Genomic DNA, 144179 nt, shown 5'->3' on the forward strand with positions numbered 1-144179 from the left:
GTTAACAGGAAATGTTGTACCAGTAAGAATTAATGCCTGAAACATAAGCACAAAGTCAACCACAACACATGACATGAATATTTGTACGTGGAAACCCTATAAGGGGAAAAACCATGGTGGGAAACCTTACCCACAATTAGATGATACTACTGCAGATAGTAAGTGTACAAGAGGGGTCTGCACGTGTAGAAAGGTCAACAGCCTAGAGCTCACTGCTCAAACACAAATGGGAGTCACACTGACTACAAATGGATGGTTAAATCCAATGAGAATGTACTGCACAAAATAGCATCTTCATATGCTGGATTCAGTACTGGTGTAATGTTGATATGCTTCTACAAAAACCTAGCTTCACCTTCAAATGATGTCTTCATGTATATCTCTGCTTAATCTCACATATACCTTCTTATAATTCTTTTTTGCATTTCACACTTGATCCTACAAATAAGATCTTACATTTATACCATACCCTAAGATCAATTTTAGTAGGTCGGCTCTACAAGATATTACAATAAAACATTTTACAAATAATACAATATTCGATGCAATAACCGATTGAGTATGTCGGCTTAATGCATTTACAACAATAATAAATCATCTCCATAGCGTGCCATGTTGATCTGGAAAAGATAAACCTACCAGTGTAACCCTAGATAACCTGGACCTATTTGCCGGTGAAAGCAAATATGCAAATAAGAATATACCAATGATATTACTTCAAGGAAAAGTGTCCACATGATGTCTTCGACATTACCAAGTGTCTTCCATGTCATTGTAGGTACCGGTGAACATTATATCCTGCCGGTTAACCATATACCAGTGATTGTTGAACAGTTTACTGATTGCCAGTGAATGTTGCTAGATCTCCAAAGTAGGTGTGTTAGCAGGTGTTGACATCAATGACAAAACCATACCAAAATACCAACAATCTCCCCCTTTGGCATTGATGGCAACACAAGATGGAAAAACCATCAACGTGTCAAAATAGAAATGCCAAATGCAAAAACCAATTCTCCCCCTGGGAGTAATATGTGTTTACCCAAAGAACAATCTCTCATACCAATCTCTCTTCAAAAAGATAATGTATTTTTCCATATATCTCTCCCCAAAGTTTTTCCATATATCTCTCCCCCTTTGACATCAAATGCCAAAGTCACAAAATGGTCAAGTTCATACAAAATACCAATCAATTCAATATACCAACTACTCCCCCTGAGAAGTAGCTTCCTCATCAAATACTAGAATAAAAGATTTGTCCATTTAATTCTGCTGGTTGATGACAATCATCAACTGTCTAAGTCTCTACTGGTGGAGGTAGGACTCTGAGCTGATCTCTGAGATACTCAAAAGTTTCCTTAGGCAAAGGTTTTGTAAAAATATCTGCAAGCTGTTCTTTAGTATTCACATAAACCAGTTTTATTTCTTTTTCTTCAACTTTTTCCCTTAGAAAATTCAGTTTGATAGAAACATGTTTTGTTTTAGAATGTAATACTGGATTCTTAGATATATCAATTGCTCCAGTGTTATCACAATATATAGTAATAGGTTCCTTGCATTTTACCTTTATGTCTTTCAACATTTGCTTAAGCCAAAGTACCTATGTACAGTTTGTTGCTGCTGCAACATATTCTGATTCTACTATTGATAAAGATGTACAACTCTGTTTCTTACTTAACCAAGAAACTAATCTCTTTCCAAAAAAGAATGCTCCTCCAGTGGTGCTCTTTCTATTGTCCACATCTCCTGCCCAATTTGCATCTATGTATGCATATAGATCAAAATTTTCATCTTTAGGATACCATAATCCAAGATTTGCTGTGCCTTGTAAGTACCAGAAAATCCTTTTTACTGCTGATTCATGATTTTCCTTGGGATTACTCTGAAATCTAGAAACTATACATACTGCATTCATAATATCAGGTCTGGTTTGTGTCAAATACAGTAAACCTCCTATCATAGATTTGTATCTAGTTGGATTAACTGGTGTAGATTCATCCCTTTGAGATAATTTGTCATTTTTAGTCATAGGTGTGCTTACCGGTTTAGAGTTCTCCATCCCAAATTTCTTGAGTAGTTCTTTCAAGTACTTAGATTGACTCAAAAATATGCCTTTATCAGTCTGTAAAATATGCAATCCTAAAAAGAATTTTATTTCTCCAATCATAGACATTTCAAATTCATGCTGCATTTTAAGAGAAAATTCTTTGCATAATCCATCTTCTCCTCCAAAGATTATATCATCAACAAATACTTCCATAATCAAAATGTCATCATTAGTTACTTTGTAATATAAATTGTTATCTGGATTTCCTTTAGTAAAACCAATTTTTAAGAGATACTTATCCAATCTTGCATACCAGGCTCTTGGAGCTTGTTTTAGTCCATACAGAGCTTTTCTTAATCTGCAAACCATATCATTGTTATCTATCAAAGAAAATCCATCATGTTGTTCAATATAAACTTCTTCTTCAATATCTCCATTCAAAAATGCACATTTAATATCCATTTGATAAACTTTGTAATCCTTGTGAGCTGCAAAGGCTAAGAATAACCCAACTGCTTCAATTCTGGCTACCAGTGTAAAGGTTTCATTGTAATCAACTCCTTCTTTCTGAGAATATCCCTTACACACTAGTCTTGCTTTATTCCTGACAACCTTACCATCTTCATTGAGTTTGTTTCTAAATACCCATTTGGTTCCAATTACATTTTTATTTTTAGGCTGGGGAACTAATGTCCAAGTATTATTTTTCTCAATTTGTCCTAATTCTTCTTCCATAGCTTTAATCTAGAATTTATCTTCACATGCCTCATTGATAGATAATGGTTCAATTTGAGAAATAAGACATACCTCTTCATTTGCCAATCTTCCTCTTGTCATGACTCCTTTAAATTTGCTTCCAATTATCTGATCTTTAGAATGATTCAGTCTTACATACCAGGGTGTCTTAGTCTTTTGTTGTTCTTCAATTACTATGGTATCCTCTGATGATACCAGAGTAACTGGGTCATCATTCTGTACCGGTGGATTTACTATTGGTTCATTTGTCATAATTTTTGTTACAGGTTCAGAGTCTATATACCTTGAAGTTCCTCCGAATTGTTCATCAATCTTTACATTTGTACTCTCAACAATTTTCTGTAATCTTTTATTAAAACATCTATAAGCTTTACTCTTAGATGAATAACCAAGAAATATTCCTTCATCACTTCTAGGATCAAACTTGCCAATATACTCATCTCTTCTAATATAACATTTACTTCCAAAAATTCTGAAATACTTAAGAGTAGGAGTATTACCAAACCATAGTTCATGAGGGGTCTTACCGGTTTCACCTTTGATGTGAACTTTGTTGAATGTAAAGATAGAAGTGCTTACTGCCTCTCTCCAGGACACATGTGGTAGATTTTCTTCTGATAACATACTTCTTGCTGCATCCAAAATAGTTATGTTTTTCCTTTCAACAACTCCATTCTGTTGTGGTGTCCGAGGTGCTAATAACTGTCTTTTGATTCCATTCACTTCATAGAATGTATTAAAATCTCTAGATGTGAATTCTCCTCCTTGATCAGATCTTAAACATTTAATTTTCTTACCGGTTTCATTTTCAACCATTGCTTTGAATAGTTTGAACTTCCCAAGTGCTTCTGATTTTTCCCTAAGAAAAGTAACCCAACACATTCTAGAATAATCATCAATAATTAGCATGAAATATCTATCACCTTGTAAGCTTTTAGTTCTAGCCGGACCACATAAATTAGTGTGAATTAAATCAAGAGCATTATTGGATTTTTCTGGAATACTTTTGAAACTAGCTCTAACCTGTTTTCCAAATTGACATTCCTTACAAATTGTATTATGAGGTTTCACAATTTTAGGTAGATCTCTAACTGCCTTAGAAGTACTGATTTTTACCATGCAATCAAAATTTACATGACATAGTCTTTTATGCCATAGCCAACTTTCACCTATATGAGCAATTAAGCACGCCTTTTCACTGTTATTCAAATGAAAGATATTACCTCTAGTCTGATTACCGGTTGCAATTTCCAAACCAGTTCTATTCATGATTTTGCATTTTCCATTTTTAAATTGTAACTGAAAACCTTTCTCAACTAATTGACCAACACTTAAAAGATTATGTTTTAATCCTTCAACATAGTAAACATTGTCAGTGTTATGTTTACCATCAAGAGATATTGAACCCTTACCTTTGATTGAACAGGCTTTGTCATCTCTGAATCTTACTAAACCTCCATTGTATTCTTGAAAGTTCAAGAATTTACCTTTGTCTCCAGTCATGTGATGTGAGCATCCGGAGTCAATAATCCATTCATCCTTTGATTCAACTTTAGCTGCTAGGGCTTGTTCTACCGGTGGAGCAATAGGTACTGGTTGATCTTCTGTTATAGCAATAAAGACCCATCCGTTGTCTGTTGGATCCTCATCAAAATCATCAGTCACACCTTCATCAGCAATGTAACAGGATTTATCTTTGTTTTTCTTAAATATGTATCTCTGATATTCAGGATTAGGTTTGTATGTTCTTCTAGCTTCTTCTCTTAGTCTAGCATGTCTATCAGGGCATCTTGAAGCCATATGACCAATCTTATTGCAATTGAAACATTTAAAGGGTGCTTTACCTTCATACTTACTTCCAATTGGACCTTTTGGCATTTTTCTTGCAAATAGTGCTTCAAGTTCTTCAAGCTCTTCATTCTCCTTTCTGGTTTCTTCAAGTTCTCTTGCATAAAAGGCTCTCCAGTCTAATTTGTCAAAAGATGGAGTAGATGATGTTGATGCTTTGAAGGCCAAATCAGTTTTTATAGCAATAGGACCAAATTCCTCTATTTCAAAAGCTGAAAGTTTTCTAATTAATGTATCCCTATTTACTGATGTAGTAGGCATTGTTCTCAACTCATTAATAGCAGTAACCTTCATTTTATATGCTGGTGGCAAACCTCTTAAGATTTTTGAAACAATCTCATCTTCACTCAAGGTTCCTCCACAACATTTGATACCTAAAACAATTTCATTTACTCTTTCCATAAAAGTAGAAATTCTTTCATCTTCTTCCATTTTCAGATGTTCATACCTGACTCAGAAGCTTTCAAGTTTTGCAATTTTGACTATGGAATCACCTTCATTCAGTGTTTCCAAATGATCCCAAATAGCTTTTGCAGTAGATCTATCTGACAATCCCATGATTTGTTGATCTGATAATGCACTTAGAAGTGCTTCTCTTGCTTTGCAATCATTTTCTTCATCTTTACCTAGAGTAATAGGAGCAGGCTGACCAGCTACAGCAATAGTATAACCATTCTTAGTAACTTCCCAGATGTCTTTACCAATGCAATTCAGATGTGTCTCCATTTTGATTTTCCATATTCCATAGTTGGTTCCATCAAGTTTAGGACTATCCTTCCTGAAATAATTAGTAGACATTGGATCTCCTCAAGTTGTTAAACTTATGCAAAAGAGGACCAACGCTCTGATACCAATTGTAGGTCCCGGGGACAACTGAGAGGGGGGGGGGGTGAATCGGTTTTCTAATAAATTCAAACCAAAATCTTAATAACCAACTTATTGCTTAATACTGGTAAGACAGTTAATTGTGCCAGTAAACAGTGTTAATAGGAAATGCTATACCAGTAAGAATTAATGCATGAAACATAAGCACAAAGTCAACCACAACACATGACATGAATATTTGTACGTGGAAACCCTATAAGGGGAAAAACCATGGTGGGAAACCTTACCCACAATCAGATGATACTACTGTAGATAGTAAGTGTACAAGAGGGGTCTACATGTGCAAAAAGGCCAACAGCCTAGAGCTCACTACTCAAACACAAATGGGAGTCACACTGACTACAAATGGATGGTTAAATCCAATGAGAATGTACTGCACAAAATAGCATCTTCATATGCTGGATTCAGTACCGGTGTAATGCTGATATGCTTCTACAAAAACCTAGCTTCACCTTCAAATGATGTCTTCATGTATATCTCTGCTTAATCTCACATATACCTTCTTATAATTCTTTTTCGCATTTCACACTTGATCTTACAAATAAGATCTTACATTTATACCATACCCTAAGACCAATTTTAGTAGGTCGGCTCTACAAGGTATTACAATAAAACATTTTACAAATAATACAATATCCAATGCAATAACTGATTCAGCATGTCAGCTTAATGCATTTACAACAATAATAAATCATCTCCATAGCGTGCCATGCTGATCTGGAAAAGATAAACCTGCCGGTGTAACCCTAGATAACCTAGACCTATTTGCCGATGAAACAAAATATGCAAATAAGAATATACCAATGATATTACTTCAAGGAAAAGTGTCCACATGATGTCTTCGACATTACCAAGTGTCTTTCATGTCATTGCAGGTACCGGTGAACATTATATCCTGCCAGTTAACCATATACCAGTGATTGTTGAACAGTTTACTGATTGTCGGTGAATGTTGCTAGATCTCGAAAGTAGGTGTGTTAGAAGGTCTAGATTTCTGATCACCCTAAGAAGAATGAGAGCATACTCTCCTACTCCAATGTCAAACCCGACAAGCAAAGTGAACACATGTTCATTCCATCCTACTTAGCAAACATACTAGGTGCCTAATTAAAAATCAAAAACACAAAGTTTGGTTTGGAATATAAGGCAACTTGCAAAATCACTAAGTTAGGAGTTTGATTTGTTTGGTCTTTGACAAGTGAACCCGCATAAGATTTGTTAGTAGTTTCATCCTTAGTCTTCATAACACGTAATGCCAAGGTGCTGCACAAAGAATCAGTACCAAAGAAAACCAGAATACAAGAACAGAATGCAAAACAAAGTAATTTGCAAGTAAAAACACTGATTTTCATCTCTGTTTTTGGCCTTACACAGGCACAGAATGTCTTGACACAGGTGTAGATCTCTTGACATAGGCGTAGATCCCTTTGACATAGGCACAAAATGCCTTGACATAGGTGCAGATCCCTCCTACACAGGAGCAAAAGTGCCCAAAAAACTCTGAGTTGCCCTGTTTCTTGGGTTTTCATCTGCGAATCAGCTCAAAAGCACTCAAAAACACAGTTAAGGGGTTAGTTTCACGTCGGGTTCACCAATTAATGTAGATCAGGAATTTGGAATTATCAAAGCAAGTAGCAAATTAGGCTAGCTCAATCATGAAAAAATAAATTGCAATGACAAATCCTAAAAATATTCAATAGAGACATGAAAACAAGACATTCAAATCAAATGCAAACCATCGCAAATGTGAATGTCTCCTCCAGAATTCTCCATTGTCCTTCTTTCTCCTTCAAATTGCTTTGTTTGTGAATCTCACCTACAAATGCAAAGGTATAGCATGAAAGCAAGATTGACAAGACGAGATGACAGCGTAAGGATACTAGAAGCATGATTGATTGATCGACGTCGGGGGCCTTGATTGAAGAAATTCATCCAATTTATAGAGAAATTGGAGAGATGACAAGATTAGCATGAAGAGATTTGAAAGGAAATTTCAAATCAAGAATGACAAATATGACAAATTATGACAAATTAACACTTTCTATGCAAGATTGATTGATTGACAAATTATGACCAAATTGATAAGATTGCTATGCAAAATTGATTGATTGACAAATTATGACAAATTATGACAAGATCGAAATGTCATTCCCATGAAATTAGGGGAAATATTAGAAAAATAGGAGAAAATAGAAAATTAGATGAATTAGAAATTAGGAAATTAGAAAATTGGAAAATTAGGTAAATTAATTAATAATTTTTTATTCATTAATTAATTCACAAAAAGAGGAAAGAATTAATTAGCCAATTAAATAAATATTTAATTGTGACAAGAAGACTTAGGATAAATAAATAAATTATTTAACCTAGAGGGAAAATGACAAACAAGATTAAATGAATAAATCATAAAACCCTAAAAGATGAATTAGAAATGCAAGGACGACAATTAGGTCTTGACAAAAGATAATTTATGTAGGGGCCAATTTGATCATGATTTTGATTGACGAAGGACCAATGCTGACAAATGGTTGAGATTGGTTGACAAATTGACCAAGATTGACAAAGAGATCAAATTGATAGGCACCAATTGACGAGGAACAATGACTAATTGATCCAAATTGACACGATTGAAAAGGACAATGATCGATGACAAATTGATCGCAAAATTGATGAGATTGACAAGAGGACAAGGATTGATGATGAATCGATTGCAAAATGACAAGATTGAAAAGGACAACGATCGATGACAAATCGATCGCAAAATGACAAGATTGACAAGAGGACAAAACCCTAATTCTATCATCGATTAGAATTGACGATGTCCAAAATGATGATAAATAAGCACGCACCATGATGTGACAGGATAAGATCGACCAAAATCATGACTGAAGATTGTTATCAACAAGACCTAATTTGAAAGCGAGACAAATGAAGAATGCAGAAGAAGGACTCGATGCTCGCAAATGATAAAGACCAAGTGTGCGACATAGAAGAAATGTTAATGCAACGCAAAAACCCTAAAATAAGGCAATGCGTGAATGTTAAAGTATGACTCTGCAAGCGTTGACCATTTTTAGACGTCTACACCGTGCATGAAGTTTGTTAATGAATCTATGGCAAAGGAAAATTGGCATGAAGATGTATAGCGCATATTGAACCGCATTACCCTAGCACAAGTTCCAAGAAATGTATGCAAGTTCCTAGGCGGGGTAAAACATTTTTCAGATCGAAGGATACATTGAACCTGGACAAGATTGAAGATCTAATGGCTATGATTGATCATGGGAAATATTATCAAGGAGTTTAAGCGGTTGGCTAATTGTTTATAAATTGGGAGTTGTTGATAAACAATGTATGCAGGCAAGTGTATGCACAGGGATGCTATATAGTGATTACCAAGCACAGAAGCTTGAAGACCTATTTGAATAACGGAGTAGAGAAGCCCAATAGATGGACAAGATTAGTTCTATGTCTAGATTGTATTGAGCAAATAAGAATTTGCTTTAGCATTTTAGATGTGAAGTTGTAGATAGATTTCTATTACTGTTATTTTGTGAAAGTGACAGAAAATCTCTTAACCAAGTGGACTTAACAGTCTTATTTGTAAAACCCTCTAGCAAGGTGACATTCTAATTGAGTGTTTGAAATCCTTTAACATGGTCACTTCTAACAAGGTGAAGATCCTAACAGATCTAAGGGAAATCCCTTAACCGGGTCACATCTAGCAATGTGTTTGTAATCTTTAACAGGATTTTCTTTTAACCGAGCATACTCTAGAAGAGTATATTTCTTAGTGGGTCCGAAATCCCACATTGATTTTTCCCTATTTGGGGTTCCACGTTAAATCTGGTGTTATGAGGTTTATGATGTTTATATGCTTTTGAGTTTGCATGTTTAGTAGTTTTGGTTATATTATTTAAGTATATGTTACCGAAGTTGAATCTAATGTTTTTATGGAAGATTAAGTTTGTATGATTCACCCCCCCCCCTTCTCATCTTGTTGGCTATTGGATTTGTACTTACATTAAGTATCAGAACTATCAAATGGTATCAGAGCCTTGGACTTTGGAAGAAAAGTTTAAAGGTACTTGAGGCAAAGATCCAAAAATGTATAAGAGGGATGCACTGAAGCTGAACAAGTCAACTTTCTCTACATGGGAGAAAAGGATGAAGCTGCACCTATCAAGAGTTGGAGAATATGTTGTATATTAACTAGAGAATGATTTCATCACACCGAGCACCTATCCATTGACTATGGAAGAAATAAATGCAAAGCAAGAACATATCCAAGCAATGATTGAAATAACATCTGCATTGACCGACTCAGAGTTTAATGATCTAGAAGGCTGCAATGATGCAAAGGCAATGTGGGACAAGCTCATATCTGTATATGGCGGTGATGAACATGTTCAAAGAGAAAAAGTAGACAGTCTAAGAGGACAACTTGAATCTATGAGGATGAATGAAGGTGAGAACATAACCTAGTACAGTACAAGACTAAAGGAGATTGTCAATCAAATCAAAGGAGCAGGTGGAACTATTGAAGAAAAGGATATAACAAGTAAGTTGTTAAGAACCCTTCTACTAGCTTATGCAATCTGAGTCTCTGCAATCAATGAATTGAGGTCTGTACCTAATATGCTAGTTTCTTTAGATGCTACTATTGGTAAGCTACATGCATTTGAGTTAAGTAACTTTGATAATAGTGGATCTTCGGTAAATAAAGTTGAATCTGCATTTATTTCTTTTCATCTTGATGAATCTAATGATTACAATGAAAGAAAGTATAAGTACTCTAAAGGAGATCACAATTGAGCAAGTGAAAGATTTTGTAAGAACATGGAAGAAGTAGACAAACTGTATGAGGAAATAAGAAAGTAGGAAGAGTTTGAAGCACTATTAGCCAGAAGGTTACCGAGAGGAAAAGGTAAGTATAAAGGAAAACTACCTTTGAAATGTTTCAATTGTGATAAAATAGGACATATGGTTTCTAACTATCCTGACAAAGATTCTACTAAAAAGAGAGATTACCGAGATGACAAATAGAAAGATAATCATTACAGAGGACACCGAGACTTTAGAAGAAGAGATAGAAAGACATGCTTAATAGCTGATGAGGAATCCAATGATGATAAATTAGATGAAACTGATATAGAGGAAGTAGTTTATGTGGCTATCAAAGATGGATCAAATGAAGAAAGGTATGAAGAAAAAGCCCTAATATCTCACATAAATACTAATGATTCTTGGATCATAGATAGTGGATGCTCACATCATATGACAAGTGATAAACACAAGTTTGTTATGTTAGAAGATTATGATGGAGGCTATGTAAGATTTAGTAATGATGCACCATGTCCAGTAAGAGGTAAAGGATATATAACACTTCTTGACAATGCAAGATGCATTGATGTTTATTGGGTTGAAGGTTTGAAATACAATTTGTTGAGTGTAGAACAACTAAACAATATAGGTTACCGAATAGAATTTTAGAAAGGAATTGTCAAAGTTCATGACAAGCATGGAAAGTTAGTTGCTACCGGGACACAAACAAAAGGTAATACATTTCACTTTGACTCAACTCGGAACAAGTGTTTGTATGCAAAGATAAATGATACCTGGTTATGACATAAAATGTTTTGTCATGTAAATTTTGATAATCTGATCAAAATAAGTAAGAAGCACTGAGTAAGAGGTCTACCAAGTCTTGAAAAACCAGAGAATGCTATGTGTCGAGGATGCCAGATGGGTAAGATGACAAGATCAAGCTTTACAAGTAAGTCTTACACTTCTAAGGGAATTTTAGATCTTGTGCACACTGATCTTTGTGGTCCTATGAAAGTTCAAAGTTATTATGGTGATAATTATTTCATATTATTTGTGGATGAATATTCAAGGATGATGTCGGTAATGTTTTTAAAAGAAAAATCAGAAGCTTTTCAAATGTTTAAATGGTACAAGGCAAGAGTTGAAAATGAAACAAGAAGACAACTGAAATGTCTTAGATCAGATAGAGGAGGAGAGTTCACATCTGATGAGTTCAAATTTTTCTGCAATGATCATGGTATTAAAAGACAAGTCTCTGCACCAAGAACTCCATAGAAAAATGGAATAGCTAAGAGGAGAAACAAATCTATTGTGGATTATGCCAGAACCCTGATGATTGAAAAGAAAGTGCCACAAACATTTTGGAGAGAAGCAATAAGCACAACAGTTTACACCCTGAACTAAGTACAACTGAAGAAAGGTAATTTGAAGACACCATATGAAATCTAGTATGACAAGAAACCTAATTTAAGTTATTTTAAAATCTTTGGAAGTAGCTGCTATGTACACAAAGATGATAGAAATGGCAAGTTTGATCAAAAAAGTGTAGAAGGAACATTTCTAGGTTATTCTTCTAGAAGCAAAGCATTTAAATGTCTGATCAAATCATCTAACAAAATAGTAGAAAGTGCAAATGTGAAAATTGATGAATTTGCAAAAAGAAATGATGAAGGAAATTCCAAAGAACTAGAAGATTATGATGAATTTGTCTATGTTCAACTAACAAGTCCTACCGAGAAAACTGTTGAAGAAAATGAAGAGAATATCTAGTTACTGAGTAATGAAGAAGATCATACAGAGCCTACTGAGCCTGTATTAGCCAAGTATGTCAGAAGACATCATGCACCAAGTCAGTTTATAGGAGATAAGGATGATCCAGTGATGACAAGGAACAAACTGAGACAGAACACATGTCTGATATCTGAATTTGAACCGAGAAAAAGTGAAAGAGGCATTTAATAGTGAATATTGGATAAATGCTATGACAGAAGAGATTGATCAAATCAAGAAGAATGACACATGGACACTAATCCCAAGACCGAAGGACAAAAATATAATCGGTACAAAGTGGATTTTTAGAAACAAGCTAAATGAAAAAGGTGAGGTCATTCGAAATAAAGCAAGACTAGTATGCAAAGGTTATGCTCAAGAAGAAGGAATTGATTATGGTGAAACTTTTGCACCTATGGCTAGACTTGAAGGAGTATGAACATTGTTGGCATATGCTGCTTTCAAAAACTTCAAGGTATATCAAATGGATGTCAAATCTACATTTCTGAATGGAATATTAGAAGAAGAAGTTTTTATTGAACAACCTGAAGGATTTGTTGAAGACGAGTAAAGATCAGGTATGTAAATTGAACAAAGCATTATATGGTCTGAAACAAGCACTTAGAGCATGGTATGAAAGATTGCACTCTTATTTGATTAAGATTGGTTTTATAAGGACAAGTGAGAACAACAATATTTACATGAAGAATGATGAAAATGGAATACTAATCTCAGCCATATTTGTTGATGATATTATATTTTGTGGAAATGACTCTTTATGCAAGAACATTGGAAATGAAATGAGCAAAGAATTTGAGATGTCATTAATTGGTGAGATAAATTATTTTATAGGTTTACAGATACTACAAATGAAAAATGAGATTTTCATTACTCAATCCAAGTACATAAAGGAAATCTTGAAGAAATTTGGAATGGAGGATTCAAAACCAGTAAGCAATCCTATGACTACCAACTGTAAACTATCAAAAAATGATGAATCTGCATCTATTGATGAGACACTTTACCAATCCATGATTGGAAAGTTGCAATATGTTGTTCACAACAGGCCAGGCATAGCACATGCAGTAGGTATTGTAGACACCTAAAAATGGTCAACGCTTGCAGAATCATACTTTAACATTTGCGCATTGCCTCATTTTAGGTTTTTGCATCGCATTAACATTTCTCCTATGTCATGCACTTGGTTTTTATCATTTGCGAGCATTGAGTCCTTCTTCTGCATTCTTCATTCATCTCGCTCTCAAATTTGGTCTTGTCGACAACACTATCCAGTCATGATTTTGATCGATTTTATCCTGTCGCATCAATGTGCGTGCTCATTTGTCATCATTTTGGACATCGTCAATCCTAATTAGGGTTTTGTCCTCTTATCAATCTTATCATCTGGCGATCGATTTGTCATCAATCCTTATCATTTTCAATCTTGTTGTTTTGCGATTGATTTGTCATCGATCATTGTCATGTTCGATCTTGTCATTTTGCGATCGATTTGTCATCGATCGTGGTCATTTTCAATCTTGTTGTCTTGCAATCTATTTTGTCATCTTGTCAATTTTGTCATTTTGCGATCAATTTGCCATTGATCATTGTCTGTCTCAATTATGTCAATTTGGATCAGGGCAAGTGCAAGGTAATGAGTCACAAATTCGCGGAAGTCCACGCGTTGGAAAATGCGCTCTTATAAACGAGGGCCCGTTTTAAAAAAACGGGGGCCCGTTTAAGCTTCTGGCTCCCGAGTCGAAAGGTAACGAGGGTCCGAAGCAAAAAAAAAGGGCCCCCGTTTTGTTATAAAATGGGGGCCCGCTTTTAAACAAAATGGGGGCTCGTTTTTTAGAAACGGGGGCCCATTTTTAAAAACGGGGGCCCGTTTCTAAAAACCCCCCGTTTCTAAATGGCATTTTTCCTTTTTTTTCCACAAGCCGCCCTTGTTTGAAAACGGGGACCCGTTTTGTGGAAGTTGATTCCACAACCTGCCACTTGGCTCGGGATTAGGCCCGGGATAGGCCTGGGATGGCCACACCTAAGACATGGACCTGCAAATTCAAATCTCCATGAATGAAAGCACAAATATGAACTTCAGAAATAGTTTACGCGCCTCTAATCAGAGAATTTTTATATGAAATTAAAACCCATTTCAGATTATACTGTTTAGATTCTAAATATGTAAATTTATTTAAAAATTGATTATTTTAACTATTTTTCATTTAATTTATACTAAATCGGGTCCATAAATTTGAAATATTAACTAATTTTGTTAATTTAATAACTTTTTTATTTTAAAGAATTTTGGAAAAAAAATTATATGTCATCAATCTACACAAAATTCTTTTGTATTTAAAAAAAAAAAAAATCAAAAAATGTTAAGTTTACATCAAATTATGTGGGTCGTACACGTCAAATTTTTAAAAAGATAATTACGGCGATTAAAAAATTAATTAAAAAAAAATATTAGAAAAAAAAATACAGAAAAATATGCTCATCAATCTTCAGTGTGTTACAAACTATTTCCCAAAATGGTTTGAGAAAATAATTTTAATTGTGTCAAAAAGTGTGGGTCGTACACATGCATGGTATAGTCCTGAAACAGGCATTTTTAAAACATAGTTTTCAGAACTCCATTCAAAAAGTTATTTTTTATTATGTGGGTATTAAAATAAATTATATATTTGGAAAGTAAACTCAGAGGGCTATCTTTTATATTACTGACTTTTTTGCAAGATTCAATCTCTAAGTGTTTCAAAATTTAAGCTCAAATGAGACAAAATCTGAAAATCAGGTGAAACACTTCCACTTTTTGGCCAAAAAGTGGACTCATCTTCTTGCACTGACCCATCAATTAGTCATTGTTCCTCATCAATTGGTACATTTATCAATCAAATCATTTATCACATTGGTCCTTTGTAAATCATGATCAAATCGATATCAATTATCTTTCATCAAGACCTAATTGTCATTCTTGCATTTCTAATTCATCTTTCAGGGTTTCATGATTTTATTCATTTAACCCTGTTTGTCATTTCTCTCTCTAGGTTAAATAAATTATTTATTTATCCTAGGTCTTCAAGTCACAATTAAATGTTTATTTAATTGGCTAATTATTCCTCTTTTTGTGAATTAATTAATAAATGACAAATTATTAATTAATTTACCTAATTTCACATCATTCCTAATTTCCTAATTCCTATTTTCTAATTTCCTAATTTTCCTAATTTCCAATTTTCTATTTTCTAATTCAATTTCCTCCTATTTTCATGGGAATGACATTTCATTTGTCATAATTTGTCATAATTGACAATCAATCAATTTTGACATAGAAATTTGTCATAATTTTATCATAATCATCAATCAATCAAATTTTGCATAGAAAGTGCATAATTTGTCATAATTAACATTTTTGATTTACAATTTCCATTTGAATTGAATCATGCTAATTTGATCATCTCTCCAATTTGTGTATAAATTGGATGAATTTCTTCAATCTCGGCTAATAATAATCACATTATCGATCTAATAACCACTTTGTCAATCACGCTTCAAGTATTCTTGAGCAATCATCTTGTCTACTTGCTTTCATATCATGATCATGCACTAGTAGGTGAGATCCACAACAAAGCTATTTGAAGAAGAAAGAAGGACAATGGAGCTGCATGAAGGAGACATTCGAATCTGCATCTGGTTTGCTTAGTTTTTAGTTTTGAATGTTTTGCTTTCATGTCTCTATTGAGTGTAATTAGGATTGATCATTGCAATGAGCTTTTGTGATTGAGCTATGATTAGTATTTTGATTTGCTTGTGATGATTTCCGAATTCCTAGCTACATTAATTGGTGAACCCGATGTGAACTAACCCCCTAATCATGCTTTTGAGTGCTTTTGAGTTGATTTGCAGGTCAAAAACCCAAGAAACAGGGTAGTGCAATGTTTTCTGGGAACTTCTGCGCCCATGTCAAGCATTTTGGGCCTGTGTCAAACATCCTGCGCCTATGTCAAGGACATTCTGCGCTTGTGTCAGACATTTTGTGCCTGTGTCAGACATTCTGCGCCTGTGTAGGGCTAGAAACAGAGGTAAAAGACAGTGTTTTTCACTTGCAAATTGTTTTCTTTTGCATTCTGTTTCTGCTTTTTTGGTTTTGTTGGTACTAATTCTTTGTGCAGAACCTTGGCATATGCATGGCAAAGATAACAAGTGAAACTACTAACATGTTTTTGTGCAGGTTAGATAGTCAAAGACTAGACATATCAAACTTCTGACTTGGGTTTTGCAGGTTGCCTGGGAATACAACTAAACTTTGTGTTTGAAATTAATATTTAGGCACCTAGTGTGATTTCTCAATAGGATGGAATGAATATATGCTTGATTTGATTGTTGAGTTTGACATTGGAGTAGGAGAGTATGCTCTCATCCTTCTTAGGGTGATCAGAAATCCAGATCTTCAATACCATGCTCATGTCTTTGATTGTGTGTCACCTTTAGAGGGCCTGCCTTCCCGACCATTTGCTTTTGCAAGCAAGTGATAATCGTGAGAAGGGAATGACCCAAAGTGAGTACGGATAGAATACCTTGGCATTCTAACTCACTATAAAAAAATACCTGATGAGCGAAAGCTTTGAAGGAAGGGTTACGTGGGAATTGCAGTTACTTAGGAAGTGATGACCCTTGAACTCTTTCTCATATCAACATCTAAGTAGGACCACATGGTCTAAATTGTGCTTGCGTGATTACATTTGTTTGGTATCTTGATGGGCTTAATGTCTCAATCACGCTTGCATGACATCAAGGAGTAACACTTAACAGAAATCTTGACTAAACACCTTGTATTTAGAAGCCAAAAATCCTTCTAGTTGCTTGAGAAGGACAAGTTCAGATACTTGGAAGAGATACTAAGTTCGCCATGGGGAGATTTCCATGGGGACTTATGCTTGGCCGCCCTGAGAAGTGAGTGCCATGGAGGGGAGCCCGTGGGGTCAAGCATCTATGTATTCTCCTTGAATCCCATAACAAGTCTACCTCTCAAGTACCTAATGTCCTTGCCTACCATAAGAAATGTGTGAATGAGCATGATTGTCTTGAGTCTAAGTTGAAATATCTTGTCTTCTTTGCTTGTCAAAACTTGAATTGCATCTCATTTCAGAAAAACAAGGCAAATTGGTTAAAAACAAAGTTAAACATAAGAGACATTCATCCAACAAAGTTCAAAACATCTTCAAACATGGTTGTCAAACATTGTTCAAAATCTTGTCTCAACATTCATGTCACTTAGATTTAGGTTCATCTTAGGTTTGCATTTTGCAAAGTCATTTGTCAAGTACCAAGGTTAGGTTCCACCTAGGTCATACTCCTTTGCATGTCAATAAGAGTCATCCATTTGCGTGTGTCCTCTTGCATTAGAGTAATACCATTGTCATTCAGTCATATTTGCATACCCTAGGTCTCTTCATTAAGCTTAGGTCATTATCATATCATATTAGGGTCATTTGCATAGTAATTGTCCCTTTGCATATAGTGTCAAACTAGGTTTTGTCATACTTGAGTAATCCAAATCTTTGATAAACCCTAAGTTATTGTTAGGAAGTCTAGACCTTATCAAACCTTTTGTCCTTTTGTCATCAATGTCATTTCATCAAACCTAGCTTAGTATCCAAGCATATAGGGGAGACATTGTCATTTTGTCCTTTTGTCACTTGGTCCTTTTGTCCTTTGAGGTCTAGACATCATTCTAATTTCCTAAGGGTCTCTTTTAGATCTGCATTCCAAAAAGTTTGTTAAAATCTTCAAAACAACCAAAAACATAGATTGCATTCTTGCCCTAGATTGCATTTTCATCTATTTAGTTTGCATTTAGTTGCATATCATACATTATCTTTGAAAAATTCCCAAAATATTGCATTTCCATAGTGACATGCCTGTTGAAACAAGGTCAAAATCTAAAAAGATGGGCGAACCAACGTATCAACCCATTGACAATATAGCAAATTCGTAGTTTCAAACTAGTCAAACAGTGCAAATTGAAGGTTCATCAAACACATCATTACCACCATATGGAATGGTTCAACTTGGACCACCTCCATTATATGAACCAGTATTTGTACCCATGAAACTAGGACATGGGAGTGTTCCACCAACTCCAAGAGGAAGTGCACCTTTCAATTGGAATCAACCAAACCTGCAACAGGACATTCAAACTCAAACATTGCATGAGGAACAAACTTTTTTGCAAGGATTTGGTTCAGATCAAGGCATTCAACAAGAAATGAATCCAAATGTTCAACCAGATTCTTCATCAGATTCCGATGCTTCTAATGATGTTGACATGTTCCTTCAAGATCCAAAGTTGACAAAAAAGATGGATAAATTCTTGAACAAGGTCTTTAAAATGTTCCCACAAAAATATCTTAACATGATGAGTAATGTGACCTCCCCAAGTGAGCAAGTCAATGTGCAAAAACAACAAGGCAGTGAGTTGTTAAGTTTCTCTCCACATCCAAATGAAGGAAATGTGCAACAAGAAGCTCAACCTACCTTGATGAGTAAATGTGCTTCAAAGGCATTAACAGTGACTATTCCACAAAAGTCACCATTTGAGACAATAAATAATCCATTGTTCAACACAACACCTGTGCAACAAGATCAAATGAAGACCGCACAAATATTGACAACTATCCCTCAACAAGAAGTGGTTCCTTACATGTATAAAATTGGATCAACATCTTAGATGCAAGAAAGCTTCACGACTGGAATGCCTGATATCACCAATGTCCAAAACAATTCCATGATGCAACAAAGTTCTTATGTCCCGTTAAGTTCAATATATTTGCCAAACACTATTGTGACAGATCCTTCGATAATGGCGAGACAAAGAACTACAGATAGTGTTTTGCACCAACAAAAAATGTTGCAACAATTGAGTAATACACAAAAGGTACAATTGAATGTGCAAACAAGAAATGTACAACAACAACAATATCGCATTTGACAAAAAATTGCAGCGCCTTCGGCACCATTACAAGTTAATGTAAACTTGCAACCATCACAATGGATGGGACAAACAACACAACAAGTTAATGCAAGTGCTATACCCCATCTTAAGGAGAAACAACAAAAACCATCTAAACAAATTTTTTTGCAAATGATGGGATATACACCACGACAACAATTGGCACAAAGTCAACAAATTCCGATTCGTCAGCATCAACAACATGTGCCTCAATATGTGCCAAGGCAAACAAGCTATCATACTTCACAACCGCAATTGGCGCCTGTGCAATATCAACAACATACTCAATTGCAATATCAACCTAGGCTACAAGAAGCACAACAACAAGGTCGATATCAAGGCATGGCACAACCACAACAACAAGAGATGTACCAAGAACATTATATGTCAGAGACACCAAAAATGGCCATTTCAGAGCATCAACAACCGATCGGAAATACGATGTATCGACAAAGAGTACCCATCGGGATTAATGATGGACCTCCAAAATTTGATACAATTGCGCAACAACTTGAGAAATTGCAATGACAAGTTGACGCATTGGAAACTAAAGGAACAAAGAAGTTGTATACAGATTAGGATTTGTGTCCTAATCCATTTGATAAGAGCTTATACATGCCTCCATTCCCTAAACATTTTGAGGCACCTAATTTTGAGAAATATAAAGGGAATGGCAATCCAAAAGATCACATTCGAGCATTTTTCGCGGCATGTACTGAAGTGAGCTATGACGAGACATATTTAATGCGATTATTTGCACGAAGTCTCACGGGACAAGCCATGGATTGGTATTCGCATCTACCAGGAAATATAAAGACTTGGTCTAAATTGGCTCAAAAGTTTATATCTCACTTTGCTTTCAACATCGACAGTGACGTGACCATGTCAGATTTATGCAACACCAAGCAATAGCAAGGCGAGCCATTAGTGACTTTCTTGCAATGATGGCAAAACTTGTATAGTTGTTCTTCTCTAGATATACCTGAAGAACAACAAGTGAATCTGTTTATCCAAAATTTGGTCCCAAAAATGATGTATGAACTGAAATTGAAAAGTCCCAGTACTATTGAGAAACTCATTAAGAAAGGGATGAATATTGAAACTTCTCTTGTAGCTAAGGGAATCATTAAGCTTAACAAAGACAGTGACAACATGAACAATTCAGGGGACAAAAATATATTTTGGTATAAGAACAAGAATGTCACTAATGATGGAGTTGTTGATGCAAGAGCGGTGAATACAAATCAACCCCCATTCATGATCAAGAAATTGAGTGTTCCTAATATGTCAACTATGGAACAAAATCGAACACCAGTGAGCAATGTTACTCAACAGCCGCAATACCAACAACATCTTCAACAATATAATCAACAACAAGGCCAGCTCCAAAGCCAGCAGCGCAAACCTTTCCGATCAAGGGATGGGCCTCCTCAACAATTTACACCATTGGGAGAGCCTATTGAGTCAGTAATGAAGCAATTAATACAAGCAAAATTTATTAAGCTACCAGATATCAAGGCAGAACTAGTGGTAAAACTACATTGGTGGAATGATAATGCATACTGTGAGTATCATCGGTCCAAAGGACATAAAACTGCGTCATGTTTTCAATTGAAACATATGATTCAAGATTTGTTAGAGCAAGGAGTAATTGAGGTAGATCCACCCCATGTGACCTCTAACACTGATCATACTATTTTCAAAACTCCTTTGCTTGATCATGACAAGGGTAAAGCATCTTCTTCAAACTCTACCCAAACAACAAATTATGCAAATACTGGTTATAACAATGTCATCAATTATTTTCGCATGTCAAATGAGTATGTTTCCACCCTAAGAATAAAGGGACAAGATCCCTCTTGTGCAGTCACCACTCATCGATCTAAAATAGTCCTGAAAGGAGCTCCTACAGCTCCTTCCAAACCAACTCCTACAAGTCAGTATAATCTCTTGGATCATCTAGGAAAGACACCTGCACAAATATCAATCCTTGAGTTGTTGAAAATGTCTCCCATGCATCGTGCAGTCTTGGATAAAGCTTTAATTGAGTCCACTGTCCCGATAGATATTGATGTTGACCAGTTTCAAGCCCGGATTGGACATCTAGCTGTTTCCCAAAATGTCGCATTTTCTGACAATGATATCTCACCTGATAAGCTCCCTCATAATGATCCTTTACACCTTGAAGTCTTTGTCCATAATTGCAAAATCTGACGAGTCTTGATAGATGGCGGAGCGGGTCTTAATATTTGTACCTTGAGAGTGGTCATTGGCCTTGGATATATAGAAAATGACATTGATGCTTCCAGAAGAATAACAATAAAAGCATATGATGATGTTGAGTACCCATCCAAAGGGATAATTACATTGCCTATCAGAGTCGGTCCAATGACAGAAAACACTTTCCTACAGGTTCTATACCTTGATCTTCCTTATAATATGATCCTTGGCCATCCATGGATCCACACAATGAAAGCAGTTCCATCCGCTTATCATCAATGTTTAAAATATCCTTACAATGGAACTGAGATAACAATTCCAGGAGATCCTAATCCATTTCAATTTTGTGCTACTCTAAAGGATGCCCCTCAACAGCAAGTCCCAGTCAATAGAGAGGCCAAATTACATAGTTATGTGTATCCTAATGAATTGTTAGATGCTGTCAAAGGAAAACTGAAGATACAGGACCAAGGATACGGAGAATATTCAATGGATCAAACAGTCCTCATTGGGAATTTACCAATATCTCTAAAATCATATGGCAAACCGCATTTATTGCAAAAGGAACCTAAGGTCGTTATTCAATATCAGCGTCCCACTACATTTACAAGATGGGGTGAACTTGACAAAGAAACTTTAGATGATGATGTCATAGATTGGCTTTACAAAGATCCAACTGAGACCCCACCTTTTAGGCTGCTAGTGGAATGATACGGAAAAGGATTTACTATGCTACAAAAGAAAGGATATGACAGTTGCAGTGGCTTAGGCCTGAACAACAATGGAAGTCTAGAACCTGTTATACCCAAGATGCGACCTCCAACTTTAGGGTTAGGTTTTGTACCATTGCGAATTGGACCCTCATCTACCAAAGTGACCATGTGTGGAAAAGGGTGTGACTCTGATGATGAAATAACACCTGAGGATGCCCGACCCGAAATGGATTCCAATGAATGGGAGTGGAGTTCTTTTTCTTCTAGCTCCTATGCCCTTGACAATATTTTCCTTGACCCTGATAATTTTCCTATGGAAGACAAACATGAAATAACTCCTCTTCCTAAAACATGTCCTAATGCTTGGATAGAGTCATTCTGGGACCCAAGCTCTGAATCAGATACAAGCAGTTTGGATAGTGACACCATAGATGTTTACATCTTTACCATATCAGCCCTCTCTCTCCTTACAACCGATGATGACATGCCCCTCGTCTATCCCCAACTTATCCAACATGACCAACAAGAACCACTCACATTGGACTATTTTCAAAATGATGAAGCAATTGCAGAATTCCTTGGACTACGGGAAGACATGCCACAAGGTGATCATAAGGTAGGATTTGCTATTGATTTGGATTCCACATCATATTTTGGGGAGTCAACTCCCTCTTCCAGTCATCAAAATGAAAAAAGAAAAGAAAAAGTAAAAAATCAAAAGAATAGGTCTTTGAGTGAAAATCGTAAGGCACTCTCTGACCATGAAAAAGTAAAAATAAAAGACGTACCTATGGGTGAAAACATCTTTAAGGTGCCCAAAGGTGGAAGAGTGGACATACCCCTATCAAGTCAGGACAAATCAACATTGCTTGTGGAAATGACCAAGGAAATCAATTTGGGTACACCTGACAACCCTAAGGTCATTCATTTTGCTGCTTCTTTATCAAAACAGGAAAAGATAGATTTTGTCAATTTCTTTCTTGAGAAGAAGATCAGCTTTGCATGGTCCTATGCAGACATGCCTGGCCTCGATCTAGAATTAGTCCTTCATCACTTGCCATTGAAAGCAGATGCCAAGCCTATCAAACAAAAACTTAGAAAGATGCATCCCTAGGTGGCTCTTTTGCTCAAGGTGGAATTAAAAAAATTAATAGATGTGGGCTTCATTAGAACCATTGATTATGCAGACTTGATTTCAAATTTAGTACCAGTTAGCAAAGTAACTGGGGGCATTAGAATCTGTACAGATTTTAGGGATCTCAATAAAGCATTCCCTAAGGATGATTTTCCATTGCCAAATATCAACATCATAGTTGACATGACTGCTGGATATGAGATGCTTTCATTGATGGATGGTTTCTCCGGCTATAAACAAATTCGCATTGCTTCTGAAGATCAACATAAGACAACATTCACCTGTGCTTGGGGTACCTATTGCTGGAATGTGATGCCCTTTGGTCTTAAAAATACAGGCGCAACATATCAAAGAGCAATGACGACAATTTTCCATGATTTCATGCATACTTTGATGGAAGACTATGTTGATGACTTATTATGCAAATTTGTCACAAGAGATAGTCATCTAGCCATCTTGGGCCCAATCTTTGACCGAATGGAGACATACAAGCTCAGACTCAATTCAAAGAAGTGTGTGTTTGGTGTCACAGCTGGCAAATTACTAGGGTACATTGTTTCTCACAGAGGCATTGAGGTTGACCCTGCCAAGGTTAAAGCAATAATGGATATGCCTCCTCCTTCTAATCTCCATCAACTACGTAGTCTAAAAGGAAAGCTCCAGTCCATTTGCCACTTCATAGCTCAGTTGGCCGACAAATGTCATCCATTCTAGCATCTATTGCATAAAGGTGTCGCTTTTAAATGGACTGAGCAATGTCAATCAGCCTTTCAAGCTCTCAAAGACTATTTGCTGTCACCGCCTATCCTAATGCCTCCTATAGAAGGAAAGACATTTTTATTGTACATTTCTGCAATTGAAACGGCATTAGGAGTTCTCTTGGCCCAACAAGATGAGAAATGCAAAGAGCAAGCTATTTATTATATCAGTCGGACACTAGTAGGCTATGAGCTGAATTATTCAACTATTGAAAGGGCATGCTTAGCAGTGGTATTTGCAACACAAAAGCTTCGACATTATATGTTAAATCACCAAACATTGTTGCTTGCAAAAATTGATCCCCTAAAATACTTACTTAGTAGAGTAGCTTTGACAGGTCACCTAGCAAAGTGGGTTATGATTCTCAGTGAATTTGACATTGAGTATATGGAGCGAAAGGTGATAAAAGGACAAGTCATAGCAGATCAACTTGCAGAGGCTCCTATTTATGATGATCATCCCATATTGACCGATTTTCCAGATGAATCAGTCTTTTCTCTCACATCTTCTAATGAATGGAAGTTATACTTTGATGGGTCCCATACCAAGTTTGGATCCAGAGTAGGCATCTTGTTTGTCACCCCTCAAGGTGATGCTATTCCCAAGTCCTACAAAATAACTTTTCATTGTACCAATAACATTGCAGAGTATGAAGCACTGGTCACAGGACTTCGAGTTGCGGTCCACTGGAATATCACACATTTGCAAGTCTATGGAGATTCTCAATTAGTCATCCAACAAGTGAATGATGACTACGAAACAAAGGATGAAAAGCTTATTCCCTATAAGCATATGGTAGACTTCTTCAAGACAAAATTCATGGCTATCCATTTCAATCAAGTTCTAAGAATGCAAAACAAGTCGGCAGATGCGATGGCTACAATTGCTTCCATGTTGAATATGCCCCACAATATGGACAAATGTGAATTTTTAGTTGAACAATTGCTGGTTCCTTCTTTTGACATTCCGACAGCAGATGTGATGTGCATTCTTGTTGGTCCCAACTCCCCATGGTACAATGATATGTATCAATATTTGAAATCCCAAATCTTACCACCTAACCTTTCTGCTAACCAACATCGAGCCTTCATCCGACAGACAGCCAAATATGTCATCATCGCCGACACCCTTTACCATCATTCCTTTGACCATACCCTCCTCAGGTGTTTGGATTCTGATGAAGCACAAATGGCTTTACACGAGGTTCATGATGGTATATGTGGGGCCATTTCAATGGTCTAAGCTTAGCTAAAAAGTTGATTCGTGCTGGGTATTATTGGCCCACTCTGGAAAAAGATGTACATGATTTTGTTAAGAAGTGCTACAAATGCCAGATTCATGGAAACTACATTCATGCACTAGCCCAAGAGCTTCATTCTGTCATATCTCCGTGGCCCTTTTCTCAATGGGGATTGGATCTTATTGGCAAGATTCACCCGACATCTACAAATGGACACAAGTTTATCATTACAGCCACAGAGTATTTTACAAAATGGATCGAGGCTATCCCCATGACCTATATCACTGGTGTGCAAATTTGAAAATTCCTATTGAATTATATCATATGTCGGTATGGGCTTCCTCTTTCCATAGTCACTGATAATGGTCGCCCCTTCAAGAATAAAGATGTCAAGGAACTCTGTGAAAAGTTTCATATCCAACACCGTTTCTCCAGTCCATACTATCCACAGGGAAATGGTCAAGCTGAAGCATCAAATAAAACCATTATCAAGATCCTGAAAAAGGTTGTCAATGACACTGGTTGAGATTGGCATGTTCAGTTGAATCCAGCACTATGGGCTTATCGCACTTCTATCCACACACCTACTGGCGCAACACCTTATTCCTTGGTGTATGGTGCGGAAGCCATTTTACCTTTGGAAGTGGAGATTCCTTCCTTGCGTGTTTCCTTGCAACACCTGATTGATGATGAGACACACAAAGTCTCTTGGTTGCATCAGCTTGAGATGTTAGATGAGAAACGTCAGATAGCCCTGACACATTTGCAAGCATATCAAAACCGTCTCCGTCGCTCTTATAATAAGAAGGTCAAAGGGTGACACTTCGAAGTGGGAGATCTGGTTTTAAAGGCAAACCCTAAGAATGCACAGTCTACTGACATCATCAAAGGCAAGTTTGAACCTAATTGGGTTGGTCCTTTCATAGTAACTGCAGCATATGGCTCGGGGGCATATTAGCTTGCCACCCTAGAAGGTGAACCTTTGTCCGATCCTGTAAATAGCATGCACCTTCGCAAGTACTGGGCATAATTTTCTATCAGCACTTCTTCAAATATGATCCTGAAAAAATACAAAAAAAAGTGAAAAAAGCAAAAAAAAAAAAAAAAGTGAAAAAAGAGCAAAAGAGTAAAGAAAAATGCTTCGCCCTCTAGTGAAAACCTGGCAAACAGGCGCTTTGGGCAAGTACCTTGGTGAAAACCTGGCAATTAGGCACCATGAGTAATGAGATTATTGCTCCATCATCTATCATGACCTCTAGCTATTCTTTTTCTTGGCCGGTTTATCATGTCTATCTTCGTCTTGACCCAATGTTCTATTCTAGGTTTGTTATTGGTCAACATCATTGTCTCGCATACTCCGGTTTCTTGTACATATGTTTTGGTCCCGGTCTAGGTATGTCTTTCCGATGCACATTGGGTGCGTTCCCCTTGTCCTGATCAATCACTGGAACCTTTTGCATCTAAAAATGTCCTAAAATAATTCAACAAAATTGAAAAATGTCCTGAAATAATTCAAAAAATCATAAAAATTGAAAAATGTCTTGAAATAAATCATAAAAATTGAATAATGTCCTGAATAAATCTCCAAAAAAATCAAATAAAGTCCTGAAAAAATGAACACAAAAACATTTCAAAACATTAAAATCCAAAAAACAAAGCAAAACATAAAATGATCCCTTTGTGCATAGACAGATTGCTGAGTATACCTCCAACGACATGCAATCCAACGCTGCGCTTAAACAGATGACCTTTTTTCAATCAAACCAAACATTCAAACTGATCAAAATTGTCATATCAATCAACCTCAAAATCATTTGTCCTTGTCTCTACTATCATGGGTCTTATATAGGGTGTGGTATACTCAAAACCAGACTATGTCTTGTCTTAGACGGGGTACCACATGTCCTGAAACCAGACAGCATGATCGTCCTATCAACACTTTCAACTTTTGACAATGAAGATCAAGGTGTTTGTTTGATTTGTTGGAATTTGTGCATCTTATCTTTTTATTGATTTATCTTCGATCATGTTCCTATGTTGCTCGATGATGTCACTGAGTGATTTAGAGTGACCGGGATGGTTCATGGTCCTTTTCTTTTTTTTTGTTGTGATTGTTGTTTGTCTGTGATGTGTCTATCTTTTGCAAAAAGGGTTGCATTTCAGCTCTGGCCTTCAATGCCATGATGCTCCGCATCCATTTTTCTACATTAAAATAAAGGTTCTCACCTACAAAGTGCGTTACTGAAAGCAAGTTTTTCTTTGTCTCTAACTGTCCTCTGTTTCATTTCTTCTTACTAACATTTATTCTGTCAGTTCGAATAGTCAGTTTGGTCTAGTGCTCCAATTTCTCCATACACATATGCTGCATCCTGCATTCATTTGGTTAGTACATTTGCATTATATCAAACATCACATCAAGCATTTTATCCATTTCATATTATCAATGCATCAAAAACACATAAAAAAAATACATCCATACATGTTCCACAAACATACATAAACAGTGCATAATTCATCCATACATGGAAATAACATATGTCATAACACATTGCATCCCATCATATCGATGCATACCATATCATATATCCACATAATATCGGAGTAAAAAATTGGACTGTCTGTCCTAAGTATGGCCCGCAGGCTGACTACAAAATGTCAAACTACATAATGTCATTTGTCTCTGTCCTAAGGAGCATGTGCCTCTGTCACTAGGTGCTCCCTCTATCCTCCTCATCCCTGCCATGTCTTGTGGATGATGTCCCTCTTGGTCCTGGCTATGGTGGTCTCATAGGTCCACTCACCCCCATGTTGCTCAATGACCTCCAAGAGCGTGCCCTGCTCTCTGTCCTCGATCGTGCCTGATATGAAGCTGGTCTCTGCTCTGGTGGAATTGGACTCTCATATAGTGTCCTCCAATGGCATATCTCCTCTCCGGTCTCTACCAACATCTATGCCATCTCCCGTGCACTGGTATCCCTAATCGACCCAATATACTCGGTGACTCTCTATTCTTCTCGTTGTGCCTGAGCTATTGTTGTATCTCGAGCCGCTGTAAGTCTGGCTATCTCCATTCTGAACTACTCATGCTCTCTCTCTAAATTCACAATATGATCATGCTGACTCGCTATGGTAGCCCTGCACATCTCCATCTCCTCTATGCTAGCTGTCTCCGGCTCTATGGGTATATCCAGCAATGCCTCCTGCTCGCCTGAATCTAGCTCATCCTCATCCTCCACATCCTCATCTCCATCCTTTTCATCCCCCTCATCCTCATCCCCACCCTCATCCTCCTCATCCTCATCATCTCCCTCCTCCTCTCCAGCAAGTGGGAAGTCCTCCTGTCTCCTAGGTACTGGAATATCAGGATCTGTCAATGGCACTGGCCGCTATCATGCAAACCATCTCTCATACTCCTCTATCATCCCGGTGTCCGCTACATCTGATCTCCAATCCCACTATCTCTACTGAAGCTATGAGAAGTTAACATATGCTATGTGTGGCTGAATCATACTCCCCCACTGACTCGTCTCTCTGTGAGATCGGGCAAAGTGTGCAGTCCTCCTAGGTACATCCTGCCTCTCTCCAAACTATCATCTGACTCTCTCTAGCAGGTACAACTCAATCACTCTCTGGCAATTCACTAGTTGCCCAATCAGGTACCTCTCTTTTCTACAATACAGTAGCTCCTCACTATCATCTGACCATCCCGGGCAATCACGATATGGCCTCCATGTGAACTCTCTCAATCTGTCTAGCTCATGTCGCCAATACAATATGTATCCAAAAGGACCTTGTCTTAGTGCTCCCCCATAGCAGTACACATATGGTCAGTGTGGTACTACCTGTCTCTCTGTAATCGGTTGACATATGGCTATATGCTCAAATTCCCATACCTGTAACAGTGTGACTCCATAGCTCAAAGTCTGCACTCCCTGATATGCTATCTAATGCAACTAAAAATATAGCATAGCTAGTACACATGGTCCCCATGCATACACCGTACCCTCTGTCGCCATCTGCTCTAGCACTCTTCCCCATCCAATCGGGAATCCATGTCTTCATCTGTCTCCTGCTAGTAGACATGCTATCACCACATATCATTGATCATACTCTGATGCCATGGTCTCCCAGCCAATCTCCCTCTCGATGATATCCAAATCATCTGTGTCGCACTCAAATAATCTGCACAACGCGTCTCTCCCTGTCACTAGGTCATACTCTACCATCTCTCCATGAATCAGAATGTGGAGGATATGCCATACATCCTCTAGAGTCATAGTCACCTCTCCAGTCGCCAAATGGAATGAGGAAGTCTCCGAATGCCATCGCTCTGCCAATGCAGTAAGCAGTCCTGTGTTTGCCCTAATCTCGAGCATGAATGTGACATAGTATATCCCAAGTCCTACTAATGTATCTCTGTCTGTGCTCCTGAGTCTATGTCATAGCATGAAGCAGTCAGGTCGGTTCTCCCGTGTGATCAATGGATACTGTCGACTTTGCATCACAATTGGGGCATATTTTGTCAGTTTTAGGGCTTGCTCCTATGGGTTGCATTTCCTCATTTTCATCCACAAATCAGGGTGTTTCTAAGCTATTCTGACCTATCCTACCCTTATCCCCCCTTTCTGAATCATTTGCATGTTGTTTTGACCAAAATTAGGGTTTACACTACACACTTGCGCCTGTGTGATTAGTCCTGCACCTGTGTCACATAACTTGCGCCTGTGTACCCTTACACAAGTGCAGAAGTCCCTTTCTGCATCCCCTGTGGGCCCTGCAATGTCCCGCAAGCAAGTCAAATTCATAAAATTGAAAACATGGGTTTTTGAGATACATACCGCTGCTCCTGCATCATCCGATCATTTGTACGTGTGTACCCGTTCTCCAAGGTGATCTGCCCTTGGAATGTTTGCCATCTCTCTACAAGTGTCCCTTTCCAGAGCAACAAATCCTCTTCTTGGGCTAGTGCAAATGAGCAATTTTCACTCTCTTGGTCTCATTTATAGATCTTTGTCAGTGCATAGATGGATGTGCACCCTCTCCATCTCATGCTGGTCGCGGTCTTTTGCACCATCAATTGCTTGTCCTTCATGCATTCGATCTCTGATTGTCAGTCCGTTCGATCCTATCATTTTTGTCGATCAATTGGCCTCTTTTCTGCATGTTTTCGGCCAATTCCTCAAGGGGGCATGCATATGTCATTTTCATTGTCTGGGGAATTTTCATTACTGTTCTTTGAAACAATGCTTAAAATTGCATTGTCTCAAAGAGGGGAAAAATGTAGACACCTAAAAATGGTCAATGCTTGCGGAATCATACTTTAACATTTGCGCATTGCCTCATTTTAGGTTTTTGCGTCGCATTAACATTTCTCCTATGTCACGCACTTGGTTTTTATCATTTGCGAGCATTGAGTCCTTCTTCTACATTCTTCATTCATCTCGCTCTCAAATTTGGTCTTGTCGACAACACTATCCAGTCATGATTTTGATCGATTTTATCCTGTCGCATCAATGTGCATGCTCATTTGTCATCATTTTGGACATCGTCAATCCTAATTAGGGTTTTGTCCTCTTATCAATCTTATCATCTGGCGATCGATTTGTCATCAATCCTTATCATTTTCAATCTTGTCGTTTTGCGATTGATTTGTCATGCGATTGATTTGTCATCGATCATTGTCATGTTTGATCTTGTCATTTTGCGATCAATTTGTCATCGATCGTGGTCATTTTCAATCTTGTCCTCTTGTAATCTATTTTGTCATCTTGTCAATTTTGTCATTTTGCGATCAATCTGCCATCGATCATTGTCTATCTCAATTATGTCAATTTGGATCAATTAGTCATTGTTCCTCGTCAATTGGCACATTTATCAATCAAATCATTTATCACATTGGTCCTTTGTAAATCATGATCAAATCGATATCAATTATCTTTCATCAAGACCTAATTGTCATTCTTGCATTTCTAATTCATCTTTCAGGGTTTCATGATTTTATTCATTTAACCCTGTTTGTCATTTCTCTCTCTAGGTTAAATAAATTATTTATTTATCCTAGGTCTTCGAGTCACAATTAAATGTTTATTTAATTGGCTAATTATTCCTCTTTTTGTGAATTAATTAATAAATGACAAATTATTAATTAATTTACCTAATTTCACATCATTCCTAATTTCCTAATTCCTATTTTCTAATTTCCTAATTTTCCTAATTTACAATTTTCTAATTTCTAATTCAATTTCCTCCTATTTTCATGGGAATGACATTTCAATTTGTCATAATTTGTCATAATTGACAATCAATCAATTTTGACATAGAAATTTGTCATAATTTTATCATAATCATCAATCAACCAAATTTTGCATAGAAAGTGCATAATTTGTCATAATTGACATTTTTGATTTACAATTTTCCATTTGAATTGAATCATGCTAATTTGATCATCTCTCCAATTTGTCTATAAATTGGATGAATTTCTTCAATCTCTGCTAATAATAATCACACTATCAATCTAATAACCACTTTGTCAATCATGCTTCGAGTATTCTTGAGCAATCATCTTGTCTACTTGCTTTCATATCATGATCATGCACTAGTAGGTGAGATCCACAACAAAGCTATTTGAAGAAGAAAGAAGGACAATGGAGCCGCATGAAGGAGACATTCGAATCTGCATCTAGTTTGCTTAGTTTTTAGTTTTGAATGTTTTGCTTTCATGTCTCTATTGAGTGTAATTAGGATTGACCATTGCAATGAGCTTTTGTGATTGACCTATGATTAGTATTTTGATTTTCTTGTGATGATTTCCAAATTCCTAGCTACAGGTATAGTTGCAAGATTCTCTGCAGATCCTAAGGAAACACACATGACAACAATCAAAAGAATTTTTAGATACTTGAAAGGCACCGAGGATTATGGCTTAGTATATCATAAAGGAAATGTTTTTGATTTAAAAGTGTATACTGATGCTGATTGGGTAGGCAACATTGATGATAGGAAAAGCACAAGTGGAGGAGCTTTCTTTTTAGGAGAAAGACTAGTGAGTTGGCTTAGCAAGAAACAAGGACGTGTTTCACATTGAACAGCAGAAGCTGAATACGTTGCTACAACATTGAATTTTACCAACATAGCATGGATCAAACAACTGTTGGAAGGTATAAATGAGAAAGTTTGTAATGCCCATACCCTAGTCAGACTTGTAAAACCCGTGTGACCTTGATTGACTTCCTATGTGGCATTCTTGAATGGTAGGTTAACCATGATGCAATGTGTAGTTTAGATAATATAAATACTTGTGCATACTTATTATTGTGCCTTTGCATCGATTCTTGTGTATATGCAATTGTTTCCTAACTCTTGTGATAAATCTCGAGCTAACGCCTTCATTGAATATGTATATGTATATGTATGCTTGTGTGATTCATGAGTGCAGGAGATTGCAGTTACGACACCGCCTAAGGCAAGGTTCATCTCCTTTGGGATTTGCAAGGTTGAGTATGCCTCCTTCATCTTTAGAATTCAGTTTTGGTGGTCATATAACTCTTGTCTTGCCTTAGCCATGGTCAGGTGAGCATCGCATGTGTGGTTCGTGGGGCTCTCACTTTTCATTGGATTTCATGTCATGTGATTTGGTGGACTCCCTCGTTTTGCATGCCTTGCACGAGGTAAGTGGAGTTTGTTGTTCTAGGTATTAAATTCAAATTTATAAGTAGACGTGCACATTAGTAATTTAGAAATTTAAATGGGTAGCTTCCTTTATATGATTAATCATTAATTTAAGAGATTGCTTTAAATTATTATTGTAGCAAGCTTAAGGTATTTAACTGGGGTTAGTGTGATCATTTACGCATTTGTAACATTTACGCATTTGTAGTTGAGAAATAAGAATAAATAAGACTCTTGCATTAGATTAGTCATTTATTTAAAAAGGTCGCTTTACTATGTTATAACAAGTCAATTTAATAGTTAAATTCGATAATAATGAATTTAATGAGTTATGTGTTTTGGAAAGGAAAAATTTAAAGTCATTTGGGAGATAGAAATAAATTACTCATTTTCGCATTTTGGAAGAAAAAGGGGTAAATTATTATTATTTAAAAGAAATTATTTCCTTTTTACTTGTAAAGTGGATATAGTATAAAAGTTTGGTTTTTAGAAAATTAAATTAATCAAAATATAAAATGTTGGCTAAAGTGATATGAAGAAATTTAAAACTAGAGTTAAATAAGAAATGGAAGCTTTTTAATTTTAAAAGAAAAATGAATAAGAAGGATTGAATAGTGGTTTCCATTTATTTTATTTTAAAAATAAATGCCTAAATTCGAAATTGAAAATTAGGGCAAAATTAGGGTTTCTCATTTTAACCTAGCTTTGGAAACATTTTGGGGGTTCTCTCTTTTGGGGAGATCTTTTTGAAAAAAAAAAAAGAATGTTGAAAGAAAATGGAGTTCTCTTGCTTGAAGTGGCAGGTGGAGCTCTTTGTCAAAGAAACCTCTTCCCGGAATGCATTTGGAGGTAGGATTCCAATCTACCTATTTGTTTGTTGTTGTGTTCTCCATGAAATGTTGAAGAAAAGAAAAGAAATAAATGATATTAGCCATGAATGTTTCCTTGAAGCTTAGTTTCAATTTTTTTTTCAAACTTGGTTGTTCTTGAATCAAATCCTTGTTCTTAATGGAGTTGTGATCTGAAAACTTGATAGAAAATATCTTTCCCATAACGATGATTTTTGGAAAAATCTGGAAAAAGAATGGATCTGTAATAAAAATAAAATGATGGGAGATTTCGTTATTTTCATTGTATACCTATTTTATTTTATTTTGAAGCATTCTTAAATGATTAAAATTCGGACTGTGAGGCGAATCAAAAAAAAAATTAAACAAAAAAAATATATATACAAAATTTGGGGTTTTCGGGGGGGGAGCCGAAGCTCAACCCGCCCCTCCCCGCGCACCGCTCGCAGTTCTTTCGGCGCCCACACACAGTGGGGGCCGAGGGGACTGCGTCTCCCATGGAGGCCACAGTCCCTCCCGGCGCCACTGTGTGGGGAGCCGAAGGGCCTGCGACCCCCACGGAAGGTGTAGAACCCCCGACTCCACTGTAAGAGGAGGCCGAGGGGCCTGCATCCTCCGTGGAGGCCGCAGCCTCTTCGGCTCGGGCTCGGCCGCCCTAGGGTTTCGTCGTCTAGGGTTTGGCCGCCCTTTGCTTTGTTTTTAAAATGTTTTTTTTAAAAAAAAAAATCTTATTAGTATAGTTAAACATGAAATGGGGGTTTTCATTTTATAAAATGGGGAGATGTTATTGGTGTAAAATCTGTTTTAAGTAATATATTGTATTTTCGAAATGAGTTGGGATTTTATATTAGTATATATAATGTTTAAAATAAAAGAAAAGGGGATTTACTTATTAGTATAAAGTTATCATAAGAACTATTTTGGTACTAAAAAAATAATGAGATGTAGTTTATACTCTAGCAAGTATGTTTAACCAAAAGGGGATAAAGGTATATATTTAAAATATATGCTAATATGGGTAACACCTATTTAGCATGTATTATTAAATATATATGTACAGAATTATGAGCCTTAATATAGCAATGACCTTCATTGTAATTTTTAAACCCAAATGATAAATAACTATATGATAAAGGGTAAATTAAATGGAGGTGATGGTTTTTTGATCCTTAAATGTATGCAATAGAAGCTAATTTAGCTCGGAAATGATTTCTTTCCTTTTCTTCATTCACTCATTATGTATTTGTTCTTCATAGAAAAAGGGGAAATTTTGTTTTGTGTCATTAGAAAGGGGGCTAGACTATTGTTGTAAACCAACTTGTCATTAGTGGGTATCTAAGGGTTAATTAATCTAATTAGACGTTTATGTCAACTTGAGAAAGTGTTGTAATTACCCGTTAACGCTTGAGCATGGCTTATTATTTTAGGAAAATTTGTTGTGTCTGTTATAATAGCACGGCTTAGATAGACATGTTGGGTCCCCATCATCTGATTGCTTTTGTCTGACCAACGTCAGTCAAGTCTCCATTTAGGATACCACCAGTTAAGAAACCCTTGCTCTTTTTGTTTTGATGTATTTGGTAAGATCCGCTTCAAAAGGGATCATTATGTAATTAACGTCCGAGGTGGCTGTTGTATATTGGTTGTATTCGCCTAAGTGGCAAAGATGTAAAGACTTATAAATTTTGTATTCCTAACGATATAATACCAAAGGGGTCTTGCAGTTGAGTAGACCCGGAGATGTAGCCCTTTAGGGGTCAACTCCGAGATCATATCTGTGTTATGCGATGTTGTTAGCTTACTTTGTTTTATGCTTTAAATTATCATGGATGGTTGTATTATTGTATAAGTATATGGTGGAAATTTAATGAATTTAAATCTAAGTGCTTAACATTATTTATCTTGATAAATGTAGTTATCAGATTTATAAAACATTGTAAATTATGATTATGGCAAAGTATTTAAATTATTGTAATTAAAGTTGTGGAAAAAGTATTTTGATAAGGTTAATTAAACGTAGTAACAGTGGAAAGAATCTTGCTAGGTTACATCATCGGATTAACTTGTTATTAAGCATGTAAATTGAACAATTGAGTAAGGGAAACAAAGATAGAATTAATGTTATAATTTCTAAGTTGGAATCTAAAGGATGATCTACATATAGGTAATTACTTTTATCTCCTTAAATGAGCAACGCCATGTTAATTATATTCCACTATAATGGATGAATATATTTAGTTATTTATGTTGTATTTATAACCAATAACCCTCACCAGATTAATTTGATAATTGTGTGGACTCAACTAGATATCCATATTATAATCCTTATAAAAAGAATCCCTTATGATTGCTAAAATTGAACTAAAATGGGAAATAGTTGATTGGTTGCTTATACATTAAATCTTAGTAAAAGTATCTCTCTCATATTAACTTCATTTAACAAAAGAAAAAGAGATATGCAATAAGACAATTGTATTTTAATCCTAATAGAAGAACGTCATTAGGATCTTATTACTCTAACCTTGAAATGATGAATGTCATCTAGTTAACGATATTTTAACTTAAAGGATGCTCTCGTGTGCCTAATGCATATCCACCTTAATGAAATTAGTCCAATTATTTGCATTATCAAAACTTCAAATGAATTCTATGGCTACTCACATTTTATCTTTCATATACGAATTACAACTCATTAGTTGGCTATGCACGAAATCAAATGAAGGGATCTCACTCTATTAATTGTAGTTAATCCTTAATGAAAGAATCTCGTCTGATGGACCATACTTTTAATATTAAAGGATGATATCAATTGTGAATGGATTCCTTGATCCCAATGAATGAACCTCATTATATTAAACGCTTGGAACCTATTTGGAGGCCTCTAAATGAAATTATGAATTTAAGTGCATTGAATAAATAACCTATCAAAGGCCTCCTAACCACCAAAGCAAATGAACGCTTCCTAAAATTCTAAGATGTCATATCTTTGAAACACATATATGATCAGGTCTATGCATTATCTCATAAGTAAGATATCCAGTTTAATGGATCTAATGACGCAAGTTGAGTTAGGTGTAAGGTTATGTAATCGCGTTGGGAAACCTCTTAGGATCATTTAGCCTTCCGCTGTGTTATCTAGATAGAGATAACTTTGAGATAACTTCAATCTATCTTAATATTGTAACGTTTCATTAATGCTCTTAATTATTATTTAAAAAAATATATATTTACACTCTAATTGAGTGTTTTTAACTTAAACCCTTAGGGGTTTCCTGGCGGGGCATTACAAAGTTACCGAGCCAGTAACTATATTCTATGACAATACTAGTGCCATTAACATTTCGAAGAATCCTGCTATGCACTCTAAGACAAAGCACATCTCTATCAAATATCATTATCTTAGAGAAGAAGCTCAAGAGAAGAAAGTGGTGTTGGAGTATGTTAGCACAAAGGAACAAATAGCAGACATCTTCACCTAGCCACTGCCAAGGGACACTTTTGAGTATCTCAGAAGTAAGTTAGGGGTCCTACCCCTATCTTCTACTCACTGACCGAGTTCGGTGAAAGCATCAATTCGATGACTCTATAGAATATCTTTTAGGAGTTGATGCTGATTTACACACTTTAGGATGTTTTCTAAAGGTGTGCAGGAAACAGTGTAGGATACAATACAGGAAACAGGAATTGAAGACAAAATGCTCTGATCGAGACTAAGTTGACACATTACAACAGGAATTCACTTCATACAAGAAGAAATTATGTTTTAGTTCTTTACTTTTTTTTGGCATTGTTGTCAAAGGGGGAGAAGACTGAAGAAGATTGAAGAATAAGGGGGAGAAGACTGGAGAAAAGAGGAGAAGTCTAATGTATGGGGGAGAATTCTGATGATAGGAAGAGAGCATTTCAGAATCTCACAAACAACTCATAGCAATCCGAATCAATTAGGTCAAATCAATTGGTTTTGCCATCAATGCCAAAGGGGGAGATTGTTGGCATTTGGCATTATAATAGACAATGGGAGATTGTTGGCATTTCAATAAGAATATTGAGAAGGTTGTTGATGATTATGGATATAATTGATTAAGGATGATTTACTGTCTTAATATTATTATTTTATCATTGATGTCAAGAAATTGATTTTCTAATTCAGTATGATGTTGCCATATCTTGAGAAGTATGATTTGATGAGTATAAAGATGTCAGTAAAAGACACAAAAAGAATATGATGAATAAGGGGATGAATAAGGTATTCAATGGGCAACTATTACCGAGTCAGACAATGATGAGATCATGATGTTTAGATTGTTTTAACATCATACATATGTTGTAAATTGTAAGGTTAATACTATACTATGTTACCGAGCAAAGAACCTAGTCGATAAACCCTAAGGAACCTAGTCAGTAAACCCTAAGGTTATTGCTATCGGTTAATGAAGGCGGAATGTCTACCAAGTGAAGTTTAGTATTTACCAAGTTGTAACCGAGCTGTAACAGAATACATTAAATGGTTACATGCGTTATTTAATGAAGGAAGCTGATGAGCTGGAACTGATTAAATGATTGGTATGCCGTGCATGAAGTTTGTTAATGAATCTATGGTAAAGGAAAATTGGCATGAAGATCTACAGCGCAGATTGAACCACATTACCCTAGCACAAGTTCCAAGAAATGTATGCAAGTTCCTAGGTGGGGTAAAATATTTTTCAGATCGAAGGATACATTGAACCTGGACAAGATTGAAGATCTGATGGCTATGATTGATCATGGGAAATATGATCAAGGAGTTTAAGCAGTTGGCTAATTGTTTATAAATAGGGAGTTGTTGATAAACAATGTATGTGGGCAAGTGTATGCACAGGGATGCTACATAGTGATTACTGAGCACAGAAGCTTCAAGACCTGTTTGAATAACAGAGTATAGAAGCCCGACAAATGGACAATATTAGTTCTATCTCTAGATTGTATTGAGAAAATAAGAATCTACTTTAGCATTTTAGATGTGAAGTTGCAGATAGATTTTTATTACTGTTATTTTGTGAAAGTGATAGAAAATCTCTTAACTAAGTAGACTTAATAGTCTTATTTGTAAAACCCTCTAGCAAGGTGACATTCGGATTAAGTGTTTGAAATCCTTTAACAAGGTCACTTCTAACAAGGTGAAGATCCTAATAGATCTGAGGGAAATCCCTTAACTGGATCACATCTAGCAACGTGTTTTTAATATTTAATAGGATTTTCTTTTAACCGAGCATACTCTAGAAGAGTATATTTCTTAGTGGGTCTGAAATCCCATAGTGGTTTTTCCCTATTTGAGTTTCCACGTTAAATCTGGTGTTATGAGGTTTATGATGTTTATATGCTTTTGAGTTTGCATGTTTAGCATTTTTGGTTATATTACTAAAGTATGTGTTACTGAGGTTGGCTCTGATGTTTTTATGGAAGATTAAGTTTGTATGATTCACCCCCCCTCTCATCTTGTTGGCTATTGGATCTGTACTTACATTAAGTATCAGAACTATCAGAAGAAGCGGTCAATAACACCATTAGAGACCTTGAGCAAGATTTAAAATTTGATAGACTAATGAAAAAATTATTAGCAAAGAAAAAAGAAAAATATATTTTGATGTTGGTAAAATCAGGAGCTAAATTGCCACAAGACTCTAACATAGAAGGCTTGAAACAAGATGTGGAGACAAGTAACACTCAAAACACAGATGATCCAAATAACAAAGATATAAACAAAGAAAGCCACAAAGAAACAAGAAAAGAACATGATGACACAAGAAGAGAGTGTAGTGATAGAAAAACTTATGAAGAGACAAGGAGAAACAATCTAGATAATCCTTTGTTAAATCTCACTCACCAAATGCAAACTCTACAACAACAAATAAAAGATATGCAGAATGGAACAAGTTCCAAGAAGTATTCATTGGAAGATATATGCCCGTATCCTTTTGATAAAAGTTTAAATATGATACCACTTCCACAACATTGTGATATCCCTAAATATGATGGGAAATCTGATCCTCAAGATCACATTAGGGAATTTTTTACTATGAGTATGGAATTTGCACATGACTAAACTTACCTGATGCATCTTTTCACTCAAAGTTTAAATGGACAATCAATGGAATAGTTCTCAAGATTACCATCTGGAATCAAATATTTTCAAGAACTCGTGAATAGGTTTATTTCACAATACTCCTACAATGTACAAAATGAGATAACAATGCTAGATTTATGCAATGTTAAACAAAAGAATGGTGAATCTTTCATGATCTTCTTACAGTGAAGGAAATGAATGTTTAATAGGTATCCAAGAGATGTACCTGATCAAGAAAAAATGGACATATTCATTGATAATCTTATTAGTGAAATGATTTATCGTCTAAAATGCAATGTCCTCCTTCTTTTGCTAAGATGATTGAGAATGGTCTAAAAATAGAAGATGCAATGGTAAAGAAAGGAGAGCTAAAGCTTTACAATAATTCTTACAATATCAACCATAACAACAACAATAACAACAACAACAATGACAAACCCAAGTTCTGGTCAAAGAATAGGAATGTCATCAATGGAGGAAATGATGACAATAATGCTATGAAACAAAAACCAATCTTTAATCTATCGAGTCAAATCCCAGACAATAACAATCAAGAAAACAATAAATCTAAGTCTTTATTCTCCAATCATTGCAGGAAATTCACAAACATTGGAGAACCCTTGGAATTAGCTTTGAAAACTCTTCTTGCGAATAAACTAATAATTTTACCATAAGTGAGAAGTTATGAACCACAAGTCAAACCTAATTGGTGGAATGGCAATCATTTTTGCAATTACCATCGAAATAAAGGACACCAAACTATTGATTGTCAAAGATTGAAACACCTTATCCAAGATTTAATTGATAATGGAACTATCATACTGGATAGTCATAAGACAAATGAATCCCAGCCTTCAAAAATACGCTTCCAAACTATGAAAAAGGTGAACAATCTAAATCAAAAGATGACAAAGGAAAAGCCAAAGTGAGCTACACTTATACATATGATGATGTGGTAAATGTCATCATCGTTAAAGATAACACACCTTCAAAACCAATCAATGTCACTACGAGAAGCAAAGCGAAGGTCACATTTCCAGGTATAACAAATGAATCAAGCTCCACTTCATGACAATATAACTTAGTGGAACAATTACAAAGAATACCCACTCAAATATCAATTTTAGAGCTTCTCAAAGTTTCACCTATGCATAAGGAAATTTTGGAAAAATCTCTAACGGAAATGACAATTTTAAAAGACCTGGATGTAGATTAGTTCCAAAACATGGTGGGAAACCTTATATTCCCTCATTGCTTATCTTTTTCTGAAAATGATGACGCATCCTTGAAACATCCTCACAATGCTCCCTTACATGTTGAATTCACCATTAATAAAACTCATGTCAAACACGTACTCATAGATGGTGGAGTTGGCTTAAACATTTGTGCATTAAATTTAATAAAGGCTTTGGGATATTCAGAAAATGCAGTAGATCCAAAGAAGAAAATAACCATTAAGGCTCGTGATGAAGAGGAGCGTTCTTCTAAAGGAACTGTGGTATTACCAATCAAAATAGGACCCGTGGAAAGGAATACATTATGTCAGGTTTTATATTTGAACCTCTCTTATAACATTCTTCTGGGAAGGTCATGGATTCACAACATGTAAGCAATTCCTTCTACATATCACCAATGTGTAAAGTTTCCTCATGAGGGACAAGAGGTCACTATAATTGCAGACTCTAGCCAATATTGCAATAATCTAAAGCCAACACAAGATACAAGAGTTCCACATAACAGAGAATCAATATATCCTACCAAAGAAATTCAAGAAAAGTTATGGGAAACCTTCGAGAAAAAACTCAAATTAAATGATGAAGAAATGGGAAAATATTCTTTGCATAATTTTCCACTTTCACCTAAATGATATGGAAAGCCTACAAATATCCAACCACGGATCTCATAAAAATAAAAAAGAAATATTTAATGGAGAATTTGTTAGAGCTGGAACACTTGCAGAAGAAACTGAAGACAAGGAGATTCTTGGTTGGTTGTGCAAAGATGAAAAAGAAACTATAGCAACAACTACAGAAGTCAATATTCCCATAGAGAAATATAGAAATGGTTATAGGATTATGAAAAAAATGGGATATGAAGGAAAATGACCAATTGGTAAGCGAAATCAAGGTATTTTAGAACCTATTTATCCTCACTCGCAATCTAAAGAAGATAAATCAAGACTTGGCTACTCAAAACCAAATCAAAAGAAACATAAATATCAACAACCAAAGTGGAGAAAGAAATTAGTCCCTAAAGAAGAACAATGGAAAGAAAAGCTACATCCTTTAGCAAAATAGTAGCCAAAAAGAAAAAACAAGAAGAATATGAGAAACAACAAGAAGAACTTGCAATAAAAAGAGAAGAAGAATCTTGTAAACAAGTTCAAGGAATATGAGCAAATGCTAAATCTAAACAAGATATTTTAGAAGCAGTAAAAGAAGAGATGGTCAAAATCATTTACTCTTTGCACCGTACAATATTCCTATATGGTACAGTGGTCTAATCCGAGACAATGGTTTAGAGATAGATTCAAATGATTATGAATGGGGTCTAGATGTATCATCTAGTGTATTAAGTGAAGAAAAGAATGAAGAGCAAGTAGCTATCAGAAATGAAGACTTGTCTTTTACAAAATAAAGGATAGAGTTAGAAAGAAGACAAGAACTCAGAATCTAGAGAAAAGAGGCATATACAAGACAACAAAAGAAAGAGGATGAAAAATACCAAGAAATAATGCCACAAGAAATGCAAACAGATGTTGATCAAACATCGGGAAATATCATATTTCTATTAAATGATGAGCAATATGTGCCAAGGTATGGAAGAACCATATAAGAACTAAGAGATAGTCAAGTAGGATTGACTATTAGTCCAGAAGAAGATGAGTTCGAGAGAAGACATAAAATAGAAAAAGAATCCTCTATATCATGTGCACAAGTATGTCAACTTCAAAATACAAATGAGTCTATTGAAATTAATCAAGAAGGAACTTGTAGTATTAAAGATGTGTGTGTTGATATAATCCACTCATTTGAGGGACAAACATCAGATGAAGAGTCACTTGAGTGTGAACCACAAAATACTAATACTAATTTTGTTAGAACTGATTGGAGAACACTTGGGAGAGACTATACTCAAAATCATTCAATCTATGACATTAACTACTCTACACCAAATTATGACTATTATGTCATGAACCTTGAAGCACCTAACAATGACGATGACTCTGAATTACCCCTTCTTCATCCAGAACTAATTGATTGGGATAACCTAGAAAACCATGAATTGGATGTCTTTTCCAATGACCATGACTTAGTTGTATATCTTAATGTTGTTGAACCCATAACACCTAAGATATCTTCCATCGTGGAATCAAGTAACATTTCTTAGAGTTAGGAGAATGCCAAACTTTCTAGTTGCAAAATTGAAATAAAACAAGGAAAAAGACCTAGTGCTTGAAACCATTTCATGGCAACACTAGATCAATCAAAAGGAAAACTAAGGACATATCTGATGGTGAAAACCTCTTTGAGGTGCCAGAAGATGGAAAGTTTGACATCCTCCCTACACATTTTCAAGAGATATCTGATATTCTAATAGAACCAACAGAAGCAATAAACATTGGCACACCAAAGGATCCCAAGATACTTCATTCTTCTACATCATTATGAGATAAAGAGAGGAAAGAATACATAGAATTCTTGAGACAAAGACAGATAAATTTTGCTTGGTCATATGCAGACATACCAAGACTTAATCCATATCTTATCATGCATCATCTTAATGTGGATCTAAAAGCAAAACCAATTAAACAAAAGCTAAGGAAGATGCATCCACACATCGCTCTCCTTGTAAAATCTAAGCTAAAGAAACTATTAGATGTGGGTTTCATAAGACCTGTTGCCTATCCATAATGGGTTTCAAGCATTGTGCTAGTGTCAAAACCAGATAAAAGCATAAGAGTTTGCACCGATTTCGGAGATTTGAACAAGGCATGTCCCAAAGATGATTTCCCACTACCCAACATTGATATAATTGTGGACTTATCAGTAGGACATGAGATGTTTTCATTAATGGATGGATTCTCAAGATATAATCAAATAAGAATCACCACTAAAGATCAAGAAAAGACAACATTCACCTATGCATGGGGTACTTACTACTGGAATGTTATGCCATTTGGGCTTAAGAATGCAGGAACAACTTGTCAAAGAGCTATGACAATAATTTTTCATGATATGATGCATACATTTATGGAAGATTATGTAGATGATATACTTGCAAAATATCATACAAGAAAATAACATTTGAACATCTTGGGCAAGATCTTTGATAGGCTTCAAAGATATCAGTTAAGATTAAATCCAAAGAAATATGCATTTGGAGTAACCTCAGGAAAAATTCTTGGGTACATTATATCAGCTCATGGAATTGAAGTAGATCCAAAAAAGGTCAAAGCTATCATGGAAATGTAGTCACCTAGGAACATAAGTCAATTGTTCTCTTTACAAGGAAGATTGCAATCAATCAGAAGATTTGTCTCTCAATTAGCAAATATATTTCATCCATTCACTCATCTTTTACATAAAAATGTTCCATTCAAATAGGATCAGAAGTGTGAAGAGGATTTTATGCAAATCAAAGAATATCTCATGAATCCTCCAGTAATTGTATCACCAATCATAGGGAAACCATTGTTACTTTATATCTCAGCGATAAATGTATCATTAGGATTTCTCCTAGCACAACATGATGAAGAAGTAAAAGAAAGAGTAGTGTATTACATCAGTAGAACACTTGTCGGCTATGAATTGAATTATACATCAATAGAGAAGACATGCTTAGTAGTTGTATTTGCAACTCAGAAGCTGCGACATTATATGTTGACTCATTCTGTGAAACTGATAGCAAAAATAGATTAACTATGGCATTTGTTGAACAAGTCAACTTTGACAGGAAGACAGGCAAAGTGGGTTATGGTAATAAGTGAGTTTGATATAGAATATGTTGATCGAAAATATATCAAAGGATAGGTCATTGTTGATCAATTAGTTGAAGCACTTTTACAAGATGACATACCATTACACATTGAATTTCTTGATGCAGACATTCTTACAATAAGTACAAAATTTTGGGAGTTATACTTTGATGGTTCTTATACACAATATGGATCAGGCATAGGAATTTTGTTTATCACACTTCAGAAACACATAATTCCAAAATCATATAGATTGCAGTTTCCATGCACAAACAATACGACAGAATATGAAGCATTGACTATTGGTCTCAAAATGGCTATTGAATGGACTATCAAGGAATTACATGTCTATGGTGACTCACAACTTATCATCAACCAAATCAATGATAATTATCAAACTAAGAATGACAAGCTCATGCCCTAAAAATAATTAGTAGAAGAGTTTAAAGCACACTTTGAAGAAGTATCATTCACTCAGATCCCAAGAAATGATAATAAAGGAGCAGATGCAATGGCTACAATAACATCTCTCTTGTAGAATCTAGAGAATCAACAACATTACCAATTCCTGGTGGAAGATATCTTAACCCCTACCATTCAATCCCAGCATACCTACATGATTTTCCATATATCGAGAACTAGTCAATCCTTATACGACCAAACTTATCAATACTTAAAAGAGAATATCCTTCCTCTTGACCTATCCCGCAATCAGACAAGAAATTTTATCCGTCAGTCATCCCGCTATACTATTATTGTTGATACCTTATATAGGTGAGGTCTAGATAGCACTTTATTGAGATGTCTCAAAAAAGAAGAATTTGAGAAAGTTCTTAGCAAAGTTCACGCAGGTATTTATGGCACACACTCAAGTGGATTAACACTGGCTAAGAAACTTCTTCGTATGGGTTACTATTGGCCTACTATGGAGAGAGATTTATTCACATATGCCAAGAGATGCAAACAATTTTAGATCCATGGGAATCTCATCCATGCACCAGCACAAGAATTACATCTTATAGTGGGATCATGGCCATTTTCTCAATGGGGCCTTGATTTGGTAGGTAAGATAAATCCTTCATCCTCTAATGGACATAAGTTTATTCTGACTGCTATTGAATATTTTACTAAATGGATTGAAGCAGTACCTTTGACAAAAGTGACAGGAAAACAAATATCATCATTCATCTTGAATTATATAACCTGTCGCTATGGAGTTCCTATGACCATTATCACTAATAATGGACGACCATTTAAGAATCAAGATGTGAAGAACTATGCGAGCAATTCCATATCCAACATAGGTTTTCTACTCCATATTGTCCACAAGGAAATGGTCAAGTTGAGGCATCAAACAAGACTATCTTGAAAATCCTAAAGAAAACAGTCAATGAAGCTGGAAAAGACTGGCACATTCAGCTAAATCCTTCTCTTTGGGCATACCAAACCAGCATCCACACACCAATGGGAGCAACGGCATATTAGTTAGTCTATGGATCAAAAGCCATATTACCAATAGAAGTAGAGATGCCTTCTCTACAAGTTTTCTTGAAAGGTCTTATACCAGAAGAAGAAGAAGAACGAGTCTCTAGACTTCAAGAACCTGAGTTGATTCAGGAATGTCACCAAAATGCAACATATCATTTGAAGGTATATTAATAGAGAATGGCAAGAAGTTATAATCATAGAGTCAAGCCACAAATTTTTTATATTGGAGATATAGTTCTAAGGGAGAATCCAAGAAATCAGCAAGACCAAGAAAAGAAGGGTAAATTTGAACCAAATTGGTTAGGTCCTTTTGTCATAGTAGAAACATATGGCTTAGGAGAATACAAGTTATCTACTCCTGAAGATGATTGGTTTGATGAACCTATCAATTTCATCTATCTCAAGAAATTATATGCTTGAGATATAAAGTCCTGGAAAAAATCAATAAAAAGCATATAAAGCCTTGAAAAAAATCTGTAAAAATAAAAAAAGTAGAAAATCCCTAAAAAGCATAAAATGGTGAAAACAGAAAAGAAGAAAAAAATCAAAATATGGAAAAAATGCAATAAATTTAGATAGTGAAAACCTGGTAAACAGGCTTTATCTAAAAAGTGAGTTCTTCCATCTATGAGATCCCTTTTGCCACCTATCCACTCCATTATATTGCATCTATCGCTACCATCTATCTTAGCTCATCCATTTCATCTTTCGCATCCATTGCTCAGAACCATTAGCAAAAAACATGCAGCTTACCAACAATTATCAATATTTGACATACTTGTTGTAGTCATTGTCTTAGATTTTATCAAAATCAATCAATCTGCATTTGTATCCCGCCATGGTTTGGATCTTGATCAATTCATACATCCATAATAAAGTTTTGTTTCTACAGGGGGAAAAATCCTATTTCCTTTTTCCTAAGGTGATCTTTTGAATCTTTGAAAATCCAAAACATTTGGAAAACTTAGAAAAACCAAAAACATCTAGGATTTTGAAACAGATAATGAGCAACAAAGCAATGAAGATCAAGGCATTTTATGACAACTGAATCATGAAACTCAGAAAACAAAGATTCAACTAGAAAGTAATAAAGGATTATCAATGATGATTCATCAAGATGATTATATAAATTAATGATCATAAGAACATGTGAATGACATACAAGATTCAGGGTTTATATCTCAATTTTATTGCTAATCATGTACTCTATGCGACTCAAGGATGTCCATGACTAGAAAAGCTATGATGGGGCATGATTATTTTCTTTTGATTCTTGTCTTTGGTTTATCTCTTATTAAGGTATGTACTTGTCTAAGGATATGATCGACAAAAGATCAAGGAGGACATTCTAAGTTATGCATGAAAGGAGATAATCCTTGTCTATTTAGCAAGAAATACTCAGGTCAACTTGATTCATTATATCAAGTTGCTTGTATTAACTTGCTATATCAAAATCCATGTAAGAAATACTCAAGTCAACTTGGATCTTTATGTCAATTTGCTTGTATTTTCTTACAACATTTTAAAGCTCATTGATGAAATCAAGCACTATTACAAGACAACATATGAAGAATAGAAGTATCATTTTAGTTAAATCCTTTTTAGATTAGCTTATTATTCATCTTCATTATAAGCATTTATTATCGATTGCATTATAAGCATTTCATTCCATTCAGAGATCAATAGTCATATATAAAAATAGAGTATACTTGGACAAACAAAAACAATTTGCATTTGATCATTGTAGGTTCATTCATCTTTGGAATCATTTAAATTATTATCACTCGTTTGAATCATTGCATTGGTTTGCATTACATTAAGTGCATTTCATAATCATTTAGTAAATCATCATTATTATTTGCATTAGGATCACTATCATTGTAGTTCTTTTTATCCATTAAAGTCATTTAGTTGCATCTTTGTACTTAGATTCATTTATCATTATAAGCATTACATATAAGAATAAAAAACATTTCATGTAGATCATTTGCATTTTCAAATCATTATATGCATACACATCAAAAATATACAAAACTCATCTTTCATTTGCATTACCATATAGATCATTGCATTCACATCATTTAAGTTAGTAATCATTTTTCATTTGCATCCATGATCATCAAAATTAAAAAGATCAAAAGTATCATCATTGCATCATCATATAGAACATCATCATCATCATGAAAAAATAAAGAAAATAAAAGATCATCATCATATAGAGTAGCATGCATAATAAACCATAGATCATCGTTATATAGAGTCCATGTTTGCATATAGATCATCATAAAACAATAAAAAATCCAAGTATACAATGATATCAGATCAAAAATACAAGTGTCTCATCAATATAAATCAAGTCAAGGTTGTCCTGTGCCACTACCACCTGACTCTGTCTGTCTCTGTGGTTGTGGGTGAGAAGATCCTCCAGATGCCTATCTTGCACGATCACCACTCCTCTAAGGAGGTCCCATGACTCCATCACTGCTAGTATCCATCCTCATAGTGGTATAATAGCTACCTACCCTCTGGCTCTCTATGACTAAATCCTCATATAATCATCGCCAATGTGATGTCTCCTTCTTGGCTCGAAATAGTGCTCTGATGGTATTAGCTGAGAGAGTGCCCGATCCAACTTGTTGAATGTGATCAAGAAGACCCTGAGTATCCTGTTGTCTCCTAATAGCCCTGTCCCTCTGTGTCATGAGTGTCTACACCTGTGCTCTAAGGTAATCTATCTGTGCTCTGAGACTCTCCAAGGTATCCTACTCTAGCACATCCTGCTGAGGAATATTACCCTGAATCCCCTCATCTCCACCTCCTTGTCCACATGCTGGAATCTCAACCTGAGTAGCTCTTAGAGCCTGTCATCTAATGAGAGGAACATGATCCTTTGAATCCTCCTCCTCTGCACCATGAGCTGAAATAACCCTAGGGTCTGGCTGAATCTGACCAAAATCAATGCCTCTCCCACAACCCCCATCCAGTCCAGTAATCCTGCCTCCTCCTATAGAGGGTAACCCTCTCACTGATCTCATACCTACCTTGCCAATGTCCCTCCCAATCCATCCCACATCTCTCCCACCCATGGGAAGTAGTTGTTGGCATTATGTGAACTGGTATGAGGACATAATGACATTGTATTTTGTCATTGATGTCAATATGCTGAAGAGGTGAGAACTGGCATATGTGAGAACTGGTATAACACTGTGAACCAACATTTGTGCCAAAGTGAAGCGATGTGTTTGTTCAAAGTGAACTAGGACATGGAAGCTTTGTATGACTACCGGTTGGTAGTCTCAACTTCAGGGTTTCTAGTTGAAGTGCTTCAAGCCTGTGTGGCTCAATCGGTGACTTTGTGTGATGAGTTAGCATGGTAATGAAGAATAGATCATGTTCCCATGTAAGGCTTGTGCGCATGAAGGATCTTGCATGAAGGAGATTGTTCCTACCTACCTCGGGAATGTGCAAAGTCTATAAATGGTGATAATGTGTGATGGGTTATCAGCTACCAAGAAATCGGTGGAAAACGAACGATGGAGAATGTCTTGAGATTGGATCAAGACTGTTGCATTTAATGTAATGTGCTCAATGGTCAGGATTGAACCGTTTGAATTCCTTAACCTAATAGGTTTGGGGTTTAGGGTTTATACTACCGACCTATCTATTTTCCTATAAGGTTGATGTTGTGTTTCTTTCTGAGGTTGTTGGCAAAAGTTGTGTGTGTGTATCCAAGAGAAGAGATACGTGATTCTTGACAGACAAGAGGAGAGAAGTGATATCTACAGAGTGTAAGTGCAGAAGGTGAAGAGGAGCTTAAGCGGATCTGCATTGGCATTGAGTGCTATTACCAGATCATTGTAATACTTGTTGATCTCTAACCACTTCAACAGTTGAGAAATCCCTTAACAGGGTAGCTTTAACCGGCTTGCTATAAATCCTTTAACAGGGTGACTCAAAACCATTGAGTTCTTGAAATCCTCTAACAAGGTAACCTTTAACAGGGTTTAACCCTTAATCGGGTATTCTAGCCATCCCTTAACCGGGTGATCCCTAATAGGATCGGTTCCTAACAGAACCTATTGTATCAGTCTTTAGCTGGACAAGGCTCCTAACAGAGCGGACTTCTAAAGAGTTCAAAAACAAGCTTGTGGGTACTCATCCCCACTGTGGTTTTTCCTAGTTGGGTTTCCATGTGAAAAATATGTGTGTCATATGTGATGTCTTTTTCATGTGATGCTATGTTGTTTTCTGTCAAGCAGTGAAACATGTTGATCTAGTTGTTTATCTATAAATCTTTGATGGTAGATTACCTATTCATGCATTAGGGTGAAATGGAAAAGAAGTGTTAGATTGTATGAGAAGATAAGTATCAACCGGTTTATGCCTGTCTCAGTTATTCTGGGTTTTGCCGATTATACTCTGTTTAAGACTAGTGTTACTATTTGTCTGTCAAAGCATAGTGTCTGCTGAAAAACTAGTTTAAGTTTGTGTTTTTGTCTATACTGATTCACCCCCCCCCTCTTAGTATGGGTTTGGTACTATCCATTCATCATTGAGTTATCAATTGGTATGAGAGCGTCCTCCAGGTCCTCTATGTTATAAGCTTAACCGCTTGAGGTAAAGATCCTAGTCAAATGATGGAGGGAAGGTCCAAAGTTTAACAGAGAGAATTTTAGTATATGAAAAGAGAGAATGAAGATATACATCAGAAGCATGGGTACTCAACACTGGAGCTATGTTGAGAATGCCTATGTTGCCCCTACCGGTACTCTCACCGATGACCAAAAGAGAGAGATGCAGGAGAATGGGCAAGTCATGGAAGCCCTAATTAGTAGTTTATCTGACATTGAGTTTATTGATGTCCAAGATAAGGTAAATCCCAAAGAGGTATGGGATACTCTTGAAAATATCTATGGCGGTGATAAGCATGTAAAACAAGCTAAGGAAGAAAGCCTTAGAGGGAAGTTTGAAGACATGTGGATGGTTGAAGGTGAGACCATTCAACAATATGGAATAAGAATCAAAATTGTTGTCAAAGATATCAAGAGTGCAGGTGGTAAAATGGAAGACTCCACTATGGTAAGCAAAGTCCTGAGATCCCTATTGTTGGTCTATGCAATAAGGGTTGCTGCTATTTAGGAGCTGAGATCAATAGACAAGACTAAGGTATCCCTAGACTCCATCATTGTAAAGTTGATAGCCTATGAGCTAAATAGTTTTGATGGCAGTGTTCAAAAGAATGAATCAACTTTTAAAGCTTTTGTTGTACCATCCAGAAAAGGAAAAGAAGCTAGCACTAGTGGTGAACCAAGACAGAGTAGAGAAATGGATGATGAGTAGATTCTGATGGCATTTGAAGATCTCCTTGCCAGGAAACTTCCTAAAGGAACCGACAAATACAGAGGTAAGCTCCCATTGAAATACTTTTCTTGTAACTAGATAGGACATATTGCTGTAAACTGTCCTAATGGCAACAACAAGGAAAAACCGGAAAGGTTCAAGAAATTCAAAGGAGGAAATCAGAGAAACTGTTTTGTGGCAGTTGATGAAGGTGTCACAGATGAGGAATCAGAAGATGAAGAAAATGAAGATATCGTGTTTGTTGCTATCAAGGAAGATGTGTCAGACAAGAAGGCTCTTGTCTCCTAGTTTGATAATTCCAATGAGTGGATTATTGACAGTGGCTATTCTCACCATATGACTGGTGACTGGAGCAAGTTTCTATCCTTGGAAGAATATGATGGTGGTGTGGTTTGATTTGGAAATGATACACCATGCATGGTCAAAGGCAGAGGGTCCATCTCTCTGAATGGAAAGAGTAGTGCTAACAATGTGTATTGGGTTGATGGTCTCAGATACAACCTTTTGAGTGTTGCCCAGCTAAATGACAGTGGTCTCACTCTGGAATTCAAGAATGGAGTATGTAGAATCAAAGGAGAGAATGGTGAATTGGTGTCCACTGGCATGCAGACCAAAGGTAACCTATTTCAGCTGAATGCAAATATAAGTACATGTCTTATGGCTAAATTTGATGATAGTTGGATATGGCATAGGAGACTCTACCATGTAAACTTTGATAACATTGTGAAGGCTAGTAAGATCAAGGCAGTTAGAGGGTTGCCGATGCTAAGCAAACCAGATAATACCTTGTGCAGAGAGTGTCAATTGGGGAAAATGTCTTCCTCAACCTTTAAAGGTAAACCTTTCACTGCTGACAATTTGCTTGATCTTGTGCATACTGATTTGTGTGGTCCTATGAAAACTAGGAGTGTGCAGGGTGATAGGTACTTAATTATTATAGAAAATTTGTCAAGATTTTAGGATGCATGGAAATTGCAAGATTTGTGAGAAAGGGTATTTACCTGAGAAATTATCTCCTCTCGTTTGATTTTGTTTTGGCTATGGCAATTTTGTTTATTAATGGAATCTCTGAGAAATGGTTTTATTACCTTAAGAAAATAAATTTAATTACACATTAAATTTATTTGGGTTAATTAAATCTTAAAAGATATATATATATATATATATATATATGAAGAAGGATTAAATAATGTGGAAATGGAATTATTGGAAAAATATTGCTTTTTATTATTATTGTTAAAATTTAATTAAAAAAAATAAAAATTAATTTATTAAATTTAGTGGGGAGGCTATGCCTCTACCCATGCAACTCTACCTTCGGTAGTGGCTGCTGCCATAGGGCAGCAACGCTACCCGTAGCGGCTGCTGCCTTAGGATAGTAGCACTACCCAAAGGTAGCGGCTGCCGCCATAGGACAGCAGCGCTACCTAAGGGTAGCATTGGCTACCTATGGTAGCACCGCTACCTTGGTAGCCCATCACATAGTTTAAAAAATTTTAATTTTAATTTTTAATTTTATTTATTATTTTATCTGTTATTTATTTTATTTTTTTAAATTAAAAATAAATAATAAATAAATAATAATAAAATAATTATAATGTGTTAATATATATATGTATATCTATCTATATATATATATATATATTTGTTTTATTTTTAATTGTCAATTTAAAGATTTTTGTTATATGAGTAAAGAATTTAGAATTTAGTAATTTTAGAAAGAAAAAAAACAAACTTATAATTTTAAATTCGATATACATATTGGAAATACATTAGGAGATTAATACATATGTGAATTTATTATACTTTATTGGACAAATGTCAAGTTTATGTATTAAATAGTGGTAAATTCTTGTTATCTGGAAATTTGTAAATTGCATGTTATTTATGCTTTTGGCTATTTTTAAGGAAAGATTGCCTGTAATAGGATCTTGCATATTTTCTATTTTCAGTCAAGCTTAAATTTCATTGTTATTCTAGTTGAATTGTCATTGTGTCCTATGTTATTATTTCTCCTAGACCAGGTGTTGTTGTATAACCTATTTGATATGAGCCATTGTGTGCTTTTGTCCAAATGGTCAATCTTGGGTTGGTATTTGTATCCTTCACCTATGCTTGTCAGGATTGTTTATGGTTGTCTGTTTCGCCATAGAGTTCTCGTAGAGAGAAACATTTCTTGTTAGTGTCCTAGGAGAGAGAGTGGCTTTCGAGTAGGGGCCATACCCGAAGTGGATCACAAGATAACCCGTCGAAAGTTAGTTAAAAAGTGATAACCTAATAATTAATTAGGGGGTGGGTAGATTAAATATTAATTAAGATAAATGTACCTCGTGCATAGGTGAGTGCTAGTACAGGGCTCATAATGTTACAAGAAGGCCTGGAATGGAAAACTTACCACCTTGTCTTCATGAAAGGATTGGTAGGGTCCGCATGAGACTTAGTTGGAACCGGAGGCTTGGGAGAGGTTACCAGGAGAAACCCGCGGATGGGGGCCAGGACCTATGGAGGTTGTACCATGGTAACCATCAAGCTATGTGATGACACTTTCTTCTTAGAGTCACTAGTGTTTTGTGAGTTGAGTCACATGGATGTTTGTAGAGTCTTGTAGTCCTTTCGTACTTGTCTTACTTTGCTTGCTTGAGGGTTTTCTACTATCTCCTAGCATGGTGGGGTGGTTCCATTTCGGGATCACATGGTCGGGTGGTAGTGCCACTTCCCATCAGATGATTTGGATTGTATCTTCAGGCGAGGAAAGGCTTCGCTGGTGTTTCTTGGTTCGTGGTTTATGTACCAGCTCTTGTTCGAGATCGTTGTTCAGTTGAGACCTTGTGGTCATTGTATCAGACTTTTATGTAACCTTGATATTTTAACTTTGTAACCTATGGCATTATTGGAAGCCATGTATTTATGGATATTGTAATATTATGTCAGTGGAATGAATATTATTGCTTTTATCTTATGTTTAAATGTTTTATGGAAATTGGATACATTGGAATACTTTTATTTCTTCATTATGAAATTTGGATGTATGTGTAGTTTTAAACTTAAGCATTTAATTTATCTAATTGAATGGACAATTGGATTAACTATGGTGTTAATATAATCTACGAATTAATCTTCGTTGGTAACCCTTAGGAAATCATATGTTAGACTTTCATTGTGTTATTAAACGTGCAATGGTTTTAGTTAGTGCACTTAGTCTTTAACAAAAAAAAAAATTAGTTCACCCTTTAGTTGCCTAGTTGTGTTGTTTTCCTTTAGGGTTCTTGGCGGGGCATTACAACATGGCATCAAGAGGCAACTATCTGCCCCCCGGACTCCATAGCAAAATGGCCTAGTAGAGAGGAATAACAGGACTGTGGTTGAAGCAGCTAGAACTATGTTGATTCAAGGATAGGTAGCTCACACCTTTTGGAGAGAAGCAGTGAGCACTGCAGTCTACACAATGAACCGGGTACTCATCAAGAAAGGTAAGGATAAAACTCCTTATGAGTATTGGACTGGTAAGACACCTGTGGTTAGCTACTTTAGAGTGTTTGGTAGCAAATGTTACATCAAGAGGAGCGAACACTAGAGAAAATTTGATGCGAAATGTGATGTGGGAATATTCCTAGGGTATTCCACCAAGAGCAAAGCTCTCAAGTGTTTCAATAATAGTTCTCAGAGAATTATGGAAAGCATCAATGTAAGAGTTGATGAAACCTATGAGAAAACTGAGGAAACCAGCAGTGAGAAAGCAGTAAATGAACCGTTTGTAACCTTCTAAGAATTGGTTGTTAGTCAACCGAGTACCAGTAACAGTGTTCCTACACCGATAGACGTAGATGCTGATACTGATGGAGATGAGAATGAAGAAGAAAAGCAAGAGGAATCTATCAAGACCATTCCTCGGTATGTCAAGCTGAATCATGATCCTAAGCAGATCATAGGAGATAAGGATGCAAGAATCCTTACAAGAAGAAAGGTTAGAGAAAACTCATGTATGATCCCTGAATTTGAGCCTAAATCATTCAAAGAGGCACATAAAGATGAAGACTGGATCAAGGCAATGGAAGAGGAACTTCAACAGATAGAGAAAAATGGCACATGGTCTTTGGTACCCAGACTGGAGCATAAAAATGTCATTGGTACCAAGTGGGTTTTCAGAAATAAGTTGAATGAGGATGGCACGGTGATTAGAAACAAAGTCAAACTGGTATGCAAATGATATGGCCAAGAAGAAGGAGAAGACTATGGAGAAACCTTTGCTCCTGTAGCCAGATTGGAAGGAGTTTGTATGCTTCTTGCATATGCATCTTTTAAAGGATTGAAAGTATATCAAATGGATGTAAAATCTGCATTCCTAAATGGTGTACTTGAAGAGGAAGTATATATAGAGCAACCAGATGGGTTTTCCCTATCTGAAGATAGTGACATGGTGTGTAGGCTACATAAAGCCTTATATGGTCTAAAGTAGGCACCTAGAGCATGGTATGAACACCTGCATTCCCATCTTGTGAAGATTGGATTTGAGAGAACAAGTGAAGATAGCAATATCTACTTGAAGTCTAAAGGAGATCAGATCCTAATCTATAAGGTATTTGTTGATGACATTATCTTTGGTGGAGATGACAAGATGAGTCATGAGTTTGTAGATGAGATGAATAAAGAGTTTGAGATGTCACTCATAGGGGAGATTAAGTTCTTCATTGGACTGCAGATCCAGTAGATGAAAGATGAATCTTTATCACTCAATCCAAGTATGTCAAAGAGGTGTTGAAGACCTTTGGCATGGAAGATAGCAAACTAGTTGGTACACTAATGGTGACCAGTTGTATACTATCCAAAGACGATGACTCAACATTGGTTGATAAGAAGCAATACCGATCAATGATTAGTAAATTGCATTATGTAGTACATAGTAGACCAGATATTGCACATGTGGTTGGAATTACTGCAAGGTTCTAGAAAAGTCCTAGAGAATCCCACTTGGTTGTAGTCAAGTAGATTCTTAGGTATCTGAAGGGAACTATTGACTATGGGTTATGGTATCCATACAATAATGATTTTAACTTGAGAGTGTTCATAGATGCTGATTGGGCTGGTAATGTAGATTACTAGAAGAGCACAACCGGTGGTGCATTCTCTCTCGGTAGTAGACTGGTCTCATGGATGAGTAAGAAGCAGAGTTGTATCTCTCAGTCTACAGCAAAAGCAAAGTATGTTGCAGCTTTCATGAACTGTACTCAAACAATCTGGATGAAGCATGTATTAAATGGCTTCAAAGTTCTTGTATCTGAACCGGTAAGTATATTTTGTGACAATACTAGTGCAATTAACATCTCCAAGAATCCGGCTTTCCATTCTAGAACCAAGCACTTTGAGCTGAAGTATCATTTCTTGAGGGAAAAGGTTCAGAACAAAGAGATTACACTAGAACATGTTTCCAGTAAGGAGCAGTTAGCAGACATATTCACCAAGCCTCTCCCAAAGGCTACATTTATGTACTTAAGAGGTGAATTAGGGGTGATGCCCCTTCACGAAGTAAACTAAAGGTATATGCTCCACATCAGTTAGGTATTGCATAGTCAATTTTTTCTTCAAGATTGATGTGTTGAAGGATGCTACTCCTTAGGGGGAGCAGCATAATGGAATAGGGAAGCTTGTGCCTCCACTTTGGCATTGTTGTCAAAGGGGGAGAAGAAGTGAAGTGGAGAAGATATCTACAGAAATTGGGGGAGAAGATGTGAAGTGGAGAGATATCTTTGTATATTGCCATCTGTATGTAGGAAATCAGAAATCATCACAAACAATATAAACATACTAATCATTAGCTCAATCACGAAAGCACATTGCAACGATCTATCCTAAACACATCCAATAGAGACATAAAGATAAAACATTCAAAAAGATTATGCAAACTAGATGTAAATACAAATGTTTCCTTCATGCGGCTCCATTGTTCTTCTTTCCTCTTCAAATAGTTTGGTTGTGGATCTCACCTACAAGTGCACATACATGATTGAAAGCAAGTAGGTAAGAAAATTGCTCAAAAGTACTCGAAGCGTGATTGATTAGAAATTCGATAATCTGATTAGGGGATTAGATTGAAGAAATTCATCCAATTTATGAAGAAATTCATCCAATTTATAGAGAAATTGGAGAAAAAGATCAAATTAGCATGATAATGATTCGAATGGAAATTCAAATCAAGAATAGCAAAATTATGACATGTGTATGACAAATTGCTATGCAAGGATTTATGACAATTTATGACAATTTATGACAAATTTCTATGTCAAGAATTGATTGATTGTCAATTATGACAAATTATGACAAATTTCTATGTCATTCCCATGAAATTAGGAGAAAAATAGGAGGAAATTGAAATTAAGAATTAGAAAATTAGAAAATTAGAAAAAGAGGGAAAATTAGGAAATAGGTAAATTAATTAATAATTTGTCATTTATTAATTAATTCACAAAAAGAGGAATAATTAGCCAATTAAATGAACATTTAATTATGACAAAAAGACTTAGGATAAATAAATAAATTATTTAACCTAAAGGGAAAATGCCAAACAAGATTAAATAAATAAATCATAAAACCTTGGAAGATGAATTAGAAATGCAAGGATGACAATTAGGTCTTGATGTAAGATTGATTTGATATCGATTCGATCATGATTTTGGATTGATAAATGATTTGATTGATAAATGCGCCGAGGAACAATGACAAATTGATCCAAATTGACATGATTGAAGAGGATGACGATCGATGTCAAATTGATCGTAAAACGACGAGATTGACAAGTTGATAAGAGATTGACAAGATCGACCAAAATCATGATTAAAGATTGTTATCGACAAGACCAAATTCGAAAGCAAGACAGATGAAGAATGTAGAAGAATGACTCGATGCTTGCAAATGATTAAAACCAAGTGCGTGACATAGGAGAAATGTTAATGCGATGCAAAAACCTAAAGTGAGGCAATGTGCAAATGTTAAAGTATGATCCCGCAAGCATTGACCATTTTTAGGTGTCTACATTTTGCCCCTCTTTGAGACAATGCGATTTTAAGCATTGTTTCAAAGAACAATAATAAAAATGCCCCAGACGATAATAATGACATATGCATGCCCCCTCAAGGAATTGGCCAGAAACATGCAGAGAAGAGGCCAATTGATCGATAAGAATGACAGAAGATAATAGGATCAAACGGACTACCAAGACTGACGGAAGAAATGTTAGTAAGCAAAAATTAGACAGAGGACAAATAGAGATAAAGAAAAACTTGCTTTCATGAATGCACATAAGTAGGTGAGAACCTTTATTTAATGTAGCAAAGCGGATGCAGAGCATCATGGCATTGAAGGCCAGAGCTGAAATGCAACCCTTTTTGCAAAAGACAGACACATTGCAGACAAACAGCAATCACAACAAAAAAGAAAGGAACCATGAACCATGCCGGTCACTCTAAATCACTCAGTGACATCATCAAGCAACATAGGAACATGATCGAAGATAAATCAATAAAAAGATAAGATGCATAAATTCCAACAAGTCAAACAAACATCTTGATCTTCATTGTCAAAAGTTGAAAGTGCTGATAGGATGATCATGCTGTCTGGTTTCAGGGAATGCGGTACCCCGTCGAAGACAGGACACAGTCTGGTTTCAAGTATACCACACCCTGTATAAGACCCATGATAGTGGTGACAAGGACAAATGATTTTGAGGTTGATTGATATGACAATTCAGATCAGTTTGAATGTCTGGTTTAATTGAAAGAGTTCATCTGTTTACGCGTGATTTCATTAAAGCACAGTGTTGATTGCGAGTTTGTTGGATGTATGCTTAGTGATTTGTCTTATGCACAAAAAGGATCAGTTATTGCAAAATGCTTGTTTTTGGATTTTAATGTTTTGAAATGTTTTTGTTCATTTTTTCAAGACTTTATTTGATTTTTTTGGATTATTTTAGGACGTTATTCAGTTTTTTGAATTTTTCAGGACATTTTTAAATGTTTTTGAGATTTTTTTAGGACATTTTTCAATTTTTTAGAGATTTTTTCAGGACATTTTGCAATTTTTAAGAGATTTTTTCAGGACATTATTTGATTTTTATGATTTTGCCCCCAGTGTCTAGAAGGGCAAGGAATATGATAGGTGAATAAATAGGCTTTCTGAAATGTTGGTGGATAGAGGGAAGACAAAGGCCTTTTATCATGGAGACAATACGGATGCAATTTTCAAGGGCTATGGCATGATGGGACAATAGATTGGATATGGCAATGTAAAGCAGTGACATGGCATGAGGGACATATCAAGAGGTTTTTGAAACTATGTTTAAATTTTGCGTCCTTATGTCAGATCAAGATCAAGGAATGAAAAAGAGTGTATGGATAGTGATAAGATATGGATAGGATAAGCAAGACTAAGAATGGATAAGGGACATGGACTGAAGGTCGGGATAGGATAAGGGATAGTGGCAGAAAATTGCAATAAGACAGGGAATATGGATGAAAAGTTATAATAAGCAAATGGATAAATGACCAAAAGCTATGATGGACTAAAAGCTACAAACAAGATACATGATGCTCATGAAGATCCCAAGCCTTGTCAAGATCAAAGGTGGAAAGGGAAATGGACATGAGGGACAATAGGATATGAAGGGTAATGATAGGGGTTCGATAGGATAATGGAACAATGAAGGACAAAAGGATATGAAGGAGGAAACCTGCCCCCAAGTACAATATGCAAGAAGTTCATAGATTACGCATGATGCCTGTTTGCCAGGTTTTCATCACAGTACTTGCCCAAGGTGCCTGTTTTCCAGGTTTTCACCAGTGGACGAATTATTTTTGCTTTACTTTTTGTTTTTCACTTTTTTTTTTTTTTTTGTATTTTGACTTTTTTAATAGAAGATGGACACATGATAGGGGATGGAAGAAGGACTCAAGCGTCTTTTTGTTTGGATAGTAGCCTTGAAATAAATGGACCATGACCTTTAAAAGTATTCTCAAAGACGTTGGTAGGATAAGGACATGGAAAATGAGATGAAACTAAGGCAAGGATTTATGCAAAGGATTCGATCAAAGGGATCAAAGGATGGAAAATATGCATTGGATAATGGATAGGGTATTGGAAGAATTGTGCTTGAGTGGATGGAAATGTTGGCAAGATCGACATTGGCACACACCTTGAGGGGTGATGGACTGATGGAGAAAAGACGTATTTTGGATATTGAGATTTGGATGGAGGAATAGCTTGGGATTTTGGGACATAAGAGCCCAAAATGGATGAAGGAGGTGATGGAGGAACAAATTTGAGAGGTTTGGATGGAGGAATAGCAACTTTGGATGCCAAGTTGGATTTTTGTTTTTGTTTTTGTGCTTCAAGGAGCCGCTTAGGGATCCACATGGTATTTGATTTTTCATACTTTTGTGGTTCCTTGGAGTGCATTGCTTGCACAAGGGATTTAGGAACCCATATATATTTTGACTTTGCTTTATTTTGATCAGTGGGCCTTTGTGGCCTTTTGGATATTTCTTTTTCTTTAGAGATCATATTGTTCTTTGTTTTGACATGTTGATTATATTGGACATGTTGATCCTTGAATACATGTGGATTTCTAGACTTATGACTTTTATACTCGGCATCCAAATTGCTTGGAGGGGGAAAGGAATGCATGGATGGATATGAATGAAATGGAATTATTTTGGATGGATGAAATTTACTCAAGGATGTGTGCCTTTTCTGACCTTGCATAGAGGATGAAGGGATATAAGGACCTAAGATGGATGGAAGGGATGATGGGGAAGGGATATGTTTGGATTTTGATGGAGGGATACCAACGTCTTGAGTAATTTCACTAAGCCCATGACCCTTAAGATCTTCTTTGATATGGAGGGGTTCTTTCTCATGAAGGTCTACTCCTTTGCCTTTATGAATATATTGACTTGTAGGATACTCTTTTCTTTGGGAAGAAGACATGAGTCCATTATGAGGTGGATATGATATGAGAGAAATAATGAGATCTTGAAGTGGATCGGATTTCACCAAAGTGGAAGAACCCATTGTGCATGTCGAGGGTTCATGAACATCTTGCACTGACACGTTAGAATCATGAGTGGGATTATGATCATGAGGGGGACTGGGATTATGATCATGAGGGGGACTGGGATTGTGTGGTGGACATGGTTCAATGACAGGCTCTTCAAGAGATGGAATGGGAAAAATAATGGGATCATCAAAAGAATTGCGATCTTGGAGTGTATATGGAGCATTAGGACAAGGAGATGGAGGAACAAGTGGATCTTGTGGAGGATCTGAAGGAATAATTTGATCTTGACAAGGAGGAAGATCATGGGAATCCTCTTTAAAGGTGCTTTGCTCTTGACTTTTAATGGGATCATCGGAAAGGATGGAAGGGATATCTTGATCTTTCTTAGGAAGTGGAATTTCAATGGGATTTGAAAGGACATTGTGTTCATGAAATGGAAGGGGATTGTTTGGGATTGGATGAACTGGGATATCTTGATATTGCTTTGGGAATGGAGTGTCAATAGGACTTTGGATAGGATGGACAAGAATAGGGGAATCATCATGAGTGTCTGGGAACATGGGGTCTTGGTAAACAATTGGATGGGATGATAAGGTTTCAAGATCTTGATCTTGATCTATTTCAAGACATGTTTCTGCATGCTCTAAATTATCCTCTTGACATGGGGTTGGACTTTGGATATGCATGGAGGATTCTGACAAGGGATCAATGTTTTGGCATGAAGGAAATGCACTTTGAACATTTGTGATGGATTCTGGAAAGGAATCAATGCTTGAACATGAGGAAGAGGGACTTCAAATGGGGTCGTCTAAAATAGGTAATGGCAATAAAGTGCATGGTGGCATTGGGTCTTGTATTTCTAAAACATGACAAGGATGTGCATCATGAATTGGATTATCTTGGCAATCAATTATGGATAGCCCTTGGGTAATTTCATCCTTGGGTGTATTGTTTGATGAGGACAATATGGAAGGTTCTTGTGAAATTTCTAGAGGTGTAGGGATAGATGCCATTGGAGAGTCAATTTGTTTGTGGGGGGATGAGGCATTGCTAGACATAATTGTATTATCTTGATCTTCTTCAAAGAACTCACTTTGTAATTTCCTTAAGAGCATTGCAATAAAGCCACCTTTCTTTTGAGGTTTTGACATGGTTGTATCTGGAATTTGAACTTGTTTGGAAAGGAGTTGGTTTGATTTCATGTTTTGATATTGGACTTGGTTCAATTGTTCTAACATGTTTGAAACTTGGGTTGGTGTGTGCTGCAACCTTTGTTTTTGAATGTTTGGTTGTTGTTATTGACGTTGATATGTTGATTGAACTTGTTGATATTCCACCATTGGTTGAACTATTTGTTGACATTGTATAGTTGGTTGGACATATTGTTGAAATTGGACCATTGGTTGCATTGGTTGAATATGTTGGACAATTGGTTGAACCATTGGTTGTATTGGTTGAAAATCAGATTGATAGTAAACACCTTCTTGTTCTTGTTGTGGAGGCACATAATGTTGAAATTGATGTTGTCTCATTTCTTCAAATTGTTTCATCATCTCTATTTGGGAGAGGAGAGCTGGTATGTCTGATTGTTCAAGAAGAGATCTTACATCAATTGGCTCAACCTTTGGATTTTGACCTAGAAATTTTTGAAACACTTTGGACATTTGTGATCTATTCTTCTCAATGTTTTTCACTCTTTGTTCCAATATCTCTTCTTCTTGAGCTAGTTTCTCCTCTAGTTTTTGTATTTGGAGACTTGTTTCATCATAAAGAGTTTGATCGATATTGCCTTGTTGTTGGGTTCGATATAATTGTGATTGCCTTGGATTAAAATTCGATTGCATTGTCGGTTGATATGTCAAACTTTGTTGCATCATTGGTGCTTGGAACCTTGTTTCAATAGACATGTCACTAAGCAAATGCAATATTTTTGGAATTTTTCAAGGATAATGTATGATATGCAACTAAATGCAAACTAGATGAGCATGCAATCTATGTTTTTGGTTGTTTTCAAGATTTTGACAAACTTTTTGGAATGCAAATCTAAAAGAGACCCTTAGGAAATTTAAATGATGTCTAGACCTCAAAGGACAAAAGGACCAAGTGACAAAAGGACAAATGACAAAGTCTCCCCTATATGCTTGGATACTAAGCTAGGTTTGACCAAATGACAATAATGACAAAAGAGAAAAGGTTTGATAAGGTCTAGACTTCTTAACAATGACTTAGGGTTTAACAAAGATTTGGATTACTCAAGTATGACAAAACCTAGTTTTGACATTATATGCAAAAGGACAATTACTATGCAAGTGACCCTAATATGATATGATAATGACCTAAGCTTAATGAAGAGACCTAGGGTATGAAAATATGAATGTATGACAATAGTATGACTTTAATGCAAGAGGACACATGCAAATGGATGACCCTTATTGATATGCAAAGGAGTATGACTTAGGTGAAACCTAACCTTGGTACTTGACAATGAATTTTGCAAAATGCAACCTAGGATGAACTTAAATGTAAGTGACATGAATGTTGAGACAAGATTTTGAACAATGTTTGCTAACCATGTTTGAAGATGAGTTTTGAATCTTGTTGAACTTTTGTTGGATGAATGTCTCTTGTGTTTAATCTTATGTTGGATCAATTTGTTTTGTTCTTGAAATGAGACACAATTCAACTTTTGACAGGCAAAGAATACAAGATATTGCAACTTAGACTCAAGACAATCATGCTCATTCCCACATTTCTTATGGTAGGCAAGGACATTAGGTACTTGAGAGGTAGACTCATTATGGGATTCAAGGAGAATACATAGATGCTTGACCCCACGGGCTCCCCTCCATGGAACTCACTTCTCAGGGCAGCCAAGCATCAGTCCCCATAGAAATCTCCCCATGGCGAACTTAGTATCTCTTCCAAGTATCCAAACTTGTCCTTCTCAAGCAACTAGAAGGGTTTTTGGCCTCTAAAACAAGGTGTGTAGTAAGGATTTCTGTTAAGCGTTACTCCTTGATGTCACGCAAGCATGATTGAGACATTAAGCCCATCAAGATACCAAACAAATGTAGTCGCGCAAGCACAATTTAGACCGTGAGGTCCTACTTAGATGTTGATATGAGAAAGAGTTCAAGGGTCATCACTTCCCAAGTAACTGCAATTCCCACGTAACCCTTCCTTCAAAGCTTTCGCCCATTAGGTATTTGTTTATAGTGAGTTAGAATGCCAAGGTATTCTAGCTGTACTCACTTTGGGTCATTCCCTTCTCATGATTATCACTTGCTTGCAAAAGCAAATGGTCAGGAAGGCAGGCCCTCTAAAGGTGACACACAATCAAAACAATGAGCACGGTATCAAAGATCTAGATTTCTAATCACCTTAAGAAGGATGAGAGCATACTCTCCTACTCCAATGTCAAACTCAACAATCAAATCAAGCATATATTCATTCCATCCTATTTAGAAATCACTAGGTGCCTAAACATTAATTTCAAACACAAAGTTTAGTTGTATTCCAAGGCAACCTGCAAAACCCAAGTCAGAAGTTTGAAATGTTTAGTCTTTGACTATCGAACCTGCACAAAAACGTGTTAGTAGTTTCATTTGTTTGTCTTTGCCATGTGTATGCCAAGGTTCTGCAGAGAGAATTAGTACCAAAAACCAAAAAGCAGAAAACAGAATGCAAAACAAACAATTTTCAAGTAAAACACTGCATTTTCACCTCTGTTTCTGGACTTTACACAAGTGCAGAACTCATGACACAGGTGCAGAACTCATAACACAAGAACTGAATGTCTCTAACACAAGCACAAAATGCTTAACACAGGCACAAGTTGTCTTACACAGGTGCAAAAGTCCCTAGAAAACCCTGCACTGCCCTGTTTTTGGGTTTTTTGACCTGCAAATCAACTCAAAAGCACTCAAAAACACAGTAAAGGGGTTAGATGGTTAGTGTTCACGTCAGGTTCACCAATTAATGTATGTAGGAAATCGGAAATCATCACAAACAATATAAACATACTAATCATTAGCTCAATCATGAAAGCACATTGCAACAATCTATCCTAAACACATCCAATAGAGACATAAAGATAAAACATTCAAAAAGATTATGCAAACCAGATGTAAATCCAAATGTTTCCTTCATGCGGCTCCATTGTTCTTCTTTCCTCTTCAAATAGTTTGGTTGTGGATCTCACCTACAAGTGCACATACATGATTGAAAGCAAGTAGGTAAGAAAATTGCTCAAAAGTACTCGAAGCGTGATTGATTAGAAATTCGATAATCTGATTAGGGGATTAGATTGAAGAAATTCATCCAATTTATAGAGAAATTGGAGAAAAAGATCAAATTAGCATGATAATGATTCGAATGGAAATTCAAATCAAGAATAGCAAAATTATGACATGTGTATGACAAATTGCTATGCAAGGATTTATGACAATTTATGACAAATTTCTATGTCAAGAATTGATTGATTGTCAATTATGACAAATTATGACAAATTTCTATGTCATTCCCATGAAATTAGGAGAAAAATAGGAGGAAATTGAAATTAAGAATTAGAAAATTAGAAAATTAGAAAAAGAGGGAAAATTAGGAAATAGGTAAATTAATTAATAATTTGTCATTTATTAATTAATTCACAAAAAGAGGAATAATTAGCCAATTAAATGAACATTTAATTGTGACAACAAGACTTAGGATAAATAAATAAATTATTTAACCTAAAGGGAAAATGCCAAACAAGATTAAATAAATAAATCATAAAACCTTGGAAGATGAATTAGAAATGCAAGGATGACAATTAGGTCTTGATGTAAGATTCGTTTGATATCGATTTGATCATGATTTTGGATTGATAAATGATTTGATTGATAAATGTGCCGAGGAACAATGAAAAATTGATCCAAATTGACATGATTGAAGAGGATGACGATTGATGTCAAATCGATCGTAAAACGACGAGATTGACAAGTTGATAAGAGATTGACAAGATCGACCAAAATCATGATTAAAGATTGTTATCAACAAGACCAAATTCGAAAGCAAGACAGATGAAGAATGTAGAAGAATGACTCGATGCTCGCAAATGATAAAAACCAAGTGCGTGACATAGGAGAAATGTTAATGTGACGCAAAAACCAAAAATGAGGCAATGTGCAAATGTTAAAGTATGATCCCGCAAGCGTTGACCATTTTTAGGTGTCTACACCATCAATGCCAAAAGGGGAGATTGTTGGCATTATGTGAACCAGTATGAGGACATAATGACATTGTATGTTGTCATTGATGTCAATATGTTGAAGAGGTGAGAACTAACATATGTGAGAACTGGTATAACACTGTGAACCAGCATTTGTGCCAAAGTGAAGTGGTATGTTTGTTCAAGGTGAACCAGGACATGGAAGCTTTGTATGACTACCGGTTGGTAGTCTCAACTTTAGGGTTTCCAGTTGAAGTGCTTCAAGCTTGTGTGGCTCAACCAGTGACTTTGTGTGATGAGTTAGCATGGTAATGAAGAACAAATCATGTTTCCATGCAAGCCTTGTGCATGTGAAGGATCTTGCATGAAGGAGATTGTTCATATCTACCTCGGGAATGTGCAAAGTCTATAAATGATGATAACGTGTGATGGGTTATTAACCACCAAGAAATCGGTGGAAAATGAATGATGGAGAATGTCTTAAGATTGGATCAAGACTGTTGCATTTAATACAATGTGCTCAATGGTCAGGATTGAACCATTTGAATTCCTTAACCTAACAGGTTTAGGGTTTAGGGTTTATGCTACCGACCTATCTAATTTCCTATAAGGTTGATGTTGTGTTTCTTTCTGAGGTTGTTGGCAAAAGTTGTGTGTGTGTATCCAAGAGAAGAGATACGTGATTCTTGCCAGACCAAAGGAGAGAAGTGATACCTGCAGAGTGTAAGTGTAGAAGGTGAAGAGGAGCTTAAGCAGATTTGCATTGGTATTGAGTGTTGTTACCAGATCATTGTAATACCTATTGATCTCTAACCACTTCAACAGTTGAGAAATCCCTTAATAGGGTAGCTTTAACCAGCTTGCTGTAAATCCTTTAACAGGGTGACTCAAAACCATTGAGTTCTTGAAATCCTCTAACAAGGTAACCTTTAACAGGGTTTAACCCTTAATCGGGTATTCTAGCCATCCCTTAACCAAGTGATCCCTAACAGGATTGGTTCTTAACAGAACCTATTGTATTTGTCTTTAACCAGACAAGGCTCCTAACAGAGCGTGTTGGCATATGCACACTCCAATGAGACATTGTATGTGATTGAAGGTTTTGTCATTGATGGCAACCTTACAATCCTATGGCACTGGCAAGGCATTACACCAGCAAGGAATTACACCAGCAAGATAGTTCACCAGCATCAATAGATCACACTCTACACCGACACAGAGAAAGGGAGCATATCGACATAGAGGCCGACAAGATTTTTGTTATATTACATTTTGTTTATTATTGTAAAAACCTTGTAAGCTGACTTGGCAAGTTGTAAAATGAATCTTATATATAAAAGAGATCATTGTAGACATTTTGTAAGTAAGTGATGTAAGCGAAAAAGGAAGACATTAGGTAGACCTACTATGCGAAATATAGGTTAAAGGTTTTATGTAAAGAATAGAGCAGAAATTGGTATTGGATCAGGCATTATAGATGCTATTGTAAAGCAGTACAAGATATTGGATTTGTATAATCCACATTGTAAGTCAGTGAGACTTCCCATTAAGCAGTGAGCTCTAGGCAGTTGCCCTTCCTGCATGTGCAGGGCCCCTTTTGTAAGTAATATTCTCTTATTGGCCAGTAAGTGGATATTGTAGGTCACAAATCCCACCGAGGTTTTTCCCACATCAGGTTTCCTCATTAAATCCCTGTGTTATGGTGTGCTTTTCATGTGAATGTTTTTAATTCTGTTTATTTCATTATTTCTTGCATACCTGTACACTATTATAATATGTTCTGCATGTTTTAAATTGAGAAATTCTAATCACCGGTTAGATACTGATTCACCCCCCCCTCTCAGTATTTGTGAGTTTCCTAACAATTGGTATCAGAGCTTGGTCCTCTATTTTCAGAAGCCTAACAACTTGAGGAAGATCTTGACACCAGTAAAGATGGAAAATCTGATGAAGCAACTTGAAGCAGCTCTCTCAGACTATGATACAGAAAAATTGAAAAATATCAAACTAGAAGATGATCTAAAAGAAGCTCAGGATATCATTCAGACACTTCAAGAGAATCTTACTATTGCAAGAAACAAGAGAAGAGAACTTTGTGAAAAGATGCAAAATGAGAATGATTAAAATGAATTATTTAATGATATGTTAAGTAAGTTGAAACTGGAGAACATAACTACGAAGAATGAGATGTAGGATATGACTATGAGATTTTGTAAAGAGATTGAAGATAGGAAGAAGAATCAAGAAGAATTGACCCAAAGACTAAGTGGTGCAGAAAATGAGAACACAAGACTTAGCTATGAAAATGATCTATTAAAGACAGATCTGATGCACACTCAGAATGACTCCAATGAACTGATGAGACAGAAAGAAGTCTTAGAAAGAGAACTAGAAACTGCAAATCAACATAAAGAAAAATTCAAGAAAAGCTCAGAGGAACTTGGTAACTTACTAAAGAATCAAAAACCTAAAGGTGACACTTCTGAAATTGGCTTTGAAGTTGTTGAAAGCTCTGGTACTACAAAAATAGGATCACAACAAACCGATAAGGCAACCTAATGCTTATAAATTCAATGGAAAATGCTTTAACTGTAATAAGTATGGTCATAGAGAAAATGAATGTAGATCTAGAAATTATCAGAATATCAACACACCCACCAGTCAATGTTCTAAATGCAACAAAGTTGGTCACAATTCAGAACACAAACCGGCATAGGTTATGGGAAAGTTATTCAGAAGAATAATGTAACTTGTTATGCATGTAATAAGACTGGGCATATTGCAAAATTCTGTAGAAGTAAAGGATCACCGATAGACAACAAAAGTTCTAGCTTGAAAGGTAAAGAAAAAGTTGAAGAGGTTAAGCAAGAATTCTAAAAACAATGGATTAGAAAAGCTGATCTAAATATTGGGAATACTCCTCCACCGGTAGAACCAGTCAATGCTTCATCAGTAGGACAGAGTGATGCTCCACCGGTAGGAAGTTCTTCATCGAATTGAAGAAAGTTTCCTTGAGGGTTTGGTGATCTAATGACACATGCTATTATTCCCTCAGTTAGAGATGAGAAGTTGGAAATTACTTCATTACTAATAGGCAATGTTAAGTGAATACTTAATCAACATGCATTTAATGTGGTAGATGGCAAATTAACACTATAAATTTGTGGTTTTCTCTCCATTTCATTTCACCATGATTTCAAACTTTTGTAGAGCGCGTAATTTGTAGACCTAAGGGATTTAGAGAAAAGAGGCGAAGCACTTCAAGCAATCAATCCATCCAAAGGCAGAAAAAGGTATTTATCATCATGGCATCCACCTCTGCACTTGAATATATAGCAAACCCTACTATAGTCAAGGTCATAAAATGCCCTAGGCCCATATTTCAACTAGTTCCCGAAGTAGCAAAGAAAGATGACAATGTAGGTGCTTTCTCACAAATTCCAAAAGGAGTTGTTTATGCTGAAGACCCCAGAATTTACATTCATTGCAACATAGAGGAATTGGAAGATGAAGAGATCAAAACTATGTATAAAACTGTCATATGTGATAACTCCAGAACTATGAAACCAGAACATAAAATCATTGAAACCCTAGGATTTACTAAAATCCTCTGCATTCCTGAATTTCCCAAGGATGTGATCAGGATAGTCCTAAGCAGGGTACATGGTGAATTTTTCTGGTTAGATGCAATTCACAAAATCACCAAGGAAGTTGTGAAAGCTGTCATAGGGTTACCGACCACCAGTAAAAGGCCAAACAAAACTAAGAAGGTCTCCAATGACCTAGTTATGAACCTAACTGGTGCAACATCCGACAGAAGGTCCTTGAGGGTAAATGATGTACAAGATATAAATGTGAGATTTGTTAGCATGATTTTAGGATATAAAGCTACTCATGCAAATAGACTCAACTCAGTTTCAAGTTTATGCATTAAGAGTGCTTATGATATGGTTACAGACAATGTGAAGATTGATATATGTGAATGATTGAAGGATGAGTTAATTGACAACCTAGGCAAGATTAAGAAGGATAAGAAAGGAACTTTTAGGTTTGGAAATCTGCTAGTATGTTTGATGCTACATATAACCAAACAAGTTCCCGGTATAGGTTACAAAGAACTTGGATTTGATATATCGGTAGGTAAACAACTAACATAATTATTCAACAATATGGGAGAAGATAAGGAAAACAATATCCATGATTTATTTCAAGCACTTAAGGCCAAAATGAAGAAGAGAATCAAATTATCACAAAAGATTGTTGACAAATATAAGGATGATATATGTTTTTTAATAAAAATGGATGAAATTTGGATGGAAGCAGTCATCCCAAGAACAATCTGGGTAACAGAGATGGGCTACAAAATAGATGATCATATAATTGAGACTTATGCTAAAGCACTTCTGGAAGCACCAAACGAACCAAAGGAAGAAGTATTTGGTAGTGCTAAGACTATAGAAAAACAAATACAATCTAAGAAGAGAGTGAAGAAGGTTGAGGTAGTTGTGAGAAGAGGCTCTAGATAGGCAAAGGCTATTAAAGAAGATTTTGTTAAAACAAACCGATATCACTGAGGATGAGCTAGCATCTCTATAGCCTAAGACCCATCCATCACTGGTAGGCACTTCTTCAGAGAGTGACATGCTTGCAACTTTCAAAAGAGCTGTAAGGAAAAGAGATCCCTCACCGGCAACCACACCCTCATCTAGGAGGACAAGACAGAAACAACAAGCAATAAGATCACCGGTTAAGAAAACTACACCAAAGAAGAAACAGACACCCAAGAAGAAGAAGAGAACAAAACAAAACCTGGCTCTTCTTGATATACTATTGAATGAAATTATAGAGGAAGGGAAATTGAAGAATATAGAGAAACTGTATGACACTCTGACAGTAGATGAAAAAGAACAAGTAGAAAATAGTGTTATATTGCATATGGACATGTATAAGAAATTTTTGATGGAAGTTGTAGATGAAGTACCAGATGAACTGATCAAAAGACTGGAAGCAAGGAGACAAGCAGTAATAGAACTTGACAAGAAAATCAAGATAGAAAAACTACTTGTTCTGTACCCAGTGAACTCACCTAAAAAAATTGATGATTTAATTGTTGAAGCCAACCGGTCAGTAGTCTCTACTACACACCGACACATTGCATTAATGGTTGGAAGAGTCAATGAGGTGACTGAAGAAACACAAAATAAATGGGATATATTCCTAGTTGAAAAAGAAAAACAAGAAGAATACCAGAACCCCAAACCAAAAAAGGTATATCAGAAAGAAAGAGACAAAGGAAAAGGAAAGGTTGGTGGACCTTGGAGTATTAAAGTAAAAGACAACTTATCCCCACCTTCTTTTACATCACCGGTAACAACAACTATAGAAGATCAACCGACAGTTGAAAGTATGGATGTAGAGGATGTATGGTGGCCAGGGAGAAGCGCTTTGGTGGCGGTCCGGTGGCTCAACGGTGTCTCCCTAGTAGCTGGGTGGTGGCGGCCAGAGGTGAGTGGAGGCCAAGGTGTAGGGAGGTTTTTGGCGGGGGCCAGGGAGGAGGCCGGGGGCTGCAGGCGGCGACGGGAGGCCGGGCGGCAGCTGGGGAGCTGGGGCCATAGGGAGTGGAGGTCGAGGGCGCGGGGAGCGGAGGGACGTAGGTGGCAGGAGCTGCAGTGGTAGTGGGTGGTCCCCGGAAGAGGTGCTGCCGGCGGGGAGAGGTGCCGAGAATCGGAGACGGCAGGGGCCGAAGATCGCAGGGCCATCGGAGGCCGGCGCCGGCAGGGGGCCGGGGGCCGAGGCTGGCAGGGGGTTGGACTGACATGTTCGGTCAGCATATAGCGGCCAGACTATCAGCCCGGTACCCTACGAAAAACTACAAACCCCCAAAAAAAAAATTTTGTGTTGGTTTTTTTTGCCTATTTAATTTTTTTTAATTAATTATATGCACCTAAAGTTAGTTTAAGTGTAAAAGAGATAAAGGGAACTTAAATAATTAAACAAATAATGTTTATTAATCAAGTAAATACCCAAATACTCTAATAGATGTCAATCCTAATCCTGAAGTCTTATAAACAGTAGATGTTGATACACAAAAGATCAACATTATGGTAGACAAAGATACAATTGGTAACACTGAAATGGCTAGTGAGCCACCGGTAGCTGAGCAAACTGTCGAAACACAGGAGAAACTGATAGATGACAAAGAACAAGAGGAAGAAGCTCAAACTAAGATAGTGCAACAAGAAAAGCAACAGAAATAGGAACAGGTTCATGAGGAAATAGTGCCACCAGCAACTGGAGAAGTACACAAACCATTGCTTAAAGAAATGCAAACACAAATAGACCTACCAGAGGTCACAACAAGCTTGGTTACTTCTTCCACTGGCGGAATTTAGAATGTTGGTTCCTTCTCAGCAAGCCACAAACCAATAAATGTAACTGAAGTACTTTTGCATTCAATCAAAAGGATAATAGATTGTAGTTCACAAGTGGTGCAGGAGCACCCAAGGCAAACATGGCCATCATAAGGCCACATTGAAGGGAAATGAAGATTATAAATATTTTTGATGTTGTAAGGTCAATCTTGACCATTTAAATATGTAATCATGGTTAATAAGACCATTGGAAGTCATGAAACTCATAAAATGAGTTATTTTGTAATGAGTTGTAAAAATTGTCAAAATGGGCAAAATTGGGCAAATTGAGCATGTAATGGGGTTCAAGGGTAAAGTAGGAGTTTTGTTTAATGTTTTGTGTTCATAAGGTCTCAAAAGACCATATTCATGTAATAGAAATTCTTATTAGTTTCATAGCACAAGGGAGGTCAAAAGTTGTTATGTAAACCAAGTGAGTGATTATGTGTAAAACAACCAAAGTTGGTTAAAATGGTAGTTAGGGAGGTTGATTTAGGTTTTGGGAGTCTAAATGAATTTAAAAACCTCATTCTCAAATGGGGAGAGGTTGGTTTTTATGGGAGTATGGTCGAAATTGATTGAAATATAAAAGTTTTGAAGTTGGAGCAATGAATACCTAGTTTTCCCTGCAATTTTGATCAAAAATCTGAACTTGCAACCATTGTAATTTCATTTTTACAAGACCTTTTGATCTGATTCTTTTTGGAGGTGATAGGGAAATGTTTTAACTTTCATTTTGCATTGGTTTGAAGGTTTAATCAATCATTTTGTACGTTTTATATTGACTGTCCTAAAATCTGCTGTAGGTGACAGTTTAAGAGGGGTTTGAGAGTCATTTTGTGAATCTGACCCATTCTACTTTATGTGGTTAATGTGGCTTGTGGAATGGGTCAAGAATATTTTAAAATATGTGCTTTAATAATTCATGTGCAGGAAAGAACCTGGAGTTGAGTTTTTGATGCCCAAGAGTATGGGGTTGAGTGAGAAAGAGTGCATTTGGGGTGCCACATTCAAGGTCTGAGCAAAATGTATTAACAAGTGCTTGGTTTTATGTTATATTATGTTTGTGCAGGTTACATATGAGGTGTTTGATCCATTAATAGGATCTGAAAGTTTTTGGAGAGTCGGATTTGAGAAGGCCCTAGTTTTGGAGGCCTAAAAGTGAGGGTTTTGGATTTGATTGGGTAAATGAGTGAAGTAGCCCATAAAACCTAGAAAATATTTGATTTTGAACCATTACCTAAGACTTTTTTTGGTTTGGAGTCATTTGGAGTTGATTCAATAGGGGTTGCTTTGTAAAAGTGACCTAATAGGCCTAAATTCATGCATAACAGCAGGTTGATCCGTACAGGTGGTCCAAAGGAGTAATATCTAGTTTTGGGATATGTTTTAGGGTCTGCTAAAGGTTATCTAAATATTTAATTTGTTTGTCAAGTGTTTTGGGATGATTTGGAGAAAAGTTGAAAATACCCGATTTGGAGGCTACAAGGAATAGAGCCTAGAAGAGCAAGTTTGGTTTATGAGTTTGAGTCTGAGTTTGGGGGTGTGTAGAACCTTGTCTTATGGTGTTTGGGATGTGTTAAGACCAATAGAGGTGTTGGAACAAACCATTTTGATGTTATCCTTGGTTGGGTGTGTTGAGTTGAGTTTGGTTTTGAATCACCTAGCATGTAGAGGATCCTTTGATGTGTCTCCTTGAGTTGATTTAATCCTTAGGGAGAGTTCCAGAGTTGATCTCTCTGCATCAAGTGGTATCAGAGCTTGAAGATCTAGAGATTTGTGGGTATGGCTTTGACAAGATCAGAAAGAAGACAATATGTTCTTGTGATTGAAGGTTGAAGACTGAGAGATAGGACTTGAACCAATATGGAAGAAGATGAAGAAATGTGGGCAAGGTATGGTCAAGGGCACTCTATATTCCAGACACATTGTAAATGCAGGGGTAAGGTATGCAAGGTTGTTGTTAGCAGTGGTTCTCTTGAAAATCTAGTCTCAGTAGAGATGGTTGAAAAGTTGAACCTGCCAAGGATACCTCTTGAGTCACCTTACAGAGCATATGGGGTAAGCAATGATCTATGGGTTGATGTTAAAGAGCAAGCATATGTTTCTTTCAACATTGGTTCATATTATGATACTATTTTATGTGATGTTATGCCTTTGAGTGATTGTCATATGATCTTGGGTAGAGTATGGCAAGTTGGTGTTAGAGCCCTACATGATGGTAGAGAAAATACATATGTTATTAACAAGGATGGACAAAAGTTTGTGATGACTCCATTGCAGGATGATAAGGCAGCATGGAGAATGTCAAGGTTGAGGTTAATTACAAGAAAAGAGTTCCTAAGGTATGAGGAACATGAGGATGAAGAAAAGAGTAGGTATGAGGTGAAGGAACAAGGAGAGATTGTGCAGGTGAAGAGTCCATTAATAGGACATGAAACATGTGAATCTGATAATGAAAAGGTTTGTGGATCAGATGAGGCAGAGATGATGCCAAATGAAGAAGCTGATATGAGTAAGAGTGCTGGTATATTGTCAATGACAAGGCAAGGATGGCCTAGAGAGGTCATAGTTGAAGATGAGATTGATTTGCTGACAGAGAAAGTGGAGGATGGATTGGTGACTGGTAAAATTGATAGTGTTGATGTATATGAAGCTGAGACAAGGATCCTAGAAGAGGATATAGATGTTCAAGGTGAGGTAAGTTGTCCATTGATAGGGCAAGAGTTCAAGGAGTAGCAAATAACTTGTGAAGAGGATGGTGAACCTACTGATAAAAAGGTTCTAAAAGTTAAGACAAAGTTAGCAGACAGAGATGCTGGTAATGACAGCAGGGAATTAAGTCCTGAAGGGCTTGAGTATGCAAGAGTGATCTTGGTTGGGACAATGGAATGTCCTTTGGATGTGAGAAAAGGGATAGTACAGCAAGGTACCCCTATGACAGTGAGTTGTAAGGTTCATGATGAAGCCTTGAAGTTGAATAGAGAGTTGGAATGCCAAGAGTAATGGCATGAGATGAGGAATGAGTTGGTAAAAGAAGTTGAGTTGGTTGATGAATTGATGATGGCCCATGAGAAGGCTAGTGAAAGTATGAGTTCTCCTAGCATGGAGATGAAGTATGTTGCTAATAAAAATACGAGTTATCTTTGGATGGTAGGTCTGATTATTTTGCAGGTGTATGCTATTATGACAGAGATTTCAAACATGGTGAAGATGTTGGATGTTGGCAGAAGTCAGATGATGGAAGGGGCATGCTATTGCTTCTTGTTTTTGATGATTTTGATGATGAGTAGGAAACCAAGGGTGAAGATGAAAGGAAAGAGTCAGAGTCTCAGATTTTTTAATATATGTGAAGGTGCAGGTCAGATAAAGAGCAGATGGAAGCAGCCTAATGAGAGTATGAAAAAGATTCAAGTGGAAAGAGAAGCAATGAGGAGTGCAAGAGTCAAAGTATGGATCAGATTTCAAGAGGAGGTCAAGTACAAGCCTAAGGTGAAGATGAGAGCACAACAAGGAGAAGATGGTGCAAGTTTTTATATTTTTTTTTGCAGGTACAACATTTCCAAGGGACTTGGAAAATTTTAGAGGCGGGGAGTATGGTGCAGGAGCACCCAAGGCAAACATGGCCATCATAAGGCCACATTGAAGGGCAATGAAGATTATAAATATTTTGATGTTGTAAGGTCAATCTTGACCATTTAAATATGTAATCATGGTTAATAAGACCATTGGAAGTCATGAAACTCATAAAATGAGTTATTTTGTAATGAGTTGTAAAAATTGTCAAAATGGGCAAAATTGGGCAAATTGAGCATGTAATGGGGTTCAAGGGTAAAGTAGGAGTTTTGTTTAATGTTTTGTGTTCATAAGGTCTCAAAAGAACATATTCATGTAATAGAAATTCTTATTAGTTTCATAGCACAAGGGAGGTCAAAAGTTGTTATGTAAACCAAGTGAGTGATTATGTGTAAAACAACCAAAGTTGGTTAAAATGGTAGTTAGGGAGGTTGATTTAGGTTTTGGGAGTCTAAATGCATTTAAAAACCTCATTCTCACATGGGGAGAGGTTGGTTGTTATGGGAGTATGGTCGAAATTGATTGAAATATAAGAGTTTTGAAGTTGGAGCAATGAATACCTAGTTTTCCCTGCAATTTTGATCAAAAATCTGAACTTGCAACCATTGTAATTTCATTTTTACAAGACCTTTTGATCTGATTCTTTTTGGAGGTGATAGGGAAATGTTTTAACTTTCATTTTGCATTGGTTTGAAGGTTTAATCAATCATTTTGTACGTTTTATATTGACTGTCCTAAAATCTGCTGTAGGTGACAGTTTAAGAGGGGTTTGAGAGTCATTTTGTGAATCTGACCCATTCTACTTTATGTGGTTAATGTGGCTTGTGGAATGGGTCAAGAATATTTTAAATTATGTGCTTTAATAATTCATGTGCAGGAAAGAACCTGGAGTTGAGTTTTTGATGCCCAAGAGTATGGGGTTGAGTGAGAAAGAGTGCATTTGGGGTGCCACATTCAAGGTCTGAGCAAAATGTATTAACAAGTGCTTGGTTTTATGTTAGATTATATTTGTGCAGGTTAAATATGAGTTTTTTGATCCATTAATAGGATCTGAAAGTTTTTGGAGAGTCAGATTTGAGAAGGCCCTAGTTTTGGAGGCCTAAAAGTGAGGGTTTTGGATTTGATTGGGTAAATGAGTGAAGTAGCCCATAAAACCTAGAAAATATTTGATTTTGAACCATTACCTAAGACTTTTTTTGGTTTGGAGTCATTTGGAGTTGATTCAATAGGGGTTGCTTTGTAAAAGTGACCTAATAGGCCTAAATTCATGCATAACAGCAGGCTGATCTGTACAGGTGGTCCAAAGGAGTAATATCTAGTTTTGGGATATGTTTTAGGGTTTGCTAAAGGTTATCTAAATATTTAATTTTTTTGTCAAGTGTTTTGGGATGATTTGGAGAAAAGTTGAAAATACCCGATTTGGAGGCTACAAGGAATAGAGCCTAGAAGAGCAAGTTTGGTTTATGAGTTTGAGTCTGAGTTTGGGGGTGTGTAGAACCTTGTCTTATGGTGTTTGGGATGTGTTAAGACCAATAGAGGTGTTGGAACAAACCATTTTGATGTTATCCTTGGTTGGGTGTGTTGAGTTGAGTCTGGTTTTGAATCACCTAGCATGTAGAGGATCCTTTAATGTGTCTCCTTGAGTTGATTTAATCCTTGGGGAGAGTTCCAGAGTTGATCTCTCTGCATCAACAAGCTTACAAAGCTATAGATGACACAATCCCAATTTTGAAGGTAATTGCTCCTAACAGTAATGTAGACAATAAAGATTCTTTAGGACAACTTGATACTTTGTGCAAATATATCACAGAGAACTTTGAGAAAATAAAGGAAGAGACATTGAAGGACAAAGTAGAAATTGAAAAGAAAAAATTCTTTGAAGATCAAATAAAGAAGTGTACTAGGGATTTTGACACACTTCTACCAGAATTGTGCAACTTATTGAAAGAGTACAAAACTCTATACAAAGACACCTGTAAGACAAACTTTTTGACTATAGACATAGATAAGAAAATAAGCAAGGTACATGATGAAATCAATAAACTTGTTGATAATTTTGTTAACTCACTTGATACATTATCAGTATTTGAGCAAAGGATAACAAATTTTGAGGAAGAGATACTTAAATTAGAAAGAGAAAAGGAGAGAATAGTGAATAAGGGAAAGCATCTGAGATTAAAACTAAGTCCAAGATTGGACTATCTAGCATCATTGCAGAAGGAAATATATGAGGCACTGATACAGGGATAGAAAACACCGGCAGAGCATTTGCAGCACCTCATCGGTACAGTTAAAAGAATAGAGACAACAATAAGAGACAGTAAAAAGTTTATGGAGAGTATAAACTTGATTTTGGCGGATCTATTTCAAATTTTAACTACCCAGTTACAAGGTTGAAACTACAAACTCTACTGACATCTTGACAACCTTTGTCATTGATGCCAAAGGGGGAGTAGTGGTATGAGAAAATTCAAATATCACAGGAATCATATGCTCAGGGGGAGCACACATTTTTTTGTAACATTTTTGGACCGCACACTTTTGGATACACTTTTGAAATTTCTCATGAGTGTTGCCATCAATGCCAAAGGGGGAGATTGTTGGCATATGCACACTCCAATGAGACATTGTATGTGATTGAAGGTTTTGTCATTGATGGCAACCTTACAATCCTATGGCATCGGCAAGGCATTACACTGGCAAGATAGTTCGCTGGCATCAACAGATCACACTCTACACCGACACAGAGGCCGATAGGATTTTTGTTATATTACATTTTGTTTATTATTGTAAAAACCTTGTAAGCCGACTTGGCAAGTTGTAAAATGACTCTTATATATTAAAGAGATCATTGTACACATTTTGTAAGTATGTGATGTAAGCGAAAAAGGAAGACATTAGGCAGACCTACTATGCGAAATATAGGTTAAAGGTTTTATGTAAAGAACAAAGTAGAAATCGGTACTGAATCAGGCATTATAGATGCTATTGTAAAGCAGTACAAGATATTGGATTTGTATAATCCACATTGTAAGTCTATGAGACTTCCCATTGAGTAGTGAGCTCTAGGCAGTTGGCCTTTCTGCATGTGCAGGTCCCCTTTTGTAAGTAATATTCTCTTATTGGCCAGTAAGTGGATATTGTGGGTCACAAATCCCACCGAGGTTTTTCCCACACTGGGTTTCCTTGTTAAATCCTTATGTTATGGTGTGATTTTCATGTGGATACTTTTAATTCTGTTTATTTCATTATCTCTTGCATACCGGTACACTGTTATAATATGTTCTGCATGTTTTAAGTTGAGAAATTCTAATCACCGGTTAGATGCTGATTCACCCCCCCCTCTCAGTATCTGTGAGTTTCCTAATAGAGCGGACTTCTAAAGAGTTCAAAAACAAGCTTGTGGGTATTCATCCCCATCGTGGTTTTTCCCAGTTGGGTTTCCACGTGAAAAATATGTGTGTCATATGTGATGTCTTCTTCATGTGATGCTATGTTGTTTTCTATCAAGCGGTGAATAATGTTGATCTAATTGTTTATCTGTACATCTTTGATGGTAGATTACCTATTCATGCATTAGGGTGAAATGGAAAAGAAGTGTTAGATTGTATGAGAAGATAAGTGTCAACGAGTTTATGCCTATCTTAGTTATTCTGGGTTTTGCCGGTTGTACTCTGTTTAAGACCGGTGTTACTGTTTGTCTGCCGAAGCATAGTCTCTACTAACAAACCGGTTGAAGTTTGTGTTTTTGTCTCTACTGATTCACCCCCCCCTCTCAGTACCATTTTGGTACTATCCATTCATCATTGAGTTATTAGTGGTATCCCAATCTTTCCAACTGGTGAAAAAGGTCCTCCATGGACTCTCAATCAACCTCCTCTCCATCTGGGTCTCCTACCGCCTCCACCTCCATCTCCATTCTCATCTCCATCACCTCTGGCCTCCTGAGAAGCTCTAAGCTATCATCTCTATCTCCATCTCCTAATAATGGGATCATCTGAATCATCCTCCTCATCTCCTGAGCTAGGAGGAGGGTCTGGTGGATCGATAATATGAGGAAACGGGTGTGCAAGCATGTATTGAGCATAATCCACAATCACCCCAGGATCTAGAATGTGTAATCTCAAATCACAAGCCACCCTAGGAGTAGCCAGAGACTCTCCATATTCTATTTCAAAAGACAAAGAACGTCCCCAATCTCGCCTATCCTTGTACCATCATGCATATATAGTGACACTAGTAGGCATGTGCTAAATGACACCAAACTGTCTCAAAATGCGACTAATCAACTACTGCTCAATAATGTATGGAGTATGACCAATGAGATATATACTCTACATAATATATGGTAATGTTTTTGCATCATCCATCCATGGCTCACAGTCGATATAAGGTCTCCAAATAATGCTATCCAATAAATCCAGAACCAATGCTAATATTCCATCTTACCCAACTTATGCTGAGTAAGAATACCTGCATATAAATAGACAAATGGTTTCCTCTCACCACAAACTCTATGATGGATAGGCTGAGTAATAGCAATGTGCTCCTAGCAGTAGATCTATAAAAGTGTGCATCCCATAGACAACCTGATGAAGATCATGATACAAATGAGCGAGCATACAAACACCCCAAGCATATCAAGTCTGATGTTGCATCATTCTCTAAAGAATCTCACACCAACCAACAACAAACCCTCGAGATCTCTTGTCTAGACAAATAAATCCCCCAGTCAAACCTACAAGAATCACTGGGAGAGTTTTGTAATACATGATCATATCCTCCCATCAGAGCTCTCCTCTGGAAATGCTCTCATCACCAAATATGGCTCTGCACACTTCTGTCCCTCCATGATCTTGGAAATCATACTGGACTAACTCACCAGTCATGGGGATGTGAAGAATATTATAGACATCCTCAAGTGTCACACTAATCTCACTAGTGGGCAGGTGGATAATGTTATGCTCGCTATGCCATCTCTCGGCTAAGGCAGTCAACAATCCCCTATTATGGGTAATATCAGGCATGTATAACAAGTGGTATAATCTGCAGGCATCTATATGTCTAATCTCATCCTAGGTAAGCTCTAGCACTAAGTGGTGCATGGCTAAGAATTCCTCCCGACACTAGAGAACATCGAGTTTCTCTTGTTTAACAAGAGAATTTGATCTATATCAATCATCACTCATCTATCTGTCAAACCCAAAGAGATCACTAATCTATCACATCAACAATAAAATAAATCTTTTCAACCAAGCAAATTAGGCTATCAAATCAACCTAAGACTATCAATTATGTTTTCTATCAATCAAATGAGTTTAATCAAACTTTGTTATGCTCTTCATCAGAAACTGAATCGTTTTCTTAGAGATAATCTATCAATCTATAGATCAAATCAAATCAATCAATCATTTATCCTATCAATCAACATTATCAAATTTCTATCAATCAAGACATCAATCGAATACCTATCAATCACAATTGCGCATCAAAATGCCTCAAATCACATCATCAAACTGAATTTTAACATGAACAACATCAAACAAATTCATCTGAAATGAAAGCTCTAATATTTTTAACAAAAGTGCTATTCTATTGATCATGGGTGCTGAAACAAACATATGCATGAACCTTTTTCATGAAAATGCTAACACTTGGAACAAAAGCGTGAAACAGTCATATGTGCTACCCTTTTTAACATATGCACAAACACTCAAAGCATAAGCGTTGACATAAAAAAAGTGCTAACATACATCATAAAGGCGTGAACAAAACAAAAAAATGCACTAAACTATCAAAAGTGTTAACATAAAATGCATATGCACAAATCAAAAAAGTCAGAAGCATTAAATCATACAACCGAAAATCAAAAAAATTCAAAATAGCCTCACATGCACTGAAAAACAAGGAAATTCATACGACAAGTTGCAAAAAAGATCGAGATAAGGTACATACTAGATAACCATAGTCAAGAGGTCACTGATATCGTCGAACATGTTCAAATTGATGGTTATCGAATAGAATCACCATTTTTCCACCTCACCAAGACAATTCTTGTCACTCCACAAGCTGACAAGGATGTAAATGTTGAACACAAAGTACCACTGAGAGGGGGGCGAATTAGTGGTTCCTGAAATTTTTGACCTTTCAAGGAAACTTTAGAATACCTTCTATTAACTTAAGCACTAAACAATTAAATCGGTAAGGTAGGAAAGAAATCCAAAGAGATCAATCATACAAATGCAAGTCACAACACCAGATGTATGAGGAAAACCCAATATGGGAAAAACCTCGGTGAAAAAAGTTGTTGGAGACTACTGCTCCAATATAGCCTCACAGGTAAAACACTAGATTACAAAGATTTAGGGCACCAACCCAAGGAGCACCAACCCCTACACCAAGCTCCAACTTGGCGATGTATATTGAAATACAATTTAGATATAGTTAAGGATTCTTGTTGCAAATGAATTCTACAACACGATCAAATATCTTACTACCAGTTGACAGTCTTTTCTCCTCCACTAAATCTCACACTACTAGTTGTGAGATTGCTTTCTCTAATTCTTGGCCTCTATTATCACTCTTTCTCTCTCACAGTCCCACTACACACTGTGTAACACTTGGATGCTGTCTTTCTCTACTACACCTTGCCAGTTTTGCTTAACTTTTGAACTACAGTTATACTGGTACTCAATCACTATCGGTTAAACCCTCTCATTGGTTTCCTTGCTTACTTACTCTGCAACTTTCTTAGAATAGATTCTAAGGCCAACAATTCTTCTCTGCAACATCATCTTGCTCTGTCTCGAGCTCATATATTTATCACCATGGTTTCCTGCCAAGAAGCAATTCAAATTTGGAGTAGTTAGGGTTTCCTTTTTCTGACACAATCTCCATGAGATCTAATCTAGTCTGTCTTGGATCGATCACCTATACTCTAGAGATGCATCTATGCACATTTTCCATTATCCAATGCATACTTGCTAAAGATAGCAATCACGTACAAGATTTCCCTTGAAATTTGTCAACTCATAAAGTGCTCAATTGTTTCCTTTTCGAGGTCTTCTTGTAATATTATTTCCTTTACATTGATCCAAGCACTAACTCCTCCCCGATCTTCCTCTGTTATCCTTTCTTCCTTGAGACACATCAGTCAGTTTCAATCCTGTGATTTGTGGTTGTTTCATTAATGTCGACTAGATGTTTCAACAACCATGTCGATGGAGGCTTCACCGACCTTTGCATGTTTTCCACCTCAGCTCCACATGGCATCACAATGGTCAATCACTTATCTCACCAACACATAGTTACTTCATACTTGAACATTCAACAAACTCATATTGGTACATCCCTTTACCAGTGAGACCTTCTTCCTCTGCTAACCGACAATGCACACTTCACCGGTAACACATCTTCACCTCCGATAGTTTGTGATAACTTTAACATTCTGCCTCTTCATCAAAAATAGGCAGCCAACCTCTAGACCAGTTTATTGTTCTACTGGTTGTTACTCACCATGTTAAAATACACATAGTCTTCATCCCAGTTTACACCTTATCGGTAAGCCTTCTTTATCGATAGATGACCCAAGTCATGTGTACTGGTAGCCTTCCTTCTGTCTTCTCACTCTCATGTGAATTTCCATCATATCGGTCACCCCCTTCTTTCTTACCGATGACCTTTCCAAACCGGTTGACATCAATGACAACTTAATGCCAATATGCCAACAATCTTCCCCTTTGGCATTGATGTTAACTTATCGCAAGACACTTCATATCAGTACATTTCTCCCCCTTTGACACAATGAAAAAGGGCACTATACACTCCCCGTTTGATCCATACCAAGCTCCCCCTTTTTATTGCTATCAAATCCCCCTGAGCCACATAAATTCTTTTTAGGTAGAAGATACAACTCCCAACTTGTATCAAAGATACTCAAAAGTGCTTACTGGTAATGGTTTGGTGAAAATGTCTGCTACTTGTTCTCTAGTAGGGACATAATCCATCCTCACCTACTGTCCTTCAACCTTCTCTTTGTGAAAATGATACTTGATAGCAATGTGCTTTGTTCTGGAATGCATTACTGGATTCTTTTCCATGTTGATTGCACTCAAATTGTCACACTAGATGAGAATAGGATCTATGATGTCCACCTATATGTCCTTGAGGGTCTGCTTCATCCAAAGCACCTAAGAGCAGCATGTAGCATCAACAATGTATTCAATTTTAGCAGTAGACAGAGAGACTGAGTCCTACTTCTTGCTATGCCATGAGACCAACTGGTCGCCTAGAAAGAATGCACCACCACTTGTGCTTTTTTGATCATCAATGCAACATGCCCAATCAACATTAGTGTATGCTTCCAAGATAAAATCACCTTGTTTGGGATACCATAATACATGATTGAGTGTCCCCTATAGGTACCTAAAGATTCTACTTACAACATTCATATGTGACTGCTTAGGTGCAGCTTGGAATCTGGCCACCATGTATATTGCTTGAACTATATCCGATCTTGAAGTAGTTAGATACAATAGACTGCCTATCATGGATCTATATAGAGTCTGATCTACCACTGGTGATTCATCATTCTTTCTCAATTTACTATCGGTCACCATGGGGGTACTAACCGGTTTACAATCTTCCAGTTGGAATTTCTTTAACATCTCCTTTGCATACTTGATTTGTGAGATAAAGATTCCCTTTTCTTTCTATAATATCTGCAAGCCAAGGAAATATGTCAATTCACCAAGCATTGACATCTCAAATTCTGTCTACATCTGATCAACAAACTCTTTGCAGAGGGTGTCCTTGTTTCCTCCAAAGATAATGGAATCTACATAAACAACCACAATGATCATGTGGTTCCCATCTTTCTTTATGTATAAATTGCTATCAGCACTCCCCTTTTTGAGTCCCTGCTCCTTTAGATACTGATCTAATCTTTAATACCATGCTCTAGGAACTTGCTTCAGACCATATAGAGCCTTCTTCAACTGACACACAAATGTTTCATCATCATGTAGTAGAAACCCTTTAGGTTGTTCCATGTATACTTCTTCTTCCAAACTTCCATTTAGGAAGGCTGATTTTACATCCATTTGATATACTTTATAACCCCTTGTAGGCAGAGAAGGCTAGAAACATTCTAATTGCTTCTAATCTAGCTACCAGTACAAATGTTTCTTCAAAGTCAATCCCCTCTACCTGAGAGTATCCTTTGCACACTAGTCTATATTTATGCCTAACAATCTTACCTTCTTCATTCATCTTATTCCGGTAGACCCATTTTGTGCCAATGATGCTCTTGTCTTCCGGTCTAGGGACTACTTCCCAAGTCTTTTTCTTCTCAATCTGTTGCAGTTCTTCTTCCATGGCATCCATCCATTCTTGTCTTTTTTTGGCCTCATTGAATGTTTTGGGTTCAAATTCAGTCCTGAGGTAGAGGTTTACTTGTTCATCATTCCATGCAAGTCTTCTTCTAGTCTGCACACCATCACTCTTATTTCCCAGAATTTTCTCTTCTAGGTGATTCAGCTGTACATACCAGTTGGGAGCCTTCTTGAATTCTTCTTCTAGTTCATTGTCTGACTGAGCTTCATCATTTTCATCACAGGAGTCATCAAGCTAGTTAGCTTGTGTTTGATGTCCTTTGTGCATATCCTCATCAACTTTTACATGCACACTTTCAATAACTTTTCGTAGTCTTTTGTTGTAGCATTTGTAGGCCTTGGTGTTAGATGAGTAACCAAGAAAGATTCCTTCATCACTCCTAAATTAAAAACTTCCTAGACCATCCATATCTTTCTTGATAAAACACTTGCTTCCAAATACTTTGAAGTATTTGACTGATGGCTTCCAGTCATACCACAACTCATAAGGTGTCATTCTGTTGTTTGTTCTTAATTTAACCCAGTTCAAAGTATATGCGGTAGTATGAACAACTTCCTTCCAATATGTGTCTGGTAAACTGACCTCATTTAACATGGTTCTGGCCATCTCCTTAACTGTCCTATTCTTTCTTTCTACTACACCATTTTTCTATGGTGTCCTAGGAGCTAAGTATTGCCTTTTAATTCCATATTTTTCACAATAATCTTCAAATTCATTTGATGTAAACTCTCCACCCTAGTCTGATCTTAGGAATTTTAACTTGCATCCACTTTTTTTCTCCATCATCTTCCTAAAGATCTTGAATCTTTCAAATTATTGTGACTTATCTTGCAAGAAGGTGACCCATGTCATTCTTGATTAATCATCAATAAAGAGCATAAAGTATCTTTCTCCTGCAAGTACTCTTGTCCTAGTTGGACCACATAGATATGTGTGCACAATTTCAAGTGGTCTTGAGGTGTTGTGTTCTTTTGTCCTGAAGCTCACCTTAGTTTGCCTACCTTTCACACATTCATCACAAAATGTTCTTACTGGTTTGATGATGGGTGGAATATCCCTCATACACCCCTTTCTGCTTACTGCAACTAGGTTATAAAAGTTTTTGTGGCCCAATCTCCAGTGCCACAACCAACTTTCATCAACCTATCCTAACATGCATTGGGACTCATAGCATTCCTTTAGATTATAAACATTCCCATTCGTTCTCTTTCCTTCTGCTACAACTTGACCCGTACTGTGTTTCTTTATCTGGCAACCGATTGAGTCAAAGGTGAATTTGTAACCTTTGTCACACATCTGACTCACACTCAACAAATTGTGCTTTAGGCCTTCCACATAATATACATCATGTGCCTTCAATTTTTCATCAATACTTAGAGTGCCTTTTCCCTTTATTTTGATGGATGAGTTGTCTCCAAACCTTACTAAACCACCATTCCAGTCTTCAAGTTTGATGAATTTCTTTTTGTCACCAATCATGTGGTTGGAGAAACCACTATCTACAACCCATAGATTTTTGTTTTCAACATGTAAGGTAGTTTGCATTATGAGACTTGATTCTACCTTTTCCTTTTCTTTCTCAACCCATACCAGTTTGGTTTCCTTCTTCTTGTCAACTGCTATATTGTGCTCAGGTTCAGTTATCGATTCTTGATTAGGATTTGTCTTCTTCTGTTTGATCTTCCAATTTTTACACAACTTTGCTATGTGTCCAAACTCTTGATAGTTATAACATTTTACATCTTCATATAAGGGAACATCCTTAAAATTATTGTAGGATCCTAGTTTATTCTTCCTACATTCAAAAATCTTATGACCATATCCATTGCACTAATAACAGACAACATTCATATCCCAGAGTGCATTAAATGGATTTTTACTTTCATAACTCATAGAGGGCTTATTGACTAATCTACAGTTAGCTATTCTATGCCCAGATGTGTTACACCAGTAATAGTAACCATGAAAGTTTGAACATATCGGTTAGGTTGCCTTGGTCTTCCCTTAATGTTGTTGAATTTGGTGAATCCTTCATGGTCAACTCTTGCATTTCTCCTTGGATCTGCATGTTGATACAAGAGGTTTGGTCTCCAGTTCTTTGTTGTATACTGATTTGAGTGGCGATTTCCAACAGCATCTACATATGTCTTTTTGCCGGTATCCTTTCCTACAATGAATATTTTCTTTTCTTCACTTTCAAAAGAAGAGGTGAATTTTATTTCTTTTTCGGATTTATCTTTGTGGGTTGAACTTTTACCTTCTTCAAAACCTAAACCACTAGTGTCTTTGGATTGTTTCTATTTTCTCAACATCTTGTCTAAGGCCTCAGTGCTATAGGAGTTGAGAAAATACAACACCATAGGAGCCCAAATAATCTTTGCAAGCTGAAAAACATGTTACAAGGAGAAGCAATGAAGCAAATCACAGAAGGAAAGAATACACAGGAAAAATATGCTCCAAAAGATGAGAGCTCAATAATCTCCAAAATGTATTGTCAATAATAATCCTTCTTCATACAATGAAAAGAAAGAACTCAACCTTTAATAGGTCAAGAAACCCTAAAAGGGAAAACCCTAGGTTTGCACATAATAATTAATTAAAACAATTAATTATATGCACCTAAATTTAGCTTAAGTGTAAAAGAGATAAAGGGAACTTAAATAATTAAACAAATAATGTTTAATTAATCAAGTAAATACCTGAATACTCTAACACCCCCCTTAAGATAGACTTAGGGAGAAGCTAAAACCTAGAATAGCTACTGAAAGTAATAAAGATGGGTCCCGACAACAAGGCCTGATTAGGTACCCAAATACAATAAAATCTCTATGAACTGGAGAAATAGAGAAAACCACATGGGAACAAAACTCTACTCCAAAAAGACAAGGAAAAGAATATCATTGAAGCATGAAGAACCTACAAACTCTGTCAAAAAATAACTGCTGATCTAGAGAACCTCCACTAAAATAGAACATGACCAGGTAGAGAAGACTGTAATCTGCATGAGTGCCCTCAAATGACACTACTCGAATCAGATGGCAAACAAAGGCAAACAACTGAACTCGAAGATACAGATGGTATGAGACACCAAAGCCTGAAGAGCTGATCAATCGAACCATGAAAGTAGTAGAACCAACAAGATAAACATCCCCCTAATGCGGAAGTGGGAGAGGGACAGGAACACTGAAAAGGACAGCCAAAAAAAATTGCATGACGAAGAGCCAAGAACATCAAAGGTGTTGAGACACATCATCATGAGGCGAATGTCATGGAAGGAACACTCACTAGACAAAGGAAGATGGAAAACAATAGGCAAACATCAACCCCCTCATGGCACTTGATCAATAGTGCATGTACAACAAGACACAAAATATGCAAGATTCCAAGTAAACAATGCATGATGGCACTTTATCTCAGTGCGTTTGCATAAATACAAGCTACAATGATAAGAAGACTGGAAAATAGAAACGTGAACCAAAATAGAGACATCCTACTCAAAGAAGAGATCTCGGGACCTGAAACAACCACGATATCCACCAGAGTGCTGAAAAGCAAAAAACTGGAAATAAAACTCAGATGGCTGGAAAGTACACAACACAAACTTTCCAAAAATATAATTTTTTTGAAAAACGGAGCTCTGATACCATATAGGAGTTGAGAAAACACAACACCATAGGAGCCCAAATAATCTCTGCAAGCTGAAAAACCTGTTACAAGGAGAAGCAATGAAGCAAATCACAGAAGGAAAGAATACACAGGAAAAATATGCTCCAAAAGATGAGAGCTCAATAATCTCCAAAATGTATTGTCAATAATAATCCTTCTTCATACAATGAAAATAAAGAACTCAACCTTTAATAGGTCAAGAAACCCTAAAAGGGAAAACCCTAGGTTTGCACATAATAATTAATTAAAACAATTAATTATATGCACCTAAAGTTAGCTTAAGTGTAAAAGAGATAAAGGGAACTTAAATAATTAAACAAATAATGTTTAATTAATCAAGTAAATACCCGAATACTCTAACAAGTGCTACCTTCATATTTGCTCCTTATTTTTATTTCTTCCTTACTTTCTTCAAGCTCCTTTCTGAGCTTCACTATTTCTGCTTCCAACTCTTGATGCTCCTTTTCCTTCTTTGTCAGATCAGAGGATGTAGCTTCACATATCCTCTTAGTTTCTTCCAGCTGCAATTTCAAGTCAGATATAACTTGACTGGACTCATCTAGGGATTGCTTCAAGAGATCTTGCTCATCTACTGCAGAAAGCTTGACCTTTTTGAGTTATCTTCTTGTTTTTCTCAATTCCTCAAGAGCATTGATAAGCTCACCTTCCAAATCCACTTCAGCTTCGATATCCTCCTCTTCCCCATCATCAACTGGTTCCTCAAGTGCCATGAAGAGACTGACTTTTGTGTCATTCTCATGGTAATCATCTTCTAATACATTTTCTTCATTTGTCGTATCATCCTCAATAGTACATAGGTTGTTCTGATTTTGGTAGACTCTCCTTCCTTGCCAGTAGACATTTCTTTCTCTGTCTTTGCTAGCAGATTTGTTGAACTCTCTTGACTCATCTCCACTGGTTTCTTTGTGGGGACATTTTACAATAGAGTGTCCGACCTTACCACTATTGAAACATTTAAGTGGTAGCTTTCCTTTATACCAGTTGGATCCTCTTTTGAGCTTCCTGACAAAGTTTTCTACTTCTGCATCAGAGTCTTCAATGGATTATTTATGAGTAGCTACTTCTTTTCCCTTTTTGGTGATGTTGAATGCTACTTCTTTCCTTAAGGAAGTATCACTAGTTGTTCTCATCTCATAGGCTGTTAGTGAGCCAGATAACTCATCCATTGTAAAAGTCTTCAGATCCTTGGCTTCTTTTATGGCAGGCACCTTAGTATCATACTTGGGTGTGAGATATCTAAGTACCTTCTTAACAAGAATCTCATCTGCAATCTCTTCTCCAAGTCCTCTGATGGTGTTCACAGTTTCATCAAGTCTGTGAAGATAGTCTGCAATCTTTTCATCATCTTTCATCTTGATTCTTTCAAGTTGGCCCCTTAGTAATTGCATCTTGGCCTCTTTGACTTTTTCATCTCCTTCAAACAACCTTTGTAATTTATCCCATGTCTCCTTTGCTGAAACATAGTGCATGACTTTAACAAACTCATTATCAAACATCCCGCTCAAGATAGCATGTTTGACCTTTGCATTGTTCTCATACTCCTTTTTGGCATATGGATCAGTGGAAGGAACACTAGGAACAACATACCCATTCTTGATAGACATCCACACATCAAAACCCAGGGAGGAAATATAGGTCTCCATTCTTCTGCTCCAGAAGGCATAGTTAGATCCATCAAACATGGGGGCTTTTGAGGAAGCAAACTCATTTCTTGCCATTATGTTGAAAGTCCAGAATCTATCCAAGGTTTAAAGATAACTAGGAACCTAGGCTCTGATACCAATTGTTGAACATAGAGTACCACTGAGAGGGGGGTGAATTAGTGTTTCCTAAACTTTTTGATCTTTCAAGGCAACTTTAGAATACCTACTATTAACTTAAGACCTAAACAATTAAAATAGTAAAGTAGGAAAGAAATCCAAAGAGATCAATCACACAAATGCAACTCACAACACCAAATGTATGAGGAAAACCCAATATGGGAAAAACCTCGGTGAGAAAAGCTGCTGAAGACTACTACTCCAATCCAGCCTCATAGGTAAAACACTTGATTACAAAGATTTAGGGCACCAACCCAAGGAGCATCAACCCCTGCACCAAGCTCCAACTTGGCAATGTATATTGAAATACAATTTAGATACAGTTAAGGCTTCTTGTTGCAAATGAATTCTACAACACTTGAACAAATATCTTACTGTCGGTTGACAATCTTTTCTCCTCCACTGAATCTCACACTACCGGTTGTGAGATTTCTTTCTCTAATTCTTGGCCTCTATCATCATCGTTTCTCTCTCACAATCCCACTACACACTGTGTAACACTTGGATGCTGCCTTTCTCTACTACACCTTGTCGGTTTTTCTTAATTGTTGAACTATAGTTATACCAGTACTCAATCACTATTGGTTAAACCCTCTCACTGGTTTGCTTTCTTACTTACTCTTCAACTTTCTTAGAATAGGTTCTAAGGCCAACAATTCTTCTCTACACTTTATCTCTCTTCTCTCTTCTTCTTCTTCTCTATAGAATCATCTTGCTTTGTCTCAAGTTCATATATTTATCACCATGATTTCTCACCAAGAAGCAATTCAAATTTGGAGTAGTTAGGGTTTCCTTTTCTTGACACAATCTCCATGAGATCTGATCCAGTCTATCTTGGATCGATCACCTGTACTCTAGAGATGCATCTGTGCATGTTTTCCATTATCCAATGCAAACTTGCTAAAGATAGCAATCACGTACAAGATTTCCTACCTTGAAATCTGTCAACTCATAAAGCACTCAGTTGTTTCCTTTTAGAGGTCTTCTTGTAATCTTATTTCCTTTGCATTGATCTAGGTGCCAACTGTTTTGTGATCTTCCTCTGTTATGCTTTCTTCCTTGAGCCACATCAGTCAGTTTCAATCCCGTGATTTGTGGTTGTTTCATTAATGTCGACTAGCTGTTTCAACAACCATGTAGATGGAGGCTTCAACGACCTTTGCATGTTTTCCACCTCATCTCCATATGGCATCACAATGGTCAATCACTTAGCTCACCAACACACAATCGATTCATACTTGAGCATTCAAAAAACTCACACCGGTACATCCCTTTACCAATGGTACCTTCTTCTTCTACTAACCAATACTGCACACTTCACCGGTAACACATCTTCACCTCTAGTAGTTTGTGATAACTTTAACATTTTGCCTCTTCATCAAAAATAGGTAGCCAACCTCGAGACTAGTTTATTGTTCTACCAGTTGCTACTCACCATGTTAAAATGTACACAGTCTTCATCCCAGTTTATGCCTTACCGGTAAGCCTTCTTTACTAGTAGATGACCCAAGTCATGTGTACCGGTAGCCTTCCTTCTATCTGCTCACTCTCATGTGAATTTCTATCATATCAGTCACTCCTTCTTTCTTACCGGTGACCTTGCCAAACCGGTTGACATCAATGACAACTTAATGCCAAAATGCGAATAGTAAATGAGATTAAAATTAACTTTGGTTAATTTTATATTTACCATTTTGAAGGGTAATTAATGCTTTTGAGTGGGGCAATTTTATTTATTTTTCACAAATGAATTTAATTGAAGGACCTTTACAATTTTCATGAGATCAATCACTTATCCAAAATTTTCAACAATTTCATGATCAATCTCTTGAGGGGGCACACAATCAAGATTTTTATCTCCATAAGACACACTATCAAGACTTGATTTAATCTTTGAAACAATGTTGTCTTGACATCATTTCAAAGAGGGGCAAAATGTATACACATAAAATTGGCTATGAGCGATTAAATAAATATTTTATATTTATTCAATAATTATGTTTCTATTATATATATACAGTATATACTTAGCTATCTTTTTGTATTTGTTTATTTATTTGCAATATTAGCTCTCTAGCACAGTTGGTACTGTGTCCTTTCAGAAGAATTCAAAATCCCTTGAGCATTCTCATAAAAGAAGTCTCTTATTTTAGGCAGTTGTGAGCCTTATGATAAGAAGGTGTCTATGATTTCTTCTATTTTTAATCTATGATGGCTGGTAGGCTCCCCTGTTCAATTTAGAGTTGGATTTGGAAGGGCTATTTTTGGTTGGATACTTTGTTTTTTTCCAAAAACATCCCTTTGGCAGATTTGGTACTAGTTGAGCATTATGGATATAGGAAATCTTTTGTTGGCTAACAATTTCTATGATATTATGATGATATGACAGGTTGGAAAGATCTGGCAGGTATGAACCGCTATGAGAATTTGTTAAGTTAGTTATGTCCCAAGCTTTTATATCTTTTGAAGTCTGAAATCTTTGTTTTTATTCTAACATTGAGCTAGGTTGAAAGGTGTAATGAGGTTCTTGTGCAGTTTAGGGTCTGGTCAGATCCATACATGGCATTTTCAGGTAAATATTGTGTTGTCATTCTAATCGAGGATGTCATTATCATAGATGGGGCATCTTGTAGCTCAAAGGAAATTGTGACGTTTCTAGAAGCATTCTCTTGTAGATCTTCCTGGATACATGGTCCAGAGATCCTTGTATCATCTCCCTTATTTTAAGTTATCTCTAGTTTCATTTCTCTGATCCATTAATGGATCTGAGCTAGACCGAAGGTTTTCTTCCCTCCATTCTTTCCTACTAGTGCCCACACTGAATGGAGTTGTAATTATTTCTTATTAATAAAATTTCTTCGGCCTTGGCCTTTTATTGATCAAAATATATATTTTCTATTTAATAGTTAATTTGAAAAGATTAATCTATTTAATTCATTTCGTGTGTTTCTATTAATTAATTTAATTGAAACATTTTATTAATTAATTCATTTATCCTTTTCTTCAAATCAATTAATTAAATATCTAATATTTAATGGTTATTCTTCTATTCTATAGTCTCAAATATTAAATGATTTCTAAATTATTTAATTTCATTTCCAACTTCCAAAATAAATGAAATATTGTGTACGTACACATATTTCTTAACCTTCTTCTATATTCTCTCCAACATCCCTATATCTTAGGAAGGACTTGAGTCTGCTTGTCCTCTCATGCCTAAATCTTCTCCAACCATCCCTAGATTCCCTCAGTCAACAACCTAGTCAAGGTGAGATGAGTGACACTTGTCTTCTCATTCCCCCTTTCTCTCAACCTTCACCTTTACTCACAACCATCAAAATTTTCATATCTGATCATGACCGTTGATCTAGGCCACATCATCTAATCCTCTCAAATTCTATAAAAGTAGGAGTTTGAGTTGAGAAAGAGTTAGTCTTCAAGTGAGTTTTAAAGTTAACAATTTGTGAAAACTTATGCATCTGTGAGTTTTAATCTTGAAGTAATTTAGCATAATCATTTAGCTTTAAATCGTTTGCATTGCATATCATAGTATCAGTTAACTATCAGTTATGAGTCCATTCTTCATATGCCATCTTGGAAGCTACTAGTGCTTGTGTAGACACCTAAAAATGGTCAACGCTTGCAGGGTCATACTTTAACATTTGCGCATTGCCTCATTTTAGGTTTTTGCGTCGCATTAACATTTCTCCTATGTCACGCACTTGGTTTTTATCATTTGCGAGCATCGAGTCATTCTTCTATCATCTCGCCTTCAAATTTGGTCTTGTCGACAACAACCTTCAGTCATGATTTTGGTCGATCTTTGTCCTTGTCAATCTTGTCATCTTGCAATCTATTTTATCATCGACCCTCGTCCTCTTGTCAATTTTGTCATTTTGCGACCATTTTGCTATCAATCATTGTCTGTCTCAATTATGTCAATTTGGATCAATTTTTCATTGTTCCTCGTCAATTGGTGCATTTTCTCAATCAAATCATTTATCACATTGGTCATTTATCAATTCAAAATCATGATCGATATCAATTATCTTCAATCAAGACCTAATTCGTCTTCTAGGGTTTCGTGATTTAATCATTTAACCTTGTGTGTGTCATTTCTTCCTTTAGGATTAATAAATTGTTTATTTATCCTAAGTCTTCTCATTACAATTAAATATTTATTTAATTGGCTAATTATTCCTATTTTTTGTAAATTATTTAATGAATGACAAATTATTAATTAATTTACCTAATTTCCTAATTTTCATCATTTCTAATTCCTAATTTCCACCTATTTTCTAATTTCCTAATTTTAATTTCCACCTAATTAACTTGTCTTTAGTGCTCCCTATTTTTGTGCTTCATGCGTCATACTCTTGACATAGCAAGATGTCATAAGGTTCTAGTCATCTAAGTTTTGCATTGGCAATATGTCATAGTTTATGACATAGAAGGTGTCATAACCTTCTTCTTTTCACTCAATTTTTCCCATTTTGAAATCAATTGCTTCTAATATCCATTTCATGCTAATTTGTCTTTTCTCCAATTTTTCTATAAATTGGATGATCTTCATCAATCAAAGCTAATCCTTAATCATATAATCACTTTGTCAAATCACGCTTCTAGTACTCTTGACCAATAACCAACATCAATCTTGCTTTCAATTGTATGTGCACTTGTAGGTGAGATCCACAAATCCATTTGAAGAGGAAAGAAGAACAATGGAGCCGCATGGAAGAAGCATCCAAATTGTTATCTGGTTGGCATGAATATTTGCTTTTGAATGCTTTGTTTTTATGTCTCTATTGAGTGTGCTTAGGATTAGATCATTGCAATGTGTGTTTGCGATTGAGATAATAATGAATAATATGTCCTTTTATATATTGCTTTGATGATTCCTAATTCTGATGCTACAGCTTGTCTGAGAGAAAATCATCTGCAACCAGGAAGAGTGGAGTTAGGACACAAGGAGACATAAATCATGAAGGTAATAATAGTGTTTTTGTTTTGTATCAATTTCATGTAGTTTCATTGGTTGAGTTTGGATTTCCTTTGTATTTTGTGAAACTATTATATTGTCGGTAGTATTCTGATGATGAAATTCAAGTCGACACAATAATCATTACTTCTAAATTTGAAATGATAATTAATGTGATAAAAATTTAATTCGTGACCTTTTATTTTACTTAAAACTTTAAAATAAGAATGCTAATAATGAGCTATCGAAGATTTTTACACAAACAATAGCTATTACCTCTACTTTTATCCTTACCAATTTAGAAAATAATACTTCAAAAATAATATTTTTAATAAATGTATACCTTTTGTTATTAATGTACATTCGTCAAGAAATTCCATGTACAACTGATTAACTCATGTCAATCAGGAGTTGTCATACAAATCTAACCATTTTGCAAAAGAGTCAAAGTGGCATACTCGTCAAGAGCCATCTGGAGAATATATATCAACACAATCAGTGATGAACCAATGAGCTAATTTGGATTTACTCGGGGCTCTCTCTGCATGGACTAAATAATGCATTAATAACATGAGACAATCTTCTTTGAAGGAAAAACTTCTTCTAGGAACAATTAGGAGCAATCTATAAATTTTCATGTTGAAACCTACAAAAGACTTATTTAAGAATAAATAGAAGCCATCAAGATAAAGAGGAGCCATTAGGATTCATTGGGAGCAAACTGGAGTTGATCCGGGTAAAGCCACCATTGCTGGTTTTCAACTTTACCGTAAATATTCAGCCATTCATCATAATAATCACCCAAAAAGTAATATATTTAGTCACAAAATATTATTTTTAATATACCTTCTAATTAGCAGAGTATACCAGTAAAAATAAATAAACATGCATATATAAATTATGTCGCTAGGCACATTAGTTCACAAACTATTAAAAGTTTGTCCAAAATCTCCTTCCGAGGTCGAGGACATGGCTAGTGTACCATATGTGAGTGCAATTGAAAATCTCATGTATGTTATGGTCTGTACATGACCAGATATTGACCAAGTGGTGGGAGTCTTGAGTCGACATATGGATAATCCTAGATGGGTGCATTGGGATGCAGTTAAGAGAGTGTTTAGATATTTGAGGGGTACTTTTAATTATTCCATGTGCTATCATGGTTATCATATTGGACCTCGACATGTTGTAAGTATTCATGGATATGTGGATTTGGATTGGGTAGGTGACATTTATAGTAGAAGATCCACCAGTGGTTATGTCTTTACTATGTTGGCATTGGGTTGTCATTGATGTCAACCGGATTGTGTTGTCATTGATATCAACCGGTATGGGATGTTGACCAATGAGTAAGTATTGAAGACTGATATGATATGCCAACCAATGAGTGATATGTTTTTAGTGTTTTGTTGCCAATTGGCAAACATATGAATGGTAAGAAAGAAAGGTTGAGCTAATGGAGAAAGTGCAAACAAATGGTATGCAGTTGGGTGTCATAAAGAAGAAATCCCAATGGGTGAAGAGGTTATCACAGGATGAAGATATGACCGATAGTGTTTGGGCTGATGCAAGTTAGTAAGGTAGACAAACAAGATGTCTACCAGGTTATGTGCCTGATTGAAGACATGTCTGCTTAATGTCAATAAAGTTCAGTTTAGTGCATTGGTCCATCCACTTCTAACAGTAAGTGGTAATATTGAGCTTATCTCACAACATGCATAGAATACATCACAATCCTCTAAGATAAGTCAGTCAGAGAAGTTGTAGGTGTAGACACCTAAAATTGTCATGTCTAATTAAATAAACATTTTATTTATTTAATTATCTATGCCTAATTCTTCTATTAATTAAATAAAACCTTATTTATTTAATTAATTCATTTATCCTCTTCTAGCCTTATTTCTCATTTAAATAAATACCTTTTATTTATTTAAATTATCCTTTTCCTAAATTAAATAAATATTTTATTTATTTAATTATCCCACTTCTTCTATTAATTAAATAAATCTTTATTTATTTAATTAATTCATTAACCTTTTCTACCCATGACACATGTCATTCATCTCTTAATTCCTACACTACCTACCCCTTTCATTATTTTATTATTTCCTCTACCTACCCTCTAATCATAGCCAACCTCTTTTACACCTCTCAATCTTATCCCTCCATTTCTTATAGTGTCTTCTATATAAAGAGAGGATTCCTTCATTATCAAACCCTGGGTGGACTACTTGACTACACTACACTTTTGAACTTTCATATGCGATCCTACACCAACCACATTTCCATTCTTTGTTGAGCTCTTGTGCACATATAAAATCTGAGAGCAAATATATCAAGCAAGATCAATGGAGATAGGAAGAATGGATATCCAAACCCTATTGGACATGTGATGGTATAATCTTTGTGATTTCATTTGATTTTCATTGTCTTAGGTAATCTTCATATGTTATGGTGGATCTTTGTTGTTGTTAGGCTAGGGTTTTGTGGTTGAATTCATTTAGTCTTTCAATAATTGTTGTTATCCATTTTCACCGTACACATTTTGGCACTTACTGGGTGACTAGCCAAATGGGTGATGCTCTTGAGTGAATTCAACATTGAGTATGTGGACAGAAAAGCAATAAAAGGACAAGCTATCACAAATCAGTTAGCGAATGCTCCCATGCTAGATGATGTTCCTCTAACTTCAAAATTTCCAGATGAATCCATTTTAACAGTGTCGCACGCAAAGCCATGGCAACTTTACTTTGACGGCTCATACACATAGCATGGGGCAGGAGCTGGCATCCTCTTCATAACTCCTCAGGGGGATTCTATACCAAAATCATATCGATTATCATTTCCCTGCACTAATAACATAGCAGAATACGAGGCATTAACAACTGGATTACAAATAGCAGTTCAGTGGAAAATCTAGGAACTTCAGGTTTTTGGGGACTCTCCACTTGTAATTCGTCAAACAACAGATAACTACCAAACAAAGGATGAGAAATTAATGCCTTACAAAAGAATGGTAGATGACCTGAAACAACATTTCACAAAGATAGACTTTGAGCAGATACCAAGAGAGCAAAATCGAGCCACAGACGCCATGGCTACAATTGCTTCACTGATCGATCTACCTCCGAATGAGACCCGCTATGAGTTCTTGGTGGATAACCTTTTGGTTCCCTCATATGAAATCACTCCTACTGAGATGATATGTGTCATTGGTCCTGATTCCCAGTTATATGGTTCCATTTTCACATACCTTCGTGACAATACCCTACCTCCTGATTTATCCAATAAACCAACATCGCACTTTCATTCGCCAATCTTCTCGATACGTCATTTTAGCCGATGTCCTATACCATCGAGGTCTAGATGGAACTCTTCTTATATTTTTAGAAAGTGACAAATCTCATATTGCGTTACGTGAAGTACATGAAGGGATATGTGGTCCACATTCTAGTGGTCCTACCTTAGCCAAGAAACTCATTAGGACTGGATATTACTAGCCCAATATGGAAAAAGACTCATATTAGTTCATCAAGAAATGTAAGCAATGTCAACTTCATGGAGACCTCATTCATGCACCAGCACAAGAACTTCAACCAATTGCAACTCCTTGCCCCTTTTATCAGTGGGGACTCGATCTCATAGGCAAGATTCACCCTCCATCCTCCAATGGTCATAAATTCATTATCACTACCACAAAGTATTTCAAAAAATGGATTGAAGCCGTGCCTCTCATGCAAGTCACTGGAAAACAAATTGCTACATTCATTTTCAACTATATCATTTGTCGATACGGTATTCCTGTTTCCATTATCACTGATAATGGGCATCCCTTCAAAAATTAGGATGTTCATGAACTCTGTGACCACTTCCATATTTCCCATCATTTCTCCACACCATATTACCCTAAAGGTAATGGTCAAGCTAAGGCGTCTAATAAAACAATCCTTAAAATCTTAAAAAAGACAGTCGACAACGCTGACCATAATTGGCATATACAACTTAATCCCGTACTTTGGGCTTACCGCACAAGTGTCTGCACACCTACAGGAGCTACACCCTATTCACTTGTCTACGACACTGAAGCTGTCTTGCCTATTGAGGTCGAGCTACCCTCTTTATGAGTCTCTTTGCAAAACATTATCAGTGATGAAGAATACAGGGTCTCTCGCTTACAAGAACTTGAACTATTGGATGAACGAAGACAAACTGCTTTTAATCATCTCAAGGCTTATCAACAACAAATGAGTCGCAGCTACAATCATAAAGTCAAGCCTCGCACATTTGAGGTAGGGGACTTAGTTCTTAGAGAAAATCCTAAGAATCAGTAGGATAGAGAGAAGAAGGGCAAATTCAAATCAAACTGGCTTGCTCCTTACATCATTATAGCAGCATATGGATCTGGTACATATCAACTCTCAACCACAGAGGGTGAACCTTTAGAGGATCCTATCAACAACATGCACCTTCGCAGGTTTTACACATAGCTCTTTAGAGGACCCCAATTCAAAAATACAAAAAAATCAAAAAAATTAAAAATACAAAAGAAAATCATAAAACATAAAAATCGTTACTTGGTGAAAACCTGGCAAACAGGCGCCTTGTGACACACAAAAAAGAAAAATAAAAAATAAAAAAAAATTGAAAAATAGAAAAACATTTCGTCCAACGGTGAAAACCACTTCGGTGGCTCCCTGGGAAAGTACCATGGTGAAAACTGGGTCACCAGCACCATGCATAGAGACATTGCTCCTCCCTCCATCAGGATTCACTCACAACCTATTCATCCACAATAAAACTTACACATTCCCATCATGGCTTGTTATTGATCTACCTAAGATTGGTTGGCCATTCATAATACACACCCATTTTCATCCCTTTCCATCCATAATAAATCAGATCCTATCTGTGGCTAAGACAAATCCTACGTCTAGTGATGGGTGTGGAACTAAGAACATCACATGTTTCAAGGAGTATAGTTTCTTCTAGTTTTCTTCAGTCTATCCGCACACAATCCATAATAAAGCAGCATTTGGATCGCCAATCCGTAATAAAGTTCTGTCTTCTTTGCAATAAAGTATCAGTTTCATGGATTCAGTCAGTTTCAGATGAGACACAACAACAACAATGGGCTTCAACAAATCAAATCTTTCAACAAACTCAAACAACATATGGTTCAGTGCGATCTATCCTTTTTGTGAAAGTAAACATTGTGACCATAATCAAATAAGACTTATACAAGTGACAAGAGACACTAAACTTGAGGACTATAGTGGATGTTGGTGTCGAGTCTTGGTTTTCTTTTGATTTTTATCTTTTTAGTGACATGTCTTTTAGCTTTTCCAGGATGTCTCTGACTAGAGATTTTATCTCCAGGATATCTTTGACTAGAAAGGTGAGGATGGGGTATCGTCACCTATTTTTTTGTTGTTTGTGGATTGTCTCTTAGTAATGCTATGACTTGTCCAAGGATATGAGGACACTAAGAGTCTAGTGTGAACTGGGGCATTCCTTATTTGTGACTATCTTATCTCCCAGCAAACAGGTACAATGACTTTCTGGGTCGAACATATGCCTCGATTGTCATAACCTACTTGCCATAATAAAGCTCAATGATGATAATGCACAAGAAGCTCTTTTCACTTTCGTATCTTTTGTCTTCCATCCCACTTCCTTGATTTACTTCCATCGTCCTTTTTGAGTCCATGTAGCCCACTATCACATGACTGAGTATAATGACACACCAAAAAAATATCTACATTTCATGTAGTTTCACTTGCATTACCACATATAAGCATTTCATACTTACATATAGATATAACAATTGCATCACATCCTGCACACAACACATATTAGCACATTTCACATTTGCATTATCATATTCATCCGCATTTCATACATTCACATTTGCATTGGCATAACATATTTAAAATATAAAAGAACAAAAATATTGTATTTCATCATGTACATATTTGCATCCATATCATAATCGTCATCATTAAACATATCATAAACCATCACATAGACACATACATCATGAAACATCTCATCACATAGAAACATACATCATGAAACATCTCATCACATAGGTACACATACATATAGCTACAGCAAAGATGAATCATCTCATATATATAATCATAAAGTGTCATGATACAATGATGTCAAAATCATATGGCTACAATCACCCACAGGTGTCTACATCATAATACAAAATGGTACAAAAACTGATACATAGGGAGCCCTCTAAGGCTATGATGAACTCCCTCCCTCGGAGCTGCCTGGCCTCGATGGAGTTTGAGCCCTGGAAGGATCCACCTCAGGATCATCTTTCCTACCCCCTCTATCTAGTGGTGGTGGAGGACCCATAACCCCACCGTTGGATGCCTGTCTCCTCTGACTCCCTCCAGTGGTCATCGCTATACATGATGGTCTCCAGAATCTCCTACCCTGCTAATTGGCTAGCACTGCACCATAATAGAGATCCTGCCAGTAAGTAATCTCCTCCCCTACCCATAGAACATAGGCATATCCAGCCCCTGTGTCCTCTACCGCCTGCCTCCCAGCCCTCAGTGCTATCTCAGCCTTAGTGTAGCACTGTATAGCCTAATCTCGCTCCCGCTTAGTATCTCTGAGCCACCTCCTGAGTCTATCCCTCTCCCTCTCCAAGTCCTGAATCTCATTTGCCTATCCCTGGAAGATCTCCCTCAGCTCAAGCAGCTCATCCTCCTCCTCTTCGGCCCCTTGTACCTCTACCTGTGGCTCCCCCTATACGGGTGCCTATGCCTATCCCTATGCCAGTACCTATACCTACCTCTATCCCTATCCCTATCCCTGCACTTGTCTAGGATCTTGTGCTGCTGGCACCTGTACTAGTAACCCACTGCGACTCCTCACCACCCGAATTGGTCTATCCTCTCCACCCTCCCTCCGCGGAGCCACTCTCCTCTCTCCTACTACACCTCACCTCCTCCGTCAACCTCTACCCCCACCATCTCCATCATCATCATCATCTCCTCTGCCATCCCCATCTATTAGCTCTCCGGGGTCTGTCAGCCATGGGAAGGGATGCTCAGCCCAATATGCAATGTACTCTGCATCCATCCCTGCATCCTCGATCTCTGGCCACATATCCCATGGCAAGGGAACCATCTCCACTAGCTGCATCATGACCTGATCATATGATAGTAGTGGCCCAAAGTGTGCTTGGTTGCGGACTATCCACGCATACATACCTGAGCCCCGTGGCATCTGCTAAATCCTGCCATACTGTCTACCCACTCTATCCACTAGCTGCCTCTCCAATACATAGGGCGTCTGCCCAATCAAATATCTGCTCCGGAAGGTGTAGGGTAACTCTACTGCATCATCCTCCCACTGCTCGCACCCAAGGTACAACCTCCATATCATAGTGTCGATCTCATCCAAGACTCGATGCCAGTACTCCAACCTGTCAATCCATGGTTGTGAGGTAATCATATCATACAGATGCACGAAGCTGCATCCATGACCCCTGCCCCTAAAGTGTATCGGTCAAGTAACCGACAGATGCTCATAGGCCCATACCTGTAGCAAGGTAACTCCACAGCCCAATCCTACAGATCCATGATACACAAACTGATGCAGCTCATAGTACAAGTGTGCTAGCACACACGGTCCCCGGGGATATCTGGTGTTTTGTGTAACCAGTGTCTCCAAGGTGCTCCCCTAGCCCACAGCCAACCCTCATGTCACCCTATCTAGACACAGGAATCCACTGATCACTCCTCCTAGCACTGCTGGTAGTGCTAATCCTGTCGCTGTCATCGTGTCCCATGCGACATGTCCTACCCTCATATCCAGTCCTAGGTCTCGAAATACTCATCTCAGGGCATCCCTGTCTCCGTCTCGATCATAGGGTACTAACTCCCCATCGATCGGTATCCTTAGAATCTGGTATACATCCTCCAAGGTGACTGTCATCTCACCCATCGATAAATGAAATGTACAAGTCTCTGAGTGCCATCTCTCAGCCAGCACAGTCAGCAAACCCATGTTCGCCCGAAACTCAGGCACATACAAAATGTGGCATAAACTCATACCCTCAATGGCAGCTCTATCCTCAACTGTCAGCTCTAGTCGCAACCTCTGAGTCGATGGGAATCTCTCCCATGACTCCAGCATAGGCAAATACTCTTGCAGTCAAGCAAATCAATCATGTCAGTCATAGTGGCATTCCCTGTTCATCACAAAATGCTACTTTTCATCTAAGTGCATATGGTACTCTATTCTAGTGACACTCACTGTTCATCACAAAGTGTTGCTGATTATCCTAGTGGTACTCCCTGTTCATCACAAAGTACTACATGTTTTGCACTCACTATTTATCACAAAGTGTTGCTCACATTTGCACTCACTGTTCATCACAAAGTGCTGCTCATATTTTAGTACTCCCTATTCATCACAAAGTACTATGTCTTGGTACTCACTGTTCATCACAAAGTGCTTCGACCTATCCTAAATATTGCCTAGAGGACCTGCTTGAGTGAATCCTCTCAGCAGTTTATCCAATCGATAGCATATGTTCATCATAGAACTACTGATTTAACCTTGAAGACATAAATGCGCTTTCATTGCATAAACGCGCTTAAAAACTGCACAAATGTGTCTTCTCTGCACAGATGCACCTGAAAGACACAGACATGTCTATGTTCTGCACAGATGCACCAGAAAGACACAAATGCGCCTGCACAATGTAGATGCGATCGCATCCTACATAGACGCCTTTGCCGGCACAGACGTGCCTGGCACAAACGCAGACGCGCCTAGCCAACCCAGACGTGCCTGACACCAGCACAGATGCGCCTCGACATTTTTGACACTTTTTGACATTATCCTAAAGTACATTTATTTCTCTACTTGACATGCATTAATGACAACAATTAATACAACAAAGTACAAGGAGGTTTTGTGGTACTCACCGGCTCTCCTGCCTCTGTTGGCCTTTGAAATCGGCGAACGCGATCAAATCTATGAACCATTGCCATCGTTGTTGACTGCTGCTGCTCTATTTTTGCTCTACACTCTGATCTCTTGGATGTGTGGATGACAATGAGGATGTATTCCCTTCATGGTCTATCTTATAGGCTACCCGAGTCAGTCTTCGTTATCTCGTGACTCTGTCACTTTATCCGGTTAGTCCATTCTAGCCTTTCTTTCTTATCGAGAGATTGTCTGTGATCTTTCTAGATATTTTCATCCAATCTCTCGAGGGGGCATATCATTCCCATCTTGGGGCAACTTTGTATCAGTTCATCTTATCTTCTTTGAAACAACACAACAAGCTGCATTGTCTCAAAGAGGGGCAAAATGTAGACACCTAAAATTGTCATGTCTAATTAAATAAATATTTTATTTATTTAATTATCTAAGCCTAATTCTCCTATTAATTAAATAAATCCTTATTTATTTAATTAATTCATTTATCCTCTTCTAGCCTTATTTCTCATTTAAATAAATACCTTTTATTTATTTAAATTATCCTTTTCCTAAATTAAATAAATATTTTATTTATTTAATTATCCCACTTCTTCTATTAATTAAATAAATCTTTATTTATTTAATTAATTCATTAACCTTTTCTACCCATGACACATGTCATTCATCTCTTAATTCCTACACTACCTACCCCTTTCATTATTTTATTATTTCCTCTACCTACCCTCTAATCATAGCCGACCTCTTTTACACCTCTCAATCTTATCCCTCCATTTCTTATAGTGTCTTCTATATAAGGAGAGGCTTCCTTCATTATCAAACCCAGGGTTGACTACTTGACTACACTACACTTTTGAACTTTCGTATGTGATCCTACACCAACCACATTTCCATTCTTTGTTGAGCTCTTGTGCACATATAAAATCTGAGAGCAAATATATCAAGCAAGATCAATGGAGATAGGAAGAATGGAGATCCAAACCCTATTGGACATGTGATGGTATAATCTTTGTGATTTCATTTGATTTGCATTGTCTTAGGTAATCTTCATATGTTATGGTGGATCTTTGTTGTTGTTAGGCTAGGGTTTTGTGGTTGAATTCATTTAGTCTTTCAATAATTGTTGTTATCCATTTTCACCATACACAGTAGGTAGGTGATTGAAGGCTTATACCAAATGACCATGGTGGAACATGAGGATATCTTAGGTGCATGAAATCAAAGATATGCACTGGTTGAGCAAGAGAAAGTATGATGAGCTACTAGGACAGAAGAAGAAGAATCAGTTGTGATGAGTTTACCACTTTGGAAAACCGGTTGAGATGAGGTATGACCAATGAAGGAGAATGAAAGGCCTTGCATCTGTAGACATGGAGTTACACCAAAAGGCAAGAATGTGCTACCGGGATGCAAATGGAGATTGATGTTGCAATAGTTTGACACAACTGAAGTTTGTTGACATGGTGATTCTATGGGTGTCACTGACGTGTAGTTAGGAGTAATGTCAAGTGGTAAACATATATACCACTACGCTAGAAGATCTGCATTTGAGATTGTTGATGTGCTGTGTCAATCGGTAAGTGACCATAGAGGCATAGGTGAAAGGCTCTCACCTGATGAAGATATGCATGGAGACCCACTCTAGATACATGCAGTGGATTGCCAGTAGAATAGAAGATTGCATGGTATGAAAATTGACCGGTTAATGTATAATAGGTAGGGAAGTTGAACCATAAGATGGATACCCGTTGAGTGGTTGGTCGGTGACTAGACCAAAACTGACATAGTAGACTAATTAGATGAGTTGGTTGTCAACTGAGATGCCACGTGGTCCCCAAGTAGCAAGTGAACAGTGCATCATCAAAGTTGTCGATGAGGTAGTTGATGATTGGTTAAACATTAATGATGACTACAAAATACAAGGATAAGCTACAGAGGTGTGCGAATCAGGGTAGATCGAAAGGTTGACTATTGTGTTGTGATGATTGATGCAGGTTGTGCAGATACAGATCAGATTTGGAGTGGCAACCGAGAGATCATTTGATGTGACTAATAGAAGCAGGTCGTTGATTAGTTTGTCCTATTTGCGAAATATAGAAAACGTGTATTAGAAGCAGCGATATTAGCGGAGTTGAGTGATTTGTTGCAGGCGGTCAATCCTAGAGACATGAAATGATATGATTTGATATGCCTTGTGGTTGGTGGATAAAACCTTAGTGCATGCCAAGTTTGAATGTTTGTCTTGGTGGGAAAGCTTGAGCATAAATATGGAGATCTGAGATCATAGTGATGGATGCTGCCAGATGCTGGGATGTCATCTGCATGAAAAGAGTGCAAATAGAGAGTTGATCTAATTGACAAGAGTGAAGATACTGAGCATTTGAAGGTTAACCAATAAGAGGGTTTAACAGACGGTTAAACTAGTGAGGCCAAAGTAACCGGTAAGCTGCTAAAGATTGTAGCTGTCAAGTGAACCGGTAGTGTTCCAACTGGTAAGGAGGCAACAAAGTGAGAAGAAGTGCAAAGTGAGAATTAGGGGAGGTCAGGCAAGGCAAAGACTGAGAAGAAGAGGAATCAAAACCAACAGAGTGAACAAAACCAAAAGAGTGAAGAAAACCGACATAGTGAACATAACCAATAGAGTGAAGAGTACCAGTAGTGACAAGAGGTAGTGGATTAGAGAATAGTAAATTGGCAGAGAAGAGGTAAAGTATGTGTTGGCATTCTACACTGTTATGAGAATAGTGGTGTTGTCATTGATGGAAACCATCTGGTAACCTTCTAGCACTCATCTGGTAAAGCCACCGGCAGTTACCGACACTGGCATAGACATCTACATACACCGACAGACACTTCATCGACAATGACAACAATGCATATCGACACCCCAGCCAACAGGGAATAAACTTTTGTTTATTGTATTTAAATGTAATTATCTTTTTTAAAGCTGACATGGCATATTGTAAAAGACTCATATATATGTATGAAATCTTATAGGTCATTTTGTGTAGTAAGGTAATATGCATGGAGAGAATTTATGGATGATATTTTGTATAAGGAGATATAGTTGACAATGAAGGTTTTGATTATAGAATGAGCTTAAACCAATATTGAACCTGGCATAGTTGATGCTGATTTGAAGTAGTACATTGTATTGGATTTCATAATCCACTTTTGTAGTCAGTGTGACTCTTATTGAGCAGTGAGTTCTAGGCAGTTGGTCTTCCTGCATGTGCAGGTCCCTCATTGTAAGTAATATTTATCCATTGGCCAGTGAGTGAATATTGTGGGTCACAAATCCCACCAAGGTTTTTCCCACACCAGGTTTCCTCATTAAACATCTTGTTTTATGGTGTGTTGTCTATGTTGTCTTTATTGTTCTTGTTTATTGTATTAAATCTTATTTACCGGTACACTGTTTTGGGATGCAAAGTTCTAATAAATCTTAATATTTTGCTAACCAGTTAGATACTGATTCACCCCCCCTCTCAGTATCTTTGGGACTGTCATTAATCCTAACAATTGGTATCAGAGCCTGGTCCTCTATTTTCAAAAGCCTAACAACTTGAGGAAGATTCTGACACTGGTACAGATGGAGAACTTAAGAAAACAATTGGAAGGAGCTCTTGTAGACTATGACGCAGAGAAGTTGAAGAATAACAAACTTGAAGATGATCTAAGGATTGCACAGGAATTAATTCAAGGACTTTAGGAGAATCTTACTATAGATCGAAATAAAAGAAAAGAACTTCATGAGAAGATGCAGAGTGATAATGATGAAAAGGAAACTCTTAATGAGCTTGTGAACAAGTTGAGACAAGAAAACAATACTATGAAGAATGAATTGCAAGATATGACTATGAGGTTTTGTAAAGACATTGAAGACAGAAAGAAGAATGAAGATGACTTGATTAGGAGACTCAATGATGTTGGAAACAAAAATCTAAGACTCAGTCATGAAAATGATATGTTGAAGACAGATCTGATTCACATGCAACATGACAAAACTGAACTCATGAGACAAAAGGGAATTCTGGAAAATGAGTTGGCTACTGCAAATCAACACAAAGAGAAATTCAAGAAAAGTTCAAAGGAACTTGATGACATGCTGAAAAACCTAATGGAGATACTAATGGAATTGGATTTGAAGTTGGAGAAAGTTCCGGTACTGCAAACAATCATGATCATAGTAAACCGGTAAGACAACCTAGTGCTTATAAATTTAATGGGAAATTCTTTAACTATAACAAGTATGGTCATAGAGAAAATCAGTGTAGATTCAGAAACAATCAGAACATTAATGCACCCATTGGTCAATGTTCCAAATGCAACAAAGTTGGTCATAATTCAGAAAACTGTAGAATGAATGTGAGATGTTATGTTTGTGGAAGATCTGGGCACTTATCTAATCAATGCAGAACACCAACCAACATAGGATATGGAAAAGCTATTTAGAGGAATAATGTGACTTGTTATGCTTGCAGCAAAATTGGACATATTGCAAAATTTTGTAGAAAAAAGACTTCACTGACAAATAATAAAGGACCCATTTTGAAAGGCAAATAAAAGGTAGATGAGGTAAAGAAAGAATTTTCAAAACAATGGATTAGAAAGATAGATCAGAATGTTGATGAGACTATTTCTTCACCAGTAGAACAGAGTATTACTCCACTGGCAGGAGATTCTTCATCCAATTGAGAAGTAACCCTTTGGGGGTATTGTAGCAAATTGAATATCATGTAGATTACTCTCTATTGATGGTGAGAAGATAGATTTATTCTTTACCAACATATGTGTTAAGTTTTTACTTAACCGACGAGCATTTAATGCGGTTGTTGAGAGAAATTTCATTATAAATCATCATTTTTCCCTTATTTTTGATTCACCAAGCATTCAAATTAGCAGAGAGCATGAAATCTGAGCAAAGGCATTCAAGGCGAAGGTGTGAAGCGATTTATTTCAAGCATTAAGACATTATCATGCAGCTAAAGGTATTTTTCAAATGGCTTCTTCTTCTCCCAAATTTATTGCAAACCCTACTATTGTGGAAAATGTAAAACATCCTAGGCCCATGTTTAAAATTATTCTCGAAGTATCTAGGCAAGATGATTCCATAGGAGCATTTTTAAAGATTCCTAAAGGTGTAGCTTATGCTGAAGACCCTAGGATATATATTCATTGCAACATTGAAGAATTAGGTTCTGATGAATTGTTGAAAATGTTTAAAACCATAATTTGTGATGAAAATGGCACTGTTAAACCTGAGCACAAAATTGTGGAGACTTTAGGTTTTGTTGAGATACTGAATATCCCTGAATTTCTGGAAGAAGTAGTGAGAATTGTCCTAAGTTGGGCACATGGAGAATTTCTATGGTTAGACTCTGTCTACAAATTTACCTGGCAAGCAATTAGGGTAGTAACAGGTTTACCCTCAACTGACAGTAGACCAAACAAAACAAAGAAAGTTCCTAACAACAAAGTAATGACCCTAACTAGAGCAACATCAGATAGTAGATCACTAAGAGTGAATGACATCAAGGACATCAATGTGAGATTCATAAGTATGGTTTTAGGTTACAAGACTACTCATGCAAACAAACTTAATTTAGTTTCTAGTCTTTGCATTACTAGTGCTTATGAAATGGTGAACAACAATGCAAAAATAGATGTGTGTGAATGGTTGAAAGATGAACTCATAAATAATTTGAAAAAGATTAAAGGTGATAAGAAAGGGACATTTCTCTTTGGTAATCTCATAGCATGCTTAATGTTGTATTTCACAAAGGAAATCCCTGGTATAGGACAGAAAGACTTTGGATATGACATACCGGTAGGAAAACAATTACAAGAAGCTTTTACAGGCATGGGAACTGCAAAGGACAATAATATAACTGAATACTTTAAAGCTTTTCAAGCCAAAATGAAAACTAGAGAAAGACTACTATAGAGTATAGTGGACAAATATGATACAAAAATCTATTTTGTAATCAAGAAGGATGAGACATGGATGGAAGTTCTACTTCCTAGGATTGTATGTGTCACTAAAATGGGCTATGAGGTATATCTCAACATAAGTGAGACTTATGCAAAAGATTTGTTAGATGCACCAAGAGAACCAACAAAAGAAGTTTTTTGTAGTGGTGAAACAATTGAAAGTAATGTGAAAACAATGAAGCAAAGGAAGAAAAGAGAGAAATATATAAGAGATGCATCAAAGTAGGTAAAGGAAATCAAAGAAAATGTTATGAACATTACTGGTATAATAGCTAGTGAGCTGGAAGGACTGCAACCGAAGGCACATCTTCTGATAGTGAGATACTAGCTGAATTCAAAAGAGTTGGAAGGAAGATAAAACCTTCATCGGTACCCTCTCCTCCACCCAAAAGAATAAGGACTTTAAGGAAGAAACAACAGGTAGTAAGGCAACCGACTAAGAAACTAACTCCCAAGAAGAAACAAAAACTAATCATACCCTCATTAGATAATTTGTTAAATGAAATAACTGATGATGGTAATTTGGCTAATGTGAGGAAATTGTATAACACATTCAATGATTCAGACAAGGAAAGCATTGAAAACAATATAATTTTACATCTGGAAATATACAAGAAAGTTTTAATTGAAGTAGTGGATGATTTCACCAATGAACTATATAGAAGATTAGATGCCAACAGGATTGCAGTGACAAAATTGGACAAGAAACTAAAAGTTGAAAAACTTCTAGCTGTACATCCAGTTAACTCAAAAGAGGAGAATGATGACTTGATTTGTGAGGCTAAAAAATTCATTTTTGCTAGTGGTCACCAGCAAGTAAGTTTGATGGAAGGTAGAGTAAATGAGATTGTAGAGGAGACTGCTAATAAATGGGATATCTTTTTTGTGGAAAAAGAAAAACAAGAGGAATTGAACCGGCCAAAGAAAACATTCAAAGTTTATCAGAAGGATAAAGACAAAGGGAAAGGTAAAGTTGGTGGAATACCAAACATCAAGATAACTAATAACTTGCCACCACCTTTGGATACTACACCGGTACATACTGTTGATCCACTGGTTACTGAAAGTGAAGGTATGACACATGATAACACTAATCCTAAATCTGAAATACTATTCACCATGAATGTGGATACTCAAGAAGTGAATATTTTTGTGGACAAGGATGGTATAGAGGCTAAGGATGATAATATTGACAGTGGCAACATTGTTAATAAAATGGTAGAGATTGTTGAGATTGAGATCCCAACAGAGAAATCATTACAAACAGAGCAACCATTGGATACTGGGAAGAATACTGAAGGTATAGATGCTAGCACAGAGAAACCTACTGAGACTGAGATACTGATAGTTGAGCATACAGAGAAACCTACAGAGGCAGAGGTGCATATTAAGAAACTAGTAATCATTGAGATACCTAAGCAATCAGACAAACCTTTACTAGTTGAAATGCAAACTCAAACTAATCTACCGGAGGTTAACACAAGAAAAATGGTTACAAATGTTGGAAGAACAGAGGTAATTAAGGTAGTTGGTCAGACATTCATTACTTGATCAAGTGAATTTAGACCTACTAATGTAATAGAGGTACTTTTGGACTCTATCAAGAAGATAACTGTCTGTAATGCATTGGCTTACAAGGCAATTGATGACACCATACCAATTCTTAAATTGATTGCACCGAAATTTAACATAGATTATGTAAAGGATTCTTTAGGTAAATTGGACACATTGTCCAAATTTATTACTGATAATGTAATAATGATTGATAAGGTGAATGAGGACACCTTCAAAGAGAAAGTTGAAAAGGAAAAGGATAAATTCTTTGAGGACACAATAAAGAAGTGCATAGAACACATGAATACACTATTACCAACACTAAACACTACAATTTTGGAATACAAAGAACTGTACAGAGAAACATGCAAACCACAACTTTTGACATAGGACATAGAAAAGGAAATAAGCAGAGTATAGAAAGAAATAGATGACATAGTTGATAACATAATTGGTTCATCCAAACCTATATCAGTTATTGAGTAGGAAATAGCAAGTTTTGAGGAGAAATTGGAGAAATTTGAGAAAGAGAAGGCAAGGATTAAGGCTAATGCTAGAGAACTTAAGGATAAACTTGGTCCTAAGTTGGACAACCTTATCTCTCCAAGAAATGAAATCTCTAAGGTATTACTTCAAGGAGAAAGATCAGCAGAAGAGAATGTGTATCATCTCACCAACATGATCCAACAGACTGAAGCAACCCTAAACAACATCAACAGATTCATGTAGAGTCTTAATTTGGTTTTGGCAGATATATTCTAGATTGTAACCAACCGGTTACAAACTTTAAGGTGAAATTTTTGCACTCGTTGACAATTTTTGACAACCTTTGTCATTGATGTCAAAGGAGGAGTTGTGGACAAAGATAAATGATTAATCAGAGGAGATCATCTACTCAGGGGAAGCATATCTTTTTGGTAACTTTTTGGACTTCGGTTTTTGGAATAGTTTTTTGATTTTTCTCATGAGTGTTGCCATCAATGTCAAAGGGGGAGATTGTTGGCATTCTACACTCTTATGAGAATAGTGGTGTTTTCATTGATGACAACCATCTGGTAACCTTCTGGTACTCATCTGGTAAAGCCACCGACAATTACCGACATCATCATAGACATCTACATACATTGACAGACACTTCACTAATAGTGACAACAATGCATACCGGCACCCCAACCGACAGGGAATAAACTTTTGTTTATTGTATTTAAATGTAATTTTCTTTTGTAAAGCCGACATGGCATATTGTAAAAGACTCATATATATGTATGAGATCTAATCCTATAGGTCATTTTGTGTAGTAAGGTAATATGCATGGAGAGAATATATGGATGATATTTTGTATAAGGAGATATAGTTGACAACGAAGGTTTTGGTTATAGAATGAGATTAAACCGGTACTGAACCTGGCATAGTTGATGCTGATTTGAAGTAGTACATTGTATTGGATTTCATAATCCACTTTTGTAGTCAGTGTGACTCTTATTGAGTAGTAAGCTCTAGGCAGTTGGCCTTCCTGCATGTGCAGGCCCCTCATTGTAAGTAATATTTATTCATTGGCCAGTGAGTGAATATTGTGGGTCACAAATCCCATCGAGGTTTTTCCCACACTGGGTTTCCTCATTAAACATCTTGTGTTATGGTGTTTTTTCTATGTTGTCTTTATTATTCCTATTTATTGCACTAAATCTTATTTACCGGTACACTGTTTGGGGATGCAAAGTTTCTAATAAATCTAAATATTCTTCTAATAGGTTAGATATTGATTCACCACCCCTCTCAGTATCTTTGGGACTGTCATTAATCCTAATAGTCTAAACTAGTAAAGTTGCAGCAGAGAGTAAACCGGTAAAGTTGTAGTAGAGAGATCAGAGAAAAGTGAACTGTGAATAGAGTAGAGGAAGACCGGTTGAGAAGAGTAGAACCAGTAGAGCGATTTGATTCTGAGAGGTTATAGAACTCATTTGCAACCAGGATATTACCATTGTATTATTTTCAGTCATTGTAATCATTGAGTTGGATCTCGGTGCAGGGGTTGGTTCTCCTTGGCTTGGTTCCCTAAATCAAGGGTTGGTGCTCCCTGGGTTGGTGCCCTAAAATCAGGGGTTGGGGCCCTAAAATTTGTAACAATGTTTATTGTGAGGCTGGATTGGAGCAGTAAACTCTAGTAGTATTTCTCACTGAGTTTTTTCCCATGTTGGGTTTTCCTCGTATATTTGGTGTTATGTGATGCATCCTTGTGTGTGCTTGTTTTATGTTCATCTCCTTTATCTCACCGATATACTTCCTTAGTCTTGTAATTGTTCACTGGTACACATAGTCAAGATTACAAGGATTATGTTTGGAAACCACTGATTCACCCCCCCTCTCAGTGGCATCTTGTGTTCTACAATTGGTATCAGAGCCCTAGGTTCCCGGTTTAATAAGCTTTCTCTAGCTTGGGTAGATTCTGATATGAGAACACAATGGTGATTTTTCAGTCTATCCCTACTCTAGTGTTTAATGGGTCAAACTATTTTATTTGGAGTTGTATAATGTAATTCTACCTATCCTCTTTAGGGTATGATGTCTAGATGTCAGTTGTAAATGGCTATTCTAGTCCTACTAGTTTTCCCACCGGTCCTGATGCAGAAGGAAGATATGAATGCAATATTGAAGCAATGAAGGCTATACTGAGTGGGCTCTCGGATGATGTTTCTTCATAGGTGGAAATATGCAAATTGGCAAAGAGTTTGTGGGATAGGTTGAAGAAGCTATATGGAAATGAACCTAGCATTGAAAAACCGATTTGTGAGAGAAAGAAAAGAAATGGAACACATGAAGATACAAATGATACTTGTAGATCTGTCAACAGTTGCAGAAATGATGAAGAAGAAACCCATCTCTTCATGTCTCAAGAGACATAAAGCAAGACACACATCTAAAAGGGATAACACAGATCAATCCTACTGACAAGATGTGTTTGGTGGTGATGATGAAGACGAAGAAGAAGATGAAGTAGAAGTTGATCTTGAAGGAGAACTTGTAAGTTCACTCGAGGAGCTTAGTAGAGTTAGAAAATAATACAAGTTGTTCAAGAATGTTGTTATTGTGGAATAAGACTAGTTGATCAAATTCCTTCAAGAGTCAGAGCTAACCACTTCTAATCTGAAAGCACAAGTGGATGATGCTAAAAGGATAAATGAAGAACCAAAATTAGATTTGGACACCAAGAAATGTAGGTGTAAATATTTAGCATCAGAGATAGAGGCCAAGGACAAAATTTGTCAAATTCTAATAGGTGACATGGAGAAACTCAGGAAAGACCTTGAGAAATATCAAGATGAGCTCAAGGTGAGGATCCACTATGATAGTAGCTCTGAAGCTCTAGATAAAATGTTGAGAAAACAAAAACACTCCAAGGATACTGAAGAAATTGGATGTGATGTTGGTGAGTTATCCACAATCAAGGATGTCTTCAATAAAGACATTCACTTTGTCTCCTCAAGTGGAGATAAAAAGGGACTGACCTTCATAGTCAGAAATGCTCCTAGGAAGAAGGTCAACCTAACTGCAACTGGTGAAGACTTGAGGATGAAGATCGATGCTGCAAGGAGAAACAATGCTAATCCAAAAGGAAAAGGAAAGTTGAGATAAGATAGGTTCACTGGAAGTAATAACTTGAGAGGACAACGTAGAAGACCTCCAACCGATAGAAGACAGAGAGATGATGTTGTCCACAAGTCAAGATAAGTGTGGAATAAGAAGGGATCAGATGGAAGAACTATAGAGAGTGGACAATCCAAGATCCATCCCCAAATAAGTATAAATGGAGAAGCCGAACCGGTAAGATCTCCTCATGCATGGTAGAATAAGTTTGTAAGTTATAAGCCCCCTTTCTCTGGGTACTATTTCTCTTGCAAAGATTATGGTCAGAGGGCAAATGAATGTAGAAAAGTGTCTAGAAATAGGAATGTAGTATGTCAAAGATGTAATGCATATGGCCATAGTATTTCATATTGTAGAAACATGCATAGATTTGCTCCTATGCATGATAGGAAGAGTCCATTTTCTACTCCAAGAAATATTAATTATGAATGTTATAATAGCAATGGATTTGGCCATAGAAGTCATGAATGCAGGAAGAAAAGATTTCAGCCACATGACAGCCGGTGTAACAACTATGATCAATATGAAAGAGGTTTTAGAACATATGAGCATCAAAGACCTGCATGCAACAAATGGATAAATGTTCCTACAAGATCAAGAGATCTATTGAAATCGACAACTAGCTATAATGACATAGTCAGAAGAAGAAGATCAATCTAGTTTAATAGAAGGTCCTCAAATCAGCTATTTGGCATGAACACAATCTTCTACTACAGAAATGTTGTTGGAGCAAGGACCAATCAATAAAAGGAAGGCAACACTACTTCCAAGACTACAAATGAGAAAATAGAGATCAATTAGGTATGGAGGAATAAGAAAGAGAGTAGAACCATGGACCGACATTGTGCACCCAATGCACATGTGGTATATTCTAAGGCTTAAAGGAGATGCATGAATCAGGGGGAGTTATATATTGATCATATCATTCACCCCCAAATTGTGAAAAAATACATATGTAAGGACAAGCTCCTACTGGTATAATGGAGAAGTGAGATGGCAGTGTGTGTGGTTGATGCCTTAGCTACACATCTACATATGAGAGATGGATTACTACTACATGTGTCAATGGATGGTTCAAAATGTAATTGGGATTAGAGGCACTTGACACAAGAAGACAAAAGTTGATGAACAAAGTGTTTCGGTAGAGATTTTGGACCAGTATGGTAAACTAATATGTATAGTATGTTACCGGTATGGATATTGACCGAAATTGCAAGTTATGTAAGTCAATTTTTAATGGGATCATTGCAGTTAATCTAGTGGATATGATTGAGCAAGTTATGTCTCGGGTGATATTGGAGAAATCCTATATGATAATGTGTTGATCCGGTAGCCAATCTTATATGCATACATTATTTTGATTTAACTGGTTTGATAATTGACATGATAGTGATGTGGTTTGGCGTTGTGGTCATATAAGATCATGTCATAAGTTGTGATGGATATCATGGAGTTGAAAGATCATCAATAGATCACATATAATTAGTTCTATCAGTACAAGGTGTAGATTGGAGCCCTAGTTTAGGACCTGACATGCAAAGAAGACCCCGAGATCTATGGTTCAGGGGGATTTTACAGCTTTACATCCCTTGATTTTTAAATCATATGATGGCCGAATAGAAAGAGTTGCCTACACAGGGGGAGAATATTCATGTGATATCAGATTGGTATTAGTCTCAGCATCAACAATTGGTGTCTATATAACCTCCTACATGTCAAAAGGGGGATAAGACGCAATCTGACTGATAGGTAAGTGAAATTCACTAACACACTTTTCAACAATTAGTATCAGACTGGTATATACAATTGGTGTCAATTGGTGTCTGAGCCCTCTAACTCAAGTGTTGTTGGATGAGAGGATGTAGACTAAAATGGCCACAAGGGGAGAAGCAATCGGTAGGAAGTTCTATCAGCACCCTTTTCCATTGTTGTTGTTACTACTTAATCAAATTGCCATTAGTTTTATATACAAAGTCATTCTATATACTCTAGTTGGTTACCACTACCAAAATATTTAGTTGGTATGAATAGCCTAGTCAGTTACAGAAGGAAAATAGTCACAAAGCCCAGTATACACCAAGCTGTCTATTAAGTGTTATTTCATGAATACCGAGTAGTAAAGATAATACACCAAGTTGATATAGACCAAGTGAAATGTGTTACCGGATTCATTGAACCTAGACACACATATGAAAACGTGTTACAAGATCGAGGCACACAGAATCATTATCACATTGGAAATTGCACATATAGATTTTGTATAATTTTGAGGTCATCTAACCAATGAAATATTTTGCATGGTTATTTATTCAAGAAATCATGTTTGTAAGATCGAAGCAATGAATCAGATCACCGACATAAGAAGTCTATTTATACAGCATGAATTTAGGGTTAGAAAGAGGTGTGAATGTGAGAAATGTGTGTGCATATGTGTATGAAGCAAGACTTATGTGATACATGAGAAATCACAAAGTATTATGACTGTTACAGAGACACAGAGGTCACCGAGAAGGTTATCAGAGAACAGTCGAGGAATAGAGTAAACAGAAGGGTTTACCGAGTTACTTTATGAGTTGCCGAGGTATGTTATAGGCAAGGTAATCTTATTTTGAGCACATAGAATTTTCTATAGCATTTCAGATGTATAGTTGCAGATATTTGTAATGATTATATTGTAATATGTTGAAGTTGTAAGAGAAACCTTTAACAGGTTGAAAGACTCTAACCAAGTCTATAAATTGTAAATCCTTTAACCAGGTGCTACACTTATATAGTTTTGTATAAATCCTTTAGCAAGGTAGATCTAACTGATCTTAATACTCCTAACAAGGTAAGCTATTAGAAATAGCTAAATGTAGCTCTAACCAAGCACTCTTTATTATTGCAGTAGTGAAGTTGTGGGTGCCATCCCCACCGTAGTTTTTCTCTCTAACCAAGAGTTTCTACGTGACCAAAATATATGAGTTATGGAGTGAATCATGTATGAATGTTATCTATTGATTATAGTTTTGTTTTACGTTACTGCACTATTCTGTTTATGCATAACAGTAAAGATATTGTTGAGAAAAGGATTTGAAGTACCGATTCACCCCTCCCCTCTCAGTACATTAGCTTTCCATATTGGGCCTAACAATTGGTATCAGAGCTTGAATCTTGGAAAAGGGTTTAACTACCTAAAGAGAAAGATCTTATCAATGGAAGGCTATAAACAATCTTGGAGGATTGTGTATCTACAAGAAGAGATGGATAATGCAAATCAAGTGATTGTAGACATGCAAAGGCAAATGCAAAAATATTGGAAAGTAAGGAGAAGATTATCTGATGACTTGTAGGATTCTCAAGAGTTAGTGGAACAAATCGAGACATCATCTGAGAACAGTATATCTAAAGAAACTGAAGAAATGATTGGAATGTTGAAAGAAAAGAAAAAAGCATTGGCTAATCAACTAAAAGCTATGAAAAGAGAACATGAACATTTTAGTACACAGATGACTGAAAATATAGATGCATTAAGGATAGCCGAGGATAAAGCAAGAGATATACAAAGGGAGAAACAACAACTTGAAGTCTTAGTATCTGATAAGAATGATGAAATCATAAGGCTAACTAGTATTCAACAAAATCTGACAGATCAACTAGGTTATACACATCATGAAGCAAATCTAAAAGATGATGAGAATCAAGAATTGAAACTTGAAGTATCAAGGTTGAGCAATGAACTTGAAACAAAGAAGAAATCCAATGAAACACTGAAGAAGAGTTATGAAGCATCAAAGATATTGGATGAGCAACTGATCACAAGACGACCCTACAAAGAAGGAGGACTCGGTTGCAAAGGAAAAGACTCTACCGAGAAGGGAATCTGCACTACCGAGAGAGGAGAATCATCAAAACAATCTGGAAGAAGGAATAACATCAAAAGGAAGAAGCCTATTTGCTACTACTATGGAAATCAAGGTCATACTGCCAACATGTGTCAAATCAGAAAAGGTAAGCAACCGAATACCACTAAAACCAATGGTTATTGTTACAATTGCAATAAATATGGTCACACATCTAGTCAATGTAGGACAAATTCTGTTAACAATTATCAGAAAGCAAAATTCAAAGGGTTTTGTAAAAACTGCAATAGATATGGACATAGTACCAAGAAGTGTTGGTTTAAGCAAAAGAACCACATGTGGTCTGCACACCGAGCAAATACTAGAGGTTACCGAACTCACACAGATCCTTACCGACAATATTCTGTAGTACCATGGGATTACAATACAAGGATATGGTGTGAATGTTGTGGAAGATATGGACATATAAGTGCCAACTGCTTTATAAGGTTTGGAATGAATAACCGAAGATCATGGAGAAATCCTGGTATGGCATGTTTTCATTGTCACAAAGTTGGACACTTGGCTGGAGATTGCAGAGATCAACCTAGAGAAGACACTGAGGAAATAAAAGAGAAATTAAAGATGATTTGGAGAAAGAAGGAAATTGTGTCAAATAAAGAAAGCACCTTACCTACCGAGTTAGGTGCTCCCACTCTAAGTTAATCGGTAAAGGTATGAAGGGACTACATTCTCACAAGGTTAAATCTTAAACAGTTCCTATTTTAGTATGTACTGAATTCAAAATCTGCATAGTAAGATGTAGTAGTAAGTTTGAAATTCTATCAAAGTCTTTTGGAGCACTTTACAGGAAAACTGTTAAGTCGGTGAATTCAGGAAGCCTGTCAAGTTGGTATATGAAGGAAATCTAGTTACTTGGTTAAAGCACAAAATAAAGGGAAAGAAAGTTAAGTGAACCAAGTACATTTAATGTCTTTAACCTAACTTGCATGGAGCCCGAGAAGGTATTTTTGAGTACTTAAAAGGTTTTTCGTGGTCATTTTCATTCACTAAGTTTTCGAGAAGCAAAGAAGAGTGAATCAAGGCAATCAAGCCATCTTCAAAGAAAAACTAAGGTATTTACATTGAATCTCATCGCATTGCTAAGCTAGTTTACCAAACTCATTAAGTTGCTATTATCTTCTGAGTGTGAAGCGTCTGTTGTTTGTTAAGTTCTCAAACCCCAAGGTTCGTGTGTCAATTTTTATCTGAAATCAAAATGGCATCTAAGATCCAAGACCCCATTGTTGTCACAAATGTAGAAAAGCCCTCACTAAAATACTCTTTAACTCCCAAAATTGCATTTGAACCAGATGACAAAACTACTTTTTCACTCATCCCGGATCGATTCTTGTTAGTCGAGGATGTGAGATTCTTCACAAAATGCCATGTTGAAGAACTCGGTCATGTAGAGATCAAAGATGCATATGATGAATTGTGCACAGATGGTAAAATGGATAGCAAGTATGAGAATATCAAAATCAAGGGATTGACTAAAGCCCTAACCTATCCCCGTGTGTTCAAACCCTAGTGGGTCAAGTTTGTACTAAGCCGAGTGCATGATGAAATCATGTGGCTACAAGAGCAACCATTTAAGATCACTAAAGAAATCATTCATCTGATCACCAGTTACCCTATCTATGATCATGCCCGAGCATAGAAAATGATATCATAGAAGGAATTGATCAGTTTAACTAGAGTTGAATCGGATTATAGAGGTCTAAAGTTGAACAATGTCGCTGATCCTGAACTCAAATTTGCCATTAGAGTAATTGGTTACTGTTTCTTCCAATCGGCAAGGGAAAACAATGTACCTTATGCAGCAGTGGACTTAGCATACAAAATTGTTAAGAAAGGCATGAAAATTGACTTGTGTGAAGTATTGCTGAAGAACTTGTTTGAAAATCTAAACACAATTAGGAAGCCGAAGAAGAACAACTCAGCAAATATTCTAAAATTTGGATCACTACTTGTATGTATGTTTTTCTACTTTGAAAAGTTTTTTCCAATAGTCCGTAAAGTTGTTTGGGAACTACACCGACCAATCACCCATCTGATCAATGACTTCATCAAGAAGTTAGGTGATAACTTTAATGATATAATGGATGATTACTTCAGTAAGTTCCAAGAGAAAATGCATAACAGGTACCGGATTCCACCACAGCTGGTAGAAAAATACAAAGATGAAATATGTTTTGAGGTCAACACCGATTACCGTTATATGAATGCTATGGAACCAAGGACTCAATCTTTGTCACCTATGGGTTATGAGATTGATTTTGATATCACACAACAACAAATTGATGCCTATCTATCATTGCCAAGGCATACTACTGAGCTGAGGTATGGAACCTATGAAGAGATGAAGGAAAAAGTAAAAATGAGCATTGTAGTACCTAAGGCTACAAGAAAAGCTACAAAGATGATTAAGGCATTAACTGAGAAATTTGGAGAAGAGTCTTCCTCCACACCTGTCAAAGGAGTTCTAGCCATCACCGAAGAGGAGACAAAAACCCAAGAAGTAGCCATAACACTTAGCACCGAATTGCCCAAGGGAAAAGTGTTGAAGAGAAAGAAACAGGACACTTCAATGGCCCTACCAACCCCTCCAACAAAGAGACCCAACACAAGGGCATCTACTGCATCACCGAGTAAGAAACAAAAGACTGTTGCCATTCCTAAGGTAACTAGAACTTACAAGAAATCTACTCGGAGACTCATTTTGCCAAAAGAGTTGAGTGATACTGAATCTGAAGATGCAAATAAATTTCAGATTGTGAAAAGCAAGAAGGTAGATGTACATAGTGTAGAAATTTTTTGTAATAATCTAAAGGAATATGGTGGATTTGGTGGATTTAGATTTGTCAAATATGAATCCAGATCTGCTGATGAAAAGAGGCAAATTGAAGAAGCTGTCATTTGCACACTTCTAAAATTCAGAGTGGTCCCATTAGAAATATGTAATTCTATTCCTACGGAATTATATGCACATATTGAAACCAGATGGCAATATGTCCTAGACTCGGAGAAACAAATCAGAGAAAGAAGTTTGGTGCATCTCTTTCCTAATATGTTGGTTGATGAAATAAAAGAACATCTGACAAACAACCAAACTCAATATATAGTAAAACAAAAGGCCTTGAAATTGATGAATGGCCTGTATATAGAAGTGGAGAAGGAAACAAAAGAGCAATGGAAGACCATCTTTCGAAGAAAGAATGCTGGTCAACAATCTACAGTGGAAATAGTCTATGTCACCGACCAAGAGCCTAATGTCACTAAGCAAGACCCTGCTGTCACCATTCAAATAGATGAAGATATCATGGATGCAGAGGCACCTGAACAAGAAATGATAGAAGGCAATGCTTATGCAAAACTTGTCTCCAGTGAATCTATTTTGGAACAAGTTCAGCCTGACCCACCGATCAATCAACCTGCTACAACTGAAGCTCCTCAGGCTACAGGTGAAGGCACCGAAGGTCAAAAGTCTACAGTAGAAGGTACTTCACAAGAACAAACCTCTCAAGCACCTTCTAGCATGGAAAGTGTTACAGTTGAGACACCAAGCACTGAGACACCACAGGACACTACCAAGGCTAAAGAAACTGACAAACGTGTTGTCTCTACCAAGCAACCTACCAAGGGTTCTCACGCCTCTCAAGATATTGTAGTGGTTCACCCAATGAAAGGTAAAGAAAAGAAGTTGAAGAAGCATAGTTTCAAAATTGATTTATCAAAACTGATAGTGTTGCCCAATGTAGACATCTCCAAATTGAAAGGGCAAGCACTCAATGAATTCGGTGAACTGTGCAAAGCAAAGGCCAAATAGGAGAAGCAACTGGCCATACAAAAGAAGTATAAAGTACTTCAGAAGGTAAAGACCTTACTATCAGATATGCTACCTTCAGCTACAGTATCAACCGATGCAGCCATCCATATTCAATTGGATGAACTCCTAAATCAGATTGAGACATCTGGAGTAGATGCATCTGAATACTTGAGCAAACTAAAAGATAGGGAGCTAACTGATAAAATGATAGAGGAAGTACAAAGATCCATTATTGTTGGCAAGGTAAAACTTGTCAAATTTATTACTGAGTTGTCCCCTCAACTCAAGCACATTCTTTCATTATTTCAGAAACTCTACACATTTTCTTTATTTCTTAAGGACATTAAGAATAAAATAGAAGCAATTGAGAAAGAGATCACCGATCTCTCAAATAAGTTGACCCCTGAGCCCAATTCAATTCAGAATTTTTATACTAAGCTACAATAGCTCATGGCTCAACAATTGGAACTGAGGAATGAAGAACACAAGATCAGGATGGACATAATGACACTTCAAACATTATTCCTTCCTCATCTTTCATCCATTCAAGAACAGCTAAATTGAGCCACTTATCTCTCTACTACATAAGAGGGAAGCACTTTAGATGGCTTAATTTCATTATTGGCTGATATTAATGCACATAATTCTTTAATGGACAGTGTAAAGGATGCACTCTCTGTCGCTCTCACCGAAGCCAAGACAAAGTACAAATCCATTTTTGATCAGTTGCCACCTCCAAATGGTAAGTAAATGTTTTATGTTTGTCAAAAAGGGGGAGTATATCAGAGTATATCAAAGTATATCATCAAGAGTGTATAGTATTCAAAGTATCAAACAACCGAAGTGTAGTATATAGGGGGAGTATACCGAGCAAAGAATGAGTGAACCAAGCAGTGAACAGAGGAAAGAATAGTGATTACAGAGTATTGATCACCGAGCACACATTATAGATTTTTGTACAGCATATTGATAAGGGGAGTATATTTGATTATACTATTTCAATGACTAATGTATATACTGCATGTTTAGTCAAATTTTGTAAAGTATACAGATTTTAGAGTAATGACTTTGAAAGTAGTTTTGTCAAACATCTCAACTAATGTCAAAAGGGGAGATTGTTACTACTTAATCAAATTGCCATTAGTTTTATATACAAAGTCATTCTATATACTCTAGTCGATTACCACTACCGAAATATTTAGTCAGTATGAACAACCTAGTCAGTTACAGAAGGAAAACAGTCACAAAGCCCAGTATACACTGAGCTGTCTACCGAGTGTTATTTCATGACTACCGAGCAGTAAAGATAATACACTGAGTTGATATAACCGAGTGAAACGTGTTACCAGATTCATTGAACTTGGACACACATATGAAAACGTGTTACAAGATCGAGGCACACAAAATCGTTATCACATTGGAAATTGCACATACAGATTTTGTATAATTTTGAGGTCATCTAACCAATGAAATATTTTGCATGGTTATTTATTTGAGAAATCATGTTTGTAAGATCGAAGCAATGAATCAGATCATTGACATAAGAAGTCTATTTATATAGCATGAATTTAGGGTTAGAAAGAGGTGTGAATGTGAGAAATGTGTGTGCATATGTGTATGAAGCAAGACTTATGTGATACATGAGAAATCACAGAGTATTATGACTGTTACAGAGACACAGAGGTCATCGAGAGGTTATTAGAGAACAGTAGAGGAATAGAGTAAACAGAAGGATTTACCGAGTTACTTTATGAGTTACCAAGGTATGCTATAGGCAAGGTAATCTTATTTTGAGCACATAGAATCCACTACAGCATTTCAGATGTAAAGTTGCAGATATTTGTAATGATTATATTGTAATATTTTGAAGTTGTAAGAGAAACCTTTAACAGGGTAAAAGACTCTAACCAAGTCTATAAATTGTAAATCCTTTAACCAGGTGCTACACTTATATAGTGTTGTATAAATCCTTTAGCAAGGTAGATCTAACTGATCTTAATACTCCTAATAGGGTAAGCTATCAGAAATAGCTAAATGTAGATCTAACCGAGCACTCTTTATTATTGCAGTAGTGAAGTTGTGGGTGCCATCCCCACCATAGTTTTTCTCTCTAACCAAGAGTTTCTACATGACCAAAATATATGTGTTATGGAGTGAATCATGTGTGAATGTTATCTGTTGATTATAGTTTTGTTTTATGTTACTGCACTATTCTGTTTATACATAACAGTAAAGATATTGTTGAGAAAAGGATTTGAAGTACCGATTCACCCCTCCCCTCTCAGTACATTAGCTTTCCATATTGGGCCTAACAGTTGTCAAAGGGGGAGATAAAATATGTAGTAAATTGGATACTACATGTGTTGACATCAATGCCAAAGGGGGAGATTGTTGGCATTGGGTTGTCATTGATGTCAACTAGATTGTGTTGTCATTGATGTCAACCGGTATGGGATGTTGACTAGTGAGTAAGTATTGAAGACCGGTATGATATGTCAATCGGTGAGTGATATGTTGGCAGTGTGTTGTTTTGAACCAGAAAGCATGTGACCAGTGAGAAAGAAAGGTTGAGCTAATAGAGAAAGTGCAGGCAACTGGTATGCAGTTGGGTGTCATACACCTAGACTCCCACTAGATGAAGAGGTTATCACAGGATGAAGATATGATGGACAATGTTTGGGCTACTAGAAGTTAGTAAGGTAGACAAAGGGGATGTTTATCGGGTTATGTTCCTAATTGAAGGTATGCTTGCTCAATGTCAGTAAAGTCAGGTTTAGTGCATTGGTCCATCCACTTCTACCGGTAAGTGGTAATACTAAGCTTATCTCACAATATGCATGGAATGCATCATAACCCTCTAAGATAAGATAGTCAAAGAAGTTGTAGGCAGGTGATTGAAGGCTTATACCGGATGATCATGGTGGAAGATGAGGATGCCTCAGGTGTATGAAATCAGATATATGCACCATTTCAGCAAGGGAAAGTATGATGAGCTACATGAACAAAAGAGGAAGAATCATTTGTGAGTTTGCCACTTTGGCAAACCAGTTGAGATGAGGTATAACCAATGAAGGAGAAGGAAAGGCCTGGCATCTGTAGACATGGAGTTACACTAGAAGGAAAGATTGTGCTACCAGGATACAGATGGAGATTGATATTGCCATAGTTGGACACAAGTGAAGTTTGTTGACATGGTGATTCTATGGGTGTAACCGGTGTACAGTCAGGAGTAATGTCAACTAGTAAACATATATACCAGTATGCAAGAAGATCTGCATTTGAGATTGTTGATGTGATGTGTCAATCGGTAAGTGACCATGGAGGAAAAGGTAAAAGGATCTCACTTGATGAAGATATGCTTGGAGACTCACTCTTGATACATGTAGTGGATTGGTATGTTTGGTGACTAGGCATATGTGATCCCACTAACAGAACAAAAGACTGCATGGTATGAAGGTTGACTGGGTAATGTATAACTGGTAGGGAAGTTGAACCATAAGATGGATACCCGTTGAGTGGTTGGTCAGTGACTAGACCAAAATCGACACAATGGACTGATCAGATGAGTTAGCTATCAACTTAGATTTCATGTGGTCCCCAAGTGGCAAGTGAACAATGCATCATTAAAGTTATCAGTGAGGTAGTTGATGATTGGTTAAACATTGATGACTGCAAATTATAAGGATCAGCTGCAGAGGTGTGCACCTTAAGGAAGATCAAAAGGTTGACTGTTGTGTTATGATGATTGATACAGGTTGTGCAAATACATATCAGATTTGGAGTGGCAACCGAGAGATCATTTAATATGACTAACAGAAGCAAGTCGATGATCAGTTTTCCATGTTTGCTAAATATAGAAAATATGTATTAGAAGCAGCGAGATTGGAGGAGTTGAGTGATCTATTGTAGGTGGTCAATCCCAAAGACATGATCTGATATGATTTGATACGCATTGTGGTTGGTGGAGAAAAACCTAGTGCACGCCAAGTTTGAATGTTTGTCTTGGTGGGAAAGATCGAGCATAAATATGCAGATCTAAGATCACAGTGATTGATGCTATCAGATGCTGGAAAATAGTGCAAACAAAGAGCTGATCTAACTAAGAATAGTGAAGATACTGAGCATATGAAGGTTAACTAGTAAGAGGGTTTAACAGAGGGTTAAACCTGTGAGGCCAAAGTAATCGGTAAGCTGCTAAAGATTGTAGTAGTCAAGTGAATCGATAGTGTTCCAACTGGTAAGGAGGCAACAAAGTGAGAAGCACTGCAAAGTGAGAATTAGGGGAGGTCAGGTAAGGAAAAGACTGAGCAGAAGAGGAATCAGAACCAGCAGAGTGAAAAGAACCGATATAGTGGACAGAACTGGTAGAGTGAGCAGAACTGACAGAGTGAAGAATACCAGTAGTAACAAGAGGAAGTGGACTAGACAATAGTAAGCCTATAGAGAAGAGGTAAAGTCTGAATTGATAAAGTTGCAGCAGAGAGTGAACCGGTAAAGTTGTAGTAGAGAGATCAGATAAAAGTGAACTCTAAATAGAGCAGAGGAAGACTGATTGAGAAGAGTAGAACTGGTAGAGTGATTTTATTGTGAGAGGCTACAATACTCATTTGTTACCAGGATATTACTATTGTATTGTTTTCAGTCATTGTAACCACTGAGTTGGAGCTTAGTGCAAGGGTTGGTGCTCCTTGGGTTGGTGCCCTAAATTAGGGATTGGTGCTCCTTGGGTTGGTGCCCTGAATTAGGGATTGGTGCTCCTTCGGTTGGTGCCCTATAATTAGGGGTTGGTGCTCCTTAGGTTGGTGCCCTAAACTTTATAAGAGTATTTGTTGTGAGGTTGGATTGGAGCAATAGACTCCAACAACATTTCTCACCAAGGTTTTTCTCATGTTGGGTTTTCCTTGTATATCCGATGTTATGTGATGCATCCTTGTGTGTTCTTGTTTTATGTTCATCTCCATTATCTCACCAGTATACTTCCTTAGTCTTGTAATTGCTGACCGGTACACATAGTCAAGATTAAAAGGGTTAAGTTTGGAAACCACTGATTCACCCCCCCCCCCCTCTCAGTGGCATCTTGTGTTCTACATACTATGAATGGTGGTGCTATTAGTTGGATGACTAAGAAACAAGATGTAGTCACTTTATCCATGATGGAGGCAAAGTATATATCAGCTACTCATACTTGTAAGGAATCCTTTTGGCTTAGATAATTGTTTTCAAATCAGTGCAATTTTCTTAGCAAAAATTTCCATGATAGAACGAAGTACATTGATGTTTAGTTTTATTTTGTATGAGATATGGTAGAGGATGGGAAGGTAAAATTGGAGAAGGTTGAGACTTTGATGAATGTTCCAGATGCATTGACAAAACCAGTGAGCACAAAGAAGTTCATATGGTGTTCTAGTTTTATGGGCCTCTCGACTCGTTATAGTTGATCTATGGGATATTTAAAAGGCCTTCAACAAGGGGAGAATGTTGGGATTAAGGTGTCTCAACCTTTTCAAATACTAACATTGATTTTGCATTTATTTATTTATTATTTAATTTATTATTTGCCTACAAATGTCTAGTCAACTAGTGGGACCCAAGTCTTGGTGGTATCCTACTTGGTGATGACTGTATGATACATATGTTTCACATGTGGAGGTAGGATTCCCACTTTGAGTATCTTGACAAGTGTCAGCCTATGATAGATTCTATGGCATATTGGACAAGTGGCAGAGGATACCTTTAGCATTGAGAAGGTGGTTGCCCAAGTTGGGTTATGATGAGTTGTAAGAGAATAATTGAATATTAGTCATTTATGACAAATTCTATTACATTTGTAAGTGTTGTAAGTTATGATGATTGTAAGATGCATAAGAGCATCTTTCATACCTCCAAATAGTAAATTTTGGGTGCCCAACTTAGGAGGTTTGAATGGAGAGTCATTCGGAGATGTACATGTGTCATTTGCATGTGTTTTGGCGGCTAAAAAATAGGGCCAAATGCTTTGCATGACCCCATTTTGTTGCTTCATCTTGAATCTTCCTTATTTGATGCATTTCTCTATAAAAGGTAGCCTTGGGGAGTATTAGTAATGTTAAGTTTGCAGGTGAAGTGTTATGCTACCGAAACTAATTTAGGTTGTGGGTTCTAATCGTAGACTCTTGTTGAAGAAGCAAAGTGTTGATATTGTATTGTAAGAATTTTATTAATAAAATAGAAAGTACTACCCTTTTGGAGTGTTGAGTTTCACCCAAAAGGGTTTACCCATGACACATATTGTGTTAATTGTGTTTCTCTTTATGCATGTTTATTATCTACTTGTGAATGTGTTTTTTTATTTTGTAATAGCAGATTTGTAAAGAAAATTTGCACTCACCCCCACTAGATTAGTGTTAGGAAGCATTTTCTACACCTTAGCTTCCTTTCATGCAATGTACATAACTTACCCCATGTAGGATTTCAAGTTGTGACCTCTCTTTCAAGAGTACAAGTTCTCCACCATCAGGTCAAGTCAGGTGTACTTTTTATTTGGACATGTCAAATTTGTTTAAGGTACTATCATGGGTATCTGTTTGACTTGCCTAATTCACATAGGTCATTATTTTAGTGGATGAACCTGAATTTAATAAATTCACTTAAGATGTGATTATAGGTTTAATCCTTCACGATCTAATGGTATGTGTCTAGACTTTTCAAATTTATCTCGATAGTCTTTGAGTATCCACTCACATGTCAAATTCATTTAAGGAACTATTATTAGTGCATTCTCTTAGTGGATGCATTTGAATTTATAAATTCACTTAAGATATGATATAGGTTTAATTGTTCATGATCTAAGGGTATGTGTTTGTACTTTTCAAATTTATCTTAGATAGGCTCCTCAAGTATTCACTAGGACATGTCAAATTTGTTTAAGGGTACTATCATGGGTACTCACTAGACTTGTCCAATGTTGTGCTAAGTTGGTCTAATGGTGGAGAACTTGTAATCTTGAAATACAAGTCACAAAGTTCAAATCTTGTTGGGGGTAGGGTTTGTATGCCTTGTTTGTAGTACAATTAGGCGCCTCCTACATGGATTATGAGGTAGCCCCATATACTATGTTATATGTAGACCAAAAAATAGATTGCCTAGTATAGTAGACTATAAAAGGATCCATTTCCATTTTAATTGGTGTATGCACATGAATTTGAGAAATTCACTTTAAGGTATAATTATAGGTGTGTTAATGAATATAATTGGATTTATAGATTTGTTTGGAGTATAATTTTAAGGTGTATACTCAGACTATTCAAATTATTGGGGATTTTTATAGGTATATATTTATTTGGATTTTGTCAAATTCATTTGGGACATGATCTTATAGTATAAAATTAGACATGATGAATTTAATTTGAGATATAATCATGGGGTGCATTTTAATTTTAATTTGAGAAATACACTTAAGCTATGATTATATGTTATGTACTTAGACTTATTTCAATTGTTAGAGCATTCTACTCTTAGAGTCATTCTTTTTAGCTTAATTTCACTTAATCCATCTTTATTTGATCTTTGTTTAGCTCGTTTATGATTTTTTTAGTTATTTTAATATTAGATTGGGGCTTCTCTTGCTTTCTATAAATCAAGTCATTATGCACTGCATTATTCATTCAACAATCCGTGCTTTTGAGGAATATAGTATATATTTCTTGCTACTCTTGTTTGTGGAAGATGTTCTTGTTTGTTGTTTGATCTTGTAGGCTTATGTTGCAAAATTCAAAATGATATTATATTCTTAGAGTTATTCCTTTATAACTTTAGTTCACCTAGCTGATCATTATTTGAGCTTTAGTTGAGCTTTATGTAGCTCCTTTATTCTTTTTTTAGTTCTCTTAATATTAGATTAGGGATTCTTTCTATAAAGAAAACCATTATGCATTATGTTATTCATTTTGTAATCTTTTCTTTTGAGATATATATATATATATATATATATATATATATATATATTGATACTCTCATTTGTGGAAGGTTTTCTTGCTTGGTTTTTTATCTTGTAGACTTGTGTTGCAAAATTTAACATGGTATCAAAGCTTGGATTCAGTTAACCCCTTCTCAATCTTTGAGGGTTTATTTTCTCAAGATGTTACGGGATCTAAAATCTAGTTGTCTTTGTGGATTTTAAAGTGGACAATTTTTTTGTTCACTTGGAAGCAATATGGACTTTGCCATTATGTTTAGAACATCCCAAAATCTACAAATTAGTTTTCCTTTCATTAAAATTTGAGCTATTGAATTTTTTGTACAATGTTTCCTACTAGAATGTATTTCAAGGTAAGATCTAGGAATTAATTAAAAAATTGATCAGTTTTAACCTCACCATTGCATTCATAGCATTGAAAATCCTCCAAATCCACTATGGTTTCATCAAAATCTGAGTAGCTAATTTTTGTAGAACACAAGATATCACTGAGAAGGGGGTGAATCAGTGATTATAAACAATTTCAAACAATGTGTGTAACCGATAGGATAATGAAAGCACTAACAAGCAATCACATACAAGAGCACATCACATAACACCAGATATACGAGGAAAACCAAGTGTGGGAAAACCCACGGTGAGAAATGCTATTGGAGATCTACTACTCCAATCCAGTCTCATAATGAAAGAACAGTTTTACAATGTTTAGGGCACCAACCCCTAGCAATTTATGGTCACCTACCCAAAGGAGCACCAACCCCTATTCTATTCTAAGCATCAACAAAAGGGGCACCAACCCTTGCACTGAGCACCCACTAAGTGAAATATAATGAGATATAAAATAAATACAATGATAAACACCTAGTTACAAATGAGTTTTGTAACATCTGGAAACTATTCACTCTACTGGTTGAACTCTTTTCTTTACAGTTCTTCTTTTTTCTACCGGTCTTTTGTTCTTACTGTCAGAATCCTCTACAATTCAGTTTCTGCCTTGCTGGATCTTCTTAGAAACTCACTCTGCTCTCCTTCACTCTCTGCTACTCTCTTAATGGTTCAAAAACTGTTGGTTTAATAGACTATTAACCTCTATAACAATTTACTAGTTACCTTAACCCTTTTCGGTTAAACCTTCCTTACCGGTTCTTCTCCAACACTTAGTTGCTTCAATATTTTCTATCATACTTAGACTGATCAACTCTTGCCTCACAGAGATTCACTATATCATAAATCTCTCATCAAGCATCCTCTATCAACCTCCTTAAGTTTTTGATTTGCATATTTATATATATGTTTTCCCACCAAAACAAAAACTCAAACTTCACACGCTTAGGGTTTTCTTCACCGACCTCGATCCATATCAAATCAGATCTCATCTTTCTTGAATCGACAACCTGCAATACTATAGGAAAAATCTTTGTCCTATTTTATTCTTCCTATGAATGTTTACTATATTTAGCAAACTGGACTTTGTTCACCAATCTTGATTTTGTCGATCACAATAAATGATCTAGCAGTTTCTTTCTCCAGATCAACAAGATGATCAAATATCCTGCTTCAATCATGTTGTCAAAGAGTAAAATCTCTTCCCTTTGATCTAATTTGAGCCACAATCCTTTGCAACTGATCAATGATTTTTGCAATCGACATTTAATACAGACTTCATCAGCAACTGCCTCACTGACACACTATTCACCTACCACTGCATGTTCACCACCTAGAGTCCACGTGACATCTATGTCAACATCCAACTCACTTGATTGTGTCGATTCAACTTTGGTCACCAACTGAACATGCTATCGATATACACTAACCGGTTAACCTTCATATCATGCACTTCACTATTCTACCGGTTAGGTCATATTAAAATGGACTGCACTTATTGGGTTTTCTTGCTTACCAGTTGACAAACTTACCGGTTGACATCCCATATCAATTGACATGAACATTCCAACAATCTCCAATATTGGTAACAACATCTTGCATACCAATTGACATACTTACTGGTTGACATCAATGACAATACAATGCCAACAATCTCCCCCTTTGGCATTGATGTCTACACCCATATTACAAAGTTAACCTCCACAATCCGGGCTCACAAAATACAATATCTCCAATTGTGGTTCTTACTCCAACTATGAAATTTATCTCACTTCGACAACAATGAAAAAGGGCCAGGACAACTTTCTAGAGGTATCCCCCTTTGTAGGTAATTCATGAACTACTATACTTTATCTCCTAGTAACTTAGACTACTTTTCCCTTTCACCCTATGGTCCAATTTGTGATTTTTATTAAGTACAAATTTAATAGACACTAAAAACAACCACAAAGATGGAATGATGAGCACATTATCCCCCAATGAAGTTACTCTCCTGGTCAAGATGATTGTGACCTTGGTAGATATACAAATTGAATAGACAACTTTCCAAAGTCCTAAACCTACTGGTATTGCAACACAAAAACCTGTTTTCCTTTTTTATACTAAAAATTCTGCCAGTCCTGTGAATTGAAGAGACAACTGACTCAACTATGAAAATAAAAAACAAGCTGGGGATGCGTACTCTCCCCCTAAGTACAACATATGGTTCAAGAGTAAAAAATGTATGGCTATGAACTCCCCCTAAACCACAGATCTCCATACACATTTAAGTGCATAAAGATGGTGAGAAAACTCCTAACTTGTGTTTCAGATATTTAAATGTGTTTACCGGTAGAGGTTTTGTGAAGATATCAGAAACTTGTTCACTTGTAGGAACATATTATACCTTCACTTCTTTCTTTGCAACCTTCTCTCTGAGAAAGTGGTGTTTGATAGCAATGTGCTTTGTCCTTGAGTGCATAACCATATTATTTAAAATGTTGATTGCACTTGAGTTATCACACCTGGTTGTGTATGCGGGAAAAGTGTGCAAATAAAACTTAATATGTGAAAATTTATTATAAACTAGTCCACACACACACACAGGACTTCTTGATGCAAGCTATGGAGTAACGTAGTGTTACTCAGCTTCCCAAGGAGGGTCCCATGGTTCTCTATCTCACAATGTCCCTCAAACCAACATTTTTGCTCTCAGATCACTGAGCAAAATGGTTTAGGGATGGCAAATATGAGAACGAGAGATGCTTTTGCTAAATTTAGTATGAAATAGATGTTAAGCTATGTATGATATTAAAAATACAATAAACTAGATGATATGATGACGAGGTTAGTATGAATACTATCCTAGCATACTATATTTAGTCTATGATTGAGCTAAAATGATAAAGAAAGTACTCTAACATGCATATTTGATCTAATCCTTGATCTAAAAGAGGCTAAATGATGAGCATATATGAAATGAAAAAGCTTGAAAGTATTTGAGCATAAGTATAATGCTTCAATTTTGAAAGATGATTGTTAAAAATGGAGGGATGAGAGCTCTATTTATAGCACAAACAGGGCAATGGATGGTCAAGATTGAAAGGTTTAATCAAGGGCCAGGTTTGAAAGTTGGGGATCCATGTGCACAATTGGCACCAATGAAATGGTGACAAGTGTCAACATAGGGTTGGGTTGAGAGAAGAGGTTGGAGGCATTAAAGGCCTGAGAAGACCTCATGGTTATCTAAAGGCTAAGGGTCAAGTCTAAGTTAGGCTTACCCTCTGGATTAAGAGTTAATCCAAGGATAAACCTTTGTGCAAATGATTAAGAGATAATCATGGTCAAAGCATTAATGGCCTGATGAGACCCTTGGGTTGGATAGAGGTTGAGTCAAAACAAATGTTTTAACCATGTGGGAGGGTTTGAATTAACCATTAATGGTTATTGGAGACTTTGGGGATTAAGTGGTTGAAGGTTGAAAGCCTTCAATGGTTTTCAAAGACTTTGAGCCATTTAGTGGTTGAAAGTTGAAAACCTTTAATGGTTATCAAAGACTTTAAGGGTTTTGAGAAGTGACTTCCCTTTGCTTAGGGATGTGACAAAGTTTAGAGGAGGGGTTGGGTTAATTAGAAGCGATTAGAAGATTCTAGAAGGGATTAGAAATGGATTTGGGATTTTGCAAGTGGATGGGGGGATAATAGGATTTAAATTGAATTAAATGATTTTATTCAATTTGGTTGCAATTTGGGAAATTAAATAAATTAGATTTATTCAATTTAGGATAACTATTTAATTAAATTTGAATTTAATTAAAAGTGGATAGGGGGATTTAATTGAATAAAATGATTTATTCATTAAATGGGTATAGTGAATTTTATTTAAATAAATTGTGTAATTTACTTAATAAAATAGAAGAATGTGGATAATTTAATTAAATTGGATTTAATTAAATAGAGAAATGAACATAAAATATTCATTTAGGAATATGGTCATTTTTATACGTCTACATTTTGTCCCTCTTTGAAGTGATGTGTGTGCACATGTTATTTCAAAGAAAATGATGTGTTTTTGTGATTTTATGATCAAATGCAATTTTTGTTGTGTTGCTCTTATGATTTGTAAGTTGTGCCTCAGATTTGATTTGATGTGTGATACCAGATTTGATTTGATGTGTGATGCCCCAGATTTGATATTTTGATGGTGATGCCCCAGATTTGATTTGATGTGTGATGCCTCAGATTCGATATTTGTGTCGTGCTGTCATGATTTTATGTAGTTGTCCAATATGAGTGTCGGTATAACTTGTTTTGATGTGAGATATTTCAAGTTATGTAGATATCAATGTGTTGTTTTGATCAAAATATGATTTATTTGCGTGTTCTATTTCAAGTTTGATGTGGGAAGCCTGATGTGTATTACAAGCCAATATGGGTTGGAAACTTGAGTTGTGTTACAAGCTGATATGGGTGGGAAACTTGAGTTGTTTTACAAGTTTATGTGATTTTGGTACTTGAGTTGTTTTACAAGTTTTTATATGGTTTTTGAGAACTTGAGTTGTGTTACAAGTTGATATGAAATGATAGGTTTTTGAACTTGATGTAGATGAGCAAATTTATTTCATGTTGTTGATGTAAGTTTGATTTTGATATCTTTGTTTTGATGTGGAAACTGATATTGGATTTGTTTTGAGATTTGATATGATAATGCCCCCTTGGGAGATCGTTCGTGCACACAAAGCATGAATGATCTCTTGAAAGAAGAAGAATGTTGTTTGAAAGATGGAAGAGTAGATAGTGATGGCATGCATGGGTTTGATAAGATTGATTAGATTGATTGGAATGAGAGCAAGTCTTGTTTCAGGTATGACACCTCCTGTATAAGACATGGATGATCGAGCGTCTGGTTTCAAGAATGATACCACCTGTATAAGATATGGATGATCAAGCATCTGGTTTCAAGAAGGATACCACCTGTATAAGACATGATAGAAGATAGGTTGGAAGAATGATAAAGATAGTTTAGAAGAATGATAGAAGATAGTTTGGAAGAATGATGAAGATAGTTTAGAAGAATGATGAAGATAGTTTGGAAGAATGATGAAGATAGTTTAGAAGAATGATAGAAGATAGTTTGGAAGAATGATAGAAGATATGAAAGTGAAGAAAGATTCCATGATGATGTGATAGATATGCATGCGAGGGATGCGATGATGAATGATGAATGATATTTTGAAAATGAGATGTATGATATGATATGCAACTAATTGTAAAATGATATGCAACTATGTGTAAAATGATATGAAACTATGTGTAAAATGATATGCAACTATGTTTTTGGTAGCATCCTCATTCTGCATTTGCCATCCGATATAGCCATTTGTTTGCTTTCTTTGTAGATATCATCATTGAGCATTGATTTGTTTAGGATATGTTGAAAATTTATACAAGCATAATGGTATAATTGAACCATAATGACCTGAGAAAAATTTACATGATATTTGATTTTGCAAGATAGCACAAGCGTCAAGGTATAATTGAACCAAGACGACCTGAGTCTGTATTGCGTAAACATACAAGAGTTAACCTTTGTCCCATACAAATCCGAAATGTCCTCAGCAATATGCCACCAAATTTCTTCATAGGACAAATTTGCATGGTAAAAGACTTCACTCACAGATAGAAGACAAATAAAACATCACATTCCTTCCTTGCTTCTCTAGTCGTAAGACATCCTGGAGGTGCTCAGGAGATATGATAAGCAAAAATTAACAACCATAAGTAATCATGCATGCTATTGGAAATGTATTCTTGTCAATTAAAACATCTTGCAAAATAGATCTTTGTTCAGTTGAAATCAGTTCAAGTTCATGATGTTTAGCCTTCTTGCATTGTCATTTGTCATTTGTTGGTTGTTTTGATCCTTGTTGTCTTGCTATGTTTTTGGTCTAATGTTTGAAAATCTTGAAGGCGAAATGCCCCAAGTGAGGTCAGGATTTTGCCCCTTGTCGTTGATACTACTTTGATATGGATATGTATACTGATCACCAAGCCATGGTGGGATATTATTTGGATAATTGTTTCAGATAAACCAAGGACAGTGACTACACTAAGTATGTCCAAGATTGATAAGCATTTGTGAATTTCTGGTGATGCCTTAGATGGGTGGATATGATATGTACAATATGATTTGTGAACCCTGTACTACCATCAATTGATAAAGATAAGGCTAACTAGAATAAAATCCAGTAGTCATATTGATTGATGTCATTGTTATGATTTGGTTGATGATTGATGTATAAAAACTTATTTCTCTTGATGAATTTGGAAAAACTAGGTTGTTGTTTCTTCAACGTGATGTTACGATAAAAGTTCTTTCTTCTCAGAATAAGGGGATTAGTCATGCATGAGTGATCAATGGATTCCTTTGATTGGTTTGGATTCAGTTGATTCTTGTTTTTGAAAATTTCAAATCTTACTCTATCAAAGTGAAGGTTTAGATGCCCCTTCAAGACAGTGTATCAAATGATATGGATAAAAGCCTCCCGATCTGGAAACTGGATTTGACAATTTGAAAATTTTAAACAAGTGTCTTTGAGATAAAAATCCGTAAGATGGTAAAGGATTATGTTGATACTGATGATGAGGTCTCCGGATTATGATAAGAGAGACATCTTTTATCGTGCGATTTGTTTAGGATTCTGACAACTTTTGTTTTAGCAAAAATTTAGCTCGAGAAATAGTTTTAATGGTTTGTTTGTCACTCTGCTTTGATGAAAAATGATGTTTGATGGATGGATTGATTATCAAGACTTGATGATTTATAGAAATGTCTAGTTTCAAAGAGTGAGTACCCCATATAAGACTGATCTGTCTGGTTTCAAGTGTACCTATCCCTGTATAAGACATGTTTGATGTTGATGTTGATTTCGAGTAATGAATTGATTAACAAGACATGTGATAAGTTTCATTGCAGACTTTGAGAGTTTTCTTGTTGTTGATCTGATTTGATGGATGGTCCATGTGTTCATGCTTTGATTTTTTTTGTTTTGATTTTTTTTATTTTTGTCGATTTTTAGTTTTTGGATATTTTGATTTTTTTGAGTTTTTGGATATTTTGATTTTTTTGAGTTTTGGGATATTTTGATTTTTTTGAGTTTTTGGATATTTTGATTTTTTTGAGTTTTGGGATATTTTGATTTTTTTGAGTTTTTGGATTAGAAGAAAGATGTATTTGGTTGCCCCAATGTATATCAAGACGAGGAATGGATGAATGAATGACTGAACCATTGAGGTGGAAATAGATTTGTTGTCCATAGTTTTGATCAAGATCAAGGATGAAAAAGGGGATATGGATAGAGATAGGATATAGATAGCACTGGATGATGGAAGCAATGAATAGATAGGATAGATAGATATGGATTAGAGTGAAGCAAGATTGTAGAAATAATTGGAGGATAGAAGAAATGAATATATAGGATAAGGGATATGGATTAGAGGATTTGGGAGATATGGTAGGAAGAATAGAGTAGATGAACTTTGCCCCCAAGCATAGAGGTTTCCATTTGTAAAAAGGTGATATGTAAGATTGTCATAGTATTTAGCACCATCTGAATAAGTGTTCTCAAACTTTTCAAAGATAGAGACCCAACCCACACTTAGAACCTCTGGAAAATTCAACTGAACATTTCTAGCAACTAGGAAGTAGACTCAAAAGGGAAGAAGAATCCCAAACTGGATCAAGGTACTTAGTTCTTTGATTACCCATGTGTGTGCAAGTGGGTTCATTCTAGCTCATATCATCATTGTAATCTTTAGAATCCAACATGGCTAGCTACATGAGTTACCTTAACTTCAAAAGCATCCTGGATAGAGCCTTGCTGCCAGCGAGCGTCCATAGCCCCGACGAGGTTATCGCTATAATCTCACAAATATTGCTCCATTGCCAGCCAGGCGTCCATAGCCCCGATGGAGTTACTTGCATGTTCCCATAGCCAATCATTTTGATATTGCATTTCATTGCATTTTGCTTTTCTTGATATTCATTTTCTTGCTCATGCTTTTGATATTTTTTATTTTTTTTTTCTCTTTATGTTTCTTGCATTGGCTTGTAAGTGATGAAAATTACATGGGTGTGATAATTACAGTGGCGCTGAAGCAAGATTTTAGATTTTTCACTAGCCATGTCTTCAATTTAAGAGATCACAATGATTTTTAGAGCAATCGATTAAGTGTATGAGATATAGTAATCAAAAGATTTCGGTACCAAGATACGATAAGTGGTTCTTTTCTGGATTGAGTGTGTATCCCAACCAAAAGAAAATGTTAAAGAGGAACAACCTCAGATTCTGAAGCATTTCATGAATAGATATCTAGGAAAAGGACTGAACATGAGATTCGAGCATGGGCAAGTATGTGACAAAATGACACAAATGCCTATTTCACAGATGAAGGATGTATGCAATGGATTGAATGATAGGGATGGAAGGATAGAAAAGAGGTGTTGGATAATAGATAGAATGTTTGAAGATTTGTGCAAGGATAGAGGGAAATGTATTCAAGATGAGTGTTGGTACTTGAGAAGTGATGAAGAGATGGAGGAAAATTGAATTTTGGGACAGAAGGACCCAAAATAGATAGAGGAAATGATAGAAGAAGTTTTGGAAAGATGTTTAGATAGAGGATTGAAAGAATTTCAAAGATGTGCTCCTCATTGATCTTTCTTATGGATCATTTGAAGTGATGGATTTGTGGATGGAGGGAAGTAAGGACCCAAGATGGATGGAAGGGATGGAGAATTCGATTATGGAATGAAAGGACCTAAGATAGATTTGGAGGATGAAGAGATTTCTTGATCTTGATCTTGACTTGGAGTAGGATCATTTGAGTTTGTGCTTTTCTCTTGATTTTGAATTAGAATAGTGGAGGATATGGAAGGAATATCATGATTTTGCTTAAGAGATGGATGTTGAATGGGACTCTGCTCTTGAGATGAAAGAGGGTCATTGTGGATGGAATACCAAAATTTTAGGGGATCATCATAAGATTCTTGACAGGTGGGATCTTGATCAAAGATGGGATCAGATTGGAGAGCCATGATATTGTGATCTTGATTTAGGCTAGGACTCATTTCCTTTGACTGAGTTTCCTTTTTCTCAGTTTGATGATGAATGGTCATACGAATGATAAAAGTTGATGTTTTTGATAGTTTGATGTAGAGAAATTTACTCCTGTTGATAAGGGTCCTAGGACTAGGTTGTCTCTTCTTTAACTTAGTTTTGTGATGAAGACTTGTTCGTCTCAAAATATGAGGAGTGGTCATACACGAATGATCAATGGTTTCCTTCGATGTTTGGATTGAGATACTTCATTTGGAAACTTAAGTCCACTTTTATCAAATGAATGTTTAGATGCCCGCTCACGACGAAGTGTGTCAAATGATGTGGATTAAGTCTCCCAATATAGAAACTTGATTTGACAACTTAAGGTTTAAACTTGGTATGTTGTTTGATAGAATCCTTTAGATGATGGACCTTTTGATCAAGGTGATGATAATACTTGATTTTGATAGGATAAAGTCTTATCTTTAGCTAGTTTTGGATTTGACAACTTTTGTTCTAAGACTGACTTGTTTGATTTGGAAATGATTTCTCTGGTGTTTTGATTTGATTTCTTGTGACCCCATTTGATATTGGACCTGAAAGGATACTCAAGAAGTTTGAAAACTTTTTCTAGAAAGGATTACTTGGTTTGGTATTCCCCTAATCTTGTTGGATGAAAGTCTTTCCTAAAGATAGTTGAAATGTTGATAGCCATCTCAAAAGATGTTTTGTTGGATATGGAAATCTTCTCCACTTTATGATTTTTCCTTGTTTGAACTGACTTTTGAGTTTGATTGTTGGATACTTTGCAAGATATTTTAACATTTGTGGCAAGAATACATAGCACACATGAAGACAATGATCATCCTAATGTTATACATTGAGTGTATATTCTTTTGAGGATGTGTTCAAATCCTCGATGTTATCACTGGTTTGATTTACAACAAAAGACACATCAGATAGACTCTTTATTCAAAGGTCATTGACAATATCATAGCCCACTAGTCTCGATACTCCGTTAGCTCAAACAGCCTTGTCACCCCCTAGAGGGCACCTGTTTTTTTGCCTTTTGCCAGAAATTAACTCAAAGTGAATTGCTTCACAATTGAGTAGTTATCTTGGGAGATATATGGTGAGTAATCTTGGGGGCGGATTCTTCCCCACCCTTGCACTATGATATTGCCAATGTTTGGCGACTGACTCGGTTCAAGGTTTCTATTTCTAAGGTTCATAATCAAGCTTCCTGTTCGGCCGTCAGTGATAAACTCCCTCAGGAGGCTTCCCAACCTTTAGAACAAAGGCTTTACGTATCGTAAAGATACTAGGGGAAGGCTAATCGCTGCGCATAACCGTTGAAAGGGACTTTCGTCACCCTCCACTTTTGATTATAGTGGGTTGGAACACTTGGCTTCAAAGTCGTTCCCCACTTAGGTCGTTCCCTTCACACCGGCCAAAGAATGGCTTTAAGAGTTTTTCAACCCCTCGGGAAGGCAGGCCTGCTAAAGGATGTAAATGCTTGAAGTACAGAAAGCTTAAGAGTGGCTTGGCTTTTTGGTCACCTAGTTATGGGGAGAGCATATACCTTCCACTTTCGAGACAAGGCAATCAATTTGTTCTTTTTAGCCTCCAAGACAATGATTTGCTGACTTCTATTTGGAGATGTTGCTCCAAAAAGCATGGTGTTCCTTTTTAACCTTTCATAGCAAAGTGTGTATTTCCAAAACTTTTGTAAAACAAGCCTGGTCAACAAAAGTAAATCATGATTTTTGGTCAACAAAATTAAAGTCGATAGGGGAAAACTTTCCCTCTTTGCCTTGCACAAAATGAAGATGAGGTTCTTTTACTTTGGAAAATGAAGTGAATCCTTTTAAACACCAAAGGATGGTGAGGTTCTTTTTAAAACTTTTGCCAAAGTAAAGATTGTTGGTGCTTTTTACAGCTTCCAAAATGAAGTGTTTTTCCTAACTTGCAAGAAAGCAAATATGAAGTTTGTTGTTCTTTTTACCATGCAATAAAGAAAGATGAATTTTCTTTTAAAACACCAAAAAGGAAGGCATGAAGTTCATTTTATGCATCCAAATGAAATGATGAGGTTTATTTTAATTTG

This window comes from Cryptomeria japonica, chromosome 9, assembly GCF_030272615.1.
Source record: "Cryptomeria japonica chromosome 9, Sugi_1.0, whole genome shotgun sequence".
In the NCBI taxonomy this organism is placed as follows: Eukaryota; Viridiplantae; Streptophyta; class Pinopsida; order Cupressales; family Cupressaceae; genus Cryptomeria; species Cryptomeria japonica.